Source organism: Talpa occidentalis, unplaced genomic scaffold (genome assembly GCF_014898055.3).
Source record: "Talpa occidentalis isolate TD23 unplaced genomic scaffold, MPIMG_talOcc4v2.1 talOcc4.2, whole genome shotgun sequence".
Lineage (NCBI taxonomy): Eukaryota > Metazoa > Chordata > Mammalia > Eulipotyphla > Talpidae > Talpa > Talpa occidentalis.
Genome location: NW_023602073.1, coordinates 47,391,238 through 47,514,812, shown reverse-complemented (window position 1 = coordinate 47,514,812; position 123,575 = coordinate 47,391,238). Strand labels below are relative to the sequence as shown.

Sequence of the window (123,575 nt, the reverse complement as noted above, 5' to 3'; positions counted from 1 at the left end):
CCAAGTAATATATTTCACTGTTTTTTTTTAAGATATATTTATTTATGCATACAAGATAGTGGGGTATAGGGGCCTCCCCTGGTGGCACAGTGGTTGAGTGCTGGGCTGCAAAGCTGCCTGCAGCCTCTGCAGCACTGGTTTGATCCCTGGCCACTGCGTGAGGGTCCCACATGGCACGCAGACCTCTCCTGCCGCGCTTGCTGCTCCCCTCAGCAGTGTATTTTGTCAGTCTGCCTGTTTTGTTCCCCGCTCTGGCTCTGGTGAATTCTCTCACCCTCCCGTGTTTCTGACTGTACCCAGTGCTTGTATAAATAAATAAATAAATCTTTAAAAAAAAAAACCATAGTGGGGTATAGGCCAGAGGTGTGCGGGGTGAGAGGACTCACCAGAGACAGAGCGGGGAACAGAACAGGCAGACTGAATGAAATACACTGCTGAGGGGAGCAGCGGGTGAGACAGGAGAGGTCTGCTGCACCATGTGGGTCACCTCCCTGGCTGGGCATTGAACTTGTTGCGTAGGGCAACACCACACTGACAAACGGGAGTCGTGGAGCAGGCTACATAATGCAGGATGCTGCTGAAGAGCAAGATCCTGGCCCTTTTATTGACACAGGTAATTGGTTTTAAGGAGATTAGGGAGATTAAGGAAAGGGGAAGGGTGTAGAAGATTAGGGATTGTGAGTCTGCCCTCCAGGCACTTCTAATCTACTTGATGCTACACCCAAATCCCAGCCATGGTTCTAATCTTATCAACAAGGCTCTCCACTGATCAGCTTCTGGGGTCCCTTGTCATACATTGGTCCTCAGCCCCCCGGGCATTCCCAGTCATACCTTGTGATGTATAAATCAGAAGTATATGTTATGCATCTGTTCTCAGCCCCCTGGGCTTTCTGGACATACCTCCTGATGCACATGTTATGCATCGGTCCTCAGCCCCCGGGCATTCTGGACATACCTTGTAATGCATAATCTTCCCAGTGTGATCCAGCTTTGTGGTCTTGTTTGATCTGAAGGGCTTAAGAGTTTGGGCTCCTGTTCCTTACTGGCTGGACCACTTTGACCTTGTTTAGGTGACAAAATAGTGGCCAAATAGGCTGCCTGGGAGTAGCAGACCCACAGAACTGGTGCTGCAGTGGCTGAGTTTAGCTTCATAGTGCTGTGCCTTAACCCCTTGCACCAGCAGGGAAGGCCCTCACTATTGTTTTTTAAAGTAAACTGAGGCAATGCAGTTTTGACATGTTTCAAGGTTATAAATCTATAACTTTCTATAAGGGAAATGATGGCCAAGTATTCAGCCCTGTCTCTGAAGATTAGCTTTGACATTGTCATCTTTCCCTCAATTTTTCCAACTCCTTTGTCAAAAATCTAATAAATATGTTCATATGTGTTAACATAAATATATTGGAAAAACATGCTTTGCAAACTATTAGCTATTTATGTGAAACCAATAAAAGGTGATTATGACTATTAAAAACACATGCTCACACACACTGACCCTTGAAGTCTGCATGTAGAGCAGTGGCTATCCCGAGGGGCATGGGAAGGGTGACCACAGAGAGGGGGAGCACAGTGGACTCTGCTGGAGGTCCGTGGGCTCAGGGGTGGGTGTCTGACAGTGACAGCACCTGAGGGGAGAACTTGCCCTTCTACAGTGTAAGCAGTGATGTGACCAGCGCCCCCTCAATAAAGATCCTCTGGTCTCTTTTGTTGCAAAACATGTCCTCATGTGTCTGGGGTCACATTAGCATAACATGAGGAGGTGGGGAGACTGGCCCAGCCCTGCCCACCAGGCCCCTCCCCACACCGACCTGTGTCTATCCCTAATGACTTTCCTGCTCCAGCAGAGGTGGGGATGACTCCACCCCTGCCTGTACTTTGTGTTGTCCAGAGGAGTAATGTCCACTTCCCTACTGCATGTAGACATACAGACATGAAACTTTTTGTTCTGTGTGGACTTCTAGTGAGTCCGAGACCTGGGACACGATGGTGAGGGAAATCAGGCATGGGGGACTGTCATGTCTAGCATGCAGTAAGTCTTTATTGTCTTAGTGCTCATTATATACTATTTTAATTGCAGCAGGTGTAACATCAAAGCATACCATATAATGATAACACATGTGAGTGATTTGTCTACTTTCTTATTATCTATTTACTTCTGACAGTAGGGTACCAGGTGGTTAGTTCTCACGCACATAATCTTATCGCCCCCTAGCCAAAGCCTGGGAAGTTTGCTCATTATTTTTGTTATTCTCAAACTGTGGAGATGTATGCAGGTCACTTTCAGGCTCTCAACACCAAGTCCTGTCACCCAGAGGTTTTCCTCCGAGACACATGTGTTTTCACATGCCTTAGGGACTCGGGTCAAGGCCCTTCTGCTCACTGTGCAGGGTCTCTCCATTTTGTTATTCTCAGATTGTGGAGATGTAGAAGCCTGACTCCACACAGGTCATTTTTCAGGCTCTCAACACCAAGTCCTGTCACTCAGAGGTTTTCCTCTGAGACGCATGTGTTTTCACATGCCTTAGGGACTCAGGTCAAGGCCCTACTGCTCACCAGGTGGGGTGTCTTCCAACATCTCCCCCTTTTGTCTTTAATAATTCAAGCATCAATTTAGTAGAGTCGAACTGGAGGCTTGCCTGTCATCGGAGGCAGTAGTACCCTATTCCAAACTACAAAGCACATATTAGTATAGCTATAATTCCACTACCAATACTATGAGTTAGACTTTGAGCAAATGAACGGGGGTCCATGCCCTGTAGAGCATTGACAATACCCTCAGCTAATCCATCAATAGAATTTGTAGGCAGTTCTTTAGAAAAGAATTGAAGTACTTGATTTTGTAAAGACTTTACATCCAAAGACAAATTACCATGAACACAGTTAAGATGATGTTGAATCTGTGACCAGGAAGTAGAAACATTATTAAACTGCACAGGAATAACTAGGAGGGCGGATCAACATGGCGGCGAGGAAACGCTGCAAGTCAGATCTCCCATTAAAAAAAGTTAATAGGGAGGAAAAGCAGCAGGTCCCAGTGAGAACTGGGACACGAAAGATAAAAGGGCAACTCAGGCAAACTACCCGAAGAAGAAAGTTGCCATAAAAGAGGACTAGAAGGGAGGAAAGCTCAGAACCCTGCTACCCTCCCCCACCCACAAAGTTGGCACTCTCTGACCAACAGAAAGGAGGAAAAAACAAAAAACTAAACCAACAAGAACAAACTACGCATCAAGCGGGACTGTGATTGAAAGGAACTATTTTAGCCATCACACTGTCAGTACCAGGCTTACACCAGCAGGGGGACCTGGGGTGGTGGTCGCTTCCGCCCAAAGATGAGTCACTTCCGCCCAAAGCGGAAGCTGATGCAACAGTAACCGGATGTAGCAAATCCTCGTAAAGCGCATGCGCAGGCTTTCCGAAACATATAGCCCCTCCCCTCGAATAAAGTGAATTCCTGCAGCCATCCATGTGAGTAGAAGCGTCTTTTCATCCCCAGCCCCTCCGCCGTGTTCCTGAACCCCGTCGGCCTGCAGGCAGGACCGGCAAGTGGCGCCCGAACGTGGGACACGAGTACGAGGGATCCTCTGAGGGACCGATCAATCAGTAAGGTAAGGATTAGGTAAGTGATCGGCATCATGGGCAATACCATGTCCAAGGGCCAACTTGTTAGAGCCCTACAACTTCTGCTTAAACATTATGGAACTCCCATTAAGGTTCAAACCCTTAATGATCTAGTCTCAGTCCTCGCAAATACCAGCAAATGGTTCTTTCAGCAGGACACCATCTCAGTAAGAAACTGGGAAAAGGTCAAAGCAGACTTCTTTCTTTACAGGGACCTTTATGGACCCCAAACTATTACCCCCCATATTTTTTCTGTGTGGCAACTAGTCCATGATGCCCTTAGTGATGGGGGAGCAGCTGCTTATGAACTAGTGGCTGAGGTATTGCACTCTGCAGCTCAGTCCGAAAGCAAAAAGCCTGCCACATACTCGGCTGCAGCAAGCTCAGCCACAGAAACCCCCCCCTTCTCAATCCTCAAATCCCGGGGGAGATTCCTCTTCAGACGAGGGGAATGTGGAGGACAATACAAACTATCCACCTCCCTATGATAGACCACCCCCATCAACCAAAAATCCATCAACCAAAAATCGGCGGCATCCCTCCCCCACCACTCTCCCCTCTGCCCCTCCACTTAACTCCCATGGCTCTGACCCAGACCTTCCTGGGCTTATACAGTCCCTAACTTCTGTTCTTTCAAGATTTGTACCCTCCAACTCTGAAAATTCTCAGGAATCCCTTCTGACCTGCCCGGTCTCAGTTGTTCAAAATGATCAGGGACAGCAGGTCCGGCAACATTTGGCACTGCCTTTCCAAGACCTCAAGCTCTTAAAAGAATCTATCAGAGACTATGGACTTCAGAGCCCTTTTGTTCACCAAATGTTAGACACCTTTGAAACCTTTATTATGACACCCAATGACTGGAAGGATACTTTCCGCTCGGTTTTGAGCCCAGGGGATTATCTTTTGTGGAAGGGTCAGTTTACAGAACTCTGTGACCAGTATGCTCAAACCAATATTCAAAGAGGTTTTCCCCAACAAACTAAAGAAATGTTAACCGGGGAGGGTCCCAATTATAGTACTAATCAGCAACAATGTTTATATAATCCTGTTGTTTTTGCACAAGTAGCCTTGGCAGCAAAATCAGCTTGGAAGGCACTGGGATCCAGGGGACAGCCTCACCAATCCCTTACAAAAATCCTCCAGGGCCCCTCAGAGCCATTTGCTGACTTTGTAGCTCGCCTTCTAACAGCAGCCTCTAGAATTATGGGTGAGGGCGAGCCTACCTCTATACTAGTTAAACAATTGGCGTTTGAAAATACTAACAAATGGTGCCAGGAGGCCATTCGCCCATGGAAGGATAAACAGGATATTTCTGGGTACATACGCTTGTGTAAGGATATTGACAGGGCTACCGTTACAGGCACCATCATGGCGGCAGCTCTGCAGCCATCAGCCCAGCACCCCCCCTCCTTTGCAACATGATTCATTGGACAATAGTTAATAATCCCCCTTTCCTTCTGCAAGTTTCCAGAAAGGGGGGTATTCTCCTGTCATTCTTGTCTACCAATTCCACCACTGGACTCCCTTCTATAGTGTCTTTCAATCTATCGTTCAACAATCAATCCTCCTTCAATTGTACCTGTCACCTTTCCTCTTGTTGGTCCAGAACCCTCAGCAATTCCTTTGTTGTCATGCATTTCCCTAAGGTCGTTATTATGCCTGTCAATGTGTCTGAGTCTACTTCTCAGGTAATCATCCGAAATCGATAAGCAGGTCCGGCATTGGTTGTTGGCGCCTTGATCTCCGTCTTCTCGACTCTGGCAGCTGCGGCCGCAGTGGTCGGCGGCCTAGATCTATCCAACTTCGTACTCAACGCAGATATCAACAACCATCTCGCAGTCGGACTACTCCAGAGTCTCCAGCACCTTTCTCACACAAAATTCCATCAACAACCATCTCGCAGTTGGACTACTCCAGAGTCTCCAGCACCTTTCTCACACTAAATTCCATCAACAACCATCTCGCAGTCGGACTACTACAGTTGAATCCACAAGCTTCCTTAATACAGGAAGAAATTGACTTACTGACTTTAACTGCTCATGTTCCTTGTATTCCTACCTATGCCTTCATGTGTGTTACAACTGCCATCCTTTTCAACTATTCCTTTCAAGTTCATACCCTTAATGCCTACCTGCGTGGCCCGTGGAACCAAACTTTCTCAATTTTACTGCACAATTGGCTAATCAAATTCTAACCATTGACAACATCCGTGCTTCAGTACAAAATCCTTGGGGGAAGCAATATCACTCCTAGGTACAATCCTCTTCTGCCTGGAAATCATTTTCTACATCCTGTGGTGCCAGTGGAATAGACGTGGTGCCAGTGGAATAGACGAAAAATCTGCAAGTAGCTCTCCAAAATGTGCGCTACTCTCCATTACAGCCCACTGAAAATCCCAGGGTGTGGATAAACATTGCCCTTGACCACCTGTAGGCCAATGACGGGTAAGATGGTGGTGTACCCGTAGCAACCTAAGACAGCTCCACTACCTTACCTAGGATCCTGGTAGTGGGTGGCTATGACGGGTAAGCACGTGAGTACGACTGCCACAACCTAAGACAGGTCCAGTGTGTGTCCCCCCCCATCAATAAAGTAAAAACGGGGGAGATGTCAGTACCAGGCTTACACCAGCAGGGGGACCTGGGGTGGTGGTCGCTTCCGCCCAAAGATGAGTCACTTCCGCCCAAAGCGGAAGCTGATGCAACAGTAACCGGATGTAGCAAATCCACGTAAAGCGCATGCGCAGGCTTTCCGATACATATAGCCCCTCCCCTCGAATAAAGTGAGTTCCTGCAGCCATCCATGTGAGTAGAAGCGTCTTTTCATCCCCAGCCCCTCCGCCGTGTTCCTGAACCCCGTCAGCCTGCAGGCAGAACCGGCATCACACCCCGTGTACTGGAGCTGTGGAGAAGCCTGCAGGATTCGCCACAGAGGTGAGCGAATGGCTCCAGGTGCCAAAGACTCCCAAACAGCCCCAGGCCAGCCAGTAAGCTTGTGCAGAAAAGCAGCGTGCTTGAAAAGGATACGTGGATTGCAGCTGCCCAGGTCCCTGCGCCTGCGACCTAGGCTTGTGGAGAGACACGCAGGGGCCCTCACTGAGGTGAATGTCCCTCACTGAGTAATCAGAAACCAGGCACCCAGACACGGGAGTGGGGTGCAAAAAGCGCCATTTCTGCAGACACTGAACTGGGCTACAGCCCATGTCCTGGACTTGAGGGCTTTGGAACTGAGACCTGGGGCACAAAATTCAGGGCGTGGGTTCCCCATGACGGTGGGGCACAAGGCAGACACAGCACCCCAAAGCCGTTGAGGCTTTCCCCACTACTCCCACTCTGTTCCCCTGTCCATGGGGTGAAAAAAACAGCTCCCCAAGGACACTAGGAGAGATCTCTGGTGCCACCTAGTGACCATAAAAAAATCACCAACACCCCATCGAATAGGGACCTTTCTTTAGTAAAGACTGCTTGAAATAGGCAGAAGGCTCCCAGAGGAGTCAGAGGTGAGCTGGGAGGTTTGCCCATGCCAGGCCCCTTCAGGCCAGCAGTCCGAACTCAGAGGGGGAGCGGGCACCCATGGTCAGGGCAGACCGGGTGCATGGAAGAGTGTGCATGTCTCCAAAGCGCCATTTTAGAATAGGGACCTTTCTTCAATAAGGACTGCTTGAATCTGGCAGAAGGCTCCCCGTGGAGCCAGAGGGAGAAGGATCCCTGAGCAGTCAGAGGTGAGTTGAAGGCCCCCACAAGCCCGGTCCCACCTGGCAGGAAGTTGGAGCCCAGAGGAGGATCCAGAGATTTGGAACCCAGAGTGCAATCCAGCTGCCCCACCTGCAGGGAAGTCTGTGGGACTTCAAGACACACATTTGTAACTAAACACAGAAGGAGGAGAGATTCTGTGACAGTGAGCATTAACATACTCAAAGTACCACTGCCTCACTAGACTTCTGGCATAACAGTTTTTGACTCGTTTAGATTGCCAGTTTCTGAAACTTCCGAAAGAACACACCATGAAAATGCCAGCAAGTACCAGCGGCACAGTGTCCCAATGCATAAGGCAAATTAGAAGACAGGCAGCAGGGAAAAGAAAAACTACAAGCAAAGTAGCAATGCCTCAGAAAAAAGACACACCACCAAAAAAAAAAACCACCCACCAGCTTGCAACTACGGGGACTTGGAAGAACTTCTGAGCCTTCCAGAAAAAGAATTTAAAATTGCCATGATGGAAAAACTGATAGAAGTCATTAAGGAAAACAACACTCAGAAGAATGAAATTGAGTCCCTAAAAAGGGAAGTCATTAAGGAAAACAATGCTCAGAAGAATGAAATTGAGTCCCTAAAGAGGGAAGTAAAATAAATGCAGGAGATCAAAGAATTAATGGAGATGCTAAAGAACTCTGGGAAAAGCAATGAAAACAGAATAGATGAAATGGAAGAACAAATAAGCACTCTTGAAGACACAGAAATAAAAAGCACCAAAACAGAAAAGGAAAGAGAAGTACAAAGGAAAAACACTGAAGAAAGACTTCAGGAACTATCTGACTCCATGAGGAAAGGAAATATAAGAGTTATAGGAATACCAGAAGGAAAGGAGAGAGATGTAGGAACAGAGAAAATATTCCAGGAAATAATTGAAGAGAACTTCCCAAATGTGAAGAAGGAGCTGAAAATTAAAATACAAGAAGCAAGAAGAACACCAAACTTCCACGACAAAAGGAAAAAATACAGCAAGACACATAATAGTAAAGCTCCCAAGAATCCAAGACAAGGAAAAAAATAATGAAGCTGACAAGAGGGAAGAAACAGATAACATTCAAAGGAAAGCCAATCAGGCTGACATCAGACTTCTCCGAAGAAACACTACGGGCAAGGAGAGAGTGGAGGGACATAGTCAACAGACTCCAAGAAAACAGATGCCAACCAAGAATACTCTATCCCACAAAGCTCTCCTTCCTCTATGAAGAAAGAATAATGACCTTCAAGACAAACAGAAACTCTGGAATTTCATTACGACTAAACTGGGGCACAGGCCAGAGGTGTGGGGGGTGAGAGGATTCACCAGAGACAGAGTAGGGAACAGAACAGGCAGATTGACTGAAATATACTGCTGAGGGGGGCAGTGGGTGAAACAGGAGAGGTCTGCTGTGCCACGTGGGTAGCTCGCTGGCCCGGGATTGAACTCGTGCTGCAGTGGCTGAGGGTAGATTCATAGGTTGCATCTTAACCCCTTGAGCCACCAGGGAGGCCTCATTTTTTACTCTTAGCCTCCATCAAGGAGCACTGCTCAGGAACATAGTACCTCAATTTAGTTTTTTTCTTTTTTTTGAGTGAGACTATGGGTTTGGGGAAGCAGAACCCAGGGGTGCAGGGCCATTGACCATTCAACACATCAGTGCTCATCATGTCCACGTGACTCATCCTGGATGGTGTTAACCTTCAACACCAGACTAAGGCAGTGTTTCCCAGATTTCTTCCTGACAAACTCCTTTTTGTTCCATTTATTTAAATGCTGTTGTCTTTGGAAGGAAGCACTATGTGCAGCTCACACTTATGGGTGTTCTGCTATAAACATTTGCATGCATGCAGGGTTTTGTGCAAATATAAGTTTCAAATTAGTTGGTAACTAGCTGGGGCAGTAATCACTGGGCTGTATGTCAGGTTTTTTGGTTTTCAAAGAAACTGTCAAAGATCTTCCACAGTGACTGGCCATTTTGCACTCTTGCTGGCAGCGATGAGGCTCCTGTGTCCACATCCTGGCAGCACCTGTGCAGGTTTGCACTTTTCAGCCCCTACTAGGTGTGATGGCGTCACTGTTGTTCTTTTTTTCTTTCCCTAGTGCCCCGTGATGCTGAGCATCTGTTCATGTTCTTCCTTGTCGTCTGTGTCTCTTCTTGGTGATGTGTCTGTTAAAGTCTTTTATCCTTTTTTCAAATGAGGCACCATTCATTTACAACACTGTTGTTGTCCTTTTTAAAACTGGGTTGTTTCTTTTTGCTCATTGAGTTTTAAGCATTATTTTTTAAATTCTAGATACAGTCCTTTATCGGATTCATGATACGCAAATGTTTCCCCCACTCTGTGTCCTGTACTGACAGGAAAACAAACACTAGTGTCCATACAGAAGCATAGATATACATTTTTTTGGAAAAGAGAAATGATAAATCACTAACTGGTTTTGAGTAGATACTGGCTGCCTGGCGTGTTGGGCAGGGAGGGGAATGACTTACTTAACTTATGTGTATCCTTGAGTGTGATTTTAATGTCCTGGTATGTGCATGAAATATGCCTTCAAAAGTCAATTACACTACACTGCTCAAATTACAACACTCTTCATATGTCACATCCAAATCATGTGTTAAGACCAGACCGGCGTGTGTGTTACCAGTGATGGACCTGCACGTCATAGTCACCAAAGTCATGGTTTCCTTTGGGTTCTCTCTGGTGTTGTTTGTTCTGTGGGTGTTGGACAAATGTATATTGACATGTGTCATCATTGGAATATCATGCAGAGTATTTTCACTGCCAATAATGTCTTCTGTGCTCAAAGGAAATAAAAGCAAAAAGAAAGCAATGGAATCACATCAAACTAAAAAGCTTCTAGGGCCTCCCTGGTGGCACAGCGGTTGAGCGCTGGGTTGTGAAGCTGTCTTCAGCCTCTGCAGCACTGGTTCGATCCCCGGCTGCTCCCCGGCCACTGGAGGAGGGTCCCACATGGCGCGCAGACCTCTCCTGCCACCCACTGCACCCCCCAGCAGTGTACTTCGGTCCTTCTGCCTGCTCTGCTCCCCGCTCTGACTCCAGTGAATTCTCTCACCCTCCCGCACTTCTGACTGTACCCAGTGCATGTATAAATAAAATAAATAAATAAATAAATAAATCTTTAAAAAAAATTAAAAACAAAAAAACAAAAAACAACTAAAAAGCTTCTACATAGTGAAGGAAACTGTCATTAAAATGAGAAGACAATTGAGTCAGAGAAAATATTTGCACATCATATATCCAATAAGGAGTTACTATCTACAAAGAACTCCAAAACAAGAATAAAACCAAATCAAAATAGGTGCAGAGGAGCTAAATAGGCATTTTTCTTTTCTTTTTTTTTTTAACATTTTATTTTATATAATTCTTACATCATTTTTCAACTTTGTACAATGTATGCATTTTCATTTCACAATTGCACCCCCCCTTATTTTGACTCTAGTTCTTCCTTTCCCAGCCCCTGCCTCCCCCCCACCCCCCATAGTGTGTCTCCGGTTTATAGTTGCTTGTTGATTTTGATTATTACTTTGCATTGATTAGTCTTTTTCCTGGTCTCTTATTTAGGTTTTCTAAATTCCTGCTGTGAGTGAGACCATCCGGTATTTTTCTTTTTCTTTCTGACTTATTTCGCTGCGCATGATCCCTTCTAGCTCCATCCATGTTGCTGCAAACTGCATGCGTTTATCTTTTTTGATTGCTGAGTAATATTCCATGGTGTATATGTACCACATCTTCTTGATCCAGTCATCTATTTTTGGGAATTTGGGTTGTTTCCATATCTTAGCTATTGTAAATAGTGCTGCTATAAACATAGGCGTGCAGGTACCCTTTAGAATTACTGTTTCTGTGTCCTTTGGGTAAATACCTAGTAGTGGAATTGCTGGATCATATGGAAGCTCTATGTTTAGTAGGTCAAGAAATCTCCACACAGCTCTCCATAGTGGTTGGACCAGTTTGCACTCCCACCAACAGTGCAGGAGAGTTCCTTTTTCTCTACAACCTCGCCAACATTTGTTGTTGCTAGTTTTATTAATATGTGCCATTCTCACTGGTGTAAGATGGTATCTCATGGTAGTTTTGATTTGCATTTCCCTGATTGCAAGTGAAGTTGAACATTTTTCATATGCCTGTTGACCATTGCATTTCCTCTTTGGAGAAGTTTCTTTTTAGCTCTTCTGCCCATTTTTTTTTTTTTTTTTTTAAATTTTATTTTTATATTCCCCCATACAATTGCAAACGCCCCATTCTGACCCCAATCCTTCCCCTCCCGCCCCCCCCCCCCAAAAAGTGTCTCTGGTTCATAGTTTTTTGTTGATTTTGATTTTCACTTTCTTATATTCATTTTCCTGGTCCCTTATTTAAGTTTTCTAGATTCCTGCTATGAGTGAGACCATCCGGTATTTTTCTTTTTCTTTTTGGCTTATTTCGCTGAGCATGATCCCTTCCAGTGCCATCCATGTTGCTGCAAATTGCATGTGTTTATCTTTTTTGAATGCTGAGTAATATTCCATGGTATATATGTACCACATCTTCTTGATCCAGTCATCTATTTTTGGGCATTTGGGTTGTTTCCAAAGCTTAGCTATTGTAAACAGTGCTGCTATAAACATAGGAGTGCAGGTGCTCTTTGGAATTGATGTTTCTGTGTCCTTTGGGTAAATACCTAGGAGTGGAATTGCTGGATCATATGGAAGCTCTATGTTTAGTAGGTCCAGAAATCTCCACACAGCTCTCCATAGTGGTTGGACCAGTTTGCACTCCCACCAACAGTGCAGAAGAGTTCCTTTTTCTCCACATCCTCGCCAACATTTGTTGTTGCTAGTTTTTTTAATATGTGCCATTCTCACTGGTGTGAGATGGTATCTCATGGTAGTTTTGATTTGCATTTCCCTGATTACAAGTGATGTTGAACATTTTTTCATATGTCTGTTGGCCATTTGCATTTCCTCTTCAGAGAAGTTTCTTTTTAGCTCTTCTGCCCATTTTTTGACTGGATTATTTTCTTTGTTTTTGTTGAGTCACTTCAGCTCTTTGTAGATTTTTGTGATCAGTCCTTTATCATTAGTGTTGTGTGCAAAAATGTTCTCCCAGTCGGTGGGGTTTCTCTTTGTTTTTGTTATTGTCTCTTTTGCTGTGCAGAGGCTCTTTAATTTGATGTAGTCCCACCTGTTTATCTTTGCTTTCACTGTCACTGCTTTGGGTGATGTGTCTGTAAAGATGTCTTTGATGTGCATATCACATAGTGTTTCACCTATATTTCCTTCTATGTATTTTATGGTTTCAGGTCTTATGTCTAGTTCTTTAATCCATTTTGAGTTGGTTTTTGTGTATGGTGTGAGGTAGTAGTCAAGCTTCATTCTTTTGCATGTAGCGACCCAGTTTTCCCAGTACCATTTATTGAATAAACTTTCTTTGCTCCAATGCATATTCTTTGCTCCTTTGTCAAAGATTAGTTGATCATAAATCTGTGGGTTTATTTCTGGGTTTTCTATTTGATTCCATTGGTCTGTATGTCTGTTCTTGTTCCAATACCATGCAGTTTTGATGATTATGGCTTTGTAGTATAGTTTGAAGTCTGGGAGTATGATGCCTCCATTCACTTCTTTTTTTTTTTTTTCAGGAGAGCTTTGGCTATTTGGGATTTTTGGTGATTCCATATGAATTTCATCAATAATTGTTCTATTTCTTTGAAGAATGACATTGAAATTTTTATTGGATTGCATTGAATCTGTATATTGCTTTTGTAGGATGGCCATTTTAATAATGTTTATTCTTCCAATCCATGAGCAGGGGATGTCTTTCCATTTCTTTGTGTCTTCTTCTATTTCTTTTAACAGTGTTTTATAGTTTTCTTTGTATAGGTTCTTTACCTCTTTTGTTAGATTTATTCCCAAGTATTTGATTTTTTTTTGTTTCGATAATAAAAGGGATGGTTTTTTCGATTTCTTCTTCTTCAGATTTATTGTTTGTGTATAGGAAGGCTACTGACTTTTGCATGTTGATTTTGTATCCTGCCACTTTACTGAACTGATTGATGAGTTGAGTTAGTTTTTCTGTGGAGTTTTTGGGGTTCTCTATGTATATTATCATATCATCTGCAAATAGTGATAGTTTGACTTCTTCTTTTCCTATTTGGATTCCTTGTATGTCTTTCTCATGTCTTATTGCTCTGGCTAGGACTTCCAGTATTATATTGAAAAGCAGTGGTGAGAGCGGACATCCTTGTCTTGTTTCAGATCTTAATGGAAATGCTTTCAGCTTTTCGCAATTGAGAATGATACTGGCTGTTGGCTTGTCATATATGGCCTTTATGATGTTGAGGTATGTTCCTTGTATCCTGAGAATATCAAGGGCTTTTATCATGAATGGGTGTTGCACTTTGTCGAAAGCTTTCTCAGCATCTGTTGATATTATCATATGGTTTTTATATTTCTTTTTGTTGATGTGTTGGATAACGTTGATTGATTTTCGGATGTTGAATCATACTTGTGTCCCTGGAATGAATCCTACTTGGTCGTGGTGAATTATCTTATGGATACATTGTTGGGTTCTGATAGCTAAAAATTTATTGAGGGTTTTTGCATCAGCGTTCATTAGGGAGATTGGCCTCTAGTTTTCTTTTTTTGTGTTGTCCTTGTTCAGTTTTGGTATTAGTGTAATGTTGGCTTCATAGAACGTGTTTGGTATTATCCCTTTCTTCTCAATTTTTTGGAAGAGTTTGTGAAGGATAGGCACTAATTCATTTCTGAATGTTTGGTAGAATTCATATGTAAGGCTTTTGTTTTCGGGGAGGTTTTTGATTACCATTTCAATTTTGCTGCTTGTAATTGGTCTGTTTAGGTGTTCTATTTCTTCTTTATCTAGCTTTGGGTGATTGTTGAGTTGTAGGAATTTGTCCCTCTCCTCTAGATTGTTGAACTTGTTTCCATATAACTGTTCATAGTAGTTACTGATTATTCTTTTGATTTCTGCTGTGTCCGTTGTGATTTCTCCTCTTTCATTTATGATCCTGTTTGTTTGTGCTTTCTCCCTTTTTTCCTTTGTGAGCCTGGCTAGGGGTTTGTCTATTTTATTGATTTTTTCAAAGAACCAGCTCTTGGTTTCATTGATCATTTGTATTGTTTTTTTAGTTTCAATTTCATTTTTTTCTACTTTGGTTTTTATTATTTCTTTTCTTTTTGGTTTTGGGGTTTTTTTGTTGTTCTTTTTCTAGATCTTTGAGCTTCGAGATTAGGTTGTTTCTTTGAGTTCTTTCTTGTTTCTTGATGTGAACCTCTATTGCTCTATATTTTCCTCTTATTACTGCTTTTGCTGCATCCCATACATTTAGGAATTTGGTGTCCTCCTTGTCACTCAATTCAAAGAATTTTTTAATTTCTTCTTTGATCTCCTCATTAGTCCAGTGGTCTTCCAATAGTGTGGTTTTCAATCTCCATGAGGTAGGAGATTTCCTTGCCTTCTTTTTATGGTTTATTTCTAGTTTGATGCCTTCATGGTCAGAAAAGATGGTTGGTATGATTTCAATCTTGGTGTATCTGTTGATGTTTGCCTTGTGTCCCAGTATGAGATTGATTCTGGAGAATGATCCATGTGCTCTTGAGAAAAATGTGTACTCAGATTTTTTGGAGGTTTATTGTTCTATAGATGTCTGTTAAGCCCAAATGCTCTAGATCCTTATTTAGAGCGTTTGTGTTTTTACTAATTTTTTGTCTCATTGATCTATCCATTGTTGATAGTGGTGTGTTGAAGTCTCCCACTACGTATGTGATTTCTCTGATGTCTGTTTTCAGAGATGACAATAGTTGTCTGATATATTTTGGTGCTCCTTCGTTTGGTGAATATATGTTAATGAGTGTTATTTCTTCTTGAAGAATTGTCCCCTTGATCATAATGTAGTGACCGTTGGGGTCTCTTTTTACCTTTTTGAGTTTGAAATCTGTTTTATCTGATGTAAGTATAGCTGTTTATGCCTTTTTTTTTTTTGGTCCATTTGCTTGTAGGATTGTTTTCCATCCTTTAAGTTTGAGTCTATTTTTATCTTTTGTAGCTAAATGTGTTTCCTGGAGACAGCAAAAGGTTGGGTTTTGTTTCTTAATCCAGCCTGCAACTCTGTGTCTTTTTATTGAAGAGTTCAGTCCATTTACATTTAAAGTTAATATTGATATGTTAGCATTTGCATTTGCCATTGTGTTTGTCTTTCCTTTGATTTTATTTATTTATTCTTTTAATAACTTTTTTTTGGTCCTTCTTTCTTTGTTATTCGTCCCTCTGAGGTTCTAGCTTTAGGACTTCTTGTAGTTTTTTTTTTGGAGTGGGGGTTTATTCGTAATGAAATTCCAGAGTTTCTGTTTGTATGGAAGGTCCTTATTCTTTCTACATAGAGAAAGGAGAGCTTTGTGGGATAGAGTATTCTTGGTTGGCATCTGTTTTCTTGGAGTCTGTTGACTATGTCCCTCCACTCTCTCCTTGCCCATAGTGTTTCTTTGGAGAAGTCTGATGTCAGTCTGATTGGTTTTCCTTTGAATGTTATCTGTTTCTTCCCTCTTGTCAGCTTCATTATCTTTTCCTTGTCCTGGATTCTTGGGAGCTTTACTATTATGTGTCTTGCTGTATTTTTCCTTTCATCGTGGAAGTTTGGTGTTCTTCTTGCTTCTTGTATATCGATTTTCAGCTCCTTCTTCACATTTGGGAAGTTCTCTTCAATTATCTCCTTGAATATTTTCTGTTCCTACATCTCTCTCCTCTCCTTCTGGGATTCCTATAACTCTTATATTTCCTTTCCTCATGGAGTCAGATAGTTCCCGCAGTCTTTCTTCGTTCTTTTTCCTTCGTACTTCTCTTTCCTTTTCTGTTTTGGTTCTTTTTATTTCTGTGTCTTCAAGAGTACTTATTTGTTCTTCCATTTGATGTATTCTGCTTTCATTGCTTTTCCCAGAGTTCTTTAGTGCCTCCATTAATTCTTTGATCTCCTGCATTTCTTTTACTTCCCTCTTCAGGGACTCAGTTTCATTCTTCGGATCGTTGATTATTTTTCCCTTATCATTGTTTTCCTTTATGACTTCTGTCATTTTTTTAATCATAGCAATTTTAAATTCTCTTTCTGGAAGGCTCAGAAGTTCTTCCAAGTTATTGTCGTTGCAATCTGGGGGGTGGTTTTCTTTTTGTGGTCTGCTTTTTTCCTGAGCAGTTGCTAGGTTGCGTGTGGTTCTTCTACTCCCTACTGTCTGTTTTCTAATTTGCCATATGCACTGGGATACTGTGTTGCTGGGACTGGCCGGCATCTTGGGTGAACTTCTCCACTTCCCTCTGGCTCCTCTGGGAGGCATCTGTTGGTTTCAAGAAGTCTTTACTGAAGAAAGGTCCCTGTTCTAAAATGCCGATGTGGGGACACGCTCCCCTACGTGCCTGGTCTACCCCGGCCGTGGGTTCCCGCTCCCCCTCTGAGTTAGGACTGTAGGCCAGAAGGGGCCTGTCGTGGGCGAACTTCCCAGGTCACCTCTGACTCCTCTGGGAGCCTTCTGCCGGTTTCAAGCAGTCTTTACTGAAGAAAGGTCCTCATTCTAAAATGGCGATTCGGAGACAGGCACACTCTCCTACACGCTGGATCTGCCCTGGCTGGGCTTCCCTTCTGGGCTCGGACTGCTGGTCAAAAGAGCCCTGTTTGGGCGAACTTCCCAGCTCACCTCTGACTCCTCTGGGAGCCTTCTGCCAGTTTCAAGCAGTTTTTACTGAAGAAAGGTCCGTATTCTAAAATGACAATTTGGAGACAGGCACACTCTTCTGCGTGCCCTGTCTGTCCTGGTCCTGGGTACCCACTCCCCCTCTGGGTTCGGACTGCTGGCCAGAAGGGGCCTGGTGTGGGAAAACTTCCCAGCTCACCTCTGACTCCTCCCGGAGCCTTCTGCCAGTTTCAAGCAGCCTTTATTGAAGAAAGGTCCCTGTTCTATAAAGGTGATGCAGGTATGTACTCCCCTGTGCGCCTGGTCTGTCCTGGCCTTGGGTGCCTGCTTCCCCTCTGGGCTCGGACTGCTGGCCAGAAGGGGCTTGGTGTGGGCGAACTTCCCAGCTCACCTCTGGCTCTTCCGGGAGTCTTCTGACGGTTTCAAGCAGTCTTTACTGAAGAAAGGTCCCTATTCTAAAATGGCGATTCGGAGACAGGCACCCTCTTCCACGCGCATGGTCTGCCCCGGCCTTGGGTGCTCACTCCCCCTCTGGGCTCAGGCTGCTGGTCAAAAGGGGCCTGGCATGGGTGAACTTCCCAGCTCACCACTGGCTCCTCTGGGAGCCTTCTGCTGGTTTCAAGCAGTCTTTACTGAAGAAAGGTCCCTATTCTATGGGGTGTTGGTGATTTTTTTTTCTGGTCACTAGGTGGCACGAGAGATCTCTCCTAGTGTCCTTGGGAGCTGTTTTTTTCTCCCCGTGGGATGGGGAACAGAGTGGGAGTGGTGGGGAAAGCCTCAATGGCTTTGGGGTGCTGTGTCTGCCTTTTGCCCCACCGTCATGGGGAACCCACGCCCTGAATTTCGTGTCCCGGGTCTCAATTCCAAAGCCCTCAGGTCCAGGATGCGGGCTGTAGCCCAGTTCAGTGTCCGCGGAACTGGTGCCTTTTGCACCCCGCTCCCTTGTCTGGGTGCCTGGTTTCTGATTACTCAGTGAGGAACATTCACCTCAGTGAGGGCCCCCGTGTGTCTCCCCGCAAGCCTAGGTTGCAGGCGCGGGGACCTGGGGAGACATGATCTGTGTTTGCTTTTCAAGCGTGCTGCTTTCCCGCACAAACTTACCGGCTAGCCTGGGGCTGTGTGTAGGTCTCCAGGAGTCTTTGTTTTTCTCTAATGGCACCTGCAGCCATTCGCTCACCTCCGTGGCGAATCCTGCAGGGTTCTCCACAGCTCCAGTTCACGGGGTGTGGTGGCTGAAATAGTTCCTTTCCACTCACAGTACCGCTTGATGCATAGTTTGTTCTTGTTGGTTGTTTTAGTTTTTTTTTTTTCCTCCTTTCTGTTGGTCGGAGAGTGCCGACTTTGTGGGTCGGGGAGGGTAGCAGGGTTCTGAGCTTTCCTCCCTTCTAGTCCTCTTTTATGGCAACTTTCTTCTTCGGGTAGTTTGCTGGAGTCATCTGTTTATCTTCCATGTCCCAGTTTTCACTGGGACCTGCTGCTTTTCCTCCCTATTAAATGTTTTTTTAATGGGAGATCTTACTCGCAGCGTTTCCTCGCCGCCATGTTGATCCGCCCCCTCACATGTTTTTTTCCCCATAGTTTAAAAGCAAAAGCAAAACTCAATGGCACAAGCAGAGAAAAGGAAAAAAACCTCCAGGTGAAATACCTAACTTGGCCTTCCCACAGGCTTGCAAGACCAGCCCTTTGTTGCCTGTGCTCCTTACAGGAATGAGGTTGAATGTCCTTCCCTTGTGATGGGCTTCCCTTTTGTGGGGGTCGAGCTTGGAAAGGTCATCCCAGTTCCTTCACTAGGTTCCTCACATAGGCACCAACTGTCTCCTTAGGATGCAGGGCGGTGGGATTTTTACCGGAACCAGCCATCTCAGCGGTGGGAGCGGCAGGACAGTGATGTCCTTTCTACCTGCTGCTCCACCACAGGCAGATGTGGCAGCTGCTCCTCAGAGCCCAGTAACTGCCGTTTGTAATGGGCCAATCAGGGGTGAGCTGGTTGATGCTAACTGGTCCCATCAAACTTGTGGGCAACAGAGGATAAAAGCCAGGGTTGGAGGGAGCTGAGAAAGGCCCTGAAGAGAGAAGAGGACAAGAGAGCCCCCAAAGGAAAGGAGATGATTACTGGAGCCCCCAGAAAAAGGAAATGAGGTCCCCAACCCTGAGAGAAGAGGACAGGGTAGCCCCCGAAGAAGGAGAGACGACACCAGAAGCCCCTGAAGAAAAAAAGATGGTTCCAGCCTCCAAAGAAAGAGGAAAAGCAGCACCAGCAGCCGCCCTCCGAGGAGGAGAGAAGCCAAAGTACTCTGTCATCGATTGGGCCTTGGTACTGTCCCTGACATCGCCTGACAGGAGCACCAAAGGCCCTGGGCCTGGCGTCTCAAAGAGCTGTTTGTTGATGGTACCCGGCTGAGCAGCCGCCACGTGTGGGTACAGTGAGCTCTTTGTTCCCCTGGTTGTTGTTCCTGGAGCCTGAGATCTCATGCAATTATGAGTGTAGGTGAGACCCACAGACAGTGGCCTGTCCTCTTACTGCGCACTGTCATTTGTTGGTCTGTAGCTCTAGGTTTGGTTTTGGACTTTTGGCCTTTTGGGGCTTTTTGGTGGCTCCCTGGTCTCAGAGACCCTGTGGCCTCTTTTACGGCCCTCTCTGCCCCTGTTTCAGGATGAAAAAGGATTACTCAGGATCCTTATGCAGAACAATGAGAAGCCTAGAGGGACCACACCACGAAGTGCAGCCCAGCTCCAAGGGCCGTCTTGTTTTTATTTAGCATCAGACAGAAAATAAGAAAGACCAAAGAAGCAGCAGGCACATGGGGAACGCACAAGTGTGTGGGGGACGTGTCACCAGTTGGCCCAGCCAAGGTTGGGAAATAGAGAGAGAGTCAAGGAAAGTCTGTGTTTATGCTGCTCTCACTGTTACAGGGCAGGGAGAGGGGCACCCCAGACCCCGCAAACCTGCCTGCTCTAAATAGGTTCTGCCATCTGCCGCATCAACACAAAACATATAAGACTTTATTTATCTATTTTTAAGGTTTATTTATACAAGAGCTAGGGTACAGGCCAGAGTCATGGGAGGGTGAGAGGATTCACCAGAGACAGAGTGGGGAGCAGAACAGACAGACGGACCGAAAGCACTGCTGAGGGGAGCAGTGGGCTTGGCAGGAGAGGTCTGCCTCGCCATGTGGGATTCTCCCTGGCTGGCCGGGAATTGAACCGGCACTGCAGAGGCTGCAGACAGCTTCACAGCACTGCGCTCAATGTGCTGCGCCACTGGGGAGGCCCAACATATAAAACTTTAATGGAAAGGAACTTTAATACAATTAGTAAACAATACAAAAATGACAAAGAATATAGTTTCTAAATCAAGCACCCACAGTTACCCGTCACCATGTGGGTAAAAGTCCATCCAAATGGAATTGGCCCAGAGGAAGGCCTGAAAACCTGCTTCAAGTGTAAAGCACCTTCCAGTGGGGACCCACAGAAAAGGATCAGAAACAGTCAGACAAGTCTGGGAGGAAAAGTGCAAAATCAAAATCAAGACAAAACCCACCATTGTCACCTCCCCACGGGCCTCTCATCCACATCTGTGTCACCCAGTCCATGACCAAAAAGCAAGTGTAGTCTCTTCATGTGTCTCTTGGCTCCATGTGCCTCCTCCAGGTCTCCTTCTGGCTCCATCCTGTTTACTTCCTCAATCTCCTTGCAGCTTCTTCTCTTCTCTTTAGCTCCACCCTCCCTTGGGTGGGGCAGGGAACCTGGAACTTCCCGCTTTCCTGGGGACCACCCTCTTACATCAACATAACATCTATTGCTGTTTCTGCACACGCTGTTTTCAGCACGCATAGACGCTCACAGCAGGACTTTTGCCCTGAGAGGTTCTTTATCTCAAACTTACCCTTTTTCTGCACACTGAGAAGAGCAGAGTAGTCAAAGCAAAGAACAATCAAGGCAATGACACAGAATAGTTGAGGCACATGGTAATCCAAGCTCACACAGTTGTGACCACACTCTGGGGGCAGGTCAAGGCCTCCAGCCTGTCCTTCAAAGCCTCTGAGTGCACCCATTTTTCTGAGTAGCCTGGAGGATGGATGAGCACCGTGAGGCTGTCCCATGTACCTGTCAGCAGGCAGAAATCTCTATTCTATCTGAGTTTTCAGTGTCTCCTCAGTGTCAACTCCCAACATGCTTATGTGTCTGCTTCTTGGAGGTTCTGCAGCAGCTGCTCTCTGGACTTGACCTAGTCTTGGCCTGACTCTACTGATACCTGTGTTGATTGAGATGTGTCCTAGTCACATATTTTTAATGTCCTCCTTACCCTGAATTGTGTCTTTCAGAAAAGTTGTCTCCTGTGTCAGGGATCAGGCACCACAGAGCACGGGGCCATGTTCTGAAGGGCCTGGTGACTTGCTTCCTCCTTATGCCTCAGCTCTTGGGTGAGCAGCTGCAGCCTCCTTCCCAGGGAGGCTTGTCACTGTCTTCCTGGCAGCCTTTCTAGGCCCCTGATGGTCACCCTGCTCTCTGCTCCTTCACATGGAATCTTTCAGCCAGGATCTTGGAGAAGTCCCTGCCCACACCGCCCAGCACTCTTGCCTAGGCCTTGAGAGCTGGCTGAGTGGCAAGGAGGCCTCGAAGGTGGCCCCTGAGATCCACAGCACAGGCATTTGCCCCCTGAGGCCTGTCTGGCAGGTTTTTGAGATACATGTAGTTCAGGATTTGCATCATTGTGACCTTGTAAGAGCCAGTCACAGCTGAGCAGTGAGTAGATCAGGATAATTTTCTTCTGGAGTTATAATTATCTTGTTCCCTCATGAGCTTAGTTCCTGTTTTGTTCAAACTTTATCATACCCAAACCTTCCCAGGTGGTCAGAATCTCCATGGACATATCACACACACCAGCTATTCTACCCGCTTCATCCTGGGCAGACCCCTGTCCCACAGCCTCAGTCCTGCCTCCTGGGGCCTGGGGCCTGCTCACCTGGGCAGGGCTGAAGCCCCGGATCCCTCACCTCACCCTTGGCTTCTCTCCTGTCCCCGCTCCCCTGTGGTTGATTTTCCTGTGTCCTGTTCTCTGTGTCCATCATCTTTGTCTCCCCTTTGCCCACAAGTGTCTTTGCCCAGTAGAGGAGGGATGTGGACAGTAACCCCTGAGACCAGGAATAGCTGAAGTGAATGTCTGTGCCCCCAGCGCCTCCCTCACCTGGACCTGACATGGGGTCTGGGCTGGATTCCCTTGAGGACTGGGCAGGACTGGCTTCAGGGGCTTCTGGACTCCAGGCCTGAGGTGTCTCTTGAGGACCCCAAGGTCAGTCCTTTTCCAGCCTCTTTCTGAAAGTTCCTGGGGCAGGTCATGGTGTGGGGTTGCTTATTCTCTGTAGGAGGAACCCGGGAAGACACTCAGAGTGCACATTTTATCTGTGAGTGCTCAGGGATTTTCTTGAATTTTTTTCCTATCATTTCTACTCTCCATTCTTTTAGACACTTGTGTTATTAACTAATTGGAATCTCCTGGTCGATAGACTCAGTTTCTTGTAGGTCTTCTCTCTGCTTGTCATTTCTTTTCCATTCACATTATTAGTGGGAATGAGATTTTACTATTCCAGTTCATCTACTGATTTATTCATTTCTGTGATCAAATGTCTAATTTTCAAGAACACTTATTCTGAGTACATGAAATTTTATAAAATCTTTTTCTCTTTTTTTTAGTGCTAGAAAATAACCAAATTTCCCTATATATGCTAGGGAATCTACATCTAAATGAGTGTCTGAAATCCGTGTGGGAAACAAGGGTGTGTCTTCTGAGCTAAGAGTGAGATGGGGTCTGGGACCTCCAGGAGAGAGGAGGGGTCACATGGCAAGGACAGGGTGGCTCATATGACGAAGACCGGATATTCTACAATTACGTTTGTCATGACATATAGGTAGGTTTCTCGGGTATAAATCTTGTTTCTGGTAATAACCCTAATTTTGGGTAAGACCACCCATTTTCATACCAGGTAGTCATAGAAGTGGTAAACATTTTTTAAGATGAACCCCTGGTAAACCTCAGATGGAAATAATTCATATGTCAAAGTGTCTGTCTGGGGGACACCTTTCTGAACATCGTGGGGAGGCCTGTCCTTCTGTGCATAATAAATGAGGGAAAGAGAAGATGAGGGTGAGGATGGGGCCAGGACCAGGCGGTAGACTAGGCTACAGGCCTCCTCAATGTGGTTGGTTCCTGGGGCAGGACTTGCAGAGAGGCTGAGGGAAGAGGGGACAGGCTGGTCTATGGGGCCAAAGCACGATGTGTCGGGGCAGAAATGACAGCTGTGGGAAGAGATAAAATCTGTTTTCCTTATGCTTAATTTGTTTTTAATATATATATTTTTACATCTTTGGATACTTTGACAATAGTGGTCGGGTCCTGTTAGGGCTCCTGCTTCTCTGCTTTCACAACAAACCCACTCCTTCCTCCCAGGGCCAGGCTCAGGAGGGGTTTACATGTGTCTTTGTCATCTTTACTCTGTCCCTCTCTCCTGACAGTGCAAGCTCCACGTCTCCAGGGCCCTCTCTCTGCTCCCCATTGTATCTGCAGGGGAGGCGACTTGGGGAGGCAGGAGCCAGCCAGGGAGGGGGATTCTGGGAAGTGAAGAGGTGGCAAAGGCAGAGAACACTTGGGAGCTGCTCCCTGGTCCTGAAAAAAGCATTTCTCAAAGTGTGGTCTGTGGAGCCCTTGAAGTCACCCAGAACCTTTCATGGGATCCCTGAGGTAAAACTAATTTCAAAACGTCACCTAGACACATTTGTCTTTTAGTACTTTTGCATTTGCTGAGGTAAAATTTAGTAAGAGTGGAGCTTATAGTACCACTGCAGAAGCAGTAATTCTTCACCAGCACTTACCTGCAGAAACGAACATTAAAGCCAGTTTCACTTGAAAATGTCCTGGGAAAGGCATTAATAGTTATCTTCATTATTGTGTCATCCTCAACTCCACATTTTAAAATATCTGTTGCACTGACATGTAAGTACACAGAGCACTTCTGCGCCATTCCCAAGCACTGTGTCCTGAGGAAAATATTTGAATGAGATGAATTAGCCTCTTTTTCTTTGTAGGCAACACCATCCTTACCTGAAGGGATGAATGACAAAAACTAAGGTTATTTAAATTCGGTTAATTAACAGACACTTTCCTCAAAATGAATGTCTGGGGCCTCTTTGGTGCCACAAGGGGTTAAGAAGCAACCTATGAGGCTGTCTGCAGCCACTGCAGCACTAGTTCGATACCCATGTGGGGAGCTACCCACACAGAAGACCTCTCCTGACTCGCCCGCTGCTCCCCTCAGCAGTGTTTTTCAGTCCATCTGCCTATTCTGCTACTCTGTCTCTGGTGAATCCTCTCACCCTCCCTCACACTGGCTTGTACCCCATTTATTATATCCATAACTAACTAACTAAATGAATAAATGTCTGTTTCTTAAAGAAAATCAGCAGACAATTGACAAATGACAGTAATTTTGCCTGATAAAATGTACGCTCTCCGAGAAAACCAGAATTATCAAAAATTGAGTGTCATCACTATTGACAACTTACAGTACGAATTTTTCTTTTGGGATTTGTGATTAAAAAATAAAACATTTTTATGGCCCTCTCTGGGCCTCCCCAGCGGCCCAGCGGTTGAGCGCTGGGCTACAAAGCTATCCGCAGCCTCTGCAGCGCCAGTTCAATCCCCGGCCACCGGCAAGGGTCCCACATGGCGCAACAGACCTCTCCTGCCACGCCTGCTGCTCCCCTCAACAGTGATCATCAGTCTGCCTCTGGTGAATCCTCTCACCCTCCCGTGCTTCTGACTGTATCCAGTGCTTGTATAAATAAATAAATCTTTAAAAAACAAAAACAAAAACATTTTTTTGATCATTTGATTCCAGTGTAATTAACGCTGAAGATCTATGTAACTTAGTGAAACAATGTATCACCTTAAAAATCATATATTTGGGCCTCCCCTGGTGGCTCAGTTGGTTGAGCGCATTGCTGTGAAGCTGTCTGCAGCATCTGCAGAGCTGGCTCAATCCCTGCGGGCCAGTGAGGGTCCCACATGGCGCGGCAGACCTCTCCTGTTGCGCCTGCTGCTCCCCTCAGCAGTGTATTTTGTCACTCTGCATGTTCTGTTCCCTACTCTGTCTCTGGTGAATCCTCTCACTCTCCCGCGCATCTGGCCTGTACCCCGGTTCTTGTATAAACAAACAAACAAACAAACAAACAAACAAACAAACAAACCTAAAAAAAAACCATATATTAGCACAAGATCCAACCAATATGCAAGAGAGGCCTATGGAAATGTAACAGGAAAGGAAATACTCCCTGACATTATTTCAGGTTTCTCTTTGCAAATAACCTCCAAAAAACTACCAGCTGTACAGTTTCAATTCAGTATCAAAGTGGAATATTCACAATTATCTGAAAATACTACTACTCTCTTCATTCCACCAGGCTGCTGCTTCTCCCAGCCCAAATCCACTCCTCCCTAAGGTGGGGAAGGGAATTTGGAGCCTCCCCTTTCTGTGGATGTCACCCTGTCACAGCATCATGTCTCCCTCTCACAGGCTCTGTGGGGTGGTGCAGCCTTGATGACCCCACACTCACCCCCACTCTCTCTCCCCATTTCCTGGGGGTTTCCAGGGAAGACAATCAGCATCATCCTGCTCCAGTTACAAAGTCTCCAAGGACCCTCCTGGACTCCTTCTCCCCAGACCCCTGGATGGGGTGTGATGCCCCTCACCCTCCTGCTGCTGCTCTGGGGGCCCCTGGCCCTGATGGAGACCCGGGTGGGTGAGTGCGTGTCCAGCTGGACACTGTTGCTCCAGGAGGGAGGAGCAAGGAGCCCCCTGCGGGTGCAGGACCCCAGGAAAGGCTCATCTCCCCAACCTCTTGTTCCCCTTCAGGCCCGTTGTGTTCTGGACGCTTCTGTCCCTCCCACCTCCCTTGAGTGCTCTGGTCCCCTGAGTCTGGGCCCTTCTTGGCCCACCGCCCCTTATTGTGCTCATGGGCCCCCTGCTCCTTTCTCAACTCCAGGCCAGTCTCCTGGGACCTGGGCCTGCACTAAGAAGAGGGTCAGCCCGGGTCTCCCCTTCCCTGCCCCCAGGCTCCCACTCCCTGAGGTATTTCTCCACCAGGAGGTCTGGCCCTGCCCCCTGGGAGCCCCGCTTCATTGTCGTGGGCTACATGGATGACCCGCAGTTCCTGCGGTTCAATAGTGACTCTCCAGGTCAGAGTGTGGAGCCGCGGGCGCCCTGGATGGAGCAGGTGGGGCAGGAGGACCTGGACGAGGAGACTGATCCAAAGGGACAACGCACAGTGGTTCCAAGAACTCCTGAAGGACCTGAGAGGCCGCTACAACCAGAGCGAGGATGGTGAGCTTAGGGGAGCGGTGCCAGGGTCAGGTCACACCCCCATTCCCACCCTAATGCCAGGGTGTCTCGAGTCTCAGGGTCCACTGACCCCTCGAGGCTGGTGGATCTGCCAGGCCTCTCCACCGGGAAGGGACTTTCCTGCCTGCCCATTCATTTTCAGTTTAGGTTTATTCAGGGGGGCAGTAGGGGTGCAGGAGCATGACTGCGGGCCTGACAGCAGGGGTGGGTTTCAGGGTCTCACACCCTCCAGAGCATGTTTGGCTGTGAAGTGGGACCAGACCTGAGCCTCCTCGGCGGGTATGACCAGTTCGCCTACGACGGCGCGGATTTCATCTCCCTGAGCGAGGACCTGCGCTCCTGGACCCCCGCGGACTCGGGGGCTCAGATCACCCAGCAGCAGTGGAAGGTGCAGGGGAGGGCCGAGCGCGTCAGGCACAGTGTGCAGAGCAGGTGCTTCCTGTGGCTCCGCAGACTCCTGGAGATGGGGAAGGCGGTGCTGCGGCGCGCAAGTAAGAGGGGCCACAAAGCCTCGGACCTCCCTTCTCCTGGCGACCCACGGGGAACATGGAATATTGGGCAGAACAGCACCTACTTTCTGGGCAAAGAGGGAGGAGACCCCTGGATTTCATGTTCTGTGCTAGAGAGAGACTCGCCCAGAAGAACCACTTTTCTGGACTGTTAAGGAATCCAGTCTCTCCTGAGGGAGGGAGGCCATCCTGAAATCACTCTTCCCTGGATCCTTGTGACCCGGCAGCCATCCTGGGAACCATGAGTTTCACTTTCAAGGTCTTGTTTTTGGTGTGAGAACATTTCTGGATCTGACTCCTACCTTTCTGTGTCATTCACCCTCCAGCCAGGTCAGGAGCAAAAGTCTGTGTTCTCCTTAGAGACCTGCATCCTCCACCCTGGGCTCTCACCTGATTATCCCAGATTCCCCAGACTAGGCTGGTTTCGGGTTTTGTGCTTCCTGCCTCCAAACCAATTGTCATGTCCATTCTGAGGATGGTCAGTGAGGCTGCTTCAGTGTCCAGGAAGGAAAAACCCAAAGTGTGAACTTTCTGTCCTTTCTCCTCAGATCCCCCAAAGACACAGGTGACCCACCAACCCACCTCTGACCAGAAGGTCACCCTGAGGTGCTGGGCCCTGGGCTTCTATCCTGTGGACATCACCCTGACCTGGCAGCGAGATGTGGAGAACCTGACCCAGGACATGGAGCTGGTGGAGACCAGGCCTGGGGGGGATGGAAACTTCCAGAAGTGGGCAGCTGTGGAGGTACCTTCTGGAGAGGAGCAGAGATACACGTGCCATGTGCAGCATGAGGGGCTGCTGGAGCCCACAGGCCTAACTTGGGGTAAGGAAGGAACATGGGCACAGAGCTTCTCAGAGGCATCAGGAGCCCTTCTTGAGACCTCCAGAGCATCAGGTGGAGGCCTGGGGCTCAGGGTCTCACCTTCTCTTCCCTTCCAGTGCCCCCTCCTCAGTCCTCTGTCCTCACTGCGGGTATCATTGCTGGCCTGGTTGTCCTTGGAGCTGTGCTCACTGGAGCTGTGGTGGCTGCAGCTGTGATGTGGAGGAAGAGACACTCAGGTAGGGAAGGGAGTAGAGGATCTTGTCCACTGGGGGCTTTCATGTCCCAGGGAGAACTTGCCCTTCCTGGTTAGTAGGGAGTATGATCCGCACACATGTGTTGCCCAGTCGAGCTGATTGCGAACACTCACTCTTTTGTAAAGCACTTATGAAAATGAATCACCAATGTTCACCCTATAAATGTGGTGATGGGAATCTGTTTCCCAGGAAATGTCACAGGGGAAGGACCCTGCTGAGGAAAGACTCCGATTCCCTCTCATATCCATTCTTCATATATCCCAGTCCTGACCTGGGTCTTCTGTCACAGTTCTAGAAACTTCCCTGTGACCCAGACTTGGGGATTCCTTTAGGGTTCCATGGGCTGACTCCTCCCTTGTCTCACATGATGTTTCATCCCACAGGGGGACAAGCAATCAGCTACAGTCAGGGTACAGGTAAGTGTGGATCAGGGGTTGGGTCCTGAGCCCCTGAGGACAGTGTAGAGGGAGCTCTAGGGAGAGTCACCCTCATCAGTTCCTCTGAGGATCTCATCTCTGGGCTCTGACCAGGTTTCTTTTGTGCTCCCTCAGGCAGCATCAGGACCCAGGACTCTGGGATGTCTCTCACCCCCTGGGACACCCCAGAGGACGGGACCAGGTTGTGGGGAGCTGTGAGTGGGACAGTCTAGGATGCAGTGGGCTATTGAGAATGTTATCACTTAATGTCACTCACCCGAATTTCTTCAATATTACTTTCCATCATACAATGAGAGCTCTGCCTTGTGTGGGACTGAATGGTACAGGGTTTCTCTCACCCCTATTTTGTAACTTCAGGAGCCTCTGCTTGCTTTAATTTTACTTGTTTTCTAGCTGTCAGCGATTGATATAAAATTTTTTATTCAATCTATTTATTTGTTCTCTTACATCATTGTTAATTTTTGTATAATATTTGATTTCTCTCTCAGGTGTAGTCCTTGTCATTCTCTTACCACCATAGCACCCATGATCCATCACTACAGTGCCTTGTGCTCTTCCCTCCCCTGTTTGGAACCATCTCTCTTCCTTTCCCCTGCTGTGTGACTCAGATCTAGGATCAGGCTGCAAGTTTTGTCTTTATTCTGACCCTCCATTTGATTTCTGTATATCTCACATATAAGTGAAACCATCTGTAACTTATTTTTTCCTTGTGACTTATCAAGCTTATTATCCCTTCCTGCCCCATCCATATTTCCTAAATGGCCTGAGTTTATGTTTTTGACCACTGTATGTATATCCAACATCTTCTTGATCCAGTCATCTATTTTTGGGCATTTGGGTTGTTTCTAGTTTTAACTATTGTAAATAGTACTGCAGCCCTCCCCTGGTGGCGCAGCGGTTGAGTGCTGGGCTGCAAAGCTGCCTGCAGCCTCTGCACCACCGATTCGATCCCTGGCTGCTGGCGATGGTCCCACATGGTCCGCTGCTCCCCTCAGCAGTGTATTTCATCAGTCTGCCTGTTCTGTTCCCTACTCTGGCTCTGGTGAATTTTCTCACCCTCCCGCACTTCTGACTGTACCCAGTGCTTGTATAAATAAATAAATAAAAATCTTTAAAAAATAAAATAGTGCTGCAATAAACATAGGGGTTTAGGTGTTCTTTTGAATGAATGTTTCTGTGTCATTTGGGTAGATCCCTAGGGGTGGAATTGCTGTGTCATATGGAAGCTCCCTTTTTAGTAGGCTGAGGAACCTCTAGACAGCTTTCCATAGTGGTTGGACCAGTTTGCCCTCACACTAGCAATGTAGAAGAGGTCATTTTTCACCACATCCTCGCCAATATTTGTTGTTGCTAGATTTTTAATATGTGCCATTCTTTTTTTTTTTTTTTTTAATATTAAATTTTATTTTTATATTCCCCCATACAATTGCAAACGCCCCATTCTGACCCCAATCCTTCCCCTCCCGCCCCCCACCCCCCAAAAAGTGTCTCTGGTTCATAGTTTTTTGTTGATTTTGATTTTCACTTTCTTATATTCATTTTCCTGGTCCCTTATTTAAGTTTTCTAGATTCCTGCTATGAGTGAGACCATCCGGTATTTTTCTTTTTCTTTTTGGCTTATTTCGCTGAGCATGATCCCTTCCAGCGCCATCCATGTTGCTGCAAATTGCATGTGTTTATCTTTTTTGAATGCTGAGTAATATTCCATGGTATATATGTACCACATCTTCTTGATCCAGTCATCTATTTTTGGGCATTTGGGCTGTTTCCAAAGCTTAGCTATTGTAAACAGTGCTGCTATAAACATAGGAGTGCAGGTGTTCTTTGGAATTGATGTTTCTGTGTCCTTTGGGTAAATACCTAGGAGTGGAATTGCTGGATCATATGGAAGCTCTATGTTTAGTAGGTCCAGAAATCTCCACACAGCTCTCCATAGTGGTTGGACCAGTTTGCACTCCCACCAACAGTGCAGAAGAGTTCCTTTTTCTCCACATCCTCGCCAACATTTGTTGTTGCTAGTTTTTTTAATATGTGCCATTCTCACTGGTGTGAGATGGTATCTCATGGTAGTTTTGATTTGCATTTCCCTGATTACAAGTGATGTTGAACATTTTTTCATATGTCTGTTGGCCATTTGCATTTCCTCTTCAGAGAAGTTTCTTTTTAGCTCTTCTGCCCATTTTTTGACTGGATTATTTTCTTTGTTGTTGCTGAGTCTCATCAGCTCTTTGCAGATTTTTGTGATCAGTCCTTTATCATTAGTGTTGGGTGCAAAAATGTTCTCCCAGTTGGTGGGGTTTCTCTTTGTTTTTGTTATTGTCTCTTTTGCTGTGCAGAAGCTCTTTAATTTGATGTAGTCCCAGCTGTTTATCTTTCTCCTCACTATCACTGCTTTGGGTGATGTGTCTGTAAAGATGTCTTTGATATGCAAATCCCGTAGTGTTTCGCCTATATTTCCTTCTATGTATTTTATGGTTTCAGGTCTTATGTCTAGTTCTTTAATCCATTTTGAGTTGATTTTTGTGTATGGTGTGAGGTAGTGGTCAAGCTTCATTCTTTTGCATGTAGCGACCCAGTTTTCCCAGCACCATTTATTGAACAAACTTTCTTTGCTCCAATGCATAGTCTTTGCTCCTTTGTCAAAGATTAGTTGACCATAAATCTGTGGGTTTATTTCTGGATTTTCTATTCGATTCCATTGGTCTGTATGTCTGTTCTTGTTCCAATACCATGCAGTTTTGATGATTATGGCTTTGTAGTATAGTTTGAAGTCTGGGAGTGTGATGCCTCCATTTCCTTCTTTTTTTTCAGTAGAGCTTTGGCTATTCGGGGTTTTTGGTGATTCCATATGAATTTCATCAATAATTGTTCTATTTCTTTGAAGAATGCCATTGAGATTTTGATTGGAATAGCATTGAATCTGTATATTGCTTTTGGTAGGATGGCCATTTTAATAATGTTTATTCTTCCAATCCATGAGCAGGGGATGTCTTTCCATTTCTTTGTGTCTTCTTCTATTTCTTTTAACAGTGTTTTATAGTTTTCTTTGTATAGGTCCTTTACCTCTTTTGTTAGATTTATTCCCAAATATTTGATTTTTTTGTTTCGATAATAAAAGGGGTGGTTTTTTTGATTTCTTCTTCTTCAGATTTATTGTTTGTGTATAGGAAGGCTACTGACTTTTGCGTGTTGATTTTGTATCCTGCCACTTTACTGAATTGATTGATGAGTTGAATTAGTTTTTCTGTGGAGATTTTGGGGTTCTCTATGTATATTATCATATCATCTGCAAATAATGATAGTTTGACTTCTTCTTTTCCTATTTGGATTCCTTGGATGTCTTTCTCTTGTCTTATTGCTCTGGCTAGGACTTCCAGTATTATATTGAAAAGCAGTGGTGAGAGTGGACATCCTTGTCTTGTTCCCGATCTTAATGGAATTGCTTTCAGCTTTTCACCATTGAGAATGATACTGGCTGTTGGCTTGTCATAAATGGCCTTTATGATGTTGAGGTATGTTCCTTGTATCCCAAGAATTTCAAGGGCTTTTATCATGAATGGGTGTTGCACTTTGTCGAAAGCTTTCTCAGCATCTATTGATATTATCATATGGTTTTTATATTTCTTTTTGTTGATGTGTTGGATAACGTTGATTGATTTTCGGATGTTAAACCATCCTTGTGCCCCTGGAATGAATCCAACTTGGTCGTGGTGAATTATCTTATGGATACATTGTTGGATTCTGATAGCTAAAATTTTATTGAGGATTTTTGCATCAGTGTTCATTAGGGAGATTGGCCTATAGTTTTCCTTTTTTGTGTTGTCCTTATTCGGTTTTGGTATTAGTGTAATATTGGCTTCATAGAACGTGTTTGGTATTGTCCCTTCCTTCTCAATTTTTTGGAAGAGTTTGTGAAGGATAGGCACTAATTCGTCTCTGAATGTTTGGTAGAATTCATTTGTAAATCCATCAGGTCCTGGGCTTTTGTTTTTGGGGAGGTTTTTAATTACCATTTCAATTTCGCTGCTTGTAATTGGTCTGTTTAGGTGTTCTATTTCTTCTTTATCTAGCTTTGGGTGATTGTAGAGTTGTAGGAATTTGTCCATCTCCTCTAGATTGTTGAACTTGTTTCCATATAACTGTTCATAGTAGTTACTGATTATTCTTTTGATTTCTGCTGTGTCCGTTGTGATTTCTCCTCTTTCATTTATGATTCTGTGTATTTGTGCTTTCTCCCTTTTTTCCTTTGTGAGCCTGGCTAGGGGTTTGTCTATTTTATTTATTTTTTCAAAGAACCAGCTCTTGGTTTCATTGATCTTTTGGATTGTTTTTTTAGTTTCAATTTCATTTATTTCTGCTTTGGTTTTTATTATTTCTTTTCTTCTACTGGTTCTGGGGTTTTTTTGTTGTTCTTTTTCTAGATCTTTGAGCTTCGAGATTAGGTTGTTTCTTTGAGTTCTTTCTTGTTTTTTGATGTGAGCTTCTATTGCTATATATTTTCCTCTTATTACTGCTTTTGCTGCATCCCATACATTTAGGATATTGGTGTCCTCCTTGTCATTCAATTCAAAGAATTTTTTAATTTCTTCTTTGATCTCCTCGTTAGTCCAGTGGTCTTCCAGTAATGTGGCTTTTAATCTCCATGAGGTAGGATAGTTCCTTGCCTTCTTTTTATGATTTATTTCTAGTTTGATGCCTTCGTGGTCAGAAAAGATGGTTGGTATGATTTCAATCTTGGTGTATCTGTTGATGTTTGTCTTGTGCCCCAGTATGTGATCGATCCTGGAGAATGATCCGTGTGCGCTTGAGAAAAATGTGTACTCCGTTTTTTTTGGGTTTAGTGTTCTATAGATGTCTGTTAAGCCCAAATGCTCTAGGTCCTTATTTAGAGCTTTAGTTTCTTTACTTATTTTTTGTCTTGTTGATCTATCCATTGTTGATAGTGGTGTGTTGAAGTCTCCCACTACATATGTGTTTTCTCTGATGTCTGTTTTCAGAGAGGACAACAGTTGTCTGATATATTTTGGTGCTCTTTCGTTTGGTGAGTATATGTTAATGAGTGTTATTTCTTCTTGAAGTATTGTCCCCTTAATCATAATGTAGTGACCATTGGGGTCTCTTTTTATTTTTTGAGTTTGAAGTCTGTTTTATCTGATATAAGTATAGCTGTTCCTGCTTTCTTTTTTGGCCCATTTGCTTGTAGGATTGTTTTCCATCCTTTGACTTTGAGCCTATTTTTATCTTTTGTAGCTAAATGTGTTTCCTGGAGACAGCAAAAGGTTGGGTTTTGTTTCTTAATCCAGGCTGCAACTCTGTGTCTTTTTATTGAAGAGTTTAGTCCATTTACATTTAGAGTTAATATTGATATGTTAGCATCTGTATTTGCCATTATGTTTGTCTTTCCTTTGATTTTATTTATTTATTCTTTTAATAACTTTTTTTTTTTTTTTGGTCTTCTTTCGTTGTTATTCGTCCCTCTGAGGTTCTGGCTTTAGGATTCCTTGTAGTATTTTTGGAGTGGGGGTTTAGTCGCAATGAAATTCCGGAGTTTCTCTTTGTCTGGGAAGGTCCATATTCTTTCTTCATGGAGGAAAGAGAGCTTTGCGGGATAGAGTATTCTTGGTTGGCATCTGTTTTCTTGGAGTCTGTTGACTATGTCCCTCCACTCTCTCCTTGCCCGTAGTGTTTCTTCAGAGAAGTCTGATGTCAGCCTGATTGGTTTTCCTTTGAATGTTATCTGTTTCTTCCCTCTTGTCAGCTTCATTATTTTTTCCTTGTCCTGGATTCTTGGGAGCTTTACTATTATGTGTCTTGCTGTGTTTTTCCTTTCGTCGTGGAAGTTTGGTGTTCTTCTTGCTTCTTGTATATCAATTTTCAGCTCCTTCTTCTCATTTGGGAAGTTCTCTTCAATTATATCCATGAATATTTTCTCTGTTCCTACATCTCTCTCCTCTCCTTCTGGAATTCCTATAACTCTTATATTTCCTTTCCTCATGGAGTCAGATAGTTCCCGAAGTCTTTCTTCATTCTTTTTCCTTCGTACTTCTCTTTCCTTTTCTGTTTTGGTTCTTTTTATTTCTGTGTCTTCAAGATTACTTATTCGTTCTTCCATTTCATCTATTCTGCTTTCATTGCTTTTCCCAGAGTTCTTTAGTTCCTCCATTAATTCTTTGATCTCCTGCATTTCTCTTACTTCCCTCTTTAGGGACTCAATTTCCTTCTTCTGATCTATCACTTTTTTAATCATGGCAATTTTAAATTCTCTTTCTGGAAGGCTCAGAAGTTCTTCCAAGTTGCTGTCGTTGCAATCTGGGGAGTGGTTTTCTTTTTGTGGTGTGCTTCTTTCCTGAGGAGTTTTTAGGTTGCGTGTGGTTCTTCTACTCCCTACTGTCTGTTTTCTAATTTGTCGTATGCGTTGGGACACTGTGTTGCTCGGACTGACTGACATCTTGGGTGAACTTCTCCGCTCCCCTCTGGCTCTTCCAGGAGCCATCTCTGTCTTCTGGGGGAGCTTTCTGCTGGTTTTAGGCAGTTTTTACTGAAGAAATGTCCCTGTTCTCAAATGGCGAAGCGGGATGCAGTCCCTGCGCCTCCGGTTTCAGGCACACTCTTCTGCGCACCCGGTCTGCCCCGGACGTGGGTGCCTGCTCCCTCTGTGGGCTCAGACTGCTGGTCGGAAGGGGCCTGGCGTGGAATAACTTCCCGGCTGGCCACTGGGTCCTCCAGAAACCTTCTGCCCTTTTCAAGCAGTCTTAAGAAATGTCCTGTTTTATAGGGTGTTAGTGACTTTTTTTTTTCCTGGTCGCTAGGTGGCGCCAGAGATCTCTCCTATTGTCCTTGGGGGCTGTTTTTCGCCTCCCTCCACCCCGTGGGACAGAGAACAGAGCGGGAATGGTAGGGTACACCTCAACAGCTTTGGGGTGCTGTGTCTGCCTTGTGCCCCACCGTCGTGGAGAAACCACGCCCCGAATTTTCGTGCCCCGGGTCTCAGTTCAAAGCCCTCAGTTCCAGGACGCGGGCTGTAGCCCAGTTCAGTGGTGCGGGAATGGCGCCTTTTGCACAGCTCCCGTGCCTGGGCGCCTGGTTCCTGCTCACTCAGGGAGGGACCTTCACCTCAGTGAGGACCTCCGCGCGTCTCCCCGCAAGCCTAGGTCGTCTCCCCGCAAGCCTAGGTCGCAGGCGCGGGGACCTGGGCAGCCGCGATCCAGGTCTGCACTTGCTTTTCAAGCGCGCCGAGCGCGCCGCTATCCGCGCAAGCTTACCGGCAGCCCGGGCTGTGTGCGCGTCTCCCGGGGTCTTTGTTCTTCTCTAATGGCGCCCGGAGCCGTTCGCTCGCCGCCGCGGGAATCCTGCAGGGTTCGCCTCAGCTCCCGTTCACGGGGTGTGGTGGCTGCAATAGTTCCTTTCCACTCACGGTCCCGCTTGCTATGTCGTTTGTTCTTGTTGGTTGTTTTGGTTTGTTGTTTCCTCCTCTCTGCCGGTCGGAGAGTGCCGCCTCTGTGGGCGGGGGAGGGGAGCAGGGTTCTGCGCTTCCCTCCCTTCTAGTCCTCTTTTATGGCCACTTTCTTCTTCGGGCAGTTCGCTGGCGTCACCCGTTTATCTTCCGTGTCCCAGTTCTCACTGGGACCTGCCGCTTTTCCTCCCTATTCACTTTTTTTAATGGGAGATCTTACTCGCAGCGTCTCCTCGCCGCCATGTTGCTCCGCCCCTCACATATGAGAGTCTGTGTCACCCAGTCCACGACCAAAAGGCAAGTGTAGTTTCTTCACGTGTCTCTCTGCTCCATGTCATGTGCCATTCTTAATATTACTCAGCAATCAAAAAAGATAAACTCATGTGATTCGCTGCAGCGTGGATGGAGCTAGAAGGAATTATGCTTAGCAAAATAAGTCAAAAGGAAAAAGAAAAATATTGGATGGTTTCACTTATAGCAGGAATATAGGGGAATCAAAAACATATCAGTGCAAAAAAATAATAACAGTACAAAGCACTACAAAGCAAAAAGAGATAATTATAAACCAGAGACATCCTGCAGGGGAGGGAAAAGGATCAGAGGGAGGGAGGGGGGAGGAGTACTTGGGACTGTGGTGATGGTGCGCGGGTGCATTGGTGGAGGAAACTCTATGGGGACTACACAGAGGGGAGGGGAGGGAAGCAAATATTGCTTAAAAATGAACAATGATGTAAAAAATAATTTTTAAAAATAAATAAAAAATACATAAATTAAATATCAAATTAAAAAAAAAAAGGCTAAAACACCAGAGGAGTGATGTCTCCTACAAGATGGATAAACTTTTGTTCCCTCAGTTTGCTTCTTCAGGTGCCAGATTTGTGTACAGCACACGCCTCCTCCCTTTTAAGGCCCTGTAGGTGGACTTCACAAAAATCAAGTCTTGCAGAGCTATAAATATTTACTTATTCTGGTCTGCACTTTCTCTGGGTGGGTAGAGGCGTCCCCTCCAGAACAGAGAAGGCCTGAAAAGTCACCAAAGCTCTTGTAAGAGAAATAATTCCTAGATATAGGGTCCCTGTGACCACTGGCAGTGATACTGGCCCAGCCTTTCCTGCTGAAATCACCAGTCACCTGACTTGCTTACTTCACATTACATGGAATCTTCCCGCCTATTGGCCACAGAGTTCAGGGACAGTAGAGCAAGTCACCCGAACCATTAAAACGACTCTGGGAAAGTTTTGCCAGGAAACAGGTTAGCCCTGGGTGGACCTTCTCCCTATTAGCGCTGCTCAGAATTCGGTGCACTCCCAGTGCCAGTGGCTACACCCCCTTTGAGATTTTGCTTGGCCGGACTCCCCTGTTGTGTCTATGGTGAGGGGAGACCTCAGACACACTGGCCAACTGCGACTAAATTGGCAGCTGCAGCTTCTTAGTAATGTCCTACACAAGATTCATGAAACTGTCACCCAGAGGCCCCCGTTCCTCTGGGATCCCCAGTTCATCCCCACAAACCTGGGGACTGAGTCTGGGTAAAGGACTGGAAATAGAGCCCCTCAACCCTGTGTGGGTGGGGCCTGTACTGTCACCCTTATCACCCTACTGCTGTCAAAGTTGCAGGTGTTACTCCGAGGGAACAACACTCCCCAGATACGCCAGCTGCCCTGACATCAGAACCATCGATGGTCTACCTGGACCCTGCAAACCAGCACAGATTGACAGGGGAGACCAGCTCTCTGCAGGCGGAGAGACTCCAACCAAACACCATGACCTTCTGCAGCCCTGCTCTAACCACAGCCTGGAAGCGGGTTGGCCTGTGTGTGGCAGAAGCTCGAGGAGCATCACAGGCGAAATGCTTATGGGCTGCTGGGATGGACCTCAGTGTTGGCTGCTTCTCTTGTTTCTCTTGGTGGGACAGCATCACCACACTGTGCCTTGCTCACTCGTGTTCTGATCCACTGATCTGGTCCACTGATCTCCATTCTTGTGATGCTTGCCCTTGGGCGGTGGCCTTTACTCTGGCCACACGGTTTATCCAGTCTCATTTGGAGGCTACTAAACTCCAAATATTAGTTTGACAATATGAGCCCTTAGGCTCCTTTCCTGCTACTTGCTGTGAGTCCATACCTTGATAATCCCTAGCACATAGTAGGGGTATCAAAAGGGGGGAAATGAAACAGAAAGCTTCCCAAGTCTGCTGCTTGGAGGAGTCTATCGCTTTGAGTTTGCTGCTTGCTGAAGCAAAGAAGATGCCGGGTGTACTGCACTCCTTGTCCGTGGTGGTAGCTGTGACTGCCTTGAACCCCTTCCCGAACCATAAAGAGTGCTTATGCTATGATATGGAATAGCAAGTTTCCTCATGCAAAGTGTATAAAACCTTGCATTTTTGTTCTTGGGTGCTCAGTCCTTTGGGGAGCAATCCCACTGAGCTCACTGGTGTGACATTAAATCTTTCTCTACCTCTCAGAGTACTGTCTGATTTCTCAGGAAGTTGCTGTATCAAAACCACTTCATGTCTTTAAGAATGGGCTATATCAGAAAGTCCAGACATTAACAAGTGCTGGCGAGGAAATGGTGAATAGGGAACAGTCCTACATTGTTTATGGAAAAGTAGACTGGTTCAGTTTTGATGGAAACAGTATGAAGTTTTCTGCAAATAGCCAAAACACTTCCCGAATAAAAAGAAGGAGAATGGAGGCATCACAATCCCAGACTTCAAACTGTACTGTAAAGCCATAATAATTAAAACACTATGATACTGGAACAAAAACAAACACACAGATCAATGGCATTGAATAGAAAACCCAGAAATAAACCCACATATTTATGGACAACTAATCTTTGACAAAGGAGCAAAGTATAGGCAATGGAACAGGACAGTCAAAAAATGGGCAGAAGAGCTAAAAAGACTTCTCCAGAGAAGAAATGCAAATGGCCAACAGGTATATGAAAAAATGTTCAACATCACTTAAATTAGGGAAATGCAAATCAAAACCACAACGAGATACTACCTTACACCAGTGAGAATGGCACATAAAAAAAACAGGAAACATAAGGGTGGTGGGAATTGTATGGGGAATATAACCAGGATGAAAATGCATACGTTGTGCAAAAATGAAAAATGATGTAAAAAATATATAAAATTAAAAATATATATATATAAACAGGCAACAACAAATGTTTGCAAGGATGTGGAGAAAAGGAACTCTCCTACAACTGGTCCAACCACTATGGAAAACTGTGTGGAGTTTCCCCAATCTACTAAAATGGAGCTGCCATATGACCCAGCAATTCCACTCCTAGGAATCTACCCAAAGGATACAAAGCATTAATTAAAAAATGATAGCTGCCCCCCCATGTTTATTGCAGCACTATTTATGATACATAAGATGTGGAAACAACCCAAATGCACTAAAATAGATGACTGGATCCAGAGGATGTGGTATATACACAATGGAATACTATTCAGCAATCAAAAAAGATCAGCACATGCCATTCTCATCATGGATGGATCCAGAGGAGATTATGTTCAGTGAAATAAGCCAGAGATATGAAGAAAAATATTGGTTGATTTCACTTATAGGAGGAATATAGGGGAATCAAATAAGGGTCCAGGAAAATAAATAGCAATAATAATAAATAAATATCCCAAATTAGCAGAAAACTATAAACCAGAGACATTTTGCAAGGGAGGGGAGGTAGAAGGAGCAAAATGGGGGAGAAGAACACAAGGGACTATGGTGATGGTTCATGGGTGAATTGGTGCTGGGAATTTTATGGGAATACACCTGAGGAGAAAGCATACAAGCAGACATTGTACAAAAATGAACAATGACATTTTATATACGTCTATATATACATACATATGTATATATATATAAACAGTATTGAGATTTCATAGAGGATTAAAAGTGTATCTGCCATAGGGCTCAGTAGTCCCACTCCTATGTATGTACCCACAGAACACAAATACACTACTCTGAAGGGCACCTTGCACATCTGTGATCACTGCAGCACTATTTACTATATTCAAGCTATGGAAACAACCAAAATGCCTGAAAACAGATGAGAATTCAAGAAAAAGTGGTATATAGATAATAGAATACTACTTATCAGAAAAACAAACTCACTACATCTGGGGGGCAACATGGATGGAGCTAATTGAAATAAGTCCAAAGGAGAAAGACAAATATGTCACTCATCTATGGTATAGAGAAGTCTAATGAACTTAAAAACTAACCCTTGAACCCCCTAGGTTGTGCCTATTGCTGACCAGGGTTGCAGACCAGCCCAGCCTTCCTGGCTCAGCAGTGCTAGATGGTGGACTGACTCTCTCTAGTTTGGCATCAGACTCATTTGATGACAAAGCCTGACTCTCGCTGACTGAGTTCTCCATTGTGTCTTGTTGCACCTGCACCACCCCTGGATCCTCCAGCCTCCCCCATTTGCTGGAGTAAGATGGATCTTGTACTCTATGCTGCAGATAATTATTTTTTATACCATTTCTATATCGAACCACAGGGCCAGAATATGACATCTTCCAACAAACTATCATTCTCCTGGTTATAAGAAATCTTGGTGCTTTTATTCTTTATTTCCTTTTTGCGACAATGAACTGTTGTTTTGTCTATAGGCATTCCCTAATGGACAACCCACAATATTTATAGAATCAAGTCTACTGAGAATCACGTTTACAGTTAGGTCATTACCATGGATTAAGAATTCCCACCATTTCACTGTTTCTGTGGAGCTGAGAGGATGCAGCAAATTACATGACACCATTGGAGAGTTTCCAAACAGCTGGATTCAACTCATTGTTCCTGTGTGGTCCTTCCTCTTTCTCATCAACATGATGATCTATTGAATTCACAGAGGCCTTCACCAAAGACTTATAGATAAGCAAATCCATGAACCTCATCTCTGGAAGATCCCTTCTTCACCTCAAGTCATGGTTTTCACCATGTGGATGGTTTTCTTCAGAGTCTACCTCATCATCTCTACCTTTAATCTTTCCATTCCATCAGCTGGTTTATTTAGGTTGTACATCTCTGTCAATGTCTGCACAATTTCCATTCATGACAGTGATTTCTGTCTCCTCAAATCTTAAGGCCATTTATTAATGACTCAGCTCATCATACAGACCATCACCTCTTCTCTAACTACAACTGTGGACAATATTTTACATTGCGGGGTAGAGTTGGAGGCTCAGTCAATAACCTTTCCTCCTTTGAAGGGAAAAAGGTGACAGAAAAAAGCACAGCAGCCAGCAGAAAGTTTATGTAAAAAGTAAGAAATTATTCAGTGGTGAGTTTACAAAATCTGATCAGATTATTGTCCAATTATTAAATTTTTTTTAAAGATTTATTTATTCCTGCATACAAGAACCAGGGTACAGGCCAGATATGCAGGAGCATGAGAGGATTCAACAGAGACAGAGTGGGGAATAGAAAAGGCAGAATGACTGAAATACACTGTTGAGGAGAGCAGCGGGAAGACAGGAGAGGTCTGCTGCATCATGAGGGTACCTCCCTGGCTGGCCAGGATCGAACCCACGCTGCAGAGGCTGTGGTCAGCTTCATAGCGCTGCGCTCAACTGCCTGTGCCACCAGGGAGTCCAATAATTAAATATTTTTTATGATAGAAAATAATCTACATCCAGCCAGGAGACAGCAATGGTAGCATTGAAACTGTGCATTGAGGGCCCTGCTGAGGGATGCTCATGGTGAGAGATCAAGAGAAGCCAACCTCATGTGTAAGTATCAGGGGTTGGCCTAAGTGGTGACTGTGCCTTTCCAGCCAGTGAATCTGTAACTTATATAGTCTCATCAATAATTTTTAAAAAGTTGGAGAGAAAATAAATGATTGAGGAGGCCATGTTATGTCCTTTTGCCTTAACCCATCACATTCGTTAAGAAAAACTCATTGTGCTAATAGCACTGAGGCTCAGCGCCATAACAAGGAATATGGGTACAGTGACAGGTGGTGCCTGGTGTCAGGAGTGAGCTCCGTCTTCCCTGCTGGCCCGACAATGAACACTTGTAGTACTTTGTTCAAGGGGAAGCCCCAATGTGACAGCAGGTCTGATAGAATCTGTAGTGACTATGCAAATGACATTTTCATATTTCATATGTCCCCATATTCTCTGGGACATTGTTAAATGTTACATTTTACTGATGAATAAATAAACTGGAATTTAAAAAAATATTGATACCTCTGTGATTTATCAGATGTGGGATTATTTAGTTTACAGTTTTGATGTTTATTTTTAAAAACCATTTTGTAATAAGTGTAAAATTATGTGAATGTAAATATATTTATAAAGGGAAATGTGATGCCCAAGTAATATATTTCACTATTGTTTTTTTTAAAGATTTATTTATTTATGCACGGAAGAACTGGGATACAGGCCAGAAGTGTGGGGGTTGAGAGGATTCACCAGAGACAGAGAACAGTGGGGAGCAAAACAGGAGGACTGACTGAAATACACTGCTGAGGGCAGCAATGGTCAAGTTAGGAGAGGTCTGCCGTGCCATGTGGGTCACCTCCCTGGCTGAGGATTGAATTCATGCTGCAGTGGCTGTGGTTAGCCTCATAGTGCTGCATCTTAAACTCTTGCGCCACCAGGGAGGGCCTTCATATTGTTTTTTTTTTTTAAATGATTTATTTATTTATTTATACAAGCATGGGTACAGTCATAAGTGTGGGAGGGTGAGAGAATTCACCAGAGCCAGAGCAGGGAACAGAACAGGCAGACTGACGAAGTACACTGCTGAGGGGAACAGTGGGCGTGGCAGGAGAGGTCTGCGGAACCGTGTGGGACCCTCGCTGGTGGCCGGGTATCGAACCAGCGCTGCAGAGGCTGCGGGCAGCTTCTCAGCCCAGCGCTCAACCGCTGAGCCACCGGGGGAGGCCCTTCATATCGTTTTTTAAAGTAAACTGAGACACTGCAGTTTTGAGATATTTCGAAGTTATAAATCTATAACTTTCTATGAAAGGTAATGATGGTCAGGTATTTACCCTATCACTGAAGATTAGTGTTGAAATTGTAATCTTCCCTGCTTTTTTTCTCTACCTACTCTGCCAAAAATTCTCATAAATATGTTCATATGTTTTAACATAAATATACTGGAGAAACATGTTTTGCAAACTATTAGCTATTTATGTGAAACCAATAGAAGTTGATTATGACTATTAAAAACACATGCTCACACACACTGACCCTTGAAGTCTGCATGCAGAGCACCGGCTGACAGAGGGGCAAGGGAAGGGTGAACACAAAGCGGGAGGGAGCACAGTGGACTCTGGGGGATCATGGGGCTCAGGGGTGGGTATACTGCAGTGACAGCCCCTGAGAGGGTGACCCTGCCCTTCTGCAGTGTAAGCAGTGATGTGACCAGCGCTCCCTCAATAAAGATCCTCTGGTCTGTCTTATTGTAAAGGGTGTCCTCATGTGCCTGGGGTCATATTAGCATAACGTGAGGAAGTGGGGAGACTGGCCCAGCCCTGCCCACCATGCCTCTCCCCACACTGACCTGTGTCTCTCCCTGATGACTTTCCTGCTCCAGCAGAGGCGGGGCTGGCTCCACCCCTGCCTGTACTTTGTGTTTTCCTGAGGAATAATGAAAATAGACACCCACTGAAAATAGACACTCGGACATGAAACTGGTTTTTTCCTGGGTTGTTTTTTTGATGTGTGAGTTGAAAAGATTCCTAAAATTTGACTGGAAATAAGTAGGAGTCCTGAGGACTAGCCAGAACTGCAGGCTTGCTGTGCTGAGTCTGTGCAGGTGGGGGCGGGAGAGGCTGTGAGGAGCTGAGGGGCACAGGGCCTGTGCCTAGTCGGTGCTCAGAGTGTCGTGGGCTTTGACATGGTCACTCCTCAGGGGTCACCACTCTGTTCCTTTGTCCTTGTCTTTCAGGAGCACCTGTCCCAGCAGGGCCTATGATCACAGGGACTCAGACCCCGCCTGGGCCTGTCCTGTCTCCAGGATGTGGGTGGAGGCTGTGTGTGGCTAGATCAGGCTACGCTCAGACAGGGCTGGGCCCTCAGGCCTCAGTGTGTTTATATTTTGCTTCTTTGGGTTTTTTGTCACACTCCTGTTCTTTTTCTTGTTCAGGGATCAGGCTTAGTCACTGCTATTGTCCCCACAAGGCCCAGGGCTGCCCCTGCTCACAGGCATCAGGTGTTAGAGATGAATTTTCAGATGCATCCTGGTGTGGGTAAGAATTGTGGGGAAGGTGACCCAGAGAAGGTATATGGGGACAAGGAAGAGGCTACTCTCCTAGCATGGACAGGTGGGCCTCACTAGGACAGTGCCTTTGGGAGAAGACCTGATGGACACTCCATGCCCACAGGGTGTCTGCGGAAGTTCTGTCCAGTCAGGGCGACCTACAGCCCAGATGCTCCTGGACGGGGATGTCTGTGTGTCAGAGGCTGCGGCTGGGGCAGGGGTCACTGAGACGGGGTCTGTGTACCCACATTGTGCAGACGTTAAGGAGGTTGGAAAGGTTTTGCCTTTTCTCTGAGTAAGACGTGGGGTCACGCGACCTCTCTGGACAGAGACCCCCTATGTCAGGGCCCTTTAGGCGCATCCGCCGTGAGACACAGGCGTGTGGGGGAGAGAGCACCTGGAGAGAGATGCGGGGACAACACAGGAGAGGGGCATGTGGAGAAGTCCCCCTTGCTTCTCAGCGCTGGGCTTGCCCCAGGGACAGGAGGACGTGGAAGGAGACACTTGGGGGAGACCCGTGGGGACACCGGCCTTGACCGTGGTTTGTGCTTTCATTTGGTCCTGTTGTCCCAGACTGGCCTGGCCCCTTCCATCGGCTTCTGTGTGTCCCCACCTGACTGTGCCTGAGACTTATGGCAAATTTCAGGCTGCAGCAGCCCCACTTTGGGGCAACCCTGTGTGGTTGGGTGTTCACCCACAAGGGGACGGGTAACTGGGTGTTTTGTTGGGAGACTCTTCTCCTCCCTTCCATTCCTCTCTGTGCGCACGACTCTCTTGTGTTCTTTCACATGCAGAGGGTGCTCTGCTTTATGTGGCAGATGGCAGAAGCCATTTAGAATATGCAGGTTTGGGGGTCCTGGGTGCCTCTCATTCTGCCTGTTACAGACTCTGGGTGTTTTCTCTGACCAAGACCTTTTTCCCCTTCTCTGCTGCTCTGTCTCCACTGGGTCCCTCACCCCAAAGCCAAAATCCCCCCAGAGGTAGAGAGTATGAGGATGAAGCTCTCAGTGGGGATCTGACCCGACTCCTGCTGTTTTTGGGGCAGGACCTTGTCATCGTCCCTGGCAGGTCAGCGCTGGAGAGGGGCTGACCTTCTGGTGAGCTGAACAAGCAGACAGAGCAGGACAGGGGCCTGTGGGGGGACCCCGACTCCTTGGGGACAGTGTTGTGTGTCCTGAGGCTTCTCAGGGACACCTGAGGGGGGTAGAACCACAAGCAGGCGCCTTTTCTCTGGCCTGTCCTTCACAGGGTACCTGGGTCTGGGCCTTTGTTCTGGGGAGTCACTGGGTGATGATGGGGAGGGGAGGGCAATTTGCACTCTGGGCCCAGGTGCTGGGCCCAAGTTCTCTGAGCAGAAACGTTCTGAGGTTTGGGTTCCATGGGGTGGGAGGGAAGGGAGGATGTTTTTCTCCAATAAACCTCATGGTCTCTAGCAGCACAGAGGCTAGAAGCCCTGAGAGGAGCCAGGTGTGTCCTTGGTCTCAGGGCCTAAGTGGTCATCGGAAAGGGCCGTGCTCCTGCTGGTGAGGGTCCCTGGGCCCTGCTTCCCCCTGAGCCCAGAGCTCCTGGCTGCCCTGCTCCTCTGTGTGGGCCTGGCTGCCTCCTGCCCTGTCTCTCCACAGCCCTGAGGAGATGGCGCCCTGCTCCTGCCCCAGGTCTGTGCTCTGCCTCCTCCCTTCCCTGCTGCTCCTCCTCCAGCTGCCCCCTGGGGGTCCCCAAGTGAGTATGTCCCTCCCTGTCCTGTGTCTCCCTTGGGTGGGTGGGACCCAGGGGTTCTGGGGGCTCTTCCTTCAAGAAGGATGGCTGTGTGGGGGCCCTGGCTCTAGAAAGATGGGGGTGCTCCCCACCCTCTCATGTGATGACACAGTTAAGAGCAGTCACTGAGGGGGAGGGATGACAATTGCTCAGTCAGAGGTTTATGGATTTTAAAAAGTCAACTGTCCAAAATGTGAAAATACCTTTCTCCTCATTTTTGGCTTTTGATTTATTTGTATCAGAAACACTTGTCAGTAATTAATTCATTTCACTCCACTAATATTTATATATTATGTGCTATGTGCTGTGTACAAAAAAGAGAGATTCCCCATCCTTAGAGAGCTGCTTTCATGCAGGAGGCAGTGAATAATAAAGTCAAAAAACCCATCCACCCCCACCTGCAGAGGGGCTGAGAGGAGGGACAGGCAGGGAGCATGTTGGGCAGCAAGGGAGGAGTGTGTGGGGGCAGCTGCGTCCATCAAGGGGTCAGTGTAGATGGTGGCATGGGAGCAAAGCCCTGGGGAGGGGGTATTGGGGGTGAGGATCCCATGGAGGGAACAGCCTGTCGGGGGCTGGCTGGTGCCTATGTGCAAGAACAGAGGGGGTGAAGATCAGCTGGAGCTGAGGGAGAGGGTGGGACACAGGAGTGGGTGTCAGAGCTCTGGGGAGGGGTCACTCTGTGGAGCTGCCCAACAGGGTGACTGTGGGGCTGGGGAGCCCCTCTCAGGCTGTGAGCAGAGCAGGACCTGGTTCAGCTCCCAGGTGAAAGGGGCCCAGACTGGGGGTGGCAGGAGAGACTAGTCTGTGTGTGTCCAGGTGAGAGGGGAGGGGCTCAGGCCAAGCTGGGGCAGCACAGGTGAGAAGTGGCTCTTTGGAGGTGCAGGGGGCTCCTGAGGACAGCACAGTCCTGTCCTGTCCTTCCCAGGCCTCCTCAGGTCAAGGGCGCTGACTGAGGAGCAGACTGGGGGAAACTTTTTATTCTTTTTTTAAATTCAATTAACAATTTACACACTGCACAGCTGTTAGGTGTACAGCCTCTCCCCTGATAACTAAATTTCTCACACATCCACTACTTAAAGTCCAATCATAATCCTCCACCAAGCTGTTCTCTCCGCCCATTTCCCCTCTGGTGACTGCCATTTTGTTCCTTTTTGATTGCTTTTTTTCCCCCCTTCAATTCCACAAATGAGTACAATTCTTTGGTATCTGTCTTTCTCAGTTTGACTTAGCATAATTCCCTCAAATTCTATCCATAGTGTTGAAAGTGGCAGAATTTAATCTTTTTAAATATCTGAATAGTATTCCATTGTGTGTATCATATATATATATCTATATCTGTCTATCTCTCTCTCTCTCTCTCTCTCTCTCTCTCTAATCTATCTCACATTTTGTTAATCCATTCATCTGTTCCAGACTTGGGTTGTTTCAATCGTTGGCTATTGTAAACAGTCCTGCAGTGATAACAGGGGCCATGTCTTGTTTTTAATAAGTGTTTTCATATTCTTCAGGTAAATATCCAGAAGTGGAAATACTGGATCATTTTGTGTCTATTTGATACTTTTTGCAAACCCACCATATTGTTTTCCAAAATGGCCCCACCAGTTATTCAATACACTGCACAAGGGTTCTATATTCCCTATTCCTCACCAAAATTTATTATTTCTTGACTTTTTGATAATAGACATTCTAATTGGTGTGAGCTAAAATCTCGCTCACTGATTTTCAAATGTTGAACCATCCTTTTGTAGCTGAGATAAATCCCACTCAGTCATGATGTGTGATCCTTTTTTTTTTAAGATTTATTTATTTATGCATACAAGAATTGGGGTACAAGCCAGAGGTGTGTGTGTGGGGAGGGGGGCGAGAGGATTTACCAGGGACAGAGCGGGAAGCAGAACAGGCAGATAGACTGAAACACACAGCTGAGGGGAGCAGTGGGCAAGGCAGGAGAGGTCTGTTGTGCCATGTGGGTGACCTCCCTGGCCGAGGATGGAGCTCGAGTTACAGTGTCTGCAGATTGCTTCATAGTGCTGCGCTTTAACACTAGGGAGGCACCTTTGTGATCCTTTTTAATGTATATTTGATTTTGGTTTGCTAAGGTCTTGTTGAGGATTTTTGCATCTATGTTCATCAGGGATGTTGGTCTGTCACTTTCTTTTTTTGTGTGATGGCCTTCTCTGCTTTTGGTATCAAGGGAATGTTGGCCTCATGAGATGTGTTTGGTAGCATTCCCCTTTCCTCTGTTTTTCTGAAGCGTTGAGAAGTCAAGTATTGTTCATCTTTAAAGATGTTGTAGAAGTCACTGAAAATGTCTGTTCTTGGGCTTTGTTTTTTGGGAAACTTTTGATTCGTGTTTCAATGTCTTTGCTTGTAGTTACTTTGTTCTGAATCTTCCTGATTCAGTCTTGGAAGGTTGTATTTCTAAGCATGTGTCAGTTTCTTCTAGGTTATTTGAAGTTATTCAATTTATTGACATATAGATATTTAGTGTTGTCTTATGATCCTCTCTATTCCTGAAATGTCTCTTGTGACGTCTACCCTTCATTACTAATTCTATTTATTAGAGTTATTTTTTTCCTTTTTTCCTCCTTGAAAGCCTAGGCAGAGATTTGTCTATTTCGTTTATTTTTTTTCAAGAACCAGTTTTTGGTTTCATTGATTTTTCAGTCTGTCTTTGATTTCTGTGTCTTTTATTTCTGCTTTCATTTTATTCCTTCTCTGTCTCTTGGTTTCATTTGTTCTTTTTAGCTGTTTTAAGTGTAAGGTTAGATTCTTTACTTAAACTCTATATTGCTCTTTAATCCCCACTTAATGCTGCTTATACTGTGCCCCACTGATAAGTTGTCATTTGTCTCAAGGTATTTTTAATTTTTTTCATTGATTTCCTTAACCCAATAGTCATTTGGTAGTGTGTTAAGTCGTTATGAATTTATTGACACTTGTTCTGTGACCCAACAAGTGGTTTATTCTGGAGACTCTTCCAAGTGCACTTGAGAAGACCATGGAGTGCAGTGCCCTGTAGGTATTTATTTAGCCCTTGTGGTTTAATGCCTCACTTAGAGCAACAGTTTCCTTGTTGATTTTCTGTCAGGTGATGTGTCTTTGATGAAAGTGGGGTGTTGAATTCCTTTACCACTATTATGATGCTGCCAATATCTGTTTTCAGATTTGTTAATAGCTGTCATATATTTTGATGCTCCTTTGTTTGGTGCATGTATATTGATGAGTGTTATGTCTTCCTGATGTAGGATTCCTTAATCATATGATGTTCATCCCTGTCTTTAGTTACCTTTTTTTAGCTGGAAGTTTATTTTATCTTTTATGGCATTTAGGGATGCCCCATATTCTTCTGTTTTTCCCCAAGAACTTTTATGATCCTATGTCCTGGAGACAGCATAAAGTTGGGTTTTGTTTTTTGGTACAACCAGTCACTCTGTGTCTTCTTTGGTGAGTTTAATTCATTTACATAAATGGTGATTATGTGATGATTTATTATTGTCCTTTTGCCTTTAGTTAAATCCAGCCAAGAAATGTGTGGCATCTGGGGAGGGTGGTGATGTCTCCAGGGTCAAAGCCTCATTGGTCCCCTGGTCAGTTTGCAGGATGGTGTAAGGCAGGAGGCCCAGACATTAGCCAGGTAGACTCCAGGTAGTTGGAGTTCAGACCTAAGCACTGCTATAACCACCCAGTCTCCATGTCCTTGTTTCTGAAGGGAAATATGAGGATGGGCATATCAGGATAGTATCCATACCCAATTCTCAGAACCATGGGAAGGTATCTCCGAGGTCACACAGAGAAAGTAACTGCTGAAGTCATGTAGTCAGCCTGCCATCAGCTCCCTGAGCCAATTCTGTTCATGTGCCCTAATTTGGCTTTTAAGACCCAGCTCCCATGTCCCCTTCCTGCTGATGGAGGAACCTCCCAGTTCTGCGTTGGCCCCCTTTAAGGCAGGCTACTGCAGCCCTTCTCTCCTCACACACCCCAGGCTGCAGGTCTTCCTGGGTGGGGTCAGTTGTTTCTCTGTGACCTTAGCACCCTGTGGAGTATGTTTCTGGGCAACAGCATGCATCAGGCTAGGGAACCCAAAATGCCCACTGCAGGTCTGTGTTAGCAGAGTTATCTGGAATGTGTTTAGAAGGAAGTTCCCTGGCCTGTCCCCAGATGCAGAGTGGACTCCAGCTGCCCAGGGCTGGGGAAGGGAAGGTGGGGGTGGTGCCCATGGGCCCAGGCCCAGGAAACAAGGTTGTTGTGGTGATGGAGATGTTCTTAAGTTAGATGATGGGATGGTTGCCCTGCTCTGTGCTTACCAAAAGGACATGAGAGGTGAGCCTTCAACAAGTGACTTAATGGTCATATGTTATATCTCAATAAATATGTTTTAAAAATATATTAAACAATGGGTCTACAAGTTGTCCTATGGCTGTTCTCCACTGTATCCACATGAAGGGCTGTGGGACAGGAAACTGCCTCAGCCCATGTGGAGCTGAGCACAAACAGCTTCACTGCACAGATGCTCTGAAGGAGCCTCCTCTGCGTGGTCCTGAGTCAAGGGGCCTTGGGTGGGAGGCAATTTAATTTTCATGTGGACAGAATGGGAATAATTAGTGTCCACACAGTCTTCTGTTTTGGTTTTCAATTTTCCACCAATTCTGTGATAAACAGGAGGGGAGACAGTTCACCGCCCCCACCTCACCCCGGACAGTGTGTCTGACTCACTGGCTCTTCCTCGTGAGGAGAATGAAGCAGAAGGGACGTGCCACATCACAGAGTCAGGCTCACAGGAGCTGAGACTTCCCGCCCGGGCTCCCCACCTGGTCCCTCTCTGGGGTGACTGCCTGCACACGGTGGACACTCAGCTTAGGGGTCGCCCACAGGACAAGGAACTGAGGGTTTTCTCCAGGAGCCACATGCATGAGCTCTGAGGCAGTTTCTTCCATGCTCATCGCGGCTGTTCAGATCTGCCAACAGCTCGTCCCCATCGCAGCCTCGTGGGACCCAGAGCTGGAGCCTCTGAGTGAGGCCCCTCCTGCTGCCTCCCCCTCAGAGACTGTGCCAGATGCCAGATCTTTGTGTTTTAGCTCCTAAGTTTGGAGTGATTTGTTACAATCTGTTACTGGAATGCAGCCATCTCAGCGGTTGGAGTGGCAGGACAGTGGTGTTTTCTACCTGCTGCTCCACCACAGGCATTTGTGGCAGTTGCTCCTCAGAGCTCAGTCACTGCCATTTGTAATGGGCCAATCAGGTGTCACCTGATTGGTGTTAAATGGTCACTCAGACTTGTGGTGAAGGAGGATGAAAACCAGGGTTGGAGGAGCTGAGGAGCCCTCTGAAAGAAAGGAGAACATGACCCCATCCTGACCCAAGCTCCCAGAGAAGGAGAGACAACGCCAACCCCCGGAGAAAGATGGCTCCAGCCTCCGAAGAAAGAAGAAAAGAAGCACCAGCAGCCTCCTTCCAAGGAAGGAGAGAAGCTGAAGGTCTCTGTCATGGGCTGGGCCTCAGTTTTGTCCCAGACATCACCTGAGAGGAGCCCCAAAGGCCCTGGGCCTGGTGTCTCAAAGAGCTGTGTGTTGCTGGTGTAACCCAACCACTCACAAAGAGCCTTTACCACTGGGCATCTCTGACACCACCTCTGTGGGACCCGTCATGGCCGTCACTGCTGGCCGGTGCTGTCCAGCACCCCTGTTGACCGGTGGCAACCATCACTGATGCTCCCTGGGTGAGCAGCCGCCACTTGTGGGTACAGAGAGCTCTTTGTTTCCCCTGTTTGTAAATAAGTGGTTGATCCTGGAGCCTGAGGTCTCCTGTAATTGTGCACATGGGTTAGACTCATAGACAGTGGCCTGTCCTCTTACCGGGCACTGTCCTTTGTTGGTCTGAATTTCCTGGGCTTTTTTTGGCCTTTTGGTGGATCTCTAGTCTCAGAGTCTGGGCGGGGGGTGGCCCTTCCTTCCATCTGGCCTTCTGCCCTGTGGCCTCTTCTGTGGCCCTCTCCGCCCCTGCTTCAAAACCACTAGAAAATTCAGGCAATAAAGTGATCAGTGGCAGTTTTTGCACAAGAAACAGTGGAGGCCAGAGCAGCTAGTGACACAGTCAAGGTCCTGATAGAAATAAGGTGTCAGCTATTATGTCTCCTGGAAGTTTACTTCAAAATAAAGTTGATTAAAAAAATTATTTTTACTGCTTTTAGAATTCCATTTAATGTTGCTGTTCATTTCTTTTTCTTCATGCGATCTCCAGAGCAGTGTCTGCAGGGTCATGGCACGGAGGAACTGTCTGCAGCCTAGAGCTGTGAGCAGGGCTGGGTCTGACCCCCCTGCAGGGAGTGGGGCCCTGGAGCCCTAGAATCAGCACACAGGACTGGTCCTCCAGGGCAGCCCAGGCTTTGCTCTGCCCTCTGCTTGGCTCCCTGAATCTCCTTGGGGAACTGAGCGGGGATGTTTTGTAACAGGAGGGGGACTCCCCTTAACCATCTGTTCCCCCCAACATCCCCCACTGCATCAAGACCTTTAATGGAAGGGAACTTTAATACAATGAGTGTGCAACAAAGAAAAGGGAAAAAATAAATTTCCAAACCAAGCACCCAAAGTTACTCATCCCCTCGTGGGTAAATGTTCAGCCAAACAGTGTTGTCCCAAATCAGGGCCCGAAGGCCTGTCACAGTTTAGAACACCTTCCCGTGGGGACCCATAGAAAAGGGTCAGAGACAGGCAAGGCTGGAAGGAAAAGAATAAAAACAAGATAAAAGTGAAACCATCCATTATTTTTCTTTTTCCTTCTGGCTTATTGCACTGATAATAATCCCTTATAGCTCTATCCAGGTTGCTGTGAATGGCATGAGTTTATCTTTTTTGATTGCTGAATAACATTCCATTGTGTATATATGCCACATCTTCTTGATCCAGTCATCTATTTTTGGGCATTTGGGTTGTTTCCAGGTTTTACCCATTGTAAATAGTGCTGCAATAAACATAGGTGTACAGGTATTCTTTCGAATCAATGTGTCTGTGTCCTTTGGATAGATCCCTAGGAGTGGAATTGCCAGGTTGTATGGTGGTTCCATTTTTAGTAGACTGAGGAACCTCCAGACAGCTTTTCATAGTGGTTGGACCAGTTTGCACTCCAACCAGCAGTGCACGAGAGTTCCTTTTTCACCACATCCTCTCCAACATTTGTTGTTGCTTGTTTTTTTGATATGTACACTTCTTACTGGTGTAAGGTGGTATCTCATTGTAGTTTTGATTTGCTTTTCCCTGACTATAAGGGATGTTGAACATTTTTTCATATGCCTGTTGGCCATTTGCATTTCCTCTTTGGAGAGCTGTCTTTTAAGTTCTTCTGCCCATTTCTTGACTGGATTGTTTATTTTGTTTTAGTTGAGTCCTGTGAGTTCTTCGTAAATCTTTGTGATCAGTCCCTTATCAGTTGAATATAGTGCAAAGATTTTTTCCCCAGTCAGTGGGGTGTCTCCCTGTTTTCATTGATGTCTCTTTCGCTGTACAGAAACTTTTCAGTTTGATGTAATACCAGGTGATTATTTTTGCCTTCACTATCACTGCTTTGGGTGATGAGTTTTTAAAGATGTTTCTGAAGGCTCCTGGAGGAGCCAGAGGTGAGCTGGGAAGTTTGCCTGTGCAAGGCCCCTTCTGGCCAGCAGTCCTAGTCCAGAGGGGGAGCGGGCACCCATGGCCAGGGCAGACCAGACGCACAGGGGAGTGCATCCCTGCATTGCCATTTTAGAACAGGGACCTTTCTTCAGTAAAGACTGCTTGAAACCAGCAGAAGGCTCCCAGAGGAGCCAGAGGTGAGCTGGGCAGTTCGCCCCTGCCAGGCCCCTCTGGCCAGCAGTCCGAGCCCAGAGGGGTGCAGGCACCCACAGCAGGGGTAGACCAGCACACAAGGGAGTGCATCCCCGCATCGCCATTTTAGAACAGGGACCTTTTTTAAATAAAGACTGCTTGAAACTGGCAAAAGGCTCCCTGTGGAGCCAGAGGGAGAAAGTTTCCTGCACAGTCAAAGGTGAGCTGAAGGCCCCCACAAGCCTGGACCCGAATGGCAGGAATTGGAGCCCAGATGGGGATCCAGTGATTTGGAACAGAGTCCAATCCAGCTGCCCCACCTCCAGGGAAGTTTGTGGGACTTCAAGACACACTTTGTAATAAAACACAGAAGAAGGAAATATTCTGTGACAGCGACAATTAACACACTCAAAGTACCACTGGCTCACTAGACTTCTGGCATAACAGTATTTGACTCATTTAGACTGCCACAAAGAGCACACCAAAAAGATGCCAGCCAGTACCACCAACACAATGTCCCAATGCATACGGCAAATTAGAAAACAGGCAGTATGGAAAAGAAAAACTACATGCAACCTGCAACTCCTCAGGAAAAGGACACACCACAAAAAGAAAACCACCCACCAGATTGCAATGACAGTAACTTGGAAGAACTTCTGAGCCTTCCAAAAAGAGAATTTAAAATTGCCATGATTAAAAAACTGACAGAAGTCATAAAGTAAAACAATAATAAGGGAAAAATAATCAATGATCAGAAGAATAAAGTTGATTCCCTAAAGAAGGAAGTAAAAGAAATGTAGGAGATCAAAGAATTAATGGAGGCACTAAAGAATTCTGGGAAAAGCAATGAGAGCAGAATAGATGAAATGGAAGAACGAATAGGTACTCTCGAAGACACATAAATAAAAAGAAACAAAACAGAAAAGGAAAGAGAAATATGAAGGAAAAAGACCGAAGAAAGACTTCGGGAACTATCTGACTCCATGAGGAAAGGAAATATAAGAGATACAGGAATCCCAGAAGGAGAGGAGAGAGATGTAGGAACAGAGAAAATATTCAAGGAGATAATGAAGAGAACTTCCCAAACATGAAGAAGGAGCTGAAAATTGATATAGAAGAAGCAAGAAGAACACCAGACTTTCATGACAAAAGGAAAAATACAGCAAGACACATAATAGTAAAGTTCCCAAGAATCCAAGATAAGGAAAAAATAATGAAGCAGACAAGAGGGAAGAAACAGATAACATTCAAAGGAAAACCAATCAGACTGACATCAGACTTCTCCAAAGAAACACTACGGGCAAGGAGAGAGTAGAGAGACATAGTCAACAGACTCCAAGAAAACAATGCCAACCAAGAATACTCTATGCCGCAAAGCTCTCCTTCCTCTATGAAGAAAGAATAAGGACCTTCCCATACAAACAGAAACTCTGGAATTTCATTATGACTAAACTACCACTCCAAAAAATACTACAAGGAGTCCTAAAGCCAAAACCTCAGAGGGACGAATAATAAAGAAAGAAGGCCAAAAAAAAAAAAGCTATTAAAAGAATAAATAAATAAAATCAAAGGAAAGACAAACACAATGGCAAATACAGATGCTAAAATATCAATATTAACTCTAAATGTAAATGGACTAAACTCTTCAATAAAAAGACACAGAGTCGCAGGCTGGATTAAGAAACAAAACCCAACCTTTTGCTGTCTCCAGGAAACACATTTAGCTACAAAAGATAAAAATAGACTCAAACTTAAAGGATGGAAAACAATCCTACAAGCAAATGGACCACAAAAAAGGGCATAAACAGCTATACTTATATCAGATAAAACAGATTTCAAACTCAAAAAGGTAAAAAGAGACCCCAACGGTCACTACATTTTGATCAAGGGGACAATTCTTCAAGAAGAAATAACACCCATTAACATATATTCACCAAACGAAGGAGCACCAAAATATATCAGACAACTATTGTTATCTCTGAAAACAGACATGAGAGAAATCACATATGTAGTGGGAGACTTCAACACACCACTATCAACAATGGATAGATCAACATGACAAAAAATAAGTAAAGACACTAAAGCTCTAAATAAGGATTTAGAGTGCTTGAGCTTAATAGACATCTATAGAACACCAAACCAAAAAAAAAAATAAAACGGAGTACACATTTTCTCAAGCACACACGGATCATTCTCCAGGATCAATCACATACTGGGACCCAAGACAAACATCAACAGATTCACCAACATTGAAATCATACCAACCATCTTTTCTGATCATGAAGGCATCAAACTAGAAATAAACCATAAAAAGAAGGCAAGGAACTCTTCTACCTCATGGAGATTGAAAACCACACTACTGGAAGACCACTGGACTAATGAGGAGATCAAAGAAGAAATTAAAAAATTCTTTGATTGAATGAAAGGAGGACACCAATTTCCTAAATGTATGGGATGCAGCAAAAGCAGTAATAAGAGGAAAATAGAGCAATAGAGGCTCACATCAAGAAACAAGAAAGAACTCAAAGAAACAACCTAATCTCGAAGCTCAAAGATCTAGAAAAAGAACAACAAAAAAACCCCAAAACCAAAAAGAAAAGAAATAATAAAAACCAAAGCAGAAATAAATGAAATTGAAACTAAAAAATCAATCCAAAATATCAATGAAACCAAGAGCTGGTTCTTTGAAAAAATCAATAAAATAGAAAAACCCCTAGCCAGGCTCACAAAGGAAAAAAGGGAGAAAGCACAAATAAACAGGATCACAATGAAAGAGGAGAAATCACAATGGACACAGCAGAAATCAAAAGAATAATCAGAAACTACTATAAACAGTTACATGGAAACAAGTTCAACAATCTAGAGGAGATGGACAAATTCCTACAACTCTAAAATCACCCAAAGCTAGATAAAGAAGAAATGGAACACCTAAACAGACCAATTACGAGCAGCAAAATTGAAATGGTAATCAAAACCTCCCCAAAAATAAAAGCCCAGGACCTGATGGATTTACAAATGAATTCTACCAAACATTCAGAGACGAATTATTGCCTATCCTTCACAAACTCTTCCAAAAAATTGAGAAGGAAGGTATAATACCAAACACGTTTTCTATGAAGCCAACATTACACTAATACCAAAACCAAACAAGGACAACACAAAAAAAGAAAACTAGAGGCCAATATCCCTAATGAACACTGATGCAAAATTCCTCAATAAAATTTTCGCTATCAGAATCCAACAATGTATCCATAAGATAATTCACCATGACCAAGTAGGATTCATTCCAGGGACACAAGGATGGTTCAACATTTGAAAATCAATCAATGGTATCCAACACATCAACAAAAAGAAATATAAAAACCATATGATAATCTCAATAGATGCCGAGAAAGCTTTCGACAAAGTGCAACACCCATTCATGATAAAAGCCCTTGAAATTCTCGGGATACGAGGAACATACCTCAACATCATAAAGGCCATATATGACAAGCCAACAGCCAGTATCATTCTAAATGGTGAAAAGCTGAAAGCATTCCCATTAAGATCTGGAACAAGAAAAGGATGTCCACTCTCACCACTGCTTTTCAATATAACCCTGAAAGTCCTAGGCAGGGCAATAAGACAAGAGAAAGACATACAAGCCAAATAGGAAAAGAAGAAGTCAAACTATCACTATTTGCAGATGATATGATAATATACATAGAGAACCCTAAAAACTCCACAGAAAAACTAATTCAACTCATCAATCATTTCAGTAAAGTGGCAGGATGCAAAATCAACACGCAAAAGTCAGTAGCCTTCCTACACACAAACAATAAATCTGAAGAAGAAATAAAAAAAAATCCCCTTTAATATCGAAACAAAAAAATCAAATACTTGGGAATAAATCTAACAAAAGAGGTAAAGGACCTATACAAAGTGTTTTATAGTTATAAAACTCTGTTAAAAGAAATAGAAGAAGACACAAAGAAATGGAAAGACATCCCCTGCTCATGGATTGGAAGAATAAACATTATTAAAATGGCCATCCTACCAAAAGCAATATACAGATTCAATGCTATTCCAATCAAAATTTCAATGTCATTCTTCAAAGAAATAGAACAATTATTGATGAAATTCATATGGAATCACAAAAAAACCCAAAAAGCCAAAGCTTTCCTGAAAAAAAAAAGAGAAGGGAATGGAGGCGTCACACTCCCAGACTTCAAACTATACTACAAAGCCATAATCATCAAAACTGCATGGTATTGGACCAAGAACAGACACACAGACCAATGGAATCAAATAGAAAATCCAGAAATAAACCCACAGATTTATGATCAACTAATCTTTGACAAAGGAGCAAAGAATTTGCATTGGAGTAAAGAAAGTTTGTTCAATAAATGGTGCTGGGAAAACTGGGTCACTACATGCAAAAGAATGAAGCTTGACTACTACCTCACACCATGCACAAAACCAACTCAAATGGATTAAAGAACTAGACATAAGACCTGAAACCATAAAATACATAGAAGGAAATATAGGCGAAACACTACATGATATGCACATCAAAAACATCTTTATAGACACATCACCCAAAGCAGCGATAGTGAAGGCAAAGATAAACAGGTGGGACTACATCAAATTAAAGAGCTTCTGCTCAGCAAAAGAGATAATAACCAAAACAAAGAGAAAACTCCACTGACTGGGAGAACATTTTTGCACACAACACTAATGATAAAGGACTGATGACAAAAATCTGCAAAGAGCTGATGAGACTCAACAACAAAGAAAATAATCCTGTCAAAAATTGGGCAGAAGAGCTAAAAAGAAACTTCTCTGAAGAGGAAATGCAAATGGCCAACAGGCAAATGAAAAAATGTTCAACATCACTTGTAATCAGGGAAATACAAATCAAAACTACAATGAGATACCATCTCACACCAGTGAGAATGGCACATATTAAAAAAACGAGCAACAACAAATGTTGGCGAGGGTGTGGAGAAAAAGGAACTCTCCTGCACTGTTGGTGGGAGTGCAAACTGGTCCAACCACTATGGAGAGCTGTGTGGAGATTTCTGGACCTACTAAACATAAAGCTTCCATATGATCCAGCAATTCCACTACTAGGTATTTACCCAAAGGACACAGAAACATCAATTCCAAAGAGCACCTGCACCCCTATGTTTATAGCAGCACTGTTTACAATAGCTAAGCTTTGGAAACAATCCAAATGCCCAAAAATAAATGACTGGATCAAGAAGATGTGGTACATACACATCATGGAATATTACCCAACATTCAAAAAAGATAAACACATGCAATTTGAAAGCAACATGGATGGAACTGGAAGGGATCATGCTCAGCAAAATAAGCCAGAAAGAAAAAGAAAAATAGGGATGGTCTCACTCATAGCAGGAATCTAGAAATCTTAAATAAGAGACCAGGAAAAAGAATAACTATAAGAAAGTAAAAATCAAAATCAACAACAACTATGAACCAGAGACACTGTATGGTGGGGTAGGGGGCGGGGAAAGGAGGGATTAGGGTCAAAATAAGAGGGTTGCAATTGTATGGGGAATATAAAAATAAAATTTAAATTAAAAAAAAAAAGATGTTTCTGAGATGTATGTCTTATATTGTTTTACCTATATTTTCTTCGATATATTTTATGGTTTCAGATCTTATGTCCAGTTCTTTTATCCATTTTCAGTTGATTTTTGTGCACTCTGAGAGGTACTGGTCTAGTTTCATTTTTTTGCATGTGGAGGTCCAGTTTTCCCAGCACCATTCATTGAACAAACTGTCCATGTTCCATTGCATATTTTTTGCTCCTTTGTCAAAGATTAGTTGTTCATATAAGTGTGATTTTATTTCTGGGCTCTCTATTCGGTTCCATTAGTCTGTGTATCTGTTTTTGTTCCAATATAAAACTGTTTTAATTATTATGGCTTTGTAGTATAGCTTGAAGTTTGGAAGTGTGATACCTCCTTTCTCCTTTGTTTTCATCAGCAGGGCTTTGGCTATTCGTGGTGTTTTGGTTTTTTTTGTGTGTGTGTTTCCATATGAATTTCCACAGTATTTGTTCTATTTCTTTGAAGAATGTTGTTGGGATTTTGATTGGAATAGCATTGAATCTGTATATTGCTTTTGGGAGGACGGCCATTTTAATAATGTTGATTCTTCCAATCCATGAGCATGGGATGTCTTTCCATTTCTTTGTGTCTTCTTCAATTTCTTTTAACAGTGTTTTATAATTTTCTTTGTATAGGTCTTTCACCTCTTTTGTTAGGTTTATTCCCAAGTATTTAATTTTTTTTTGTTTCAATTATAAAAGAGATGGTTTTCTTGATTTCTTCTTCTTCTGATTGATTGTGTATAGGAAGGCTACTGTGTGTTGATTTTGTATACTGTTACTTTACTGAACTGGTTGATTATTTTGAGTAGTTTTTCTGTGGAATTTTTAGGGTTCTCTATGTATATTCTCATATTGCCTGCAAATAGTGATAGTTTTACTTCTTCTTTCCCTGTTTGGATTCCTCGTATGTCTTTCTCTTGTCTTATTGCCCTGGCTAGGACCTCCAGCATTATGTTGAAGAGCAGTGGTGAGAGAGGACATCCTTGTCTTGTTCCTGATCTCAAAGGAAAGGCCTTCAGCCTTTCACCATTGAGAATAATGTTGGCAGTGGGTTTGTTGTAAATGGCTTTTTTCACTTTAAGGCATGTTCCTTCTATCCCGAGAATTTCAAGGGCCTTCATCATAAATGGATGTTGGACTTTTTCGAAAGCTTTCTCAGCATCTATTGATTTGATCATATGGTTTTTATTTTTCTTTTTGTTGATGTGTTGGATTACACTGATCGATTTTCATATGTTGTACCATCCTTGTGCTCCTGGGATGAGTCCCACTTGATCGTGGTTTACTATCCCTTTGATGCATTGTTGGATTCTGTTGGCAAGGATTTTGTTGATTTTTGCATCAGTGTTCATTATGGAGATTGACCAGTAATTTTCTTTTTTGTGCTGTCTTTGTTTGGTTTTGGTATTAGTGTAATATTGGCTTCATAGAACATATTTGGTAGTATTCCTTCTTTTTCAATTTTTTGAAAGAGTTTGTGTAGGATAGGCACTAATTCACTGCTGAACGTTTGGTAGAGTTCATTTGTGAAGCCATCTGGTCCTGGACTTTTGTTTTGGGGGAGTGCTTTGATTACTGCCTCAACTTCGCTGCTTGTAATTGGTGTGTTTAGTTGTTGTATTTCTTCTTTGTCCATCTTTGGATGATTGTATCATTCCAGGCATTTGTCCATTTCTTCTAGGTTGTTGAATTTGTTTGCTTACAAGTGTGCATAGTAATCTCTGGTTATACTTTTGATTTCTACTGAGTCTGCTGTGATTTCTCCCCTTTCATTTATAATCTTATTTATATGTATTTCTCCTGTTTTTTCTTGTGAGCCTGGCTAGAGGTTTGTCTATTTTGTTTATTTTTTCAAAGAACCAACTTTTTGTTTTATTGATCTTTTGAATTTTTTTTTTTAAATTTCCATTTCATTTATTTCTGTTTTAATTTTTATTATTTCCTTCCTTCTACTGGTTTAGGGTTTTTTTGTTGTTCTTTTTCTAGCTCTTTGAGATGTGACATTAGGTTGTTTCTTTGAGTTCTTTCTTGTTTCTTGATGTAAGCTTGTATTGCTATATATTTTCCTCTTATTACTGCTTTTGCTGCATCCCATACATTCTGGAAAGTGGTGTTCTCCTTGTTGTTCAACTCAAAGCATTTTCAATTTCTTCTTTGATCTCCTCATTAGCCCAGCGGTCTTCCAGTAGTGTAGATTACAATCTCCTTGAAGTGGGAGGATTCCTTGTTTTCTATTCATGATTTATTTCTGGCTTGATCCTTTTATGATTAGAGAAGATAGTTGGAATGATTTTGATTTTCATGTATCTGCTGTTATTTGTCTTGTGGCCCAGTATGTGATCGATTCTGGAGAATGATCCATGTGCTCTTGGGAAAAATGTGTACTCGGATTTTTTTGGGTGCATTGTCCTATAGATGTCTGTTAAGTCCATGAGTTCTATGTCTTTATTTGGGGCTCTAGTGTCTTTGTTTATTTTTTGTCCCATTGATCTGTCCATTGATGAGAGTGGGGTGTTGAAGTCTCCCACTATATATGTATTTTCTTTAATGTCTGTTTTCAGAGCTGATAATAATTGTTTAATATATTTTGTGCCCCTTCATTTGGTGAGTATATGTTGATGAGTATTATATCTTCCTGATGTATCGTCCCCTTGATCATAATGTAGTGTCTGTGTATGTCTCTTTTTACCTTTTTTAATTTGAAGTCTATTTCATCTGATATAAGTATGGCTGTTACTGCCTTCTTTTTTTGGTCCATTTGCTTGTAGGATTGTTTTCCAACCTTTTACTTTCAGTTTATGTTTATCTTTTGTGGTTAAATGTGTTTCCTGGAGACAGCAGAAGGTTGGGTTTCGTTTTTTAATCCAGCCCACTACTCTCTGTCTTTTTATTGATGAGTTTAATCCATTTACATTTAGAGTTAATATTGATATGTTGGCATCTGTATTTGCCATTTTTTTTTTGATTTTTTTTTTGTGGTTTTATTCCTTGCTTTATTCTGTTCTTCTTGTTCTTTCCTCTGTTGGTTTTGGCTTTAGTACTTCTTGTAGAATTTTTTGGCATGGGAGTTTAGTTGTAATGAATTTCTGGAGTTTCTGTTTGTCTGAGAAGGTCCATATTTTTTCTTCATAGAGGTAGATGAGCTTTGCAGGGTAAACTATTCTTGGTTGGCATTTGCTGTCTTGAAGTTTGCTGAATATGTTACTCCATTCTCTTCTTGCCCTTAATGTTTCTTTGGAGAAGTCTGACACTAACCTGATTGATTTTCCCTTATAAGTTATCTGTTTCTTCCCCTTTGCCAGTTTCATTATTTTTCCTTTGCCTTGGACACTTGCAAGCTTTACTATTTGATATCTTGCTGTAGTTTATTTTTATTGTGGTAATTGGGAGTTCTCACTTCTTGTATGTCTATATATTTGTCTCCTTTTTCATGCTTGCTAAGTTTTCTTCAATGATTGCCTTAAATAATTTCTCAGTTCCTTTGCCTCTCTCCTCATCTTCTGGAATGCCCAAAACTCTTACATTTCCTCTCTATCAGACTCTTCATGGAGTCTGATAATTGCCTAAGAGTATCCTCATACTGCTTCATTTGCCTTCTCCTTTTCTCTTTTGGCTCTTTTTATTTTTGTATCTTCAATAGTACTGATCCATTCTTCCATTTCATCGATTCTGTTTTCATTGCTTTTCCCAGAGTTCTTTATCTCCTCTAGAAATCCTTTAATCTCCAGTGTTTCTTTTCTTTCATAAGGTCTCAATTTCATTCTTCAGTTCAGTGATTATTTGTCTCAAATCATTTTTTTCCTTTTCATTTTCTTTCTGTTTTCTAATCATGATGATCATTAATTCTCTATCTGATAGGCCGAGAAGTTCTTCCATAACATTGTTGAGCTCTGGTGACTGTATTTCTTTTTGTGGTGTGTCCTCCTGTGGGCTTGCTTGGTTATTTATATTTCTTCTTCTCCCTCTTGTTCACTTTCTAATCAGTTCTATGCGTTGGGACATTGTGTCACTGGTGTTGGCGGGCATTTCTTTGGAGTGCTCCTTTAGGGGTGTCAGAAACTGTTTACCAGACTGAGACCAGCACTGGTGGACTAAAACTCCACCAGGGTGTTGATGCTGTGTTGCTGAGCACTGTTCCTTACAGTTCCCTCCCTCTGTATTTACTCAGTTCCATCAGGAAATCAGCTAGTCAGTGATTTTGTTCTGGTCATGAGGTGGTGCCAGAGACCCATACTTGCTGACCTGTGCATTTTCCCAGTGGTTCCCTGAGAAAAGAGGAGGCGCGGAGGGGAGCACCTCAACACAGGGGGTCTTATTCAAGCTAGGTGCTGTGTCTGCCCTGTGTTCACCCGGTGCTGTGCCCGCAGCTGTATGGATCCCACACCCTGAATTTTGCACTCTAGGTCTCAGTTCCAAGGCTATCTGATCCAAAATGCTGGCTGTCACCCTGTGCAGTGCCTGTTACTATGGCGAGTTCCATGCCCCAGATCCTGTGCCTTGCTCTCAGTTCCAGAATGGTGTCTTGTTCCACACCTTATTTCCCTTCTTATCCCAGTTTGCGTGGCCCACCCTCTCTGAGTTGAGGGTGTTTTGGGGATCCCTGGTTTCCAACTATCAAGATGTTGGTGATTTTGTTCTGGTCGTTAGGTGGCACCAGAGATCTTTCCTAGCATCCTTCCAGAACTGTTTTTACCCCTGTGGGTCTGGGGAACAGATTGTGGGTGGTGTGGAGCGCCTCAATGGTGTGGGGGTGCTGTGTCTGCCCAGTACCTGGCTGTCGGGGAGAATCCCACATCCTGAATTTCGTGCCCTGGGACTCAGTTCTGAAGCCCTCAGGTCCAGGACGCAGGCTGTAGCCCAGCTCAGTTCTGCAGAAATGGCGCCTTTTGCACCCGCTCCCATGTCTGGGCACCTGGATTCTGATTACTCAGTGAGGGACATTCACCTCAATGAGGGCTCCCGCTCGGCTCCCTACCCTACAAACCTAGGTCGCGGTCTCGGGAATCTGGGCAGTCGCGATGCGTGTATGCTCTTTGAGCACGCCACTTTTCTGCACAAGCTTACCAGCTGGTATTGAACTATTTGTAGGTCTCCGGGGAGTCCTTGTTTTCCTCTAATGGCATAAGGAGCAGTTCGCTCACCTCCATGGCGATTCCTGCACAGTTCTCCACAGTTCCCGTTCGCGGGGTGCAGTGACTGCGATATTTCCTTTCCACTCATAGTCCCGCTTGATGTGTAGTTTGTTCTCGTTGTTGTTTTTTTTTTCTTTCTGTTGGGCAGGTTGGACCAGAGTTGTTGAGGGGGGGAGGGGAGGGTAGCCGGGTTCTGAGCTTTCCTCTCTGCTCCATCCTCTTTTATGGCAACTTTCCTCTTTGGGCAGTTTGGCAGAGTCACCCCTTTATCTTCCCTGTCCCAGTTCTCACGGGGACCTGCCGCTTTTCCTCCCTATTAACTTCTTCTTTATGGGAGCACTTATTTGCAGTGTTTCCCCGTTGCCATGTTGTCCCCAACTCTTATTATTTTTTTAAGATTTATTTTTATTTATTTATGCATACAAGAGCTGGAGTGCAGGCGGGACAGGAGAGGTCTGCTGTGCCTTGTGGACCAGCTCCCTGGTTGGGGATCAAATTCATGCCATTGTGGCTGGTAATAGCTTGATAGTGCTGCGACTTAACCCCTGTGATACCAGGTGTGCCCTCTTTCCTTGTCTTTCATCTAACTTCAGACATTTGTTTTTCTAGAAGAAATGATCATCTATTGCTTTAATGAAATTTTGCTTCAGACATTGCCTGTAAATACAAGTTTGCCTAATAAAAGTGATAATTGAAATATTTACCATAGATATAAATGGTAATATATGGCTGTGAAGGTATGAAAATAGCTAAGCTGCTGCTCATGATTGACTATAGTTTCATGGATGAAAGGAAAAGGGAGAGTTAGATAAACTTATTTATTGAAAGCTTAAAAATGTATAACCTATTATATATTGATAGATCACATTTATATGGGAAAATAAGATATATTTTGGAGTTTTGCTCCTATAACCCCTCCAAGAAATATGGTTGAAATATCAAAGTTATCCGAATAAATATAATAAAATAAATAACTATGAAGGTGAATCAGGCCTGGGCTCTGTCCCAAGGAGAGTGTGTCACAGGAATGCGCTGAGAATGGAGGGGCCAGGGAGGCTTCAGATTGGACTGTGGTAGTTACTCAAAAGGAGGGAGGGCGGGTAAATTGTATTGTTATGTGAGACACATCATTGAATTATTTAAATGTTCATTGTTTCCAAGAGAAGAAAAGCACAATATACTCCTTTGGTAGTATACTTAAGATTTGTGCATTTCTCCAGATTGAGTTTTATCTCAAAAAAATATTTTTTTTTTAAAGATTTTATTTATTTATACAAGAACTGGGGTATAGGTCAGAGGCCCGGGAGGGTGAAGAATTCACCAGAGACAGAGTGGGGAGCAAAACAGGCAGACGGAAATAAGAAACTGCTGAGGGGAGCAGCGGGCAGGCAGGAGAGGTCTACCACACCATATGGGTTTCTCCCTGGCTGGCCGGGAATTGAACTTGTGCTGCAGAGGCTGCGGACAGCTTCACAGCTCGGTGCTCAAACTGCTGTGCCATCAGGGAGGCCCTCTAAAAAATATTCTTATCCAAGTGTTGAAAATGAAATGTGGGGAGTCCCTAGTGACATAAGGGGTTAAGTCTCAGAACTGTGAAGCTATTGACAGCCATTGCGGTAAGAGTTTCAACCCAGGCCAGGGAGCTGACCCACATGGCACAGCAGACCTCTCCTGTTTCACCCGCTCCTCTCCTCAGCAGTGTATTTTGGTAGATCCACTTGCTCTGTTCCCTACACTGTCTCTGCTGAATCCTCTCACCCACACACCTCTGGCCTTCACCCCAGCTCTTGTATACATAAATAAATAAAACAAATCTTTTGAAAAAATAAAAGGAAGGACCTCCCCGGTGGCGCAGCGGTTGAGCGCTGGGTTGTGAAGCTGCTCGCAGCCTCTGCAGCACCCGTTCGATCCCCAGCTGCTCCCTGACCACCAGAGGAGGGTCCCACATGGCACGCAGACCTCTCCTGCCGCCCGCTGCTCCCCTCAGCAGTGTACTTCGGTCCTTCTGCCTGCTCTGCTCCCCGCTCTGGCTCTGGTGAATTCTCTCACCCCACGCTTCTGACTGTACCCAGTGCTTGTCTAAATAAATAAATAAATCTTTAAAAAATTAAAAATAATAGCAGGAAGATGGGTACTGACATGTGCAACTAACTTTGAAACGCATCAGAAAAATAAGATGGATGAATAGAGAGATGGATCCGTGGATAAAGAAAAGGGATAAAGCAAATGTGGCAAATGCTAATGCTGGGATCATTATTTCAATTATTCTGTGTGATTGAAAATGTTCATAAAATACCACAGACTGAGGGGTGAATGCGGCCACACTCTGGAGGCAGGGCAAGGCCTCCTGCCTGTCCTTCAAAGCCTTTGAGTGCACCCATTTTTCTGAGTAGCCTGGAGAATGGAGCCCACCACTAATCTGTTTGACGTGCCTGTTGACTTGGCAGAAATCTCTGCTCTGTCTGAGTTTTCAATGTCTCCTCAGTGTCAGCTTCCAACATGCTCATGCATCTGCTTCTAGGAGGTTCTGTAGCAGCTGCTTTCTGGAGTTGGCCTGGTCCATCTCTACTGACACCTGCATCAATTGAGTTATGTCCTGTTAGAATTTTTTAATGTCCTCCTTGATCAGAATCATGTATTCTTTCAGAAAAGTTGTCTCCTGTGTCAGGGCTTGGGCACCACAGAGCATGGGGGCATGTTCTGAAGGGCCTGGTGACTTGCTTCCTCCTTTGTGCTTTAGGTCTTGGGTGAACAGCTGCAGACTCCTCCCCAGGGAGGCTTGTCACTGCCTTCCTGGCAGCCTTTCTAGAGCCCCTGACGTTGCCCTGCTCTTTGCTTCTTCACATTGAAGTTTTCAGCAAGCATCTTGGGAAGTCCCTGCCCACACCTCCCAGGCCTCTTGCCCAGGCCGCGAGAGCTGGCTCTAAGTGGCAAGAAGGCCTCAAGGTGATCCCTGAGATCCACAGCACAGGCATTTGTCCCTGGCAGCCCCTCTGGCAGGTTGTTGAGATACACCCCAGGATCCAGAGTTTGCATCATTATGACCTCGTGGGAGCCAGTAACAGCTGAGCAGTGAGTAGACCAGGATGCTTTTCTTTCTTGGTATGATTTTTTTTTACTGGCCCTGGAGTTATAATTATCTTGTTCCCTTACTAGCTTAGTTCCTGTTGTGCTCATTCCTAATCACCCCCAAGACCACCCCAGAGTCAGAATCTCCATGGACATCTCACACACACCAGCTATTCTGCCTGCTTCATCCTGGGCAGACCCCTGTTTCCCAGCCTCAGTCTTGCCCCCTGGGGCCTGGGGCCTGCTCACCTGAGCAGGGCTGAAGCCTGGATCCCTCACCTCACCCTTGGCCTCTCTCCTGTCCCTGCTTCCCTCTGGTTGATTTTCCCATGTCCTGTTCTCTGTGTCCATCATCTTTGTCTCCCCTTTACCCACCAGTCTCTTTTGCCCACTAGAGGAGGGATGTGGAAAGTAAACCCTGAGACCACGAACAGCTGAAATTAATTTCTGTCCCCCGAGCGCCTCCCTCACCTGGGCCTGACATGAATCTGGGCTGGATTCCCCTGAGGACTGGGCAGGCCTGGCTCCAGGGGCTTCTGGCCTCCAGGCCTGAGTTGTCTCTTGAGGCCCCAAGGTCTGTCCTTCTCCAGCCTCTTTCCGAAAGTCCCTGGCAGCAGGTCATGGTGTGGGGCTGCTCATCCGTGTAGGAGGAACCCAGTAGGACACTCAGCGTGCATATTTTATCTGTGAGTGCTCAGGGATTTTCTTGAATTTTTTTCATCATTTTCACTCTCCATTCTTTTTTTTTTTAAGATTTATTTATTTATTTATACATGCACTGGGTACAGTCAGAAGTGCAGAAGGAGGGTGACAGAATTCACCAGAGTGGGGAACAGAACAGGCAGATGGACAAAGTACACTGCTGAGGGGAGCAGCGGGCTCGGCAGGAGAGGTCTGTCATGCCATGTGGGACCCTAGCCAGTGGCTGGGACTGAGCCGGCGCTGCAGAGCCTGCGGACAGCTTCGCAGTCCAGTGCTCAACTGCTGCACCACCAGGGGAGGCCCCACTCTCCATTCTTTTAGACACTTGTGTTATTAACTTGTTAGAATCTCCTGGTCGATAGACTCAGTTTCTTATAGGTCTTCTCTCTGCTTGTCATTTCTTTTCCATTCACATTATTAGTGGGAGTGAGATTTTAATATTCCAGTTCATCTACTCATTTATTCATTCCTGTGATTAAATCTCTAATTTTCAAGACCTCTTATTCTGAGCACATGAAATTTTATAAAATCTATTTTTTCTTTTTTTTTTTTTTTTAGTACTAGAGCATAACCAACTTTCCCGATATATGCATAGGGAATCTACATCTGAAATCCGTGCAGGAAATGAGGGTGTGTCTCCTGAGCTAAGAGTGAGATGGGGTCTGGGACCCAAGGAGAGAGGAGGGGGTCACATGGCAAGGACAGGGTGGCTCATATGATGAAGACCGGATGTTCTACAATTATGTTTGCCGTGACATATAGGTAGGTTTCTCGGGTATAAAGCTTGTTTCTGGTAATAACCCTCATTTTGGGTAAGACCACCCATTTTCATACCAGGTAGTAATAGAAATGGTAAACGTTTCTTAAGAAGAACCTCAGATGGAAGTAATTCAAAGGCCAAAGTGGCCTGTCTTGGGGACACCTTTCTGAACACCTTGGGGAGGCCTGTCCTTCAGCACATAATAAATGAGGGGGAGAGCAGATGAGGGTGAGGATGGGGCCAGGACCAGGAGGCAGATTAGGCTACAGGCCTTTTCAATATGATTGGGTCCTGGGGCAGGATATGGGGGGGGGCTGAGGGAGAGGGGACAGGGTGGTCTATGGGGCAAGAGCACCTGTGTCAGGGGCGGGAGTGACAGCTGTGAGAAGATAAAAAATCAAATTATGCTTAATTTGTTTTTAATTTTTTTTTGATCTCTTGATACTATTGATAATAGAGTAAGGCTACTGCTTCTCTGCTTTTACAACAAACCTGCTCCTTCCTCCCAGCACGGGGCTCAGGTGGGGTTTACACGTGTCTTTGTCACCTTTACTCAGTGTCCATCTCTCCTGACAGTGCAAGCTCCACGTCTCCAGGGTCCTCTCTCTGCTCCCCATTGTATCTGCAGGGGAGGCAGCTTGGGGAGGCAGGAGCCAGCCAGGGAGAGGGATGCTGGGAAGTGAAGAGGAGGCAAAGGCAGAGAACACTTGGGAGATGCTCCCTGGTTCACTGAGAAAAGCATTTCTCAAAGTGTGGTCTGTGGAGCCCTTGAAGTCACCCAGAACCTTTCATGGGATCCCTGAGGTAAAACTATTTTCAAAACATCACTTAGACACCATTTGTCTTTTCATTATTTGGCATTTGCTGAGGTAAAATTTAGTAAGAGTGGAGCTTATAGCTCCACTATAGTGCAGAAGTAGTGATTCTTCACCAGCACTTACCTGCAGAAACAAATATTAAAGCCAGTTTCACCTGAAAATGTCCTGGGAAAAGCATTAGAAGTTATCTTCATTATTGCGTCATCCTCAAATACACATTTTAAAATATGTGGTGTGCTGACCTGGAAGGAGACACAGAGCACTTCTGCGGCATCCCCAAGCACTGTGTCCTGAGGGAAATATTTGTATGAGATGAAATAGACTCTTTTTATTTTTGGTCAACACCAATCTTACCTGAGGGATGAATGACAAAAACTAAGGTTATTTAAATTTAGTTAATTAGCAGACACTTTCCTAAAAATGATTGTCTGCTTCTTTTTTTTTTTTTTTAAGATTTTTAAAATCATATATACAATAGTTGGGGTACAGGCCAGAGGCACAGGAGGGTGAGAGGCTTCACCAGAGACAGAGTGGGGAGTAGAACAGGCAGACAGACTGAAAGCAATGCTGAGGGGAGCAAGTGGTGGGACAGGAGAGGTCTGCAGTGCCATGTGGGAATCTCCCTGGTCCAACAACTAGCGCTGCAGAGGCTGGGGACAGCTTCATAGCGCTGTGCTCAACCTGCTGTGCCACTGGAGAGACTGAATGTCTGTTTCTTGTACAAAAATCAACATTTGGCAACTGACAGTAATTTTGCCTAATAAAATATAAGCTCTCAGAGAAAACCAGAATTATGAAAAAATGAGTGCATCACTACTTGACAATATACAGTGCAAATTTTTCTTTTGGGATTTGTGATTAAAAAATAAAACTTTTTTAAATCATTTGATTCCAGTGTAATTAACACTAAAAATCTATGTAACTTAGTGAAACAATGTATCACCTTAAAAAAATCATACATTAGCACAAGTTCCAACCACTATGCAAGAGAAGCCTATGGAAATGTAACAGAATAGGAAATATTCCACGATATTATTTCAGGTTTCAGTTAGCAAATAACCTTCGAGAAACTACCACCTGTACAGTTTTAATTTAGTATCAATATTCACAATTACCTGAAAACACTACTACTTTCTTCATTCCTCCAGGCTGCTGCTTCTCCCAGCCCAAATCCACTCCTCCTGAAGGTGGGGAAGGGAATTTGGAGCCTCCCCTTTCTGTGGATGTCACCCTGTCACAGCATCATGTCTCCCTCTCACAGGCTCTGTGGGGTGGTGCAGCCTTGATGACCCCACACTCACCCCCATTCTCTCTCCCCATTTCCTGGGGTGTCCAGGGAAGACAATCAGCATCATCCTGCTCCAGTTACAAAGTCTCCAAGGACCCTCCTGGACTCCTTCTCCCCAGGCCCCTGGAAGGAGTGTGATGCCCCTCCCCCTCCTGCTGCTGCTCTGGGGGCCCCTGGCCCTGATGGAGACCCGGGCGGGTGAGTGCGTGTCCAGCTGGACACTGTTGCTCCAGGAGGGAGGAGCAAGGAGCCCCCTGCGGGTGCAGGACCCCAGGAAAGGCTCATCTCCCCCCAGCCTCTTGTACCCCTTCAGGCCCGTTGTGTTGTGGCCCCTTCTGTCCCTCCCGCCTCCCCTGAGTGCTCTGGTCCCCTGAGTCTGGGCCCTTCTTGGCCCACCCCCCTTTTCAATCTCACAGCCCCCCCCCCCTTTCTCCCCTCCAGGCCCATCTCCCTGGGCCCTGGGCCCGCGCTGAGAGGAGGGTCAGCCCGGGTCTCCCCTCCTGCCCCCAAGCCCCCACTCTCTAAGGTGTTTGTACACCGCAATGTCCCAGCCCGTCCTCGGGGACCCCCACTACATCGCCGTGGGCTACGTGGACGACACGCAGTTCGTGCGGTTCGACAGCGACTCCCCGGGTCAGAGTGCGGAGCCGCGGGCGCCCTGGGCGGGGCAGGTGGGGCAGGAGGACCTGGACGAGGAGACTCATCTCCAAAGGAACAACGCGCTGTGGTTCGAAGCGCTCCTGAGGGACCTGCGCAGCCGCTACAACCAGAGCGAGGACGGTGAGCTTCGCGGAGCGGGGCCAGGGTCAGGTCACCCCCCATTCCCACCAGAAGGTCGGGGTGTCCCGAGTCTCAGGGTTCGCTGACCCCTCGAGGCTGGTGGATCTGCCAGGCCCCTCCCCCGGGAAGGGACTGTCCTGCCGGCCCTTTCATTTCAGTTTAGGGTTATTCAGGCTGAGAGGCGGGGTGACCGCGGGTGACCGCTGGGCTGACCGCTGGGCGGGGCGCAGGGTCTCACACCCTCCGGAGCATGTGTGGCTGTGAAGTGGGCCCAGACCTGAGTCTCCTCGGCGGGTATGAAAAGTTCGCCTACGACGGCGCGGATTTCATCTCCCTGAGCGAGGACCTGCGCTCCTGGACCCCCGCGGACTCGGGGGCTCAGATCACCCAGCGCGAGTGGGAGGCGCAGGGGAGGGCCGAGCGCATCAGGCACAGTATACAGGGCAGGTGCTTCCCGTGGCTCCTCAGATTCCTGGAGTTTGGGAAGGAGGTGCTGCAGCGCACAGGTAAGAGGGGCCACAAGGCCTCGGGCCTCCCCTTTCCTGGCGCCCCACAGGGAAAATGGAATAATGGGCAGAACAGCAGCTGCTTTCTGGGCAGAGAGGGAGAGTCCCCTGGGTTTCATGTTCTGTGCTAGAGAGAGACTCGCCCAGAAGACACCACTTTTCTGGAGGGTTAAGGAATCCAGTCTCTCCTGAGGGAGGGAGGCCATCCTGAAATCACTCTCCCTGGATCCTTGTGACCCAGCAGCCATCCTGGGAACCATGAGTTTCAATTTCAAGGTCTTGTTTTTGGTCTGAGAACATTTCTGGATCTGACTCCTGCCTTTCTGTGTCATTCACCCTCCACCCAGGTCAGGAGCAAAAGTCTGTGTTCTCCTTAGAGTCCTGCATCCTCCTACCCTGGGCTCTCACCTGATTATCCCAGATTCCCCAGACCAGGCTGGTTTCGGGTTTTGTGCTTCCTGCCTCCAAACCAATTGTCATGTCCATTCTGAGGATGGTCAGTGAGGCTGCTTCAGTGTCCAGGAAGGAAAACCCAAAGTGTGAACTTTTTGTCCCTTCTCCTCAGATTCCCCCAAAGACACTGGTGACCCACCACCCCACCTCTGAGCATGAGGTCACCCTGAGGTGCTGGGCCCTGGGCTTCTACCCTGCGGACATCACCCTGACCTGGCAGCGAGATGGGGAGAACCTGACCCAGGACACAGAGCTGGTGGAGACCAGGCCTGGGGGGGACGGAACCTTCCAGAAGTGGGCGGCTGTAGTGGTGCCTTCTGGAGAGGAGCAGAGATACATGTACATGTGTCATGTGCAGCACCAGGGGCTGCTGGAGCCCTGAGTCCTGATTTGGGGTAAGGTGGGAACGAGAGCACAGAACTTCTCAGGGCATCAGGAGCCCTTCTGGAGACCTTCAGAGGGTCAGGATGAGGCCTGGGGCTCAGGGTCTCCCCCTCCCATCACTTCCAGTGGCCCCTCCTCAGCCCATCATCCCTACCGACTCCACTGACTCCACTGATCCACCGTGGGCATCATTGCTTGCCTGGTTGTCCTTGGAGCTGTGCTCACTGGAGCTGCGGTGGCTGCAGCGGTGATGTGGAGGAAGAGGTGCTCGGGTAGGGAAGGGAGTGGAGGGTCTTGTCCACTGGGGGCTTTCATGTCAGGGAGAACTTTCCCTTCCTGGTTACTAGGGAGTACGATCCACACACGTGTTGCCCAGTCTGGAGCTGATTGCGAACACTCAGTCTTTGTAAAGCACTTATGAAAATGAATCACCAATTGTTTACCTTATAACTGTGGTGATGGGGATCTGTTTCTCAGGAAATGTCATAGGGGAAGGCCCCTGCAGAGGAAAGACTCCAATTCCCTTTCATATCCGTTCTTCATGTATCCCAGTACTGACCTGGGTCTTCAGTCATAGTTCTAGAAATTTCCCTCTGTCCTAGACTTGGGGATTCCTTTAGGGTTCCATGGGCTGACTCCTCCCTTGTCTCACATGATGTTTCTTCCCATAGGGGACACACAATCAGCTACACTCAGGGTACAGGTAAGTGTGGATCAGGGGCTGGATCCTGAGCCCCTGAGGACAGCGTAGAGGGAACTCTAGGGAGAGTCACCCTCATTAGTTTCTCTGAGGGTCTCATCTCTGGGCTCTGACCAGGTCTCTTCTGGGCCTCCTCAGGCAGCAACAGCACCCAGGACTCTGGGATGTCTCTCACCCCACGGGACACCCCAGAGGATGGGGCCAGGTTGTGGGGAGCTGTGAGTGGGACAGTCTGAGGATGCAGTGGGCTATTGAGCATGTTATCACTTAATGTCACTCACCCAAATTTCTTCAGTATTATTTTTTGTCATATTGTGAGAGCTCTGTCTTGTGTGTGGCTGGATGTTATAGGATTTCTCTCACCCCCACTTTGTAACTTCAGGATCCTCTGCTTTATTTAATTTTGTTTTCTAGTTATCAGTGATTGATATAAATTATTTTATTAAATCTATTTATTTGTTCTCTTACATCATTGTTAATTTTTGTATAATATTTGATTTCTCTCTCAGGTTTAGTCCTTGTAGTTCTCTCGCCACCATAGCACCCATGATCCATCTCTATTCCCTTGAGCTCTTCCTTCCCCTGTTTGGAACCATCTCTCTTCCATTCCCCTGCTGTAGGCCTCAGATCTATGATAAGTTTGCAAATTTTGGTTTTATTCTGACCCTTTGTTTGATTTCTGTATATCCCACATATAAGGGAAACGATCTGGTATTTATTTTTTCCATCTGACTTATCAAGGTTATTATCCTTTCCTGCCCCATCTATATTTCCCAAATGGCATAAGTTTCTATTTTTGATCACTGAGTAGAATTCTACTGTATATATGGACCACACACATTGATCCATTCATGATCCCCTGATTTAAAACATAATGATAACCTGAAGCAGGATGTTTTCCAAACCTCCTGCTTGGGGGAGTCTGATGCTTAGTTTCTGTTGCCTTCCCAAATCTGCTACTTGGGGGGAGTCTATCACTTTGGTTCTGCTGCTTGCTGGAGTGGAGAAGTTGCTGGTGTACTCACTGCTTGTCTGAGGTGGTAGCCATGACACCCTTGAACCTCCTTCCTGAACAATAAAGAACTCTTATGCCATGAGAGATGGGATAGCAAGTTTCTCATACAAACTGTATAAAACCTTGCCATTGTTGTGCCTTGGTGCTCAGCTTTTTGGGGGAGCGATCCCACTGATCCCACCAGTGTGACAATTAAATCAATCTCTCTCCACCTCTCTGAGTGCCCTCTGATTTCTCTGGGAAACTGCCAGAACATTTTTGGTTCCCTAGTTCTAGTTCAGCCCATCCCAAGGGGCTGAAGGAGAGCCTGGTCACCTCTCACGCCCCCTCGTGGGGCCAGGTAGAGTTGTCTGGTGGGTGGAATGCACAGCCAGATGCCAGATCTTTATTTTAGGTACAAAGTAGGAAGTGATTTTGTACAAATCATTAAGAAATTAAGGCAATAAATTCATCAGCGGCTGTTTTCTCACAATAAACAGGTGTGCCTGAGTAACTCTGTGACAGTCAAGGTCGTGATAACAATGGGCTGTCAGACAAGAATTCCATGTCTCTTGAAGTGTCTTTCAAAATAAACATGATTTTAAAAAATTATTTCTACCTTTTTTAGATTCTATTTAATTTTGCTGTTCATTTCTTTTTCTTCACGCTATCCCAAGCAGTGTCTGCAGGGTCACGGCACAGAGGGACTGTCAGCAGCCTGGAGCTGTGAGCAGCGGGGCTGACTCTGACCCGCCTGCAGGGAGTGGGGTCCTGGAGCCCCAGAATCAGCCCCCAGGGCTGGTCTTCCAGGATGGCTCAGGCCTTGCTCTGCCCTTCTCTTGGCCCCCCTGAATCTCCCTGACACCCCAGCATTGAGGAACTGAGGGGGATGTCCTGGGTAAGGAGGGGTTAAGGACACCTCTTAACCATCTATCTCCCCCATACTCTGTCATCTGGTGCATCAAGACAAAACATGTAAGACCTTTAATGGAAAGGAACTTTAATACAATTAGTGTGCAACAAAGAAAAAGGAAAGAATAAAGTTTACGAATCAAATATTCAAAGTCACCCGTCTCCTTGTGGGTAAATGTTCAACCAAACAGGGTTGGCCCAAGCAGGGCCTGAATGCCTGCCACCTAAAGCACCTCCTGGCGGGGACCCATAGTAAAGGGATGGACAGGGCTGACAAGTCTGGAAGGAAAGAGCAAAATCAAGATAGAAGCTGCCATTGTAACCTCCCCATGGGTCTCTCACCCACATCTGTGCCACCCAGTCCAAGGCCAAGAAGTAAGTGCAAGTTCTTCACGTGTCTCTCTGCTCCATGTGCCTCCTCCAAGGTCTCCTTCTGGCTCATCCTGCTTCCTTCCTTCTCCAGTCTCCTCTCCAGCTGCTTCTCCCTGCTCAGCTCCACCCTGCTTGGGTGGGGCAGGGAACCTGGATCTTCCCCTGCCCCCCCCCCCCCCGTTATAGTCCTCTCCATCACCAGCGTGTGCGTGTGTGTGGGTGACACCAGCCCTGCAAGGACAGGTCAGGCCCCTGATGTGCGCAGTTCCCTGAGCCGTCACAGGCCAGCACTGCTGCCCCCCCCCAGATGAGACAGATGCTCCAGCCCCCAGTAAGAGCCCATGTCACCCACACAGACCTTCCCATCACAGTGTCCCCTATGCTGCCCCTTCCCTGCCCGGTCCTCTCTGGCTCCCCTGCACCCCTTTCCACCTCTGTCCTGTAAAGTCCCCTTTTCCATACTCTGCTCTCTTTTCCAGGAGTCTCCCCATCTTCCTAGCCAGTGTCCTGGGGCTCTCCTAGGCCCCTCCCCTCCTCCAAAGGATGGAGAATTTAAGGTGATTCCCAGGAGGGGCTTTTGTCCTTGGAAGCAGAGCAGAAACAAATTACATAGACCCTGGGATCTAAGTTTCCATCCCAACAGACTGAGGCGACCTATATATTTGGGGATTTGCCCAGAACCTAGGAACCAATTGCTATGTCCCAGAGACAAGTGGAGACTGAAAATAAGGATAAACTGACACATACTTGGGCGCCCCCTTGTGTGTAGATCCCTGTCCAGCCCCTGGGAGCCCAGGGAGCCTGGGGAGGGCCTGGCTGAGCAGGAGAAAGGGCATCTCTGGTCTCCTGTGCTCAGCCCTGTGGCCACACGGGGGCGCTGCCGCGCTGTTCTGGAGTCTGGAAAAGACCTAATGCGCACAAAGAATTCTAAAGAATTGAGTTGGGTGTCCTGGAGGGCGGCATCCTGGGGGTGAGATGCTCTGTGTGGAGCAAGAAAACCAGGGCTCAGAGGCAAGGAGACTCCAGAGCCCTTCTCTGTGTGTGAGGTTTCCATCTTTTTTCCTCAGAATACCTGGGAAAACTGGAAATTAGACAGGTTTTTCCTTCTACAACCTATAAAAGTTTGGAGGGCATTAAAAAATGATAACATTTAGGGCCTCCCTGGAGGTGCAAGGGGTTAAGATGCAACCTATGAAGCTTGCTGCAGCCACTGCCTAACAAGTTCCATCCCCAGCCAGGAAGCTACAAGGCGCAGCACACGTCTCCTGACCCGCCCGCTGCTCCCCTCAGCAGTGTGTTTCAGTCAGTCTGCCTGCTCTGCTTCCCACTCTATCTCTGTGAATCCTTTCATCCCCACACCTCTGGTCTGTACCCCAGTTTTTGTATGCATAAATGAATAAATCTTTAAAAAATATAACAAACAATACTGTGAGAGTTACAGAAAAGTTGCAAAGGTAGCACAGTTCTTGTTTATCCCACAGCATTTCTATTTTGTTAACATCCTAGGTGAGTAAAGTTTTTTTTTTTACAACTAATGAAGCAACGTTGATATAATTTCTAAATGCCATACTTTCATTAGTTTTTGCTAATGTTCATTTTATGCTCCATAATCCCATCAAGTTTGCCTGGGTGACAGTTTCTCAGACTTGCGTCATTTTTGAAACATTGACTTTGGTGAGGAGTGATGTTTTGGAGACCCCGTGGGTTCACAGATGGGGGTTCTTGGATCACCTCTTAAAAGAAAAGTTTCACCAAAGTCCTTCTTTCAGTGGTGTGCATGTCTGCACTCCACACTCTGCCCCCAACCCCCACACACACAAAAGGAAAAAAGAAGATGCTTGTGCAGATCCCAGCAGGCAGGAAGAGCTGCCCCTGGAGAGGGCAGGTGTGTTAGGAAAAGCTGCAGGTGATGTGGGAGAGAAAGTGGAGGTGATGCCAGGCCCTGTGAGCCCTCCCTGCCTGGTGTGGGGAGCAGAGAAGGCAGGTGAGAGTCCATGTTAGGAAAGGCCTGCGGTGCCGTGGGGAGCAGAGACTCGAAAGGGTGAGAGTGTGTGGGGCAGGGAGGCGGCTCTTGCGGCCTGACCAGGGCAGGTGTGGTCACCGGTACTCTAACGCCTCCTCTGCCCTCTGTTTGTTCCTCTTCCTCACCCACCTTGCAGGACAGTCATGACTTCGGGGCCATGACTGGACCCACCTGACCGAGGTGACCTGCAGCGTCTGCCTGCAGACGGGGGCCCGGGGAGCACTTCCTTGTGGCCACAGCTTCTGCCAGACTGTCACAGCCGAGTCACTCTCAGAACCACCAAGGGGCCACTCTCAGAACCACTCTCAGAACCACCTGTCCATGCTGCCAGGAGCCACCTAAGAGGGGACAGCAGCCCCAGTGGGTTTGTCCTCCGGCGGGCAGATTGTCCTCTGGGGTAGAATTGGCCAGTGGTCATTTTCCAGTAGCTACATTAAATGAGGATCCTTGCAACTAGGTGCGATCAGTGGGGTGTGACGGGCTTTGCGGTGATCACTTCAGCAGCAAGGTTTGACACAAGCCACGGGGAGAGAGGCCCATGTTGTGCCAGGCCCCAAGCTCAGCATGCAGCCTGTGGGCATCCTGAGTTCTGGCAGCATTGACCTGGGCTGTGCTGTGGCAGATGGGAGACCGGCCTGGGAGGCTGTGATAGAGGGGTGCCTGAGTGCCCAGGTGAGTATCTGGTCCTGCTGAAGCCCATTCCCACTGTGATCCATGATGCTGTGGGGAGAGGGGACCTTACTGTGTGCAGCCTGTGGACCCACCTAATGTGCTCTGAGTGACAGCGGCCTGCACTCCAAGGTGAGACTACCTGACCTCAGGCATCTTGACACACTGGAGGTGTTTCATTTATGGATACAGTGCCAGAATTTTAAATGGACCAATCAGATTCAAGCTCTCACAGATACCATTAAAGGTTTATGAGACCATTCAGGGCTCTAAATGGACCAATCTGAGTGGAGCTCAACTGACACCAACCAAGCAGCTGAAATTATAAAGGGACCAATCAAGCTTGAAGAGTTTATAAGCCAGAGCAGCAGCCAGCTTGAGCCACGTGACAGATGGCTGCAGGTCAGATTTGTAAGTACTCCTAGAAAGATCTTTGTAAAGACCTCTACAGACTTCGAGACCTCAACATACCTTTGAGACCTTTCTGGAGACCTGATCACTACAAGTCCCTCTGGCCCTGCCTCTAACACTGCCTGCAGAGAGCATCATCAGGCTGTCCCTGGTGTTTTCAAAGGTGCTGTTTGCTGGTGGCTTATGCCCAGCCTCTCGAAGGCTGCTTGCTGTTGGTACAAATGGCATCTCCACGGGCTGTGACACTGGCATCTCTGCTGACCATCACTGCTGACCTGTATGCGGCCTCCTCTGAGAGCTGTGCACCACGTCTGATCCTCTGGCACCATATCCTGGTGCTGTTGCGTCTGGCACAAGCTCTGTTGAAGCAGTGAGCACTCCCTTCAGCTCTGGCACTAGACCCAAAGCCCCGTCTGCACCCGCATGTGTGAGCCTGTGCACAGGGCAGGCTTCTGCAGCGTGTCCTGCAGGGGCTGGAGCACATAGTCACACCGCTGCGGACAGGGGTGGTGCAGAGGGGGTGGGGGGCTCCAGCTTTGATGGTCAGGGGAAAGGGAGTCATCAGAAAAGCGGGCCTCAGAAGGCAGGGTTGCTGGGCAGGGCAGCTGCTAACCAGCTGGCTGCCTGGGACACGTGCTACAGAATGGGACAATGGCTCCTGCCATGGGGGATGTGTGGGGAGGGGGATCCAGGAACTCAGAGGGTGACCTTCCTGGAGGTCAGTCAGTGCTTCTGTAACTGGGGAGGGGGCTGTTTGAAGCTTGTTTAGGTGAGGCCAAGACCTTGTGTTCTCCCACTACCTGATAGGTTCCTACTTTGCAGAGGAAAAATAAGACCCTGTAACATTTTTTTAAAACGTTTCTTTTCTTTTTCAAGATTTATTTTATTTATACAATAGCTATGGTATAGGCCAGAGTTGCGGGAGGGTTAGAGGATTCACCAGAGACACAGCAGGGAGCAGAACAGGCCGACAGACTAAAAGCACTGCTGAGGGGAGCAGTGGGTGAGACAGGAGATATCTGCAGTGCCATGTGGGAATCTCTCTGGCAGGCCGGGAATCGAACCTGCACTTCAGAGGCTGCAGACAGCTTCAGAGTGCTGCGCTCAACCCACTGTGCCACTGGGAGGCCCTAACATTTTTTAAAATTTTATTTATTTTGTAGAAGAACTGGAGTATAGGCCAGAGGTGCCGGGCTTGGTGGGTGAGAGGACCTACCAGAGACAGATTGGGGAGCAGAACAGGAAGATCCACTGCTGAGGGGAGAAGCAGGGGAGACAGGAGAGGTCTGCTGTGCCATGTGGGTAGCTCCCTGGCTGGGGATTAAACTCGTGCTGCCATGGCGGCCCATAGCTTCACAGTGCTGAGACTTAAGCCTTGCGCCACCAGGGAGGCCCTCATTTCACTTTTTGAAGTTTTTTTTTTTTTAATTTTTTTTTTTATAGAGAGTCATGTTTTTTATTTATTTGTTTGTTTGTTTGTTTCTTTTGTTTATACAAGCACTGGGTACAGTCAGAAGCACGGGAGGGTGTGAGAATTCACCAGAGCCAGAGCAGAGAGTAGAGCAGGCAGAAGGACCGAAGTACACTGCTGAGGGGAGCAGCGGGCGGCAGGAGAGGTCTGCGCGCCATGTGGGACCCTCGCCCGGCAGCCGGGGGATCGAACCGACACTGCAGAGGCTGCGGGCAGCTTCGCAACCCAGCGCTCAACCGCTGCGCCACCGGAGAGGCCCAGATTCAGGTATTTATTAAGCAATAGAAAATACCAGCATGATTTTGTTCACTGCAAGGGAAGTATCTCCTGGTTAAGTGGAAAATTGTGCAGATGGCTTCTGGACAATCTTCCTCTTACGTAGAAAACCTTTCTCTTAAGTAGCTTTACAGTGAAATATTCATTTAGAAGTCTGGGCCTTCTTTCTTCAGGGTGCTGTCATCTATGCTCTTGGGTAGAACTTGTGTGGATCACTGGAACCTCATTTGTTCCAGGGTCTAGGTTATTTTTTTCTGTCCCACCTGAGGTCTGGATTGACCAAAGGCAGACACATGGCACGCAGCACTGCTCCAGCACCTCCGGCCCCAGTAAACACAGACAGGGGGGTCAAGCCAGGATGCTTCCTGGCCACACTGACGGTCTGGTAGAACGTGGTTTCGGGAGTGGCCTTGGGCTGGAAGATGAGAACAAACCGGCAAGGCCCTGGATGAAGTCATTACCAACGATTTTTGTCGTTGCAGAATTTTATAGACAGTAACAGGGGATTAACCTGGGTTGGACTGTCCTAGTCAGGCTGTAACTGGGGTTGAAGCCAAAGACTGCTTTTTTTCTTTTAAAATTTTTTTTTATTATTATATGTATTTATATTGTGACATATATTTACATCATTCCTCCTTTTTGTACAATGCATGATTTCTCCTCTTAGGTGTAGTCTCCATAAATTCCAGTTCACCCATGTACTACCACCCTAGTCCTTTGTTTTCTTCCCTCCCCTGTTTTGATCCCTTCCCCCCTCCCCTGCAGAGTATCTTTGATTAATAGTTGCCTATTAATTTTTTGTTTTTTAATTTATTGTAATTTTTTCCTGATCCCTCATTTGGTTCCCCTACATTCCTCTTATAAGTAAAACCACGAAATATTTTTCTTTTTTTATTTTAATTTTTACAACATTATTCATTTTATTTTTTTATTTTTTTTAAGATTTATTTACTTATGCATACAAGAACTGGGATATAAGCCAGAGGTGCAGGGGGTGAGAGGATTCACCAGAGACAGAGTGGGAAACAGAACAGGAACATTAGTCATTTTTAAACAACATTTGCTTCCCCTCGCCCACCCTATGTAGTCCCCATACAATTTCCTCCACCAATGCACCTGTGCACCATCACCTCAGTCCCCTGTGCTCCTCCCTCCCTCCTTCTCATCCCTCTCTCTCCTCCTCCCCTGAGCATGTCTCTGATTTATAATTGTCTGTTTTTTTTTTTTTTTGCTGTGAAAAATAATCTTTTTTTAAAGATTTATTTATTTATGCATACAAGAGCTGGGGTGCAGGCCAGAGATGTGGGGGGTGAGAGAATTCACCAGAGACAGAGTGGGGAGCAGAACAGGCAGACCTACTGATATACACTGTATTTCAGTGTGTTTCCTTGTATATTTTCAGTGTATTTCGCAGTGTATTTGCATACAGTGATATACTCTGTATTCAGCGTATTCCCCTCTGCTGAGAGGGGCAGCAGGCAAGATGGGAGAGGTCTGCTGCACCATGTGGGTAGCTCCCTGGCCGGCATAGAACTCATGCTGCAGTGGCTGCAGTGGCTGTGGATTGCTTCGTAGTGCTGAGGCTTAACCCCTTGTGCCACCAGAGGTCCTATTTAACCTTCTTTATAAAGGGGTTCACTTTACAATGTGTCCTTCAAACTCCAGTGTCCAGAGTCCAATGGCCAGTCCATCAGCAGGTGCATCAAGAGGCCTGAGTCTGAGCTTTGTCAGGGTCATTGTGTGCTCCAGGCCCAGCCCTGCTCCCCTGCCTGCGCCGTCTCAGCACCACAGACTGTGGGCAGGTTCCTGTCAGGTCAGGGGGCTGCCGTGCCCCTTGGATGTGCCAGGAAGGAGCCAGTGAGCTGTCCCAACATAACTCAGCAGCATTATTAGGTGGCACATCTGTCTTCAGGCTGAGAGCAAATATGGTTTGAGCAAAGAGCAGATGAACACGCCTTACGGCACCGTCTCTTCCTGCAGTTGCGAGGCCCTGACCTGGCCCTCAAGTGCAAGCGCCATTTCCATTTCAGGTGGGAGGGTTTTTTGCACTTTCCCTCTATCAGATTTTGACTCACAGAGACCCCTATGGTATGAGAATTCACATCTTTTTCTTTGGCATGATGTTGGTTTTGTCGGATAAATGGGAGTGCTCAGGTTTTTCCACCCCCCCGCCATTAGCATCCATGATCCACAACTGTGGTTTACACGTGTGCCTGATGGTGGCACTTGAAGCGTGGTGTGGGCGTGTGTGAGCAGGAGGCGCACCTGAGCCAGAGACGGAGCATGTAAGGGCAACGGCAGAGGACGGGGCTGCAGAGGATCCCCTGCAGCGCATGCAGTAGAGACTGGTGAGAAGACCACAAGGGAACACCAGAGAGCCCACAGAGAGCAAAGACTGGGGATGCCTGCCAGCCTCCCGGCCCCAGGCCTCTCTGCCAGCCTCCTGGCCCCCGGCCTCCCGCCTGCCTTTGCACCTGGTTGCCTCACTACAAATGGTGTAGAAAGATCATTAAAAGCTTGCAAAAGCCACCGAGGGCTCCAGGACTCCCCCTTTTCTTCCTGTCCGCCTGGATCCTAGAAAACCTGCTCTGTAACTTGCTGGCGCTACAATGGTGTAGTCGGCAGGATGATTGGATGCAGACAGGTATGCGGCCCTCTGAAGACCTTGGAGGGACTGAGGGGTGCAGACCGTAGGCCTGTGACAGCGCTGGAGGCACCGGTGCAGCACAGGTGGTGACCAAAGTCCAGGAGCTGCAGGAAGAGCTAAAGACACTACAGGAGCACAGGAGGTGGGTGAGGTCCAGGAGCTTCAGGACAAGACCTCGAGTGGAGGAGGAGACGGCCCACCCACAAGACCGGCCCACGATCCCTGAGGCAGCAGCCTTGTCAGGGAGAAAGAGAACCAGGATTAGTCATTCAGAGCTCGCCCTGTGCTGAAGCAAGGAAAAAAAAAACGATGGACTTGGATAATAACCCTGCCAGATGGTTGGAGGACACTGGCAGGTGGATGTTATGGTTATGGGCCCTGGGGTAGGTGGGGTTATGTGAACATCCCAGGAGATGAAAATCATCATGGTGCAGGGTAAGGACAAAGATCAGACTTTTCAGCCCTTGGAATCAAATGATGATGGATCCCTGGGTCCTGAATGCATGCCTAATGGTGCGACCTGGAGTACCTGTGGGCATGGTACATAGGATTCAAATGGGCTAAAGACTGTGCATTAAGGCTGAATCCGGGGATACCATAAAATACAAGAAGGAAATATAGGCGAAAAGAATGCAGAAAAAAACTTTATAGACACATCACCCAAAGCAGCGATAGTGAAGGCAAAGATAAACAGGTGGGACTACATCAAATTAAAGAGCTTCTGCTCAGGGAAAGAGATAATAACCAAAACAAAGAGAAAACTCCACTGACTGGGAGAACATTTTGCACACAACACTAATGATAAAGGACTGATGACAAAAATCTGCAAAGAGCTGATGAGACTCAACAACAAAGAAAATAATCCTGTCAAAAATTGGGCAGAAGAGCTAAAAAGAAACTTCTCTGAAGAGGAAATGCAAATGGCCAACAGGCAAATGAAAAATGTTCAACATCACTTGTAATCAGGGAAATACAAATCAAAACTACAATGAGATACCATCTCACACCAGTGAGAATGGCACATATTAAAAAACGAGCAACAACAAATGTTGGCGAGGGTGTGGAGAAAAGGAACTCTCCTGCACTGTTGGTGGGAGTGCAAACTGGTCCAACCACTATGGAGAGCTGTGTGGAGATTTCTGGACCTACTAAACATAAAGCTTCCATATGATCCAGCAATTCCACTACTAGGTATTTACCCAAAGGACACAGAAACATCAATTCCAAAGAGCACCTGCACCCCTATGTTATAGCAGCACTGTTTACAATAGCTAAGCTTTGGAAACAATCCAAATGCCCAAAAATAAATGACTGGATCAAGAAGATGTGGTACATACACATCATGGAATATTACCCAACATTCAAAAAAGATAAACACATGCAATTTGAAGCAACATGGATGGAACTGGAAGGGATCATGCTCAGCAAAATAAGCCAGAAAGAAAAAGAAAAATAGGGATGGTCTCACTCATAGCAGGAATCTAGAAATCTTAAATAAGAGACCAGGAAAAAGAATAACTATAAGAAAGTAAAAATCAAAATCAACAACAACTATGAACCAGAGACACTGTATGGTGGGGTAGGGGGCGGGGAAAGGAGGGATTAGGGTCAAAATAAGAGGGTTGCAATTGTATGGGGAATATAAAAATAAAATTTAAATTAAAAAAAAAAGATGTTTCTGAGATGTATGTCTTATATTGTTTACCTATATTTTCTTCGATATATTTATGGTTTCAGATCTTATGTCCAGTTCTTTATCCATTTTCAGTTGATTTTGTGCACTCTGAGAGGTACTGGTCTAGTTTCATTTTTTTGCATGTGGAGGTCCAGTTTTCCCAGCACCATTCATTGAACAAACTGTCCATGTTCCATTGCATATTTTTTGCTCCTTTGTCAAAGATTAGTTGTTCATATAAGTGTGATTTATTTCTGGGCTCTCTATTCGGTTCCATTAGTCTGTGTATCTGTTTTTGTTCCAATATAAAACTGTTTTAATTATTATGGCTTTGTAGTATAGCTTGAAGTTTGGAAGTGTGATACCTCCTTTCTCCTTTGTTTTCATCAGCAGGGCTTTGGCTATTCGTGGTGTTTTGGTTTTTTTTGTGTGTGTGTTTCCATATGAATTTCCACAGTATTTGTTCTATTTCTTTGAAGAATGTTTTGGGATTTTGATTGGAATAGCATTGAATCTGTATATTGCTTTTGGGAGGACGGCCATTTTAATAATGTTGATTCTTCCAATCCATGAGCATGGGATGTCTTTCCATTTCTTTGTGTCTTCTTCAATTTCTTTTAACAGTGTTTTATAATTTTCTTTGTATAGGTCTTTCACCTCTTTTGTTAGGTTTATTCCCAAGTATTTAATTTTTTTTTGTTTCAATTATAAAAGAGATGGTTTTCTTGATTTCTTCTTCTTCTGATTGATTGTGTATAGGAAGGCTACTGTGTGTTGATTTTGTATACTGTTACTTTACTGAACTGGTTGATTATTTTGAGTAGTTTTTTCTGTGGAATTTTTAGGGTTCTCTATGTATATTCTCATATTGCCTGCAAATAGTGATAGTTTTACTTCTTCTTTCCCTGTTTGGATTCCTCGTATGTCTTTCTCTTGTCTTATTGCCCTGGCTAGGACCTCCAGCATTATGTTGAAGAGCAGTGGTGAGAGAGGACATCCTTGTCTTGTTCCTGATCTCAAAGGAAAGGCCTTCAGCCTTTCACCATTGAGAATAATGTTGGCAGTGGGTTTGTTGTAAATGGCTTTTTTCACTTTAAGGCATGTTCCTTCTATCCCGAGAATTTCAAGGGCCTTCATCATAAATGGATGTTGGACTTTTTCGAAAGCTTTCTCAGCATCTATTGATTTGATCATATGGTTTTTATTTTTCTTTTTGTTGATGTGTTGGATTACACTGATCGATTTTCATATGTTGTACCATCCTTGTGCTCCTGGGATGAGTCCCACTTGATCGTGGTTTACTATCCCTTTGATGCATTGTTGGATTCTGTTGGCAAGGATTTTGTTGATTTTTGCATCAGTGTTCATTATGGAGATTGACCAGTAATTTTCTTTTTTGTGCTGTCTTTGTTTGGTTTTGGTATTAGTGTAATATTGGCTTCATAGAACATATTGGTAGTATTCCTTCTTTTTCAATTTTTTGAAAGAGTTTGTGTAGGATAGGCACTAATTCACTGCTGAACGTTTGGTAGAGTTCATTTGTGAAGCCATCTGGTCCTGGACTTTTGTTTTGGGGGAGTGCTTTGATTACTGCCTCAACTTCGCTGCTTGTAATTGGTGTGTTTAGTTGTTGTATTTCTCTTTGTCCATCTTTGGATGATTGTATCATTCCAGGCATTTGTCCATTTCTTCTAGGTTGTTGAATTTGTTTGCTTACAAGTGTGCATAGTAATCTCTGGTTATACTTTTGATTTCTACTGAGTCTGCTGTGATTTCTCCCCTTTCATTTATAATCTTATTTATATGTATTTTCTCCTGTTTTTTCTTGTGAGCCTGGCTAGAGGTTTGTCTATTTTGTTTATTTTTTCAAAGAACCAACTTTTTGTTTTATTGATCTTTTGAATTTTTTTTTTTAAATTTCCATTTCATTTATTTCTGTTTTAATTTTTATTATTTCCTTCCTTCTACTGGTTTAGGGTTTTTTTTTGTTCTTTTTCTAGCTCTTTGAGATGTGACATTAGGTTGTTTCTTTGAGTTCTTTCTTGTTTCTTGATGTAAGCTTGTATTGCTATATATTTTCCTCTTATTACTGCTTTTGCTGCATCCCATACATTCTGGAAAGTGGTGTTCTCCTTGTTGTTCAACTCAAAGCATTTTCAATTTCTTCTTTGATCTCCTCATTAGCCCAGCGGTCTTCCAGTAGTGTAGATTACAATCTCCTTGAAGTGGGAGGATTCCTTGTTTTCTATTCATGATTTATTTCTGGCTTGATCCTTTTATGCTTAGAGAAGATAGTTGGAATGATTTTGATTTTCATGTATCTGCTGTTATTTGTCTTGTGGCCCAGTATGTGATCGATTCTGGAGAATGATCCATGTGCTCTTGGGAAAAATGTGTACTCGGATTTTTTTGGTGCATTGTCCTATAGATGTCTGTTAAGTCCATGAGTTCTATGTCTTTATTTGGCTCTAGTGTCTTTGTTTATTTTTGTCCCATTGATCTGTCCATTGATGAGAGTGGGGTGTTGAAGTCTCCCACTATATATGTATTTTCTTTAATGTCTGTTTTCAGAGCTGATAATAATTGTTTAATATATTTTTGTGCCCCTTCATTTGGTGAGTATATGTTGATGAGTATTATATCTTCCTGATGTATCGTCCCCTTGATCATAATGTAGTGTCTGTGTATGTCTCTTTTTACCTTTTTTAATTTGAAGTCTATTTCATCTGATATAAGTATGGCTGTTACTGCCTTCTTTTTTTGGTCCATTTGCTTGTAGGATTGTTTTCCAACCTTTTACTTTCAGTTTATGTTTATCTTTTGTGGTTAAATGTGTTTCCTGGAGACAGCAGAAGGTTGGGTTTCGTTTTTTAATCCAGCCCACTACTCTCTGTCTTTTTATTGATGAGTTTAATCCATTTACATTTAGAGTTAATATTGATATGTTGGCATCTGTATTTGCCATTTTTTTTTTTGATTTTTTTTTGTGGTTTTATTCCTTGCTTTATTCTGTTCTTCTTGTTCTTTCCTCTGTTGGTTTTGGCTTTAGTACTTCTTGTAGAATTTTTTGGCATGGGAGTTTAGTTGTAATGAATTTCTGGAGTTTCTGTTTGTCTGAGAAGGTCCATATTTTTTCTTCATAGAGGTAGATGAGCTTTGCAGGGTAAACTATTCTTGGTTGGCATTTGCTGTCTTGAAGTTTGCTGAATATGTTACTCCATTCTCTTCTTGCCCTTAATGTTTCTTTGGAGAAGTCTGACACTAACCTGATTGATTTTCCCTTATAAGTTATCTGTTTCTTCCCCTTTGCCAGTTTCATTATTTTTCCTTTGCCTTGGACACTTGCAAGCTTTACTATTTGATATCTTGCTGTAGTTTATTTTTATTGTGGTAATTGGGAGTTCTCACTTCTTGTATGTCTATATATTTGTCTCCTTTTTCATGCTTGCTAAGTTTTCTTCAATGATTGCCTTAAATAATTTCTCAGTTCCTTTGCCTCTCTCCTCATCTTCTGGAATGCCCAAAACTCTTACATTTCCTCTCTATCAGACTCTTCATGGAGTCTGATAATTGCCTAAGAGTATCCTCATACTGCTTCATTTGCCTTCTCCTTTTCTCTTTTGGCTCTTTTTATTTTTGTATCTTCAATAGTACTGATCCATTCTTCCATTTCATCGATTCTGTTTTCATTGCTTTTCCCAGAGTTCTTTATCTCCTCTAGAAATCCTTTAATCTCCAGTGTTTCTTTTCTTTCTTAAGGTCTCAATTTCATTCTTCAGTTCAGTGATTATTTGTCTCAAATCATTTTTTTCCTTTTCATTTTCTTTCTGTTTTCTAATCATGATGATCATTAATTCTCTATCTGATAGGCCGAGAAGTTCTTCCATAACATTGTTGAGCTCTGGTGACTGTATTTCTTTTTGTGGTGTGTCCTCCTGTGGGCTTGCTTGGTTATTTATATTTCTTCTTCTCCCTCTTGTTCACTTTCTAATCAGTTCTATGCGTTGGGACATTGTGTCACTGGTGTTGGCGGGCATTTCTTTGGAGTGCTCCTTTAGGGGTGTCAGAAACTGTTTACCAGACTGAGACCAGCACTGGTGGACTAAAACTCCACCAGGGTGTTGATGCTGTGTTGCTGAGCACTGTTCCTTACAGTTCCCTCCCTCTGTATTTACTCAGTTCCATCAGGAAATCAGCTAGTCAGTGATTTTGTTCTGGTCATGAGGTGGTGCCAGAGACCCATACTTGCTGACCTGTGCATTTTCCCAGTGGTTCTCTGAGAAAAGAGGAGGCGCGGAGGGGAGCACCTCAACACAGGGGGTCTTATTCAAGCTAGGTGCTGTGTCTGCCCTGTGTTCACCCGGTGCTGTGCCCGCAGCTGTATGGATCCCACACCCTGAATTTTGCACTCTAGGTCTCAGTTCCAAGGCTATCTGATCCAAAATGCTGGCTGTCACCCTGTGCAGTGCCTGTTACTATGGCGAGTTCCATGCCCCAGATCCTGTGCCTTGCTCTCAGTTCCAGAATGGTGTCTTGTTCCACACCTTATTTCCCTTCTTATCCCAGTTTGCGTGGCCCACCCTCTCTGAGTTGAGGGTGTTTTGGGGATCCCTGGTTTCCAACTATCAAGATGTTGGTGATTTTGTTCTGGTCGTTAGGTGGCACCAGAGATCTTTCCTAGCATCCTTCCAGAACTGTTTTTACCCCTGTGGGTCTGGGGAACAGATTGTGGGTGGTGTGGAGCGCCTCAATGGTGTGGGGGTGCTGTGTCTGCCCAGTACCTGGCTGTCGGGGAGAATCCCACATCCTGAATTTCGTGCCCTGGGACTCAGTTCTGAAGCCCTCAGGTCCAGGACGCAGGCTGTAGCCCAGCTCAGTTCTGCAGAAATGGCGCCTTTTGCACCCGCTCCCATGTCTGGGCACCTGGATTCTGATTACTCAGTGAGGGACATTCACCTCAATGAGGGCTCCCGCTCGGCTCCCTACCCTACAAACCTAGGTCGCGGTCTCGGGAATCTGGGCAGTCGCGATGCGTGTATGCTCTTTGAGCACGCCACTTTTCTGCACAAGCTTACCAGCTGGTATTGAACTATTTGTAGGTCTCCGGGGAGTCCTTGTTTTCCTCTAATGGCATAAGGAGCAGTTCGCTCACCTCCATGGCGATTCCTGCACAGTTCTCCACAGTTCCCGTTCGCGGGGTGCAGTGACTGCGATATTTCCTTTCCACTCATAGTCCCGCTTGATGTGTAGTTTGTTCTCGTTGTTGTTTTTTTTTTCTTTCTGTTGGGCAGGTTGGACCAGAGTTGTTGAGGGGGGGAGGGGAGGGTAGCCGGGTTCTGAGCTTTCCTCTCTGCTCCATCCTCTTTTATGGCAACTTTCCTCTTTGGGCAGTTTGGCAGAGTCACCCCTTTATCTTCCCTGTCCCAGTTCTCACGGGGACCTGCCGCTTTTCCTCCCTATTAACTTCTTCTTTATGGGAGCACTTATTTGCAGTGTTTCCCCGTTGCCATGTTGTCCCCAACTCTTATTATTTTTTTAAGATTTATTTTTATTTATTTATGCATACAAGAGCTGGAGTGCAGGCGGGACAGGAGAGGTCTGCTGTGCCTTGTGGACCAGCTCCCTGGTTGGGGATCAAATTCATGCCATTGTGGCTGGTAATAGCTTGATAGTGCTGCGACTTAACCCCTGTGATACCAGGTGTGCCCTCTTTCCTTGTCTTTCATCTAACTTCAGACATTTGTTTTTCTAGAAGAAATGATCATCTATTGCTTTAATGAAATTTTGCTTCAGACATTGCCTGTAAATACAAGTTTGCCTAATAAAAGTGATAATTGAAATATTTACCATAGATATAAATGGTAATATATGGCTGTGAAGGTATGAAAATAGCTAAGCTGCTGCTCATGATTGACTATAGTTTCATGGATGAAAGGAAAAGGGAGAGTTAGATAAACTTATTTATTGAAAGCTTAAAAATGTATAACCTATTATATATTGATAGATCACATTTATATGGGAAAATAAGATATATTTTGGAGTTTTGCTCCTATAACCCCTCCAAGAAATATGGTTGAAATATCAAAGTTATCCGAATAAATATAATAAAATAAATAACTATGAAGGTGAATCAGGCCTGGGCTCTGTCCCAAGGAGAGTGTGTCACAGGAATGCGCTGAGAATGGAGGGGCCAGGGAGGCTTCAGATTGGACTGTGGTAGTTACTCAAAAGGAGGGAGGGCGGGTAAATTGTATTGTTATGTGAGACACATCATTGAATTATTTAAATGTTCATTGTTTCCAAGAGAAGAAAAGCACAATATACTCCTTTGGTAGTATACTTAAGATTTGTGCATTTCTCCAGATTGAGTTTTATCTCAAAAAAATATTTTTTTTTTAAAGATTTTATTTATTTATACAAGAACTGGGGTATAGGTCAGAGGCCCGGGAGGGTGAAGAATTCACCAGAGACAGAGTGGGGAGCAAAACAGGCAGACGGAAATAAGAAACTGCTGAGGGGAGCAGCGGGCAGGCAGGAGAGGTCTACCACACCATATGGGTTTCTCCCTGGCTGGCCGGGAATTGAACTTGTGCTGCAGAGGCTGCGGACAGCTTCACAGCTCGGTGCTCAAACTGCTGTGCCATCAGGGAGGCCCTCTAAAAAATATTCTTATCCCAAGTGTTGAAAATGAAATGTGGGGAGTCCCTAGTGACATAAGGGGTTAAGTCTCAGAACTGTGAAGCTATTGACAGCCATTGCGGTAAGAGTTTCAACCCAGGCCAGGGAGCTGACCCACATGGCACAGCAGACCTCTCCTGTTTCACCCGCTCCTCTCCTCAGCAGTGTATTTTGGTAGATCCACTTGCTCTGTTCCCTACACTGTTTCTGCTGAATCCTCTCACCCACACACCTCTGGCCTTCACCCCAGCTCTTGTATACATAAATAAATAAAACAAATCTTTTGAAAAAATAAAAGGAAGGACCTCCCCGGTGGCGCAGCGGTTGAGCGCTGGGTTGTGAAGCTGCTCGCAGCCTCTGCAGCACCCGTTCGATCCCCAGCTGCTCCCTGACCACCAGAGGAGGGTCCCACATGGCACGCAGACCTCTCCTGCCGCCCGCTGCTCCCCTCAGCAGTGTACTTCGGTCCTTCTGCCTGCTCTGCTCCCCGCTCTGGCTCTGGTGAATTCTCTCACCCCACGCTTCTGACTGTACCCAGTGCTTGTCTAAATAAATAAATAAATCTTTAAAAAATTAAAAATAATAGCAGGAAGATGGGTACTGACATGTGCAACTAACTTTGAAACGCATCAGAAAAATAAGATGGATGAATAGAGAGATGGATCCGTGGATAAAGAAAAGGGATAAAGCAAATGTGGCAAATGCTAATGCTGGGATCATTATTTCAATTATTCTGTGTGATTGAAAATGTTCATAAAATACCACAGACTGAGGGGTGAATGCGGCCACACTCTGGAGGCAGGGCAAGGCCTCCTGCCTGTCCTTCAAAGCCTTTGAGTGCACCCATTTTTCTGAGTAGCCTGGAGAATGGAGCCCACCACTAATCTGTTTGACGTGCCTGTTGACTTGGCAGAAATCTCTGCTCTGTCTGAGTTTTCAATGTCTCCTCAGTGTCAGCTTCCAACATGCTCATGCATCTGCTTCTAGGAGGTTCTGTAGCAGCTGCTTTCTGGAGTTGGCCTGGTCCATCTCTACTGACACCTGCATCAATTGAGTTATGTCCTGTTAGAATTTTTTAATGTCCTCCTTGATCAGAATCATGTATTCTTTCAGAAAAGTTGTCTCCTGTGTCAGGGCTTGGGCACCACAGAGCATGGGGGCATGTTCTGAAGGGCCTGGTGACTTGCTTCCTCCTTTGTGCTTTAGGTCTTGGGTGAACAGCTGCAGACTCCTCCCCAGGGAGGCTTGTCACTGCCTTCCTGGCAGCCTTTCTAGAGCCCCTGACGTTGCCCTGCTCTTTGCTTCTTCACATTGAAGTTTTCAGCAAGCATCTTGGGAAGTCCCTGCCCACACCTCCCAGGCCTCTTGCCCAGGCCGCGAGAGCTGGCTCTAAGTGGCAAGAAGGCCTCAAGGTGATCCCTGAGATCCACAGCACAGGCATTTGTCCCTGGCAGCCCCTCTGGCAGGTTGTTGAGATACACCCCAGGATCCAGAGTTTGCATCATTATGACCTCGTGGGAGCCAGTAACAGCTGAGCAGTGAGTAGACCAGGATGCTTTCTTTCTTGGTATGATTTTTTTTTACTGGCCCTGGAGTTATAATTATCTTGTTCCCTTACTAGCTTAGTTCCTGTTGTGCTCATTCCTAATCACCCCCAAGACCACCCCAGAGTCAGAATCTCCATGGACATCTCACACACACCAGCTATTCTGCCTGCTTCATCCTGGGCAGACCCCTGTTTCCCAGCCTCAGTCTTGCCCCCTGGGGCCTGGGGCCTGCTCACCTGAGCAGGGCTGAAGCCTGGATCCCTCACCTCACCCTTGGCCTCTCTCCTGTCCCTGCTTCCCTCTGGTTGATTTTCCCATGTCCTGTTCTCTGTGTCCATCATCTTTGTCTCCCCTTTACCCACCAGTCTCTTTTGCCCACTAGAGGAGGGATGTGGAAAGTAAACCCTGAGACCACGAACAGCTGAAATTAATTTCTGTCCCCCGAGCGCCTCCCTCACCTGGGCCTGACATGAATCTGGGCTGGATTCCCCTGAGGACTGGGCAGGCCTGGCTCCAGGGGCTTCTGGCCTCCAGGCCTGAGTTGTCTCTTGAGGCCCCAAGGTCTGTCCTTCTCCAGCCTCTTTCCGAAAGTCCCTGGCAGCAGGTCATGGTGTGGGGCTGCTCATCCGTGTAGGAGGAACCCAGTAGGACACTCAGCGTGCATATTTTATCTGTGAGTGCTCAGGGATTTTCTTGAATTTTTTTCATCATTTTCACTCTCCATTCTTTTTTTTTTTTTAAGATTTATTTATTTATTTATACATGCACTGGGTACAGTCAGAAGTGCAGAAGGAGGGTGACAGAATTCACCAGAGTGGGGAACAGAACAGGCAGATGGACAAAGTACACTGCTGAGGGGAGCAGCGGGCTCGGCAGGAGAGGTCTGTCATGCCATGTGGGACCCTAGCCAGTGGCTGGGACTGAGCCGGCGCTGCAGAGCCTGCGGACAGCTTCGCAGTCCAGTGCTCAACTGCTGCACCACCAGGGGAGGCCCCACTCTCCATTCTTTTAGACACTTGTGTTATTAACTTGTTAGAATCTCCTGGTCGATAGACTCAGTTTCTTATAGGTCTTCTCTCTGCTTGTCATTTCTTTTCCATTCACATTATTAGTGGGAGTGAGATTTTAATATTCCAGTTCATCTACTCATTTATTCATTCCTGTGATTAAATCTCTAATTTTCAAGACCTCTTATTCTGAGCACATGAAATTTTATAACATCTTTTTTTTTCTTTTTCCTTTTTTTTTAGTACTAGAGTATAACCAACTTTCCCGATATATGCATAGGGAATCTACATCTGAAATCCGTGCAGGAAATGAGGGTGTGTCTCCTGAGCTAAGAGTGAGATGGGGTCTGGGACCCAAGGAGAGAGGAGGGGGTCACATGGCAAGGACAGGGTGGCTCATATGATGAAGACCGGATGTTCTACAATTATGTTTGCCGTGACATATAGGTAGGTTTCTCGGGTATAAAGCTTGTTTCTGGTAATAACCCTCATTTTGGGTAAGACCACCCATTTTCATACCAGGTAGTAATAGAAATGGTAAACGTTTCTTAAGAAGAACCTCAGATGGAAGTAATTCAAAGGCCAAAGTGGCCTGTCTTGGGGACACCTTTCTGAACACCTTGGGGAGGCCTGTCCTTCAGCACATAATAAATGAGGGGGAGAGCAGATGAGGGTGAGGATGGGGCCAGGACCAGGAGGCAGATTAGGCTACAGGCCTTTTCAATATGATTGGGTCCTGGGGCAGGATATGGAGGGGGGCTGAGGGAGAGGGGACAGGGTGGTCTATGGGGCAAGAGCACCTGTGTCAGGGGCGGGAGTGACAGCTGTGAGAAGATAAAAAATCAAATTATGCTTAATTTGTTTTTAATTTTTTTTTGATCTCTTGATACTATTGATAATAGAGTAAGGCTCCTGCTTCTCTGCTTTTACAACAAACCTGCTCCTTCCTCCCAGCACGGGGCTCAGGTGGGGTTTACACGTGTCTTTGTCACCTTTACTCAGTGTCCATCTCTCCTGACAGTGCAAGCTCCACGTCTCCAGGGTCCTCTCTCTGCTCCCCATTGTATCTGCAGGGGAGGCAGCTTGGGGAGGCAGGAGCCAGCCAGGGAGAGGGATGCTGGGAAGTGAAGAGGAGGCAAAGGCAGAGAACACTTGGGAGATGCTCCCTGGTTCACTGAGAAAAGCATTTCTCAAAGTGTGGTCTGTGGAGCCCTTGAAGTCACCCAGAACCTTTCATGGGATCCCTGAGGTAAAACTATTTTCAAAACATCACTTAGACACCATTTGTCTTTTCATTATTTGGCATTTGCTGAGGTAAAATTTAGTAAGAGTGGAGCTTATAGCTCCACTATAGTGCAGAAGTAGTGATTCTTCACCAGCACTTACCTGCAGAAACAAATATTAAAGCCAGTTTCACCTGAAAATGTCCTGGGAAAAGCATTAGAAGTTATCTTCATTATTGCGTCATCCTCAAATACACATTTTAAAATATGTGGTGTGCTGACCTGGAAGGAGACACAGAGCACTTCTGCGGCATCCCCAAGCACTGTGTCCTGAGGGAAATATTTGTATGAGATGAAATAGACTCTTTTTATTTTTGGTCAACACCAATCTTACCTGAGGGATGAATGACAAAAACTAAGGTTATTTAAATTTAGTTAATTAGCAGACACTTTCCTAAAAATGATTGTCTGCTTCTTTTTTTTTTTTTTTAAGATTTTTAAAATCATATATACAATAGTTGGGGTACAGGCCAGAGGCACAGGAGGGTGAGAGGCTTCACCAGAGACAGAGTGGGGAGTAGAACAGGCAGACAGACTGAAAGCAATGCTGAGGGGAGCAAGTGGTGGGACAGGAGAGGTCTGCAGTGCCATGTGGGAATCTCCCTGGTCCAACAACTAGCGCTGCAGAGGCTGGGGACAGCTTCATAGCGCTGTGCTCAACCTGCTGTGCCACTGGAGAGACTGAATGTCTGTTTCTTGTACAAAAATCAACATTTGGCAACTGACAGTAATTTTGCCTAATAAAATATAAGCTCTCAGAGAAAACCAGAATTATGAAAAAATGAGTGCATCACTACTTGACAATATACAGTGCAAATTTTTCTTTTGGGATTTGTGATTAAAAAATAAAACTTTTTTAAATCATTTGATTCCAGTGTAATTAACACTAAAAATCTATGTAACTTAGTGAAACAATGTATCACCTTAAAAAAATCATACATTAGCACAAGTTCCAACCAGTATGCAAGAGAAGCCTATGGAAATGTAACAGAATAGGAAATATTCCACGATATTATTTCAGGTTTCAGTTAGCAAATAACCTTCGAGAAACTACCACCTGTACAGTTTTAATTTAGTATCAATATTCACAATTATCTGAAAGCAGTATTACTTTCTTCATTCCTCCAGCTGCTGCTTCTCCCAGCCCAAATCCACTCCTCCTGAAGGCGGGGAAGGGAATTTGGAGCCTCCCCTTTCTGTGGATGTCACCCTGTCACAGCATCATGTCTCCCTCTCACAGGCTCTGTGGGGTGGTGCAGCCTTGATGACCCCACACTCACCCCCATTCTCTCTCCCCATTTCCTGGGGTGTCCAGGGAAGACAATCAGCATCATCCTGCTCCAGTTACAAAGTCTCCAAGGACCCTCCTGGACTCCTTCTCCCCAGGCCCCTGGAAGGAGTGTGATGCCCCTCCCCCTCCTGCTGCTGCTCTGGGGGCCCCTGGCCCTGATGGAGACCCGGGCGGGTGAGTGCGTGTCCAGCTGGACACTGTTGCTCCAGGAGGGAGGAGCAAGGAGCCCCCTGCGGGTGCAGGACCCCAGGAAAGGCTCATCTCCCCCCAGCCTCTTGTACCCCTTCAGGCCCGTTGTGTTGTGGCCCCTTCTGTCCCTCCCGCCTCCCCTGAGTGCTCTGGTCCCCTGAGTCTGGGCCCTTCTTGGCCCACCCCCCTTTTCAATCTCACAGCCCCCCCCCCCTTTCTCCCCTCCAGGCCCATCTCCCTGGGCCCTGGGCCCGCGCTGAGAGGAGGGTCAGCCCGGGTCTCCCCTCCTGCCCCCAAGCCCCCACTCTCTAAGGTGTTTGTACACCGCAATGTCCCAGCCCGTCCTCGGGGACCCCCACTACATCGCCGTGGGCTACGTGGACGACACGCAGTTCGTGCGGTTCGACAGCGACTCCCCGGGTCAGAGTGCGGAGCCGCGGGCGCCCTGGGCGGGGCAGGTGGGGCAGGAGGACCTGGACGAGGAGACTCATCTCCAAAGGAACAACGCGCTGTGGTTCGAAGCGCTCCTGAGGGACCTGCGCAGCCGCTACAACCAGAGCGAGGACGGTGAGCTTCGCGGAGCGGGGCCAGGGTCAGGTCACCCCCCATTCCCACCAGAAGGTCGGGGTGTCCCGAGTCTCAGGGTTCGCTGACCCCTCGAGGCTGGTGGATCTGCCAGGCCCCTCCCCCGGGAAGGGACTGTCCTGCCGGCCCTTTCATTTCAGTTTAGGGTTATTCAGGCTGAGAGGCGGGGTGACCGCGGGTGACCGCTGGGCTGACCGCTGGGCGGGGCGCAGGGTCTCACACCCTCCGGAGCATGTGTGGCTGTGAAGTGGGCCCAGACCTGAGTCTCCTCGGCGGGTATGAAAAGTTCGCTTATGACGGCGCGGATTTCATCTCCCTGAGCGAGGACCTGCGCTCCTGGACCCCCGCGGACTCGGGGGCTCAGATCACCCAGCGCGAGTGGGAGGCGCAGGGGAGGGCCGAGCGCATCAGGCACAGTATACAGGGCAGGTGCTTCCCGTGGCTCCTCAGATTCCTGGAGTTTGGGAAGGAGGTGCTGCAGCGCACAGGTAAGAGGGGCCACAAGGCCTCGGGCCTCCCCTTTCCTGGCGCCCCACAGGGAAAATGGAATAATGGGCAGAACAGCAGCTGCTTTCTGGGCAGAGAGGGAGAGTCCCCTGGGTTTCATGTTCTGTGCTAGAGAGAGACTCGCCCAGAAGACACCACTTTTCTGGAGGGTTAAGGAATCCAGTCTCTCCTGAGGGAGGGAGGCCATCCTGAAATCACTCTCCCTGGATCCTTGTGACCCAGCAGCCATCCTGGGAACCATGAGTTTCAATTTCAAGGTCTTGTTTTTGGTCTGAGAACATTTCTGGATCTGACTCCTGCCTTTCTGTGTCATTCACCCTCCACCCAGGTCAGGAGCAAAAGTCTGTGTTCTCCTTAGAGTCCTGCATCCTCCTACCCTGGGCTCTCACCTGATTATCCCAGATTCCCCAGACCAGGCTGGTTTCGGGTTTTGTGCTTCCTGCCTCCAAACCAATTGTCATGTCCATTCTGAGGATGGTCAGTGAGGCTGCTTCAGTGTCCAGGAAGGAAAACCCAAAGTGTGAACTTTTTGTCCCTTCTCCTCAGATTCCCCCAAAGACACTGGTGACCCACCACCCCACCTCTGAGCATGAGGTCACCCTGAGGTGCTGGGCCCTGGGCTTCTACCCTGCGGACATCACCCTGACCTGGCAGCGAGATGGGGAGAACCTGACCCAGGACACAGAGCTGGTGGAGACCAGGCCTGGGGGGGACGGAACCTTCCAGAAGTGGGCGGCTGTAGTGGTGCCTTCTGGAGAGGAGCAGAGATACATGTACATGTGTCATGTGCAGCACCAGGGGCTGCTGGAGCCCTGAGTCCTGATTTGGGGTAAGGTGGGAACGAGAGCACAGAACTTCTCAGGGCATCAGGAGCCCTTCTGGAGACCTTCAGAGGGTCAGGATGAGGCCTGGGGCTCAGGGTCTCCCCCTCCCATCACTTCCAGTGGCCCCTCCTCAGCCCATCATCCCTACCGACTCCACTGACTCCACTGATCCACCGTGGGCATCATTGCTTGCCTGGTTGTCCTTGGAGCTGTGCTCACTGGAGCTGCGGTGGCTGCAGCGGTGATGTGGAGGAAGAGGTGCTCGGGTAGGGAAGGGAGTGGAGGGTCTTGTCCACTGGGGGCTTTCATGTCAGGGAGAACTTTCCCTTCCTGGTTACTAGGGAGTACGATCCACACACGTGTTGCCCAGTCTGGAGCTGATTGCGAACACTCAGTCTTTGTAAAGCACTTATGAAAATGAATCACCAATTGTTCACCTTATAACTGTGGTGATGGGGATCTGTTTCCCAGGAAATGTCACAGGGGAAGGACCCTGCTGAGGAAAGACTCCAATTCCCTTTCATATCCGTTCTTCATGTATCCCAGTACTGACCTGGGTCTTCAGTCATAGTTCTAGAAATTTCCCTCTGTCCTAGACTTGGGGATTCCTTTAGGGTTCCATGGGCTGACTCCTCCCTTGTCTCACATGATGTTTCTTCCCATAGGGGACACACAATCAGCTACACTCAGGGTACAGGTAAGTGTGGATCAGGGGCTGGATCCTGAGCCCCTGAGGACAGCGTAGAGGGAACTCTAGGGAGAGTCACCCTCATTAGTTTCTCTGAGGGTCTCATCTCTGGGCTCTGACCAGGTCTCTTCTGGGCCTCCTCAGGCAGCAACAGCACCCAGGACTCTGGGATGTCTCTCACCCCACGGGACACCCCAGAGGATGGGGCCAGGTTGTGGGGAGCTGTGAGTGGGACAGTCTGAGGATGCAGTGGGCTATTGAGCATGTTATCACTTAATGTCACTCACCCAAATTTCTTCAGTATTATTTTTTGTCATATTGTGAGAGCTCTGTCTTGTGTGTGGCTGGATGTTATAGGATTTCTCTCACCCCCACTTTGTAACTTCAGGATCCTCTGCTTTATTTAATTTTGTTTTCTAGTTATCAGTGATTGATATAAATTATTTTATTAAATCTATTTATTTGTTCTCTTACATCATTGTTAATTTTTGTATAATATTTGATTTCTCTCTCAGGTTTAGTCCTTGTAGTTCTCTCGCCACCATAGCACCCATGATCCATCTCTATTCCCTTGAGCTCTTCCTTCCCCTGTTTGGAACCATCTCTCTTCCATTCCCCTGCTGTAGGCCTCAGATCTATGATAAGTTTGCAAATTTTGGTTTTATTCTGACCCTTTGTTTGATTTCTGTATATCCCACATATAAGGGAAACGATCTGGTATTTATTTTTTCCATCTGACTTATCAAGGTTATTATCCTTTCCTGCCCCATCTATATTTCCCAAATGGCATAAGTTTCTATTTTTGATCACTGAGTAGAATTCTACTGTATATATGGACCACACACATTGATCCATTCATGATCCCCTGATTTAAAACATAATGATAACCTGAAGCAGGATGTTTTCCAAACCTCCTGCTTGGGGGAGTCTGATGCTTAGTTTCTGTTGCCTTCCCAAATCTGCTACTTGGGGGGAGTCTATCACTTTGGTTCTGCTGCTTGCTGGAGTGGAGAAGTTGCTGGTGTACTCACTGCTTGTCTGAGGTGGTAGCCATGACACCCTTGAACCTCCTTCCTGAACAATAAAGAACTCTTATGCCATGAGAGATGGGATAGCAAGTTTCTCATACAAACTGTATAAAACCTTGCCATTGTTGTGCCTTGGTGCTCAGCTTTTTGGGGGAGCGATCCCACTGATCCCACCAGTGTGACAATTAAATCAATCTCTCTCCACCTCTCTGAGTGCCCTCTGATTTCTCTGGGAAACTGCCAGAACATTTTTGGTTCCCTAGTTCTAGTTCAGCCCATCCCAAGGGGCTGAAGGAGAGCCTGGTCACCTCTCACGCCCCTCGTGGGGCCAGGTAGAGTTGTCTGGTGGGTGGAATGCACAGCCAGATGCCAGATCTTTATTTTAGGTACAAAGTAGGAAGTGATTTTGTACAAATCATTAAGAAATTAAGGCAATAAATTCATCAGCGGCTGTTTTCTCACAATAAACAGGTGTGCCTGAGTAACTCTGTGACAGTCAAGTTCGTGATAACAATGGGCTGTCAGACAAGGATTCCATGTCCCTTGAAGTGTCTTTCAAAATAAACATGATTTTAAAAAATTATTTCTACCTTTTTAAGATTCCATTTAATTTTGCTGTTCATTTCTTTTTCTTCACGCTATCCCAAGCAGTGTCTGCAGGGTCACGGCACAGAGGGACTGTCAGCAGCCTGGAGCTGTGAGCAGCGGGGCTGACTCTGACCCGCCTGCAGGGAGTGGGGTCCTGGAGCCCCAGAATCAGCCCCCAGGGCTGGTCTTCCAGGATGGCTCAGGCCTTGCTCTGCCCTTCTCTTGGCCCCCTGAATCTCCCTGACACCCCAGCATGGGGGAACTCAGGGGATGTTCTGGGTAAGGAGGGGTTAAGGACACCTCTTAACCATCTATCTCCCCCATACTCTGTCATCTGGTGCATCAAGACAAAACATGTAAGACCTTTAATGGAAAGGAACTTTAATACAATTAGTGTGCAACAAAGAAAAAGGAAAGAATAAAGTTTACGAATCAAATATTCAAAGTCACCCGTCTCCTTGTGGGTAAATGTTCAACCAAACAGGGTTGGCCCAAGCAGGGCCTGAATGCCTGCCACCTAAAGCACCTCCTGGCGGGGACCCATAGTAAAGGGATGGACAGGGCTGACAAGTCTGGAAGGAAAAGAGCAAAATCAAGATAGAAGCTGCCGTTGTAACCTCCCCACGGGTCTCTCACCCACATCTGTGCCACCCAGTCCAAGGCCAAGAAGTAAGTGCAAGTTCTTCACGTGTTTCTCTGCTCCATGTGCCTCCTCCAAGGTCTCCTTCTGGCTCATCCTGCTTCCTTCCTTCTCCAGTCTCCTCTCCAGCTGCTTCTCCCTGCTCAGCTCCACCCTGCTTGGGTGGGGCAGGGAACCTGGATCTTCCCCTGCCCCCCCCCCCCCCCCGTTATAGTCCTCTCCATCACCAGCGTGTGCGTGTGTGTGGGTGACACCAGCCCTGCAAGGACAGGTCAGGCCCCTGATGTGCGCAGTTCCCTGAGCCGTCACAGGCCAGCACTGCTGCCCCCCCCAGATGAGACAGATGCTCCAGCCCCCAGTAAGAGCCCATGTCACCCACACAGACCTTCCCATCACAGTGTCCCCTATGCTGCCCCTTCCCTGCCCGGTCCTCTCTGGCTCCCCTGCACCCCTTTCCACCTCTGTCCTGTAAAGTCCCCTTTTCCATACTCTGCTCTCTTTTCCAGGAGTCTCCCCATCTTCCTAGCCAGTGTCCTGGGGCTCTCCTAGGCCCCTCCCCTCCTCCAAAGGATGGAGAATTTAAGGTGATTCCCAGGAGGGGCTTTTGTCCTTGGAAGCAGAGCAGAAACAAATTACATAGACCCTGGGATCTAAGTTTCCATCCCAACAGACTGAGGCGACCTATATATTTGGGGATTTGCCCAGAACCTAGGAACCAATTGCTATGTCCCAGAGACAAGTGGAGACTGAAAATAAGGATAAACTGACACATACTTGGGCGCCCCCTTGTGTGTAGATCCCTGTCCAGCCCCTGGGAGCCCAGGGAGCCTGGGGAGGGCCTGGCTGAGCAGGAGAAAGGGCATCTCTGGTCTCCTGTGCTCAGCCCTGTGGCCACACGGGGGCGCTGCCGCGCTGTTCTGGAGTCTGGAAAAGACCTAATGCGCACAAAGAATTCTAAAGAATTGAGTTGGGTGTCCTGGAGGGCGGCATCCTGGGGGTGAGATGCTCTGTGTGGAGCAAGAAAACCAGGGCTCAGAGGCAAGGAGACTCCAGAGCCCTTCTCTGTGTGTGAGGTTTCCATCTTTTTTCCTCAGAATACCTGGGAAAACTGGAAATTAGACAGGTTTTTCCTTCTACAACCTATAAAAGTTTGGAGGGCATTAAAAAATGATAACATTTAGGGCCTCCCTGGAGGTGCAAGGGGTTAAGATGCAACCTATGAAGCTTGCTGCAGCCACTGCCTAACAAGTTCCATCCCCAGCCAGGAAGCTACAAGGCGCAGCACACGTCTCCTGACCCGCCCGCTGCTCCCCTCAGCAGTGTGTTTCAGTCAGTCTGCCTGCTCTGCTTCCCACTCTATCTCTGTGAATCCTTTCATCCCCACACCTCTGGTCTGTACCCCAGTTTTTGTATGCATAAATGAATAAATCTTTAAAAAATATAACAAACAATACTGTGAGAGTTACAGAAAAGTTGCAAAGGTAGCACAGTTCTTGTTTATCCCACAGCATTTCTATTTTGTTAACATCCTAGGTGAGTAAAGTTTTTTTTTTTACAACTAATGAAGCAACGTTGATATAATTTCTAAATGCCATACTTTCATTAGTTTTTGCTAATGTTCATTTTATGCTCCATAATCCCATCAAGTTTGCCTGGGTGACAGTTTCTCAGACTTGCGTCATTTTTGAAACATTGACTTTGGTGAGGAGTGATGTTTTGGAGACCCCGTGGGTTCACAGATGGGGGTTCTTGGATCACCTCTTAAAAGAAAAGTTTCACCAAAGTCCTTCTTTCAGTGGTGTGCATGTCTGCACTCCACACTCTGCCCCCAACCCCCACACACACAAAAGGAAAAAAGAAGATGCTTGTGCAGATCCCAGCAGGCAGGAAGAGCTGCCCCTGGAGAGGGCAGGTGTGTTAGGAAAAGCTGCAGGTGATGTGGGAGAGAAAGTGGAGGTGATGCCAGGCCCTGTGAGCCCTCCCTGCCTGGTGTGGGGAGCAGAGAAGGCAGGTGAGAGTCCATGTTAGGAAAGGCCTGCGGTGCCGTGGGGAGCAGAGACTCGAAAGGGTGAGAGTGTGTGGGGCAGGGAGGCGGCTCTTGCGGCCTGACCAGGGCAGGTGTGGTCACCGGTACTCTAACGCCTCCTCTGCCCTCTGTTTGTTCCTCTTCCTCACCCACCTTGCAGGACAGTCATGACTTCGGGGCCATGACTGGACCCACCTGACCGAGGTGACCTGCAGCGTCTGCCTGCAGACGGGGGCCCGGGGAGCACTTCCTTGTGGCCACAGCTTCTGCCAGACTGTCACAGCCGAGTCACTCTCAGAACCACCAAGGGGCCACTCTCAGAACCACTCTCAGAACCACCTGTCCATGCTGCCAGGAGCCACCTAAGAGGGGACAGCAGCCCCAGTGGGTTTGTCCTCCGGCGGGCAGATTGTCCTCTGGGGTAGAATTGGCCAGTGGTCATTTTCCAGTAGCTACATTAAATGAGGATCCTTGCAACTAGGTGCGATCAGTGGGGTGTGACGGGCTTTGCGGTGATCACTTCAGCAGCAAGGTTTGACACAAGCCACGGGGAGAGAGGCCCATGTTGTGCCAGGCCCCAAGCTCAGCATGCAGCCTGTGGGCATCCTGAGTTCTGGCAGCATTGACCTGGGCTGTGCTGTGGCAGATGGGAGACCGGCCTGGGAGGCTGTGATAGAGGGGTGCCTGAGTGCCCAGGTGAGTATCTGGTCCTGCTGAAGCCCATTCCCACTGTGATCCATGATGCTGTGGGGAGAGGGGACCTTACTGTGTGCAGCCTGTGGACCCACCTAATGTGCTCTGAGTGACAGCGGCCTGCACTCCAAGGTGAGACTACCTGACCTCAGGCATCTTGACACACTGGAGGTGTTTCATTTATGGATACAGTGCCAGAATTTTAAATGGACCAATCAGATTCAAGCTCTCACAGATACCATTAAAGGTTTATGAGACCATTCAGGGCTCTAAATGGACCAATCTGAGTGGAGCTCAACTGACACCAACCAAGCAGCTGAAATTATAAAGGGACCAATCAAGCTTGAAGAGTTTATAAGCCAGAGCAGCAGCCAGCTTGAGCCACGTGACAGATGGCTGCAGGTCAGATTTGTAAGTACTCCTAGAAAGATCTTTGTAAAGACCTCTACAGACTTCGAGACCTCAACATACCTTTGAGACCTTTCTGGAGACCTGATCACTACAAGTCCCTCTGGCCCTGCCTCTAACACTGCCTGCAGAGAGCATCATCAGGCTGTCCCTGGTGTTTTCAAAGGTGCTGTTTGCTGGTGGCTTATGCCCAGCCTCTCGAAGGCTGCTTGCTGTTGGTACAAATGGCATCTCCACGGGCTGTGACACTGGCATCTCTGCTGACCATCACTGCTGACCTGTATGCGGCCTCCTCTGAGAGCTGTGCACCACGTCTGATCCTCTGGCACCATATCCTGGTGCTGTTGCGTCTGGCACAAGCTCTGTTGAAGCAGTGAGCACTCCCTTCAGCTCTGGCACTAGACCCAAAGCCCCGTCTGCACCCGCATGTGTGAGCCTGTGCACAGGGCAGGCTTCTGCAGCGTGTCCTGCAGGGGCTGGAGCACATAGTCACACCGCTGCGGACAGGGGTGGTGCAGAGGGGGTGGGGGGCTCCAGCTTTGATGGTCAGGGGAAAGGGAGTCATCAGAAAAGCGGGCCTCAGAAGGCAGGGTTGCTGGGCAGGGCAGCTGCTAACCAGCTGGCTGCCTGGGACACGTGCTACAGAATGGGACAATGGCTCCTGCCATGGGGGATGTGTGGGGAGGGGGATCCAGGAACTCAGAGGGTGACCTTCCTGGAGGTCAGTCAGTGCTTCTGTAACTGGGGGAGGGGGCTGTTTGAAGCTTGTTTAGGTGAGGCCAAGACCTTGTGTTCTCCCACTACCTGATAGGTTCCTACTTTGCAGAGGAAAAATAAGACCCTGTAACATTTTTTTAAAACGTTTCTTTTCTTTTTCAAGATTTATTTTATTTATACAATAGCTATGGTATAGGCCAGAGTTGCGGGAGGGTTAGAGGATTCACCAGAGACACAGCAGGGAGCAGAACAGGCCGACAGACTAAAAGCACTGCTGAGGGGAGCAGTGGGTGAGACAGGAGATATCTGCAGTGCCATGTGGGAATCTCTCTGGCAGGCCGGGAATCGAACCTGCACTTCAGAGGCTGCAGACAGCTTCAGAGTGCTGCGCTCAACCCACTGTGCCACTGGGAGGCCCTAACATTTTTTAAAATTTTATTTATTTTGTAGAAGAACTGGAGTATAGGCCAGAGGTGCCGGGCTTGGTGGGTGAGAGGACCTACCAGAGACAGATTGGGGAGCAGAACAGGAAGATCCACTGCTGAGGGGAGAAGCAGGGGAGACAGGAGAGGTCTGCTGTGCCATGTGGGTAGCTCCCTGGCTGGGGATTAAACTCGTGCTGCCATGGCGGCCCATAGCTTCACAGTGCTGAGACTTAAGCCTTGCGCCACCAGGGAGGCCCTCATTTCACTTTTTGAAGTTTTTTTTTTTTTAATTTTTTTTTTTATAGAGAGTCATGTTTTTTATTTATTTGTTTGTTTGTTTGTTTCTTTTGTTTATACAAGCACTGGGTACAGTCAGAAGCGCGGGAGGGTGAGAGAATTCACCAGAGCCAGAGCAGGGAGTAGAACAGGCAGAAGGACCGAAGTACACTGCTGAGGGGAGCAGCGGGCGGCAGGAGAGGTCTGCGCGCCATGTGGGACCCTCGCCCGGCAGCCGGGGGATCGAACCGACACTGCAGAGGCTGCGGGCAGCTTCGCAACCCAGCGCTCAACCGCTGCGCCACCGGAGAGGCCCAGATTCAGGTATTTATTAAGCAATAGAAAATACCAGCATGATTTTGTTCACTGCAAGGGAAGTATCTCCTGGTTAAGTGGAAAATTGTGCAGATGGCTTCTGGACAATCTTCCTCTTACGTAGAAAACCTTTCTCTTAAGTAGCTTTACAGTGAAATATTCATTTAGAAGTCTGGGCCTTCTTTCTTCAGGGTGCTGTCATCTATGCTCTTGGGTAGAACTTGTGTGGATCACTGGAACCTCATTTGTTCCAGGGTCTAGGTTATTTTTTTCTGTCCCACCTGAGGTCTGGATTGACCAAAGGCAGACACATGGCACGCAGCACTGCTCCAGCACCTCCGGCCCCAGTAAACACAGACAGGGGGGTCAAGCCAGGATGCTTCCTGGCCACACTGACGGTCTGGTAGAACGTGGTTTCGGGAGCGGCCTTGGGCTGGAAGATGAGAACAAACCGGCAAGGCCCTGGATGAAGTCATTACCAACGATTTTTGTTGTTGCAGAATTTTATAGACAGTAACAGGGGATTAACCTGGGTTGGACTGTCCTAGTCAGGCTGTAACTGGGGGTTGAAGCCAAAAGACTGCTTTTTTCTTTTAAAATTTTTTTTTATTATTATATGTATTTATATTGTGACATATATTTTACATCATTCCTCCTTTTTTGTACAATGCATGATTTCTCCTCTTAGGTGTAGTCTCCATAAAATTCCAGTTCACCCATGTACTACCACCCTAGTCCTTTGTTTTCTTCCCTCCCCTGTTTTGATCCCTTCCCCCCTCCCCTGCAGAGTATCTTTGATTAATAGTTGCCTATTAATTTTTTGTTTTTTAATTTATTGTAATTTTTTCCTGATCCCTCATTTGGTTCCCCTACATTCCTCTTATAAGTAAAACCACGAAATATTTTTCTTTTTTTATTTTAATTTTTACAACATTATTCATTTTATTTTTTTATTTTTTTTAAGATTTATTTACTTATGCATACAAGAACTGGGATATAAGCCAGAGGTGCAGGGGGTGAGAGGATTCACCAGAGACAGAGTGGGAAACAGAACAGGAACATTAGTCATTTTTAAACAACATTTGCTTCCCCTCGCCCACCCTATGTAGTCCCCATACAATTTCCTCCACCAATGCACCTGTGCACCATCACCTCAGTCCCCTGTGCTCCTCCCTCCCTCCTTCTCATCCCTCTCTCTCCTCCTCCCCTGAGCATGTCTCTGATTTATAATTGTCTGTTTTTTTTTTTTTTTGCTGTGAAAAATAATCTTTTTTTAAAGATTTATTTATTTATGCATACAAGAGCTGGGGTGCAGGCCAGAGATGTGGGGGGTGAGAGAATTCACCAGAGACAGAGTGGGGAGCAGAACAGGCAGACCTACTGATATACACTGTATTTCAGTGTGTTTCCTTGTATATTTTCAGTGTATTTCGCAGTGTATTTGCATACAGTGATATACTCTGTATTCAGCGTATTCCCCTCTGCTGAGAGGGGCAGCAGGCAAGATGGGAGAGGTCTGCTGCACCATGTGGGTAGCTCCCTGGCCGGGCATAGAACTCATGCTGCAGTGGCTGCAGTGGCTGTGGATTGCTTCGTAGTGCTGAGGCTTAACCCCTTGTGCCACCAGAGGTCCTATTTAACCTTCTTTATAAAGGGGTTCACTTTACAATGTGTCCTTCAAACTCCAGTGTCCAGAGTCCAATGGCCAGTCCATCAGCAGGTGCATCAAGAGGCCTGAGTCTGAGCTTTGTCAGGGTCATTGTGTGCTCCAGGCCCAGCCCTGCTCCCCTGCCTGCGCCGTCTCAGCACCACAGACTGTGGGCAGGTTCCTGTCAGGTCAGGGGGGCTGCCGTGCCCCTTGGATGTGCCAGGAAGGAGCCAGTGAGCTGTCCCAACATAACTCAGCAGCATTATTAGGTGGCACATCTGTCTTCAGGCTGAGAGCAAATATGGTTTGAGCAAAGAGCAGACTAACACACCTTACGGCACCGTCTCTTCCTGCAGTTGCGAGGCCCTGACCTGGCCCTCAAGTGCAAGCGCCATTTCCATTTCAGGTGGGAGGGTTTTTGCACTTTCCCTCTATCAGATTTTGACTCACAGAGACCCCTATGGTATGAGAATTCACATCTTTTTCTTTGGCATGATGTTGGTTTTGTCGGATAAATGGGAGTGCTCAGGTTTTTCCACCCTCCCGCCATTAGCATCCATGATCCACAACTGTGGGTTTACACGTGTGCCTGATGGTGGCACTTGAAGCGTGGTGTGGGCGTGTGTGAGCAGGCGCACCTGAGCCAGAGACGGAGCATGTAAGGGCAACGGCAGAGGACGGGGCTGCAGAGGATCCCCTGCAGCGCATGCAGTAGAGACTGGTGAGAAGACCACAAGGGAACACCAGAGAGCCCACAGAGAGCAAAGACTGGGGATGCCTGCCAGCCTCCCGGCCCCAGGCCTCTCTGCCAGCCTCCTGGCCCCCGGGCCTCCCTGCCTGCTTTGCACCTGGTTGCCTCACTACAAATGGTGTAGAAAGATCATTAAAAGCTTGCAAAAGCCACCGAGGGCTCCAGGACTCCCCCTTTTCTTCCTGTCCGCCTGGATCCTAGAAAACCTGCTCTGTAACTTGCTGGCGCTACAATGGTGTAGTCGGCAGGATGATTGGATGCAGACAGGTATGCGGCCCTCTGAAGACCTTGGAGGGACTGAGGGGTGCAGACCGTAGGCCTGTGACAGCGCTGGAGGCACCGGTGCAGCACAGGTGGTGACCAAAGTCCAGGAGCTGCAGGAAGAGCTAAAGACACTACAGGAGCACAGGAGGTGGGTGAGGTCCAGGAGCTTCAGGACAAGACCTCGAGTGGAGGAGGAGACGGCCCACCCACAAGGACCGGCCCACGATCCCTGAGGCAGCAGCCTTGTCAGGGAAGAAAGAGAACCAGGATTAGTCATTCAGAGCTCGCCCTGTGCTGAAGCAAGGAAAAAAAAAACGATGGACTTGGATAATAACCCTGCCAGATGGTTGGAGGACACTGGCAGGTGGATGTTATGGTTATGGGCCCTGGGGTAGGTGGGGTTATGTGAACATCCCAGGAGATGAAAATCAAGGCATGGTGTAGGGTAAGGAAAAATATCAGACTTTTCTGCCCTTCCGCCATCAGGATAGATGATGGATCCCTGCAGTCCTGAATGCATGCCTGATGGTGCGTACCTGGAGTAGGGTGTGGGCATAGGTACATAGGATTCATCTGGGCTAAGACTGTGCTTTTAAGGGCGGTATCACGGGGATGCCAGTAGAAGCCAAGAACGAACAGAAGCTGAAAGAGAAGCAGAAAGAGAAGCCGAGAAAGAAGTAGCAAAAGCCGAGAGAGAAGCACAGAAGGCCGGAGAGCCCAAACAGAGTGAAGACTTGCTAGGGGCTGGGAGGACTGCCAGCCTCCCGGCCCCCCAGCACTCCTGCCTGCCGTGTACCTGGTGAACCCCAATAAAAGACCTGCAAAAAACCACTGAGGACTCTGACTCCTCCTTTACCGGGTCTGCTGGATCTTAGAAAACCTGCTGTGTTGTCCCTTCCTGCCCCTTACACATGGCCAGTGGGCCTTGGTGGCCCAAAGCAGTCTTGTGTGAGGTTCTCTGCAGCCAGGCAGAGGAGATGGATCCAAAAGCCAACTTGGACAAGGCAAAAGCTGATGTTAAGGTTGGGAAGCCCTGAACGGTTGTTAAGCAGCTGAAAGGATGCTAAAGAAGGCAGGGGAGCCTCTTAAAAGCACCTGTGGGTGATCACCTGTTCACTTTGAATAAGGGAGAGGAGCTGAGGACCCGTCCTTGTGGGGTGGGCCAGGAATGTGGCTGTGGTGATGCCCATGGTTGAGAACTGTGGCTCTAAGAGAGGCCGCATGTGGAGCTTGTGTCCATGGATCCCCGACCCATGTGCATGTGCCAAGGGCTGGCCTGAGTGCAGGGTCTGCATGTCACACTGGTGGGTGTGAAGGCGGAGTGTTGGGGTGACAACAGTGAGTACCCTGGGGATTACGGGGTTACCCCCAAAAGAGTACAGATTGTGTCACCAGTCTCAGAATGAGAGCATTCTGGGGTGGATGCGGTGTGTGGGCTTGTGGCTGAGACCTGCAATGAACACATAAAGCTTACAAGCAATATAAATACATTGACTAAAAGTGTAACTGAAAATTACATCTTGTATTAAGATGCCTGCAAGCGCGGAAAAGCGACGCGCTTGAAAAGCAAACACGGATTGGGATAGCGGCTGCCCAGGTCCCCGCACCTGAGACCTAGGCTTGCGGGGAGACACGCGGGGGCCCTCAATGAGGTGAAAGTCCCTCACTGAGTAATCAGAAACCAGGCGCCCGGACATGGGAGCGGGGTGCAAAAGGCGCCATTGCTGCGGCCACTGAACTGGGCTACAGCTCGCGTCCTAAACCTGAGGGCTTTGGAACTGAGACCCGGGGCATGAAATTCAGGGCATGGGTCCTACACGTCGATGGGGCACAAGGCAGACACAGCACCCCAAAGCCGTTGAGGTTTTCCTTACCATTCCCACTTTGTTCCCTGCCACACCGGGTGAAAAACACAGCTCCCCAAGGGCTCTAGGAGAGATCTCTGGCGCCACCTAGCGACCAGAAAAAAAGTCACTAACACCTTTCTTCAGAAAAGACCACTTGACCAGCAGAAGGCGGAGCCCCTGGCCAGCTGGGAAGTTAGCCCACCCCAGGCCCCTTCAGACCAGCAGTCTGAGCCCACAGGGGGAGCGGGCACCCACGGCCAGGGCAGACCGGGCGCGCAGAAGAGTGTACCTGAGACCGGACGCGCAGGGAGTGCGTCCCGCATCGCCATTTTAGAACAGGGACATTTCTTCAGTAAAGACTGCCTGCAGAAGGCTCCCTCAGGAGCCAGAGGTGAGCGGGGAAGCTGGCCCACGCCAGGCCCCATCTGGCCTGCAGTCTAAACCCAGAGGGGGAACGGGAACCCACCGCCAGGGCAGACCAAGCACACAGGGGAGTGTGTCCCCACATCGGCATTTTATAACAGGGACCCTTCTTCAGTAAAGACTGCTTGACACCGACAGATGGATCCTGGAGAAGCCAGAGGGGAGCGGAGAAGCTCACCCAAGATGCCAGCCAGTGCCAGCAACACAGTATCCCAATGCATACGACAAATTAGAAAACAGACAGTAGGGAGTAGAAGAACCACACGCAACCTAACAACCCCTCAGGAAAAAAGCACACCACAAAAAGAAAACCACCTCCCAGATTGCAACGACAGTAACTTGGAAGAACTTCTGAGCCTTCCAGAAAGAGAATTTAAATTTGCCATGATTAAAAAAATGACAGAACTCATGAAGGAAATTGAGTCCCTAAAGAGGGAAAACAATGCTCAGAAGAATGAAATTGAGTCCTTAAAGAGGGAAGCAAAAGAAATGCAGGAGATCAAAGAATTAATGGAGGAACTAAAGAACTCTGGGAAAAGCAATGAAAGCAGAATAGATGAAATGGAAGAATGAATAAGTACTCTTGAAGACACAGAAATAAAAAGAACCAAAACAGAAAAGGAAAGAGAAGTACGAAGGAAAAAGACCGAAGAAAGACTTCGGGAACTATCTGACTCCATGAGGAAAGGAAATATAAGAGTTATAGGAATACCAGAAGGAGAGGAGAGAGATGTAGGAACAGAGAAAATATTACAGGAGATAATTGAAGAGAACTTCCCAAATGTGAAGAAGGAGCTAAAATTGATACACAAGAAGCAAGAAGAACACCAAACTTCCACGATGAAAGGAAAAATACAGCAAGACACATAATAGTGAAGCTCCCAAGAATCCAGGACAAGGAAAAAATAATGAAGCTGACAAGAGGGAAGAAACAGATAACATTCAAAGGAAAACCAATCAGGCTGACATCAGACTTCTCTGAAGAAACACTACGGGCAAGGAGAGAGTGGAGGGACATAGTCAACAGACTCCAAGAAAACAGATTTCAACCAAGAATACTCTATCCCGCAAAGCTATCCTTCCTCTATGAAGAAAGAATAAGGACCCTCCCAGACAAACAGAAACTCTGGAATTTCATTACAACTAAACCCCCACTCCAAAAAATACTACAAGGAATCCTAAAGCCAGAACCTCAGAGGGACGAATAACAATGAAAGAAGGCAAAAAAAAAAGTTATTAAAAGAATAAATAAAATCAAAGGAGGACAAACACAATGGCAAATACAGATGCTAACATATCAATATTAACTCTAAATGTAAATGGACTAAACTCTTCAATAAAAAGACACAGAGTCACAGGCTGGATTAAGAAACAAAACCCAACCTTTTGCTGTCTCCAGGAAACACATTTAGCTACAAAAGATAAAAATAGACTCAAAGTTAAAGGGTGGAAAACAATCCTACAAGCAAATGGACCAAAAAAGAAAGCAGGAACAGCTATACTTATATCAGATAAAACAGATCTCAAACTCAAAAAAATAAAAAGAGACCCCAACGGTCACTACATTATGATCAAGGGGACAATACTTCAAGAAGAAATAACACTCATTAACATATACTCAACAAACGAAGGAGCACCAAAATATATCAGACAACTGTTGTCATCTCTGAAAACAGACATCAGAGAAAACACATATGCAGTGGGAGACTTCAACACACCACTATCAACAATGGATAGATCAACAAGACAAAAAATAAGTAAAGAAACTAAAGCTCTAAATAAGGACCTAGAGCATTTGGGCTTAACAGACATCTATAGAACACTAAACCCCCCAAAAACGGAGTACACATTTTTCTCAAGCGCACACGGATCATTCTCCAGGATCGATCACATACTGGGGCACAAGACAAACATCTACAGGTACACCAAGATTGAAATCATATCAACCATCTTTTCTGACCATGAAGGCATCAAGCTAGAAATAAACCATAAAAAGAAGGCAAGGAACTTTCCTACCTAATGGAGACTAAAAACCACACTACTGGAAGACCACTGGACTAACGAGGAGATGAAAGAGGAAATTAAAAAATTCTTTGAATTGAATGATAAGGAGAACACCAATATCCTAAATGTATGGGACGCAGCAAAAGCAGTAATAAGAGGAAAATATATAGCAATAGAAGCTCACATCAAGAAACAAGAAAGAACTCAAAGAAACAACCTAATCTCGAAGCTCAAAGATCTAGAAAAAGAACAACAAAAAAACCCCAAAACCAGTAGAAGAAAAGAAATAATAAAAACCAAAGCAGAAATAAATGAAATTGAAACTAAAAAAACAATCCAAAAGATTAATGAAACCTAGAGCTGGTTCTTCGAGAAAATCAACAAAATAGACAAACCCCTAGCCAGGCTCACAAAGGAAAAAAGGGAGAAAGCACAAATAAACAGGATCATCAATGAAAGAGGAGAAATCACAACGGACACAGCAGAAATCAAAAGAATAATCAGTAACTACTATGAACAGTTATATGGAAATAAGTTCAACAATCTAGAGGAGATGGACAAATTCCTACAACTCTACAATCACCCAAATCTAGATAAAGTAGAAATAGAACACCTAAACAGACCAATTACAAGCAGCGAAATTGAAATGGTAATCAAAAACCTCTCCAAAAACAAAAGCCCAGAACCTGATGGATTTACAAATGAATTCTACCAAACATTCAGAGATGAATTAGTGCCTATCCTTCACAAACTCTTCCAAAAAATTGAGAAGGAAGAGACAATACCAAACACGTTCTATGAAGCCAACATTACACTAATACCAAAACCAAATAAGGACAACACAAAAAAGGAAAACTACAGGCCAATCTCCCTAATAAACACTGATGCAAAAATCCTCAACAAAATTTTAGCTATCAGAATCCAACAATGTATCCATAAGATAATTCACCATGACCAAGTAGGATTCATTCCAGGGTCACAAGGATGGTTTAACATCTGAAAATCAATCAACGTTATCCAACACATCAACAAAAAGAAATATAAAAACCATATGATAATATCAATAGACGCTGAGAAAGCTTTCGACAAAGTGCAACACCCATTCATGATAAAAGCCCTTGAAATTCTTGGGATACAAGGAACATACCTCAACATCATAAAGGCCATCTATGACAAGCCAACAGGCAGTATCATTCTCAATGGTGAAAAGCTGAAAGCAATTCCATTAAGATCTCGAACAAGACAAGGATGTCCAGTCTCACCACTGCTTTTCAATATAATACGGGAAGTCCTAGCCAGAGCAATAAGACAAGAGAAAGACATAGAAGGAATCCAAATAGGAAAATAAGAAGTCAAACTATCACTATTTGCAGATGATATGATAATATACATAGAGAACCCCAAAAACTCCATAGAAAAACTAATTCAACTCATCAATCAGTTCAGTAAAGTGGCAGGATACAAAATCAACACGCAAAAGTCAGTAGCCATCCTATACACAAACAATAAATCTGAAGAAGAAGAAATAAAAAAAAATCCCTTTTATTATCGAAACAAAAAAAATCAAATATTTGGGCATAAATCTAACAAAAGAGGTAAAGGACCTATACAAAGAAAACTATAAAACACTGTTTAAAGAAATAGAAGAAGACACAAAGAAATGGAAAGTCATCCCCTGCTCATGGATTGGAAGAATAAACATTATTAAAATGGCCATCCTACCAAAAGCAATCTACAGATTCAGTGCTATTCCAATCAAAATTTCAATGTCATTCTTCAAAGAAATAGAACAATTATTGATGAAATTCATATGGAATCACCAAAAACCCCGAATAGCCAAAGCTCTCCTGAAAAAAAAAGAAGGGAATGGAGGCATCACACGCCCAGACTTCAAACTATTCTACAAAGCCATAATCATCAAAACTGCATGGTATTGGAACAAGAACAGACATACAGACCAATGGAATCGAATAGAAAATCCAGAAATAAACCCACAGATTTATGATCAACTAATCTTTGACAATGGAGCAAAGACTATGCATTGGAGCAAAGAAAGTTTGTTTAATAAATGGTGCTGGGAAAACTGGGTCACTACATGCAAAAGAATGAAGCTTGACCACTACCTCACACCATACACAAAAATCAACTCAAAATGTATTAAAGAACTAGACATAAGACCTGAAACCATAAAATGCATAGAAGGAAATATAGGCGAAACGCTATGTGATTTGCACATCAAAGACATCTTTACAGACACATCACCCAAAGCAGTGATAGTGAAGGCAAAGATCAACAGCTGGGACTACATCAAATTAAAGAGCTTCTGCACAGCAAAAGAGACAATAACAAAAACAAAGAGAAACCCCACCAACTGGGAGAACATTTTTGTACACAACACTAATGATAAAGGACTGATCACAAAAATCTGCAAAGAGCTGATGAGACTCAACAACAATAAAGAAAATAATCCTGTCAAAAAATGGGCAGAAGAGCTAAAAAGAAACTTCTCTGAAGAGGAAATGCAAATGGCCAACAGGCATATGAAAAAATGTTCACCATCACTTGTAATCAGGGAAATGCAAATCAAAACTACCATGAGATACCATCTTACACCAGTGAGAATGGCACATATTAAAAAAACTAGCAACAACAAATGTTGGCGAGGGTGTGGAGAAAAAGGAACTCTTCTGCACTGTTGGTGGGAGTGCAAACTGGTCCAACCACTATGGAGAGCTGTGTGGAGATTTCTGGACCTACTAAACATAGAGCTTCCATATGATCCAGCGATTCCACTCCTAGGTATTTACCCAAAGGACACAGAAACATCAATTCCAAAGAGCATCTGCACCCCTATGTTTATAGCAGCACTATTTACAATAGCTAAGCTTTGGAAACAGCCCAGATGCCCAAAAATAGATGACTGGATCAAGAAGATGTGGTACATATATACCATGGAATATTACTCAGCATTTAAAAAAGATAAACACATGCAATTTGCAGCAACATGGATGACACTGGAAGGGATCATGCTCAGCGAAATAAGCCAGGAAGAAAAAGAAAAATACCGGATGGTCTCACTCATAGCAGGAATCTAGAAAACTTAAATAAGGGACCAGGAAATTGAATAACTATAAGAAAGTGAAAATCAACAAAAATTATGAACCAGAGACACTTTTTGTGGGGTGGGGGGAGGGAGGGGAGGGATTGGGGTCAGAATGGAGGGGTTGAAATTGTATGGGGAATATAAAAATAAAATTTATTATTAAAAAAAAATAAATAAAATCAAAAAAAAAAAAAAAAGATGCCTGCAAGGGCCGTGAGTGAAAGTGGCCGCGTCAACATCCTGAGTGTTAAAGTCTGATAAAAAATGATGGTGCCTGAGCCTAAACCTGATAAGGATGGATAAAAGGAGCAGGTTCATGAAGCTGACTCGGAGCAGTCCCCAAACTGGCACTGAGGAAGGCCTTGCTGGAGGCTACTCTTCTGGAGTCCGACTCGCTGGCTCCCTTTGCACTCGACTGCTCTCCAGCCAGCACCTCTCCTCACCGCACACCGCCAACCAAGCCCCACTCCCCAGTTCTTCCTCCCACAAACTGGCGGCTGCTCTCTGACAGCAGCACATGCTGCAGACTGGCTCAGCATCCTGTGTGACCATCTGGACTTCGGGCCCCCCTTCCTAGAGACTCCCATGGCCGGTGGACTCCACCTGGGGCCAGCCCGACTAAGACACGTCATGGCTGCTGTCTCCAGGCAGAGGTCCTCTGGGAACCTGGGGTTGGCTGCCTACATGAATGTAAGTGTGAGTAACTAATACCATAATAAAATTCTCTTTGAGAGCCAGCTTCTGCCTGAAGCTAATTAATCACGCCTGCCACAAGACCATAGCTAGAGAAGGCCAGGAAGCCTGGCTATAACATCCACCTGCCAGCGTCCCCCAACCTTCTGGAAGGATTGTTAGTCCAAGTCCATTGGTTTTTTTTCCTTGCTTTGGCACAGGATGAGCTCCGGATGACTAATCCGGGTTCTCTTTCTTCCCCGGCAAGTCTGCTGCCTGAAGTTGCCGTGAGTGAAGAGCTTATGCCCTTGCATAAGCAGAGCCTTCGGGAGCAGAATTGGTGGATCATCCGCTGGCAACAATAATCTGGTCTTTTTACCCCTAGGTTGGTGCCCTCCCTGGCCTTAGTTGCATTCTGTTGTATTTTGGTGCATTGCTATGTTCAGTTGTATCGTTTACTTTTGTGGGTCATGGCTGCAGGGTGCATATATTTGCCAAGGGAAACTATTGTGTAGATTTTATGGTGAAAAACCCTGAGGGGGTGGATTGTAGGGTGAATGTAAGTGATCAGGTTTTTCCACCCTCTGGCCATTAGCATCCATGATCAACACTTGTGGGCTTACACAGGTGCCTGAGCCACGACCGGGCATATAAGGGTGGTGTCACAGAGGTCCATATAGCAGAGACCAGTAGAGAGACCATGAGAGGACACCAGAGAGCCCAGAAAGAGTAAAGATTAACCAGAGGCTGGGATGCCTGCCAGCCTCCTGACCCCTGGGATCTCTTGCGTGTCCTGCACCTGGTCACCTCACTACAAATGGTGTAGAAAGATGAGTAAAAGCCTGAGAAAGGCACTGAGGGCTCCAAACTCCGGCTCTATCCGTCTGCCTAGGTCATAGAAAAACTGCTCGTACCTTCCTGGTGCTACAGTATTCATTAGGATCCTGACCCATGTGATTATGCCAGAGAGCCCAGAAAGAGTGAAGACTCGACGGCCCCCTGGCCCCCCAGCACCCCTGCCTGCCATGTACCTGGTAATGCACAATAAATCCCTGAAAAAGCCACTGAGGACTCCAGGACTCTCCTTTACCCGTCTGCGTAGGATCATAGAGATCCTGCTCCATCCCTGCCTGTCACTACACTGGGTCTTTCTTCCTCTTCTCTTTAAGTCTGGCTGGTCTCCCTGTCACTGTTGACCTTGAAGGTCATCCCCAAAAGTGTGAGAAATGGGTTTGAGGCTCTTGATCCAGGGCAAGGCAGGCTAATGAAGGGGCTGCTAGAAGGACTTCATTTTTTACAGCCCCTGGGTCCAGATTAGTATATACTTTTTATGGCCTCAGCAAGTCTAGCCTGAAATAATGCAGGATTTTTATCAGGTGCCTGAGTAACTGTCCAGTGTGTTATAGTTGAAGGGCTTAACAATTGTTTTTTGTGAGCCCTGAAGGAGGCAGGTGATCACATGGGTGCTGCTGTAAGGCCAGTTCTAGGGTCCACCTACCAGAATATATGACATTTTAAGAACTCGTAAATTTGAGAACACTCCTATTAGTTTATTTTTATGCTGAAAAGGTGTAACCATTTTTTTAATGGCAAAAAAATGTTTCTTGACTGGTTTTAATACACTCAAATTGACCCAACTTGATTTTCACAAGAAAAACAACTAACTTTATCAGATGTCTTAGGATTCCTTTCAAGACTTTCACAGTAAAACCTTTACTATTTTAGAATATTTGGTGTCATGGAAGTTTGCATAAGATTAAGAAATGTACAGATTTTTGGGGCCTCCCTGGTGGCGCAAGGGGTTAAGATGCAGCACTATGAAGGTATCCACAGCCTCTGAAGCATGAGTTCGATCCCTGGACAGGGAGGTGACCCACTTGGTGCAGCAGACCTCTCCTGTCTTGCCCTCTGCTACCCTCAGCAGTGTATTTCAGTCAGTCTGCCTGTTCTGCTCCCCACTCTGTCTCTGGTGAATCCTCTTACCGCCTGCATCTCTGGCCCGGACCACAGCTCTTGCACGCATGCATAAATAAATCTTTACAAAAAAAAAAAAAAGAAATGTACAGATTTTAATAAAATAATTAATTACCCAGAGTGACAAAGATTTTTCAGAGCAGATCTTATTTTTCTGGCAAGGCTTAGCAATGCTGACAGTATTATTAAAAATTAGTAAAGATAGTTCAAGAATACTTTAGTTCTTCTTGAAAATCAAAAATTTAAGTTTGGTATCATATAAGCACACTAGAAATATTAAAGTTTAATTTAAATGCTGTTATAATCAGTTAGAAGACCACATAAAATTTTTCTTTTTTTTAAATGTTCTGGATTTTTTTTTTTTAAGATTTTATTTATCCAAGAATTCGGGTACAGGTCAGAGGCGCTGGAGGGTGAGAGACTTCACTAGAGACAGAGCAGGGAGCAGAATAGGCAGACAGACTGAAGACCCTGCTGAGGGAAACAGTGGATGAGACAGGAGAGGTCTGCCTCAACATGTGGGATTCTTCCTCGCCGGTCAGGAATCAAACCCCTTCTGCAGAGGCTGCGGACAGCTTCACAGCGCAGCGCTCAACCTGCTGCGCCACCAGGGAGGCCCCACATAAAATTATTTTAAGATGCCCTTAACTTTATATATCAAGAAGCAAATTTATCGTTGTTGACATAGAGCAGGTTAATTACTCTTTTTGCAGAATACCATGAGCTTTTATTTTGTTTTAAGTAATCACATTTAAACACAAATCAAGTACTAATTCTCAACAGCATAATTTTAAGGCAAATATGTTTTAAATTAAACTACTAAATTTTGAATTGGTTTTTATTTGTGAAGTCATAGAGAACTTTTATTAAACTATAAGCAGTTTTTACTGACTTGAGGACTTTTCTTAGGTCTAGGATACGGGCTGGCCTCCAGATGATGAGTGAGGTCAGGAGTAGTAGAGCCCTGGGTCTATGGTTGAGATGAACAGTCAGTGTAAATAGGAAGTGGTTCAAGAGAGGACAACTTCCCTTCCTCAAAAGAGAACGGGGAGTCTCTACTCTACACCACACAGCCTACCCTGAGGCTTTACTGCCGACAGTCACCGTAGTGGATTATTTTTTAAAAATTTTTATTCATGCATAGCATACAAGAACTGGGGTATAGGCTAGAGGTGTCGGGGGTGAGTGGGGAGAAGAACAGGTGGATCTACTGAAATACACTGCTGAGGGACACAGCGGGGGAGACAGGAGAGGTCTGCTGTGCCATGTGGGTAGCTCCCTGGCTGGGGATTGAACTCATGTCACAGTGGCTTGTGATTGATAGTGCTGAGACTTTAACCCTTTTGCCACCAGGTCAGCCCCTACCCTACTGTTTTTTAAATAATTTATTTATATATATTTTACATCATTGTTCATTTTTGTACAATGTTTACTTTCTTTTCTCAGGTGTGGTCCCATAGAATTCCCACTACCAATTCACCTGTGCAACATCATCATAGGCCCTTGTGCCCTTCCCATCCTAGTTTTGATCCCTTTCCCTCCCCTGCAGAATGTTTGATTTATAGTTGCCTGTTTTTTTTGTTTTGTTTTTTATCTTTACAATTTTTTCCCCCATCCCTTATTTGGTTCCCCAATATTCTTTCTATAAGTGAAAACCATGTGATATTTTTCTTTTTTCTTTTGACTTATTTCATTGAGCGTAACCCTTTCTAGTTCCATCCATGTTACTGCAAATGGCATGAGTTTATCTTTTTTGATTGCTGAATAGTATTCTATTGTGTATATATTCCACATCTTCTTGATCGAGTCATCTATTTTTGGGCATTTGGGTTGTTTCCAAATCTTACCTATTGTAAATAGTGCAGTAATAAACATAGGGGTGTGGATATACTCACCAAATGAAGGCGCACCAACTTATATAAGACAATTATCAACTCTGAAAACAGACATTAGAGAAAATGCATATATAGTAGGAGACTTCAACACCCCACTCTCACCAATGGACAGATCAACAGGACCAAAAATGAGCAAGGACACTAGAGACCTAAATAAAGACCTAGACCCCATGGGTTTAATAGACATCTATGGGACAGTGCACCCAAAAAAATCCAACTACATATTTTTCTCAAGTGTGCACAAATCATTCTCCAGAATCAATCACATATTGGGTCACAAGACAAAGATCAACAGATACATTAAGGTCAAAATCATTCCAACTATCTTCTCTGATCACAAAGGCATCAAGCTAGAAATAAACCATGAAAAGAAAGCAAGGAAACTCCCATTTCATGGAGATTGAAATCCACACTATGGGAAGACCACTGGATTAAAGAGGAAATGAAAGAAGAAATTAAAAAATACTTTGAGTTGAACGACAATAAGCACACAACTTTCCAGAATATATGGGACACACTAATGGTTTTTAACTGGCCCACAGGGCCTGGTAATTTGGGGTCCTGATAAATTTATTTAATAAGAAAACATTTGTTTTAAATTTGCATTTATAAGAAATAATTGTTTTGGGGCTTTAAACAGAAACAGAAGATTTACATTAGTTTCCCAAAGTCCTTGTGTTTCACTTGGTCTCATGAGAACAAAGGCAGCTTCCCCATCAGCTGCTGTGAGTCTCTCACTTGAGTCTCCAGTATTTTCCCTTCTGTCTCAGTTGTGGCATAAGAACTGAAATTTGTACTCCCAACTTCCCCCAGGATTTCTTTGTTCTCTAGTTTAGGAGCTGGCCAGGCAGGAGTTCAGAAGATCTGAGGACACAATCCAGGGATAAGCAGGCAGTGGAGGCCTCATTACACACCTGGATGAGAATGACAGGAAATGCATCCCCTTTTTTGTAGTCTCTGTACTGCAGCCAAAAGGCACCCCATTTGGGTCTTGGAATTGTGAGGGGAAGGTGCCCTGCGCCCACAAGATGGTGGGGAGAGATCCCATGGCTTAGTCACTGTAGCGGCTGGAAGGTACGGTACAAGATTTCTATGACCTGAGCAGACGGGGGAAAGGAGGAGTCCTGGAGCCCTTGGTGGCTTTTTCAGGCTTTTTTTGTGATTTACCAGGTTCACGGCAGGCTGGAGTGCCAGGGAGTCTGGAGGCTGGCAGGCCTCCCAGCCCCTGGTAATCTTCACTCTTCCTGGGCTCTCCGGTGTTCTCTCGTGGCCTTTGCTTCCCTTTTGTTCTTTCGCTCTGCTGGTCTGCTGGCATCCCTGTGATGCCGCTTTTATAAGCCTGGTCTCTCAGCCCACACACTACTCCAGGTGCCCGCCATCAGGCATGCATTCAGGACTGCAGGGATCCATCATCAATCCTAATGGCAGGAGGGCAGAAAAGCCTGATAATTATTTACCCTACGGTCCCCCTCACCTATGCCCAGCAGTCTCTCGTCCTGTCCCTACAGTCGGGCGCCTGCCTGGAGGGTGGGTCTTAGGGACTGGTGAGACGCCAGGACACGGACGAGGAGCCTTTTCTGGCTTCCAGGACAATATCTGTGGTGACAGAATGGAGGAGCAGGGAAACCAAGGAGGGGATCCAGGGGCCAGTCCAGACGGGGAACAGGACAGGTTTTCTATGATCCAGCAGACCGGGTAAAGGAGGAGTCAGAGTCCTAAGTGGCTCTTGAAGGTTTTTTATTGGGATTACCAGGTACATAGAAGGCAGGGGTGTGTGCTGGGGGGCCAGGAGGCTGGCAGGCCTCCCAGCCCCCAGTAAGTCTTCACTCTTTCTGGGTTCTCTGGCATTCTCTTGGCTTCTCTGCTCTCTTGGCTTCTCTGCTTCTACTTCTCTGCTTCTTTCACAGCTT

General features: G+C 45.9%; 4 pseudogenes; all 4 read left to right on the top strand.

The window, feature by feature from the left end:
• Positions 1–3,435: 3,435 nt before the first annotated feature.
• On the top strand, positions 3,436–28,684 carry LOC119253228 (patr class I histocompatibility antigen, B-2 alpha chain-like; annotated as a pseudogene).
• Positions 28,685–40,380: 11,696 nt separating this feature from the next.
• LOC119251339 (lathosterol oxidase-like) lies at positions 40,381–41,205 on the top strand (annotated as a pseudogene).
• A 3,004-nt stretch (positions 41,206–44,209) lies between these two features.
• On the top strand, positions 44,210–78,395 carry LOC119251338 (class I histocompatibility antigen, Gogo-OKO alpha chain-like; annotated as a pseudogene).
• Positions 78,396–78,784: 389 nt separating this feature from the next.
• Positions 78,785–100,210, top strand: LOC119251336 (class I histocompatibility antigen, Gogo-OKO alpha chain-like; annotated as a pseudogene).
• Positions 100,211–123,575: the final 23,365 nt, after the last annotated feature.